At 46.7% G+C, this 144,179-nt stretch overlaps 2 protein-coding genes across 5 annotated transcripts; one reads left to right on the forward strand and one right to left on the reverse strand.

Annotated features, from left to right (window-relative positions):
* The first annotated feature begins 6,971 nt into the window (after positions 1-6,971).
* OTUD3 (OTU deubiquitinase 3) lies at positions 6,972-16,401 on the forward strand. Its single transcript, XM_077260256.1, has 9 exons — positions 6,972-7,297; positions 11,911-12,059; positions 13,073-13,185; positions 13,649-13,771; positions 14,174-14,290; positions 14,397-14,493; positions 14,581-14,789; positions 15,319-15,945; positions 16,163-16,401. The coding sequence occupies exons 1-8, from the start codon at positions 7,095-7,097 to the stop codon at positions 15,490-15,492; spliced, it is 1,185 nt and encodes a 394-aa protein (XP_077116371.1). The 5' UTR covers positions 6,972-7,094; the 3' UTR covers positions 15,493-15,945; positions 16,163-16,401.
* LOC143770554 (phospholipase A2-like) lies at positions 16,402-85,783 on the reverse strand. 4 transcript variants are annotated; one of them, XM_077260259.1, is made up of 5 exons: positions 60,115-60,157; positions 55,461-55,539; positions 42,973-43,120; positions 17,711-17,817; positions 16,402-17,417 (listed from the first exon to the last, which is right to left on the reverse strand). In XM_077260259.1, the coding sequence occupies exons 2-5, from the start codon at positions 55,492-55,494 to the stop codon at positions 17,251-17,253; spliced, it is 456 nt and encodes a 151-aa protein (XP_077116374.1). In that variant the 5' UTR covers positions 55,495-55,539; positions 60,115-60,157; the 3' UTR covers positions 16,402-17,250. The 4 variants fall into 4 exon arrangements, with proteins under 4 accessions (XP_077116374.1, XP_077116373.1, XP_077116372.1 ...); XM_077260258.1 differs by having other exon boundaries at positions 59,948-60,125; XM_077260257.1 differs by lacking the exon at positions 60,115-60,157 and adding an exon at positions 85,644-85,783 and having other exon boundaries at positions 17,111-17,417.
* Between the last annotated feature and the right edge of the window lie 58,396 nt (positions 85,784-144,179).

Genomic DNA, 144,179 nt, shown 5'->3' on the forward strand with positions numbered 1-144,179 from the left:
ATCTCCGGCTGTGACGAGGTGTCCAGGGAGTGACAGGAACATCCCACGGCTACTGCTAGTGTCTGTGTTAAGATCAGGAACTGCGGTCGGTATAGTTACCACCTGCTCAGAGCTAGTCGCATGTCGCTCCTTAATCACCAGACCATAACACTAAGCTGGACAAAAACACAATGAATTGCACTGAATTGCAAAGCACACTGCATGTGTGCACAGAGACAAAAAACCAGACACTTATCTTAGCTGAATTGGCAGCAGGGCATGAGGAACCAGAGAGAGATGCAAACCCTTCAAGTACAATGGACAACTGGCATGGACTCATGGATCCTGCACACCTAAATACCTAATAGAGCTGCAATCAGCAGAAACACCTGCCCGGATTACAACCCCAAGACAACTGCACTTCCACCAACAACCACCTGAGGGAGCCCAAGAGCAGAATTCAAAACAGGGGGCTGTGCTGCATTACATTCTATGGGGGGCTGTATTACATTCTATGGGGGCTGTGTTGCATTACATTCTATGGGGGCTGTGCTGCATTACATTCTATGGGGTCAGGCTGTATTACATTCTATGGGGGCTGTGCTGCATTACATTCTATGGGGCTGGCTGCATTACATTCTATTGGGGCTGTGCTGTATTACATTCTATGGGGGGCTGGCTGCATTACATTCTATGGGGCTGGCTGCATTACATTCTATGGGGGCTGTGCTGCATTACATTCTATGGGGGGCTGGCTGCATTACATTCTATGGGGCTTGCTGCATTACATTCTATGGGGTCTGTGCTGCATTACATTCTATGGGGCTGTGCTGTATTACATTCTATGGGGGCTGTGTACATTATGTTCTATGGGGGCTGTGCTACATTACATTCTATGGGGGCTGTGCTGTATTACATTCTGTGGGGTCTGTGCTGCATTACATTCTGTGGGGTCTGTGCTGCATTACATTCTATGGGGGCTGTGCTGTATTACATTCTATGGGGGCTGTGCTGTATTACATTCTATGGGGGCTATGCTGCATTGCATTCTATGGGGCTGTGCTGTATTATATTCTATGGGGGCTGGCTGCATTACATTCTATGGGGCTGGCTGCATTACATTCTATGGGGGCTGTGCTACATTATATTCTATGGGGGCTGTGCTCTGTTACATTCTATGGGGGCTGGCTGCATTACATTCTATGGGGGCTGTGTATATTACATTCTATGGGGGCTGTGCTGCATTACATTCTATGGCGGCTGGCTGCATTACATTCTATGGGGGCTGTGCTATTACATTCTATGGGGGCTGTGCTGCATTACATTCTATGGAGGCTGGCTGCATTACATTCTATGGGGGCTGTGCTGTATTACATTCTATGAGGGCTGTACTGCATTACATTTTATGGGAGCTGTGCTGTATCACATTCTATGGGGGCTGGCTGCATTACATTCTATGGGGGCTGTGCTGCATTACATTCTATGAGGGCTGTGCTGTATTACATTCTATGGGGTCAGGCTGCATTACATTCTATGGGGTCTGGCTGCATTACAGTCTATGGGGCTGTGCTGTATTACATTCTATGGGGGCTAGCTGCATTACATTCTATGAGGGCTTTGCTGCATTACATTCTCTGGGGGCTGTGCTGCATTACTGTCAGGACTCTGAACATTTTTATTACCTTTTGTGCACTACTGCCCTTTTCCAAGATGGCGTCTTTGGTCTCACGTGCACTGTGTCTTCCTGCTATAAAACTCCCCCCCAGCCTTCAGTCTGTGATAGAGTATTCTGCCTTGCATCCAGCTCCTGACTTTGGTGACTCCCTGGCTATATACCTGCTCCTGTGAACCTGTGTGGTGATCCTGCTACTCTGCTCTGAGTTCCTGCTGCATACACCAGTTTCCAGTAATCCTCCTTCATCTGCTGCTCCTGTTTACTTCCATCTGCATTTGCTGGACATGTAAGTTGTTGCTGCTCTGCAAAAACCTGGGACTATTAACCAGGCCTCCCTGTTGAGCGAAGATATTATTTGAACTGCCTTATAAGCATATCTATCTGTGTTTGGACTAAGACAAGGACTTATTCGTGTCAAGTATCCTCAAGAATAATTGTGCTTCATAGACTTTCTGCGTGATTGCATTCTCCTCTGAAGTTTCCTATAGACTGCTAAGCTGCGTTTAATATTTACACCAAGTGTTGTGGACTTGAGTTTCTCTCTGCACCTGTTTGAATCACCGTGTGATAATATAGACTTTACCACTTATAAAACTGTGTCCTGTAGTTGTCTTATTCCACGCAAAGAGTCTCCTGAGTTATTCCCTATAATTATTTCAATTAGATTCTATGGGGGTTGTGCTGCATTACATTCTATTGGGTCAGGCTGCATTACATTCTATGGGGCTGTGCTGCATTACATTCTATGGGGTCAGGCTGTATTACATTCTATGGGGGCTGGCTGCATTACATTCTATGGGGACTGGCTGCATTACATTCTATGGGGGCTGGCTGCATTACATTCTATGGGGGCTGGCTGCATTACATTCTATAGGGGCTGGCTGCATTACATTCTATGGGGGCTGTGCGGCATTCTATTCTATGGGGGCTGTGCTGCATTACATTCTATGGGGCTACATTATATTCTATGGGGGGCTGTATTACATTCTACATTCTGGGGGCAGCACGGTGGCGCAGTGGTTAGCACTGCAGCCTTGCAGCGCTGGAGTCCTGGATTCTAATACCACCCAGGACAACATCTGCAAAGAGTTTGTATGTTCTCTCCGTGTTTGCGTGGGTTTCCTCCGGGTACTCCAGTTTCCTCCCACACTCCAAAGACATACTGATAGGGAATTTAGATTGTGAGCCCTATTGGGGACAGCGATGATAATGTGTGCAAACTGTAAAGCGCTGAGGAATATGTTAGCGCTATATAAAAATAAAGATTTTTGCTGTGTTATATTCAATGGGGGGCTGTATTATATTCTATGGGGGGCTGTATTACATTCTCTGGGGGCTACATTATATTCTATGGGGGGCTGTATTATATTCTATGAGGGGTGATAGCATCATACTCTATGAGGGGTTACATTATATTCTATGGGGAGCTGCATTATACTATATGAGGAGGGCTGCATTGTATTCTATGGAGGGGCTACATTACATTCTATGGGCGCTGCATTATGCTCTATGAGGGGGCTACCATATATATGCAGGGGCTGCATTATACTATATGAGGGGACTGCATTATATTCTCTGGAGGGTTACATTATACTCAGGGGCTGCAATATATTCTGTGGGGTGGCTGCATTATACTCTGGAGTGGCATCATTATACTATATGTGGGCTGCATTATACTGTATCGGGGAATATATTATACTATATGAAGAACTATGGGGTGCATTATACTATGGGAAGTGAATTGTACTACATGGATGACAATGGTAGTGCATTATACTATATGGATCACTATGAGGAGTGTATTATACTATTTGGAGGACTGTGGCAGTACATTATACTATATGGAGGACTGAGGAGTGTATTTTAATATATGGAGGACTATGAGGAGTGTATTATACTATACAGAGCATTATGAGGAGTGTATTATACTATTTGGAGGACTGTGGCAGTACATTATACTATATGGAGGACTGAGGCGCACATTATAATATATGGAGGACTATGGTGTGCATTATACTATATGGAGGACTGAGGAGTGTATTATACTATATGGAGGACTGAGGAGTGTCTTATTCTATATGGAGGAATTGCAGCGTATTTTAATATATGGAGGACTGAGGAGTGTATTATACTATATGGAGGACTGAGGAGTGTATTATACTATATGGAGGACTGAGGAGAATTATACTATATGGAGGACTGAGGAGTGTATTATACTATATGGAGGACTGAGGAGTATATTATACTATATGGAGGACCGAGGAGTGTATTATACTATATGGAGGACCGAGGAGTGTATTATACCTATATGGAGGACTGAGGAGTATATTATACTATATGGTGGACTGAGGAGTGTATTATACTATATGGAGGACTGAGTGTGTTATACTATATGGAGGACTGAGGTGCACATTATAATATATGGAGGACTATGGGGTGTATTATACTAAACAAGCAAAATGCTGCCTATTCATCGAGTGATTGGATTGTTTATGTGGGAACAGAAATACTTGTTCTCAGCAGCACATCGCCGGTGTGAACTGTAGTTGTGCTGCTGATAACATGATACTGTATGGGGACAGATTGATCTAATTGTGATTGTTCTGTTCCCTTCATTCTTTCTCAGTTGGTGTAAAGAGGCCGGGAAACAAGCGAACGACTTCACTATTGTCGATCACACTCGTTTAGTGGCCTGAGATCAGCGCATGTAAATACAGCAGAAATGCTTCGCAGGGAGATGAGGCAAGGATGACAGTTGTAGTTAGCTCCCGACGTCTGGGAATAGCGCTAACTCTACTGCTTTTCCAGCCGACAGAGCATTTAATTCTGGTATGTGTAATGATTTTTAGGGTTGATGTCAGCTGCGTAATGTCAGCTGCTATCAATCCCTGGTGTAAGTAATGGAGAGGTGTCTATCAGACATCCCTACTACTAGCCCAGACCTGGCGAGACCCAGCGACTCTGAAGAGCGGTGATGGAAGTAACAATACCGCTCCTCACAGTCACCGAGCTCAGCGCAAGACAAGGAATATCTGAAGAGTGGTGACGTTACTGAGTTACTGATGTCACCGGGTCTCGTGCTGTGCAGCGGAACCAAAAGTGGCTGCAGCCAACATTTATGGAGCATCAGAATGAGGTTCCACAATCCCTTCATTATCTACAACAGAGGTCCCCAACCTTTTTTGCACCAGGGACCGGCTTTAAGCAAGACCAGTTTTCCATGGCCCGGTGGGGGTGGGGCAGGGCTTTGGTCATATGGGGGTGGGGTTATGGAGGGATGGAGCTTAGTGCATACTTATCATATAATTATGACATTTATAATGAGAATGTGATTCAACTTACCATAGGTTCAGAATGAGTGGGGGCACCATGCTTGTTTCCCTGGTGCTCTGCACCATTATTGCCCCATAGCTGTGCCATATAGTGCTCTGCACCATTATTGCCCCATAGCTGTGCCATACAGTGCTCTGCACCGTTTATTATTGCCCCATAGCTGTGCCATATAGTGCTCTGCACCGTCCATTATTGCCCCATAGCTGTGCTGCTGCTGCAATAAAAATAATAAATGACATACTCACCTCTCTTGCTTGCAGCTCCTCAGCGTCCGGTCCCGGCGTCTCTCCGCACTGACTGATCAGGCAGAGGGCGGCGCGCACACTATATGCGTCATCGCGCCCTCTGACCTGCACAGTCAGTGAGGAGAGACGCCGGGAAGATGGAGACAGCGCCCGGCGTGTGGAACGAGGACAGGTGACTATGTAATACTTACCTGCTCCCGGCGTCCCGCTCCTTCCCCCGGACAGCTGGTCTTCGGTGCCGCAGCCTCTTCCTCTATCAGCGGTCACCGTTACCCGATTAGAGAAATGAATTATGCGGCTCCGCCCCTATGGGAGGTGGAGCAGCCTATTCATTTCTCTAATGAGCGGTCCCACGTGACCGCTGTACAGGGGAAGAGCTGCTGCACCCGGAGACCGTGGGACGGGCAGGGGGAGCGTCAGGAGCGCCGGGACTAGGTAAGTATGCCTCAGCGCCCTCTCCCCCTCACCCGCCGACCCCACCGCCGACCGTGACTCGAGTATAAGCCGAGGGGGCACTTTCAGCCCAAAAATTTGGGCTGAAAATCTTGGCTTATACTCGAGTATATACGGTAGCTGTCAGCGGCGCCGCGGACCGGCTGAAAAACCCCAACGGCCCGGTCCTGGTCCGTGGACCGGCGGTTGGGGACCTCTGATCTACAAGATCCAGTTATGTAGGTAAAGTAGCGGCTTTTCTTGGTACTGGAACTAAAAGCCATAAATAGGACTGAGCTGTAATACTGGATAGAGCTGTGATTATATGTTATATAGTCGTGTTACACTCCCCTCACTTCTTGTAACCTACAAGTGTACAAAGATATTATACAGTCACCATGTGACAAGTGGGCCTGTGTAACTACAAATGCCAGGACTGAATTTTAGTCCCAGTCCGGCCCTGGCTGCACTCACTATTCTGCTGGTGAAGCGCATGCGCGGCTCAGTGCCTGCCTTCACCCTTGCTGACAGTTTCCTCCAGAGTTCTGGCTGCAGGTGGCGAGTTCTGCGTCCTTTATCTCCCATGTTAGGCTACGTTCAAATTAGCGTTGTGCGGCGCAGCATCGGGCGCAGCCGCGGCGACGCATGTGTCGTGCGCCCCTATATTTAACATGGGGACGCATGGACATGCGTTGTCTTGCGTTTTGTGACGCATGCATCATTTTGGCGCAACTGTCAGGGCGCAGAGGATGCTGCATGATGCAGTTTTTTCTGCGCCAAAAGTCATGCAAAAAATGAACGCATGCGTCACAAAACGCTGCGTTGTGCATGCGTTTTGCATGCGTTGTGTCGCCGACGCTGCACCGCACAACGCTAAGGCTATGTGCACACTTTGCGGATTTTGCTGCGGATCCGCAGCAGATTTGACCGCTGCGGATCCGCAGCGGATTTGACCGCTGCGGATCCGCAGCAGTTTCCCATGAGTTTACAGTACAATGTAAACCTATGGGAAACAAAAAACGCTGTGCACATGCTGCGGAAAAAGCCGCACGGAAACGCAGCGGATTACATTCCGCAGCATGTCACTTCTTTTCTGCTGATTTTCACCTGCTCCAATAGGAAAATGCAGATGAAAATCCGCATAAGAAACCGCAGTAAAAACCGCAACGGGTTTTCACTGCGGATTTTGGAATTCCGCTGTGGAAAAATCCGCAGTGGAATCCGCAAAGTGTGCAGGTAGCCTTTGTGAACGTAGCCTAATGTATCTCTATGGCTGGAGGACTTTGGTCCAGGTAGAGCGCCAGTGTGGGCGTGTCTGGTTTAGCGCTTGCCTCTCTATGGTCACTCTTTTGGCCACGTGCTCTGTGAATGCCGGAAGTATCTCCGCAGCTGTTGCGGCTGCCGGTCTCTGAGGTTTGTCCGTTGTTGTCATGTCCAGGAAGCAGAGTGTCCGTTCCCGGCCCGGGAACAAGGCGGAACTGGAGCGGAAGAGGGATGAACGAGCAGCGCGGAGAGCTCTGGTTAAAGAGCGGCGGAACCGGAGTGGAGAGTCCGGAGACCCGGAGGAATTCCTGAGCTTCGCCAACCAGCTGCAAGTCCTGGGGCTGCGCCTGCGAGAGGTGCCGGGAGACGGGTGAGGAGCGTGCGCGGCGAGCTGAGGCGACATATTAGTGCTCCACAGTCACAGCAGTCGCTGAAGCCGGAGCCGCCATATTGGTGCTCCCATAGGCAGAGAATTCATAGAGCCCGAGCCCTGCACTGTCCGCACCTCCATACTGCTCCTATACTGCAGCACCTACACCTAGTGCAGGGCTCAGGCTCTATCTGCACCTCCATACTGCTCCTATACTGCAGCACCTACACCTAGTGCAGGGCTCAGGCTCTATCTGCACCTCCATACTGCTCCTATACTGCAGCACCTACACCTAGAGCCTGAGCCCTGCACTGTCCGCACCTCCATACTGCTCCTGTACCGCAGCACCTACACCTAGAGCCTGAGCCCTGCACTGTCCGCACCTCCATACTGCTCCTGTACTGCAGCACCTACACCTAGAGCCTGAGCCCTGCACTGTCCACACCTCCATACTGCTCCTGTACCGCAGCATCTACACCTAGAGCCTGAGCCCTGCACTGTCCGCACCTCCATACTGCTCCTATACTGCAGCACATACACCTAGAGCCTGAGCCCTGCACTGTCCGCACCTCCATACTGCTCCTGTACCGCAGCATCTACACCTAGAGCCTGAGCCCTGCACTGTCCGCACCTCCATACTGCTCCTATACTGCAGTATCTACACCTAGAGCCTGAGCCCTGCACTGTCCGCACCTCCATACTGCTCCTGTACCGCAGCATCTACACCTAGAGTCTGAGCCCTGCATTGTCCGCACCTTCATACTGCTCCTGTACTGCAGCATCTACACCTAGAGCCTGAGCCCTGCATTGTACGCACCTCCATACTGCTCCTATACTGCAGCACCTACATCTAGAGCCTGAGCCCTGCACTGTCCGCACCTCCATACTGCTCCTGTACCGCAGCATCTACACCTAGAGCCTGAGCCCTGCACTGTCCGCACCTCCATACTGCTCCTATACTGCAGCACCTACACCTAGAGCCTGAGCCCTGCACTGTCCGCACCTCCATACTGCTCCTGTACCGCAGCATCTACACCTAGAGCCTGAGCCCTGCACTGTCCGCACCTCCATACTGCTCCTGTACTGCAGCATCTACACCTAGAGCCTGAGCCCTGCACTGTCCGCACCTCCATACTGCTCCTATACTGCAGTATCTACACCTAGAGCCTGAGCCCTGCACTGTCCGCACCTCCATACTGCTCCTGTACCGCAGCATCTACACCTAGAGCCTGAGCCCTGCACTGTCCGCACCTCCATACTGCTCCTGTACTGCAGCATCTACACCTAGAGCCTGAGCCCTGCATTGTACGCACCTCCATACTGCTTCTATACTGCAGTATCTACACCTAGAGCCTGAGCCCTGCATTGTACGCACCTCCATACTGCTCCTGTACTGCAGCACCTACACCTAGAGCCTGAGCCCTGCACTGTCTGCACCTCCATACTGCTCCTATACTGCAGCACCTACACCTAGAGCCTGAGCCCTGCACTGTCCACACCTCCATACTGCTCCTATACTGCAGCACCTACACCTAGAGCCTGAGCCCTGCACTGTCCGCACCTCCATGCTGCTCCTATACTGCAGCACCTACACCTAGAGCCTGAGCCCTGCACTGTCTGCACCTCCATACTGCTCCTATACTGCAGCACCTACACCTAGTGCAGGGCTCAGGCTCTATCTGCACCTCCATACTGCTCCTATACTGCAGCACCTACACCTAGAGCCTGAGCCCTGCACTGTCCGCACCTCCATACTGCTCCTGTACTGCAGCATCTACACCTAGAGCCTGAGCCCTGCACTGTCCGCACCTCCATACTGCTCCTGTACTGCAGCATCTACACCTAGAGCCCGAGCCCTGCACTGTCCGCACCTCCATACTGCTCCTATACTGCAGCATCTACACCTAGAGCCTGAACCCTGCACTGTCCGCACCTCCATGCTGCTCCTATACTGCAGCACCTACACCTAGAGCCTGAGCCCTGCACTGTCTGCACCTCCATACTGCTCCTATACTGCAGCACCTACACCTAGAGCCTGAGCCCTGCACTGTCCGCACCTCCATACTGCTCCTATACTGCAGCACCTACACCTAGAGCCTGAGCCCTGCACTGTCCGCACCTCCATGCTGCTCCTATACTGCAGCACCTACGCCTAGAGCCTGAGCCCTGTACTGTCCACACCTCCATACTGCTCCTATACTGCAGCACCTAGAGTCTGAGCCCTGCACTGTCTGCACCTCCATACTGCTCCTATACTGCAGCATCTACACCTAGAGCCTGAGCCCTGCACTGTTCTCACCTCCATACTGCTCCTGTACTGCAGCATCTACACCTAGAGCCCGAGCCCTGCACTGTCCGCACCTCCATACTGCTCCTATACTGCAGCATCTACACCTAGAGCCCGAGCCCTGCACTGTCCGCACCTCCATACTGCTCCTATACTGCAGCATCTACACCTAGAGCCTGAACCCTGCACTGTCCGCACCTCCATACTGCTCCTATACTGCAGCATCTACACCTAGAGCCTGAGCCCTGCACTGTCCGCACCTCCATACTGCTCCTATACTGCAGCACCTACACCTAGAGCCTGAGCCCTGCACTGTCCACACCTCCATACTGCTCCTATACTGCAGTATCTACACCTAGAGCCTGAGCCCTGCACTGTCCGCACCTCCATACTGATCCTATACTGCAGCATCTACACCTACAGTCCGAGCCCTGCACTGTCTGCACCTCCATACTGCTCCTATACTGCAGTATCTACACCTAGAGCCTGAGTCCTGCACTGTCTGCACCTCCATACTGCTCTTATACTGCAGCACCTACACCTAGAGCCTGAGCCCTGCACTGTCCGCACCTCCATACTGCTCCTATACTGCAGCACCTACACCTAGAGCCTGAGCTGTTCTGGACTGGTAATTTAGGAGCGACATGCGACTAGCTCTGAGCAGGTGGTAACTATACAGACCGCAGTTCCTAATCTTAACACAACACTAGCAGTAGCCGTGGGATGTTCCTGTCACTCCCTGGACACCTCGTCACAGCCGGAGAACTAGCTACCCCTAAAGGTAGAAACAGGAAAGCTCTCTTGCCTCAGAGAAAATCCCCAAAGGATAGGACAGCCCCCCACAAATATTGACACTGAGAGGAGAAGGAAATGACATACGTAGTATGAAACAAGATTTAGCAAAGGAGGCCACTTCTAGCTAGATAGATAGTAAGGAAAGCCCACTGTGCGGTCAGTAATAAAAACTAGAAAAAGTCCACCGCAGAGATATGCAAAAATCTCCACACCTGACTAAAGGTGTGGAGGGCAAAATCTGCAGCCCAGAGCTTCCAGCTTAGCTGAATAGACCCATACTGATAAGCTGGACAAATGAGCAAAACATAGAATGTGCAGAACAATAAAGTCCACAACAAGTGGACTGCAAAAGGACAAGCAAGGACTTATCTTTGCTGAACTGGAGAGAGTGTCAGGGAAATCCAAAAGAGCAGTGGCTCCAAGCAGGAACAATTGACAACTGGCATTGATTGAGGGATAAGGCCAGACTAAAATAGCCGAGCCAGAAAGACGATCAGTGGAAGCAGCTGCTGATGCTAAATCCAAGAAGCAGCAATACCACTCAAAACCACAGGAGGGAGCCCAAGAGCAGAATTCACAAAAGTGCTACTTACAACCACCGGAGGGAGCCCAAGAGCGGAATTCACAACACTGAGCCCTGCACTGTCCGCACCTCCATACTGCTCCTATACTGCAGTATCTACACCTAGAGCCTGAGCCCTGCACTGTCCTCACCTCCATACTGCTCCTATACTGCAGCATCTACACCTAGAGCCCGAGCCCTGCACTGTCTGCACCTTCATACTGCTCCTATACTGCAGTATCTACACCTAGAGCCTGAGCCCTGCACTGTCCTCACCTCCATACTGCTCCTGTACTGCAGCACCTACACCTAGAGCCTGAGCCCTGCACTGTCCGCACCTCCATACTGCTCCTATACTGCAGCATCTACACCTAGAGCCTGAGCCCTGCACTGTCCGCACCTCCATACTGCTCCTATACTGCAGCATCTACACCTAGAGCCTGAACCCTGCACTGTCTGCACCTCCATACACACCTACGGCTCTTGGGCCGTCTGGGAGGAGACGGAGGTTGTTCTCACAGCTGATGTTCTATCAGGATATTTTACAGCTGTGATTCTCAGTGTCTCTACGGCCCGTACACCATGGTGATGTCCCTATGCAGGGTCTGTGCTATAATCACCAGCAGATCAGAAAAAACGAAGAAAAAAGTGGGTATACAAAGCAAGGATCACCATTATAAAAATGAGTACATTTATTATGATACAAATAAATATGCTAGACAAAAAACGCACATGTAAAAACAATTAAAAATACATGAGCTAAGGTGAGTACCAGCTGGAGGACCAATTAAGGACCAACCAGACTCCTCCTCGACCTCCATCTCCTCCCAGATTGAACCAGAGCCGCAGGTGTAGACCCTGCGGTGAGCCACCATGGGACGCCTAGAACGTAGCTGACAAGTCCTCATCCTCAGCCCTGGCTCGTCCATCCCTGTCTTTTGGTTTTATATTTCCCTTGTGTCTTCACAGTAATTGCTTGTTCCATGCTCTGGGGGATCAGCTGGAGGGACATTCCCGGAATCACCTGCGACACCGACAGGAGACCGCCGATTACATGGTGAAGCATCGCCATGACTTTGAGCCCTTTGTGGAGGACGACGTTCCATTTGACAGACACGGTGAGAACCACGAACATTGCATCTTATCACCTCGCTTTATCCTCCTCCTCAGTGCTCCGCCTCCCCTTCTTCTTCCTCCTCGGTTCTCCATCTCCCCTTCTTGTTCCTCCTTGGTGCTCCGTCTCCCCTTCTTGCTCCTCCTCGGTGCTCCGCCTCCCCCCCCCCCCCCCCCCCCCCCCACTGGTTCCTGCTCGGTCTCTTTCCCCCCCCCCCCCCTTGTTCCTCCTCGGCGCTCCATCTCCCCCCCTTGTTCCTCCTCGGCGCTCCGTCTCCCACCCCTTGTTCGTCCTCGGCGCTCTGTCTCCCCCTCTTGTTCCTCCTCTGTGCTCCGTCTCCCTCTCTTGTTCCTCCTCTGTGCTCCGTCTGCCCCTCTTGTTTCCCCTCGGCGCTCCGTCTCCCCCTCTTGTTTCCCCTCGGCGCTCCGTCTCCCCCTCTTGTTTCCCCTCGGCGCTCCGTCTCCCCCTCTTGTTCCCCCTCGGCGCTCCGTCTCCCCCTCTTGTTCCCCCTCGGCGTTCCGTCTCCCCCTCTTGTTCCCCCTCGGCGCTCCGTCTCCCCCTCTTGTTCCCCCTCGGCCCCCCTTCTCCCCCTCGGCGCTCCGTCTGCCCCTCTTGTTTCCCCTCGGCGCTCCGTCTGCCCCTCTTGTTTCCCCTCGGCGCTCCGTCTGCCCCTCTTGTTTCCCCTCGGCGCTCCGTCTGCCCCTCTTGTTTCCCCTCGGCGCTCCGTCTGCCCCTCTTGTTTCCCCTCGGCGCTCCGTCTGCCCCTCTTGTTTCCCCTCGGCGCTCCGTCTGCCCCTCTTGTTTCCCCTCGGCGCTCCGTCTGCCCCTCTTGTTTCCCCTCGGCGCTCCGTCTGCCCCTCTTGTTTCCCCTCGGCGCTCCGTCTGCCCCTCTTGTTTCCCCTCGGCGCTCCGTCTGCCCCTCTTGTTTCCCCTCGGCGCTCCGTCTCCCTCTGTTTTTTTACTTCTTTTTGCTCTGCATTGTAGTTCTGTCCTCACTATCTCTTTCTTTCTTTCTAGTTCAGAACCTGGCGCAGCCGGGAACCTTTGCTGGTAATGATGCAATTGTGTCTTTTGCACGCAACAACCAAGTGAACGTGGTGATTCACCAACTGAATAACCCGCTGTGGCAGGTAACGGACCTCTGCTCCGCTCGCGATGTTGCATAGATCGTGTCGCCGCGTTGGCAGTCTTTTGTGTATTGTTTTGCTGCCCAGCATGAACGACGTGATCACTTTACTGTGCGGCGATAGCAAATTTATATTATGTGTAAAAGTATTAAAACCAACAAAGAACCTCCTTCATTTCATACCACACTGGCGACGCCACAAACACCGATGATCCTTTGTTCCAATACATGCCATGAGCTGCTAAAGGCCGCCACGAAGAAACGGAGCGCAGCCTGTGGAGATCTGTAAGAGGCAAAAACAGGTTCAGGTGCGCGGCATTCATCAAGCATCGTGCAGGGTAAATGGAGGATGGAGATATGTAACTTTCTTTTTCTGCCTTTTGGGCAGAGGGGCAGCTAGAACTGTAAATTCTGCTGAACATTTACCTTTCCCCGAGCGCTCAGAGGATTCTGCTCTGTCCACACAGATCCGAGGCTCGGACAAGGCCAACGCCCGGGAGCTGCACATCGCCTACCGCTACGGAGAGCACTATGACAGCGTCCGCCCCGTCAACGACAACACCGAGACGCCGGCCCACCTGCAGACAGAGGTAACCGAGACGACACGTCGTATCACCGGGGACAGCGACTAATTACATCGTAGTCATCTGAAAGAAATCTGATAGTACTCACCCTCTCGGGTCTGCACCTCTGCGCCGATCATATTGTTGACATTGCTGTAGCCAATCACTATCTCAGTGACTCCTATCGTCTAACTGCAGCTGAGGTCAGTGATTGGCTTCAGCGGAGACGTCACGAACAATACACCGAGCCCGCAGCAGTGTCGGGCAGTGGGTGCTTCACCAAGGGAGAGTTAGAACTTTCTGATCTTGTTACTTGTAACAGTCGGGTTCCTTGTTTCTTAAAGGTAGAAAACCCCTTTAAGAAAGGGCAATCTTCCCACCTCACTGCCATCTTCTGCTCCTTGATTGTGGTTCTTCCTCCACGTTCAGATGCTTTCCAAAGACGTCTCCAACCGGAAGGGGAAAACTAAGTTGAACTTATCGGAGGAGCGGGCAGAGCTGCGAGGGGACGCGGTGCAGAAAGTGCGGAACGCCACTGGCTGCGCGGTAAGATGATTGCGGGAACCAGGGAGGATGTTCTGCGATATTTTATGTCTCGCCGTCCCCTGAACGGCGTCCAGATCTGCTGTAACAGAGCAGTGTTTGCTTGTAGGACGTCAGCCTCATCCTGCAGAGTCTGGAGGCCGAGAGCTACGACATCGAGTCCACCATCCAAGTCGTCCTCCAGATCAAGGAGCTGAAGCAAATCGGTGAGTGCCCCCTTACAAATCGGACGTCTCAGACCAGACCGCTGACGGGTCGTAACAGTGTGTCAGTGACGTCCACGTTTTCCTAAGATGATGCAGACTGTGCAGCTGAGGGAAGCGACTGCTCATACTCATCAGCAACATGGGAGCCGGGAGACTGCGAAGGGCTGGACCCCCAAAGAAGACCCCAGCACCCTCCGGCCCCACAGAAAGAACAGGCCGTGCACAGGACGCAGGGCCGGCAGCCGAGGCCCAGGGATGACCCACAGGAGCAGAACAAGAAAAACATCAGCCAGAAGGTAAACGGCTTCTCTGGATGTTTCCAGTATCAGGTTCTTGTACTCCGGGGCCTGAACGCTGTCGCCTCACTTTCCCGGACCCCTGATTGGCAGATCGGATGTCACCTAATGACTAGTTCTCCTTACTATCCCTTCAAAAAGCTGAACAATGGTAGGAATAGCGGCCACGTCTGCCACTGTCCTTACAGCATCTCTTGGGATCATCACCCAGCTTTTCCAGACTCCTGAACAGATCCTGCCCAGCTCCTTAATGGCTGCATAACTTGGCCGATTTGGCCTTCAGGGACTTGGGAAAGCTGAGTGGCGGCCCTTGGGGAAGCTTTTATACACTCCAGCCTCATATAATTTACCCCTTAAAGGGAACTGTCAATCATCAGGAGCAGAAATCCGAGAGGGCAGCGGTGCGCTCCAGATGATTGTAGACAGGAATAATCTGTAATGGTCCGCTGCTGTCGGATAGGGATTTCTTTTTTTTTTTTTTTTTTTTTATTGGTCTCCCCTTCAAATTAATGTTGATGAAATTTTGTAGGTAAGCAATAAGCAGAGGAAAGATCAGCAGCGGCAGGAGAAGAAGCGGCGTCAGGAGGAGAGACACCGGCAGAAGGCGCAGGAGCAGCGGAGCAATAACGCGGACAATAACCGGCAGGAGGAAGATGCCTCCGGGGTGACCGTGGTGAAGGCGATCTCCACCCTAAACATCTGAGCCGCTCCTCTCATCCTGTGTCCACACCCCCGCGCAACCAGGCTCCGCCCCTGCGGTGCTTTGTTTCTGCTCCCTGGGGGATTAAGCGTTCATAGTGCATGATGGGAGATCACAATAAATCCGGTTACTGAGAGCTATGGTTAGACAATGTGAGACTACACGTCCCAGCAGGCGCTGGACTCATCCCCTGACTCTAGGGGGAGATAATCTTTAGAACTTTTTCAGTCCATTTTTAATTTAGAAAAAAATGGGAATCGAAGGATTTCTCCCAGGTTTTACTATCTATGCAAAACTCACTCGTTGACGGTACTCCTGCGTCCTGTCTCTGTTGGCGAGTAAAACTACAATGAATTGTTCTCTGTTATCAGCCGGACACACAATATTGCTCCTAACTGAACCTTCTGTTTAATCCACAAATATTGAGTGACTTGTCCTAACCTGTGCTGCGCTCCAGTCACCTCCACAGCTGCAGCAAGAGTGACTTGTCCCAAGCTGTGCTGCGCTCCAGTCACCTCCACAGCTGTACCTAGAATGACTTGTCCTAAGCTGTGCTACGCTCCAGTCATCTCCACAGCTGCAGCAAGAGTGACTTGTCCCAACCTGTGCTGCGCTCCAGTCACCTCCACAGCTGTAGCTAGAATGACTTGTCCTAAGCTGTGCTACGCTCCAGTCACCTCCACAGCTGCAGCAAGAGTGACTTGTCCCAAGCTGTGCTGCGCTCCAGTCACCTCCACAGCTGTAGCTAGAATGACTTGTCCTAAGCTGTGCTACGCTCCAGTCATCTCCACAGCTGCAGCAAGAGTGACTTGTCCCAACCTGTGCTGCGCTCCAGTCACCTCAAAAGCTGCAGCCACATTTCTGCAGATTCTCGTTGTTTTGTTTTTCATAAAAACTGCACTTTATAATTTTACGTTCTGCATTTCTTTATTTCTCGATTTCAGAAGACAGAAGCGCGTGGTGCCAACAGAAGGGTAAGATTACACGTCGTCTTACTATGATTGAACTTTATATGTTATGGTTCCAGTCACTTACAGGGAACCCGTCAGCAGGTAGGTTTGGAAGCAGCGGTATGGCCGTATACACACCCGTGCCCCTGTAAAGCTGACACCTACCTGTCAATCATGAGAAATCCAGTGTAGAAACCATATGTAAATCAGGCTGAAAGTGCACTGGGGCGTGAACTGCCTCTCCCAATCCATGCCCCCTGTGCACTTTAGCTGAGTTGCATATGGCTTCTGCACTGGCTTTTTCTTGACTAACACATCGGATTACTACAAAAAAGTGTCATTTTTATCGGGGGAGCAGCGCCTACATGGCCATACTGTGATTTCCATATGTAAATACACCCTGACGGGTTCCCTTTAAATTTCCTCAACAAAGGAACCTTATGCTTGGAGTTACAATTAAAGGTAGAAAGAGGCTAAAGATTGTACTGGGCATTATTAAACATGCCGTTCTGCCCTCTGATTAGAATCCGAGAAGGGAGTGAATGTGGCCAAACATTGCCGAATAACGCAGGGGAATGGGGTCTTATTGTGACCCCCAGGGGTCTGCAACCGCCACAAGCAAGCCTGAAATAATCCAACCATTTGTGATTTGCTTGTCCCGGTTGCATTGTGACCCAAGGAAGAGCAAACTGTGGTCCGCACGACCTGTCATGGCCGACGGCACCTTGTCTATTTTGCCTTAAAGGGGTTGTCTGTTCTTGGCGACTTTAATAAGACCCTCTGCTGGCTGAACCCCCACCATGCATCAGCTTCACACGGTGCACGGCTCACATGGCGGCTGTGGCCCCTCGCATCCCTTCCTTGGCATGTTCTTGCTGTGGCTCCTGGAATATCGATGATCGAATGTCTGGAAGCAGATGGCAGCCGCCCGGTCACACTCACAGCTCCGTCTTGCGCATCCATGAAGATCCTGGTCATCTGTGCCAGAGAAAATGGTGATTACTATACGGGGGCCCGACCCAAGAGCTGACAATATATTATCTCCCCATAGACGTGGTATATATGGACGATGCTGCCTGTCCCATACATGATCGGACACTGGGAGGGGATGTCCTTGTAGAACAGATGGATAATGGGGTCTCTGTTCAGCCTGAGCCTCCTGGTTATCGGACAGAATGCTATAGCTGCACATACATGGGCAGAGCATGAAGACCCCTGCGTCTGAGCTGCGGGGACTCTGACAATCAGGTGGGAGCAGAGATCGGTATTACCGCATGTGATTGTCCGAGCGGCACAGGAGAAGATGTACGGCTGATACAGCGGGAAGCAGCCGGCCCGGGACAGAGCGCCGTAACAGCAGTCATGTCTCTGACAGCACCTGCAAATAAACGGAGCGTCACTGATACACAGGAACGGAAACCAGCTGCAAACACAATCGTCTGTTCTACAGGATCTAACTTATTTGTGATACTGTCTGCTGAGCCGTGTATCTAATCCTCTCCTGTGTGATACTGACTGCTTAGCCGTGTATCTAATCCTCTCCTGTGTGATACTGACTGCTGAGCCGTGTATCTAATCCTCTCCTGTGTGATACTGACTGCTGAGCCGTGTATCTAATCCTCTCCTGTGTGATACTGTCTGCTGAGCCGTGTATCTAATCCTCTCCTGTGTGATACTGTCTGCTGAGCCGTGTATCTAATCCTCTCCTGTGTGATACTGTCTGCTGAGCCGTGTATCTAATCCTCTGCTGTGTGATACTGTCTGCTGAGCCGTGAATCTAATCCTCTCCTGTGTGATACCGTCTGCTGAGCTGTGGATCTAATCCTATCCTGTGTGATACTCGATGCATGCCACCCACGTGATCTTCAGACACTGCTTTGTGTTGACATCATGATGCGGAAAATATTTACAAAGTCAACACTAATGTTTGTGTAACTTGATGCGGACACGAGGCGGGCGCCGTGTAACTTGCCGCAGTGGTTCCAGGTCGTCCCACATGGTGTATGGAACATGGGGACGGGACAGGCGACTGTTTCTCTGTGCTCAGACCCTCACCGCTGTGCAGATGGCTGAGCCTGCCTCCACGTGGTAGTCAGGTTGTCAGACATCGCCAGACCCTATGGCATTGCTATAACCTGTATTGTACAGATAGGAGGCGTAATAATGTCTGACAACCTATTTCCTGCTCTATTCTTGGGGAAAAAAAGAATTCCCCCAGTGTTTTTTTTAATTTTGTGTTTACGTCTTTCATAGTGCGGTAAAAATGATCCGACAACATAATTTTCCTAGGTCACTACAATTACAGAAACACCAACTCGTATAGTTTAATTTTTTTTTAAACAATTTGTGACTTAATTTTTTTTTAACTTTTAGAAGAAAAAAAAAATTGGTTTGTGTCACCATTTTCTGAGACCCGCGACTTTGGCATTTTTTTCCCATCAACGAGGACTCGAATTTCGCATGCCGAGTTGTACTTTTAAATGCTACCAAATTGGAGTACGCACCTCGTTTTAAGCACTTCTTATTTAATTTTGTTGAGGGATACAGCACTTTTGGATATTTAATTTCGTTGACTTTTACCGTATGGGTGAACTAATTTTATATTTCGACAGATCAGACTTTTACAGTTGCGTCGATGGTGAATATGTATTTTTACCCGGTTCCACAAGGACGCGCGCAGGAGCCCTGCAGCGGTGGGATGCCGGCTGGCTTTTTTAAGGCTTCCGGCGTCTGTCCTACCGTGCGGGGATAGTAGCCGGCGCGTCTGACTCGGAAGTGGCTGGAACGCTTCCGGAGGAGGGCCGGAGAGGCAGAAGATGTGGCGCCAGTTTTAAAAAATGGCTGCATGCGGGGGAGACGGTGTGTGCAACATGTCTTCACCGGCTGATAAAGTGCACCCACCCGCAGAGGCGCTGCGTCCTGTCAGCCAGGATGGAAGCGCTAAGGCTACGTTCACATTTGCGTTGTGCGGTGCAGCGTCGGTGACGCAACGCACAACGCAGATGTAAACGCATGCACAACGCAGCGTTTTGTGACGCATGCGTCCACTTTTGCATGTTTTTTGGCGCAGAAAAAACTGCATCTTGCAGCGTTCTCTGCGCCCTGACGCATGCACCACAGTGACGCATGCGTCACAAAACGCAAGTGCAACGCATGTCCATGCGCCCCCCATGTTAAATATAGGGGCGCATGACGCATGCGTCGCCGCGGCTGCGCCTGACGCAATGCTAATGTGAACTTAGCCTAAGAGGGGCAGCACAAAAAGAAGCAAAAGCAGCAGTGGTCGCCCTAAAGAACAGCGATCCACGAGCAGGGGACGGCAGGGTAGAGAGGACGAACTACCTAGACCCGGATGGGTGCCCCCGCCTCCAGAACCGGTACCTTTCAGCTTCACTGGGTGAGTGTAAATATTCTCCGCCTACTAAGCTAATCTATTTCTTCTATATCCTCCTCTTTCCTAGACTAAGAAAAGGACACACAAATCCAAACATAAAGAATGTGCTTTATGCATGCAGCCCCTTCTGGACTTGTATATTAAAAAACTATGTCCAGACTGCATCATTCAGACCTAACTGGAAGAAAGGGTAATGACGCCCACGGATGTTAGAGCCATAATTAGGGAAGAAATTCAGGCTTTGGGTCAGTCCAGCGCTACAAGAATGCAAATACCGGGTTAATCCTTTTCCCCAGCTGCCAGTTCAGATTCAGATGAAGTTCAGGGCAGATCCACTGATTCCCCAAAGTCCCAGTCAAGTTCGTCAGATTATGAGGGTCATCTGTGCCTCCCTAATAGCATTATACATAGTTTAATGTCAGGAATACAATGGGGTGTCCTGACACAAAGGAATCTAAATCCGCACAGGGCATATTGTTAGCCGGACTGGCACAGAAAAATCGTAGAACCTTCCCGGTAATTTCTACCATAAAAGAGCTGATCAAAAAGGAGTGGGATAGACAGAACCTGCGGGGGTTTTTTATCATTGTCCTCAAAAAGGCGTTATCCCTTTAATGATGAAGAGCTAGCTACCTGGTGTAAGGTCCCCCAAAATAGATTCCACTGTAGCATCCACATCAAAACAGTCGGTGCTGCCAGTGGAGGATGCGGGAGTTTTACCGGGTCCTCTGGACCGTAAGGCAGAAACCATGCTTAAAAGATCACAGGAGACCAACACGGGGGCATTCAGACCAGCCATTTCTAGTACATATTCGGCAAGGTCATTACTAGTTTGGGTGGATCAATTGGAAGAACAAATTAGAGGCAAAGTAGCCAGAGAGAAAATTCTGTCTACAATCCCATTAATTAAAGAGGCTGCGGCATTTCTGACAGATGCATTGGAAGATTCTCTGCGTTAGCAGCCAGGTCAGCCGGCTTAGTGAACACCGTCCGGCGAGCACTCTGGTTAAAGAGCTGGAAGGGGGATGCACAGTCAAAAGCAAAACTTTGTGCAATCCCGTGCCAGGGTGAGTTCCTGTTTGGGAAGACACTAGATGATCTACTGACCAAACCAGGAGAAAGAAAGGATTCCCTAATCAGTCTCTTCCTTCCTCTAGGAGAGCGTTTAGAAGACGACCGTTTAATAGGAGTAAAGCATTTGAACCCCAAAGAGATCATTGGGGAAACAAAGGACGCAAAGCACAATAAGTACCGTTAGTCCCCAAGATGGCGGTAGGCTAAAAAATTTTGTTCAAAAATGGAAACATATAACATCAAGCCAGTGAATCCTTGACCTAATAAGTTTTGGGTTAAAACTGGAATTTGTACAAATTCCCCAGGATTCATTTATAGTAACATCAGAAGGCTCTTGAATTTGAAGACTTGACCTTACTGTCCAAGAAGGTTTTGGTAGAAGTTTCAAAGGATCAGGAAGGAAGGGGATTTTATTCCTGGTCGCTAAACCTGATGGATCATTCCGAACCATTATAGATCTAAAGAAATTAAACACCTTTTTATATAATCGTAACTTTAAAATGGAATCCATTAGCCCTACTATCAAACTTTTATTTCCCAGATGTGTGATGGCAGGAATAGACTTGAAAGATGCCTGTTACCATCTTCCCATACACGCTAAGCACCGACGGTACCTGAGAGTGGCAATCAACCTGGCAGGCCAGATCCGTCGTTTCCAATATACAGCAGTTCCCTTTGGTCTTTTGATGACTCCTCATGTATTCACAAAAGTAATGCTAGAGTTAATGGCTTACCAACGTCAACAGGATACATTAATTGTGCCCTACCTAGATTATTTTCTAGTGGTGGGAAAATCTGTCTCTCAATGTGAGGGATCGTTTATCTAATACGATTTCATCCTTGCAGGAGTTAGGATGGATCGTCAATTTAAAAAAAATCCAGACTGGTTCTGGAAACATTCCAGTCCTTCCTAGGACTACATCTGGACTCCGTAGGTCAGAGGTGTCTTCTTCCAGAATCCAAGAAATTGGCTATAATATCAAAAGTTAGGTTAGCAAGAAAGAACCCTAAGATGTCACTGAGGGAGGCCATGTCCTTGCTGGGATCCCTTACCTCATGTATTCCAGCAGTTCTATGGGCCCAATATCATACCAGGGCCTTACAGTATCAAATTTTATGGAAATTTCGCAGGGGCATCTGGAGGGGAAGATAACCCTTTCTCACTATGTATTAGAGTCTCTGGCCTGGTGGCTAGATAGAGACCATCTTTCCAGAGGAGTGCCCTGGATAATAGAACCTTCCAAAATAATTACCACTGACACCAGTCCTTCAGGATGGGGCGCCCATGTAGGGGATAGCCTAGGACAGAATCGCTGGAATTCTGAAGAATCATGTTATTCTTCTAACTGGAAAGAATTAAAAGCGGTTGGTCATGCTTTGAATCATTTTCTTCCACAGATTCAGGGGGCCCATGAAAGAATCTTATCGGACAATACCACCACAGTGGCATATGTAAACCATCAGGGCGGAACTCGATTGGAAAATCTAATGATAACAGAGGATATTTTTCAGTTGGCAGAAGTCCATCTACTATCCCTAACGGCCCTTCGTATCAGAGGAGTGGAAAATACAAAAGCAGACTTTATTCAGTCGCCATGACAGCACAACGAGAGAGGGGATCCGCCCTTCAGGGACAGGAAACCTCAGACATAAAAGGGCGGCACCTCACTCCCCTGTCAGTTGGTTTCCTGTCCCTGACGGGAACCTCTTCAGGCAGACCCTAAAAAGAGGGTTGAAGATTAAAGAAGATATCCCACTTCTGACAGACCGACGCAGGTAGCGGGGGTCCCCTACCTCGGCCTGGTCAGATTGTGGAAGCACCACACGGCAGGGGTACTGTCTGTCTCGGTGACAGCAGTGAGAAGCGGCCTCTGGTGGCGTAGGCTGACTTCTATTGTGGACCGCGCACGTACCTGGTAAGTATACAGGGCTGTGCTTTGCGGGGTCGTGTCTGCTGGGGCCTCCGGGGGGTCTGTGCGCTGCCTAGGCGGGCGCGCTGATTGCTCCGGGCGGTGCTGGCGTCTTCCTGCGCGTGTCGGCCTGCAATGCCGCGGTCGCGACCGGAAGTGACGTTTCCGGATGTTGCGGCTGGCGGCGCGGCCTGATGACGCGGCGGGGCATGCGCAGTAGCGCCATCCCGGTCAATGGCGGCGCCCTGTTGTCCGGGCCGTGCTGTCTCCTGGGGGGGGGGGGTTTGACCCTGGGAAGCATGCCCTATCAGCGCCTGGTACTGATCGCACCACCTGGAAATCCTGCTGTCCCCCATCCGGGGGTGGTACCATGGGGGTATATTTAAGGTAGCACATGTCGGCTGTGAGGTGCTCCTGATCCCTTCTCGTGATGGATTCGCCAGAAGGAGCATCGCAGCTGGTCAGACAGCAGCAGCAGGAGTTGGAAGAGCCTCAAGTGAGCTCCCAGCGGCGATCTAGTGGCAGTAGACGCGCTGGTGGAGCTAAAGTGGCTCAGAAATCAACCAAGTCCTCAGGCCGTAAGGAACCTCTGGCTAAGAAGGACCCCCCGATCACGGTACCATTCGCTGCAGGGATGGGTAAATGAGCAACGTGAAAGTATGCTTTCTGATTGGTGTCCCTCCTTGTATTCCCTCTCTCCTTATTAGGGGAGAAAATGTGCATCCAAGTCCAAGCATAGGGAGTGTGCCATGTGTACGGAGCCACTTCCGGATGGACATAAAAAGAAGCTGTGCAGATCCTGCATACAGCATTTAATTGAGGAGGAAGCCCCTGACCTTACGTCTACTCTTAGGGATATGGTTAAACAGGAGGTCAGAGATTCCATGAGGTCCAGGTCTCAAGACAGTTTCCAAAAAAAGAAAGGAAATTTCATCCCCAGCCTCAGATGTGGATTCAGAGACAGGTGGTGTGAGCTCGGATTCTCTTCCATCATCTTCATCTTCAGAGGACATAGAATCTAGCCGAGCCTGTCTGTCACTAGATAGGATTAATCACCTAGTCAAGGCCGTCAACAACACTATGGGGATTGAAGAGACCCAGTCAGGATGTTCCATCCAAGACATAATGTTCAAGAGCATAGATCGCAAATCCTGAAGGGTGTTTCCTGTGGTAGATAAAATCAAGTCGCTGATTACAAAAGAATGGAAGAAACCCGAAAGGAAGGGGTCACTTCCACCAGCATTCAAAAGGAGGTATCCTTTCGAGGAGGAGGCTTCATCCTCTTGGGACAAGGTCCCGAAATTGGATGCAGCAGTGGCCAAAGCGTGCAGAAAAACTTCTCTCCCATTTGAGGATTTAGGAAATCTAAAGGACCCGCTTGATAGGAAAGCTGATGTGTTTCTTAAAGGAGCTTGGGAGACATCAGCGGGATCCCTGAGGCCAGCAATTGCTGCCACTTGCACAGCCCGGTCATTGATGGTGTGGCTGGGCCACCTGGAAGACCAACTCAAGGATAAAGTTCCTAGAAATGAAATCCTATCTTCTATGTCCATAATTCAAGATGCAGCAGCCTTCCTTTCGGATGCGTCAGCGGATTCTGTTAGGCTGGCCGCAAGGTCCTCAGCCTTATCCAACGCAGCCCGTAGAGCACTTTGGATAAAATGTTGGCCAGGAGACTTACAGGCCAGATAAAAGCTATGTGGCATCCCCTGTGAAGGGGTTAATTTGTTTGGACCGGTGCTAGATGAGCTGCTAGAAAAGGCGGGTGACAGTAAAAAGCGGTTCCCTCTTTTGAGAAAACCCCTTTATAGGCGAGATTACAACAGAGGATGGTCTTATCGCCGAAGATCTGACAGAGATTCAAATAGAGAATCGACCAGATATAACTCCAACAGAAGAAGAGCTAGAGGATATATGTTTAACTCCTCTCGGGACTCTAAAAAACCTCAATGACTGGCGGTCCAGGTGGGCGGTAGGCTTTTAGCCTTCTACCCGGCCTGGTTGAAGATCACCAACAGTCTGTGGATTCTCAGTATCATTAAAGAGGGTTTAAGATTCCAGTTCCATCATATCCCTCAGGACAAATTTAAATGAACTCCCATCCGTTCTTCTCCTGCAGAACAATTGGCACCGGAGTCAGAAGTCCAGGATCTCCAACAAAAGAGGGTTCTGATTAGAGTACCCACGGAAGAGCGAGGTAAGGGGTTTTATTCCCCTTTATTCCTGATAAAAAAAAAAAAACCTGATGGGTCATATCGTACCATCATCAATCTAAAAGGCCTGAATGAATTCTTGCTGATCCCATCCTTTAAAATGGAATCTGTGAAAACGGCAATAAAACTTCTTTCACAATTGCTTCATGGTTGTCTTAGATCTGAAAGACGCCTATTACCATGTCCCAATACATGTAAATCATCAGCGTTTTCTCGGTGGCGGTTTCACTTGCCGGCACAGTAGAGCACTTTCAATATCGGGCACTCCCTTTTGGTGTTGCAGTTGCACCCCGTGTTTTCACTAAGTTCATGGTAGAGGTTATGGCACACCTTCACGAACAAAACATACTAATAATTCCCTACCTAGATGATTTATTGATTGTAGGACGTTCAGGGTCACATTGTAAAGACCAGTTGGGGAAGGTGATAGCAGCATTACATAACTTAGGATGGGTTATTAATCTCAAGAAGTCGCGTCTACAGCCCTTAAAATCACAGGAGTTTTTAGGTCTTATCATAGATTCGGGTCAGCAGGAATGTCGCCTGCCGGACTCAAAAGTGGACAGTATTCATCGGCTGGTCACCAGAACGATTAGTAATTCCGTAGTCTCCTTAAGAGGAGCAATTTCACTTTTGGGTTCTCTTACTACTTGTATTCCGGCGGTGCTCTGGGCACAGTTTCACTCCAGATCTTTGCAGTGGGATGTTCTACATAATTTTCGTCGGCTGGGGGCTAATCTCGATAGTAAATTTTCACTATCTGTTGAGACCACTAATTCACTAATTTGGTGGACGCACATACCGAATCTTCGTAGAGGGGTACCCTGGACAAATCAGATAACACGAGTAATAACAACTGATGCTAGCCCCATGGGTTGGGGGGCACACTGGGAGAATAATTGGATTCAGGGTCTGTGGTCCCAGTCCCAGAAAGGATTTTCTCAAAATCTTATAAATACACTTCTTAAGAGTAGAAAAACCTCTACGACAAACATTTATGTCAGGGTTTGGAGAAAGTTCCTATCGAGTTCAGGAGCACAGATTGATCAAAAGCCTTGTATCACTCAAATTTTGAATTTTTACAAAGGGGACTAGAGATGGGCTTAGCCACCAGCACCCTCAGAGTTCAGGTGTCAGCTCTGGGGGCGCTATATAATTCTAACTTAGCCAGTAATCACTGGATATCTAGGTTCTTCAAGGCGGTTACCAGATCCAGACCGGTTATTAAACAGAAAATAGTTCCATGGGACCTAAATCTTGTGCTCTCAGCTCTAACACAAGCCCCGTTCGAGCCTATTGATACTGTCCAATTAAAATCCTGTCGGTTAAAACGACCCTCTTAGTTGCCCTCACGTCCGCAAGAAGGGTTAGTGATCTGCAAGCATTGTCTAGGCAACCTCCATATATGTAGTTTAGGGAAGATAGGGTTGTTATGAAACCTGACCCCCTTTATCTTCCAAAAGTTGCTTCAAAATTTCATAGATCACAAGAGGTGGTCCTACCTTCGTTTTGTTCTAATCCCTCTAATGATAAGGAGCATAGATTTCATTGTTTGGATGTAAGAAGGTGTCTTCTCAAATACATTTCAGTTACAGACACCTGGAAAAAAGATAACTCCTTATTTATATCCTACCAGGGAGTTAGGAGAGGGCTTAGGGTATCAAAAAATACACTAGCCAGATGGATCAGGGAGGCGATATCTCTCGCTTATACCGCAGGTGGCGTGGAAATTCCAGAAGGTATAAATGCTCACTCCACTCGTGCGGTAGCCACATCCTGGGCAGAGAGAGCAGAGGTGTCGATTGAAGACCTTTGTAAGGCGGCCACATGGTCTTCTCCATCTACCTTTCTTAGACACTATAGATTAGATCTAGGTGGCTCCTCCGACCTCACGTTTGGGAGAAGGGTGCTGGAGGCAGTGGTCCCTCCCTAGTCACTTTTCACTTCTCTGAAAGTCTCTAGTTGTGCTGTCATGGCGACTGAATAAATACGTAAGCTACTTACTGGTAGCGGTGTTTTTTCAGGAGCCCATGACAGCACCCTTATATTCCCTACCCTCTTTGCTTATTAGGGTCGACACTTCCTTTAGTTAATTCCTAAGTTTATTCACTGGGTGAATTGTACCATGTTTTAAAATTGTTTATGTGCTACTAACCTAGAAGGTCCTTTTGTACACTGTAAACCAACTGACGGGGGAGTGAGGTGCCGCCCTTTTATGTCTGAGGTTTCCTGTCCCTGAAGGGCGGATCCCCTCTCTCGTTGTGCTGTCATGGGCTCCTGAAAAAACACCGCTACCAGTAAGTAGCTTACGTATTTCTCAGCCGAAGCAAGCTGCGCCAGGGGGAACGGACTCTCAATGGCCACATATTAACCCCCTTTTACCCCCAAGGGTGGTTTGCACGTTAATGACCGGGCCAATTTTTACAATTCTAACCACTGTCCCTTTATGAAGTTATAACTCTGGAACGCTTCAACGGATCATGGTGATTCTGACATTGTTTTCTCGTGACATATTGTACTTCATGATAGTGGTAGAATTTCTATGATATTACCTGCGTTTATTTGTGAAAAAAAATGGAAATTTTGCGAAAATTTTGAAAATTACGCAATTTTCCAACTTTGAATTTTTATACAATTAAATCGCAGAGATATGTCACACAAAATACTTAATAAGTAACATTTCCCACATGTCTACTTTACATCAGCACAATTTTGGAACCAACATTTTTTTTTGTTAGGGAGTTATAGGGGTTAAAAGTTGACCAGCAATTTCTCATTTTTACAACACCATTTTTTTTTAGGGACCACATCTCATTTGAAGTCATTTTGAGGGGTCTATATGATGGAAAATACCCAAGTGTGACACCATTCTGAAAACTGCACCCCTCAAGGTGCTTAAAACCACATTCAAGAAGTTTATTAACCCTTCAGGTGTTTCACATGAATTTTTGGAATGTTTAAATAAAAATGAACATTTTACTTTTTTACACAAAAAAAATGTTCAGCTCCAATTTGTTTTATTTTACCAAGGGTAACATGAGAAAATGGACCCCAAAAGTTGTTGTACAATTTGTGCTGAGTACGCCGATACCCCATATGTGGGGGTAAACCACTGTTTGGGCGCATGGCAGAGCTCGGAAGGGAAGGAGCGCCATTTGACTTTTCAATGCAACATTGACTGGAATTGAGATGGGATGCCATGTTGCGTTTGGAGAGCCTCTGCTGTGCCTAAACATTGAAACCCCCCACAAGTGACACCATTTTGGAAAGTGGACCCCCTAAGGAACTCATCTAGATGTGTGGTGAGCACTTTGACCCATTAAGTGATTCACAGACGTTTATAACGCAGAGCCGTGAAAGTAAAAATAATTTTTTTTTTACCCTTCGCCACGACAGCACCCCACATGAGAGAGAGGGATCCGCCCCATAGGAACAGGAAACCTACAGAATAAAAGGAGGCGGTCCCCTCTCCTCCTCAGTTTAGGTTTCCTGTTCCTACAGGGACCCAGCTTACCTACAGATGAAGAGGATCCCTGGGCCATGCACCCGCCTGCGTCGGTCTCTGTGGGAACGGCAGGGGCTGCGGTTCCAGAAGCAGCGGCGGGGGAGCCCCTGCTTGCAGCCTCCCCCCTCGTCTGGCCAAACATCCACGGTCCGGGTCCGGTCACCGTGGGTCCGCCCGGCACCGTGAGGACGCGCGCGCTGCTGCGGCCGGCTTAATATCCCCAGCCGCCGCATGGTGAGTGAGAGCGGCGCGTCTAACCCGGAAGTCGCTGGAGCACTTCCGGGTTGGTCCGGGGAGGCAGGAGAATGGGCGGAAAATTTAAAAAAGCAGCGCTAGCGTCGGGCCGGTGTGTGTAAGATGGCTTCACCGGCCGACGATGCGCACTTGCCCGCAGTGCAACAGCGTTCTCCCAGCAAGGAGAGAAGCGCTAGGAGCAGCACAAAGAGTTGTGGTCGACCTCCAGAGAAGGGTTCTACCACCAAACGAAATCCGCCTCCAGAACCGGTACCTGTCAGCTTCACTGGGTGAGTTTTTGAAAGAGTCTCTACCTATATGCTGATATATGTTCCTCCTGTATCTTTCCTAGACTAAGAAAAGGACACACAAATCCAAGCACAAGGAATGTGCTTTATGTACGCAGCCCCTCCCGGATGATTATGTTAAAAAACTGTGTTCGGAGTGTATCATGCAAACCTTACGGCAGGAAAACATAATGACTCCATCAGATGTCAGAGCTATAATCCGGGAAGAAATGCAGGGGTTGGCGCAGACTAGTACCACCAGTACCCGTCAGCTTAGTAGGTCCAAATCTCCGGTCAGTTCACAGTCAGAGGACGTATGTATATCCTCAGGCGAAGCGGAATCCCAGCCGAGCTCATCCGAGACTGAAGGGGGACTTTGTCTTCCCAACAGCAGTGTGGACAATTTAATAAAATCCGTCAGAAGCACGATGGGGTGCTCAGATGAGAAAGAAAGTAAATCGGCTCAGGACATCATGTTCGCGGGGTTAGGACAGAGGAAACGTAGGTCCTTCCCCGTCATAAAAGCTATTAAAGAAATAGTAAAAAAAGAGTGGGATAAGCAAAATAGAGGTTTTCTACCATCATCCTCTAAAAGACGCTATCCCTTCAGCGACGAGGAGTTAAATACCTGGTCGAAGGTGCCGAAAGTGGATGCCGCTGTAGCCTCCACAACCAAACAGTCGGTCCTACCGGTGGAGGATTCAGGAGTCCTGACAGACCCGCTGGACCGTAAAGCGGAAGCTTTACTAAAAAGGTCATGGGAAGCCAACACGGGGGCGTTCAGGCCCGCCATATCTAGCACCTGCACTGCGAGGTCACTACTAGTGTGGATGGAGCAACTGGAGGAACAGATTAGAGGTAGAACTTCGAGAGAGTCAATCCTGCCGAAATTCCCTCTAATCAAGGAAGCAGTAGCATTCCTGGCTGATGCCTCTGTGGATTCGCTACGCCTAGCAGCCAGGTCAGCCGGCCTAGTGAACACAGCCCGGCGAGCACTCTGGCTAAAGAACTGGAAAGGGGACGCACAGGCCAAAGCAAAACTTTGTGCGATCCCCTGCCAGGGTGAGTTTCTTTTCGGAAAAACGCTGGATGAGCTCCTGAGTAAAGCAGGAGAAAGGAAAAAAGGCTTCCCTAACCAGTATCTTCCATCCTACAGGAGAGCCTTCAAAAGACGTCCCTTTACCAGGAACAAGCCGTTCGAACAAAGGGAGCGATGGGAGTCGAAGGACCCGAAGCAAAAAGGTGCCTTTTTTAGCGGGTCCCACAACCCGAAACGTAAATACCGCTAACCAGGAGGTAGGCGGCAGATTAAAATTCTTCCTCCCCAGATGGGAACAAATAACATCCAGCCAGTGGATTCTGGACATTGTACAATACGGCCTAAAATTGGATTTTGACCGAATCCCTTGGGATTCCTTTATAGTAACATCTCCGAAAGGTCAAGACCAACAAAGGGCTCTGGAATCAGAGATCCTATCTCTTCTGTCTAAAAAAGTCCTGATAGAAGTTCCCCAGGATCAAGAAGGGAAGGGGTTCTATTCCCCTTTATTCTTGATCAATAAGCCTGATGGTTCATTTAGAACCATCATAAACCTCAAGAGATTAAACGCCTTCCTGCGTAATCATACCTTCAAAATGGAATCCATTAGTTCAACCATAAAACTCTTGTTTCCTAGGTGTGTCATGGCCGGAATAGACTTAAAGGATGCCTATTATCATCTTCCCATACATGCCGAACATCAAAAGTATCTAAGGGTAGCAATCATCCTGGAAGGACAGGTTCGTCACTTTCAGTATGTTGCAATGCCATTTGGGCTTTCTATGGCTCCCCGCGTCTTCACTAAGGTGATATTAGAAGTGATGGCTCATCTACGTCAACGAGATACCTTGATAATACCCTACCTAGATGACTTTCTAGTGGTGGGAAACTCTATGCTCCAGTGTAAAACCCGTCTATCTAATACGATCTCGTCCCTACAGGAGTTAGGTTGGATCGTCAACTTCGAGAAATCCCGGCTGGATCCAGAAACCGTCCAGACATTTCTAGGAATCCAGCTAGACTCCGTAAGTCAGAGATGCTTCCTCCCCCAGGCAAAGAAACTGACTATACAATCAAGGGTATCAGACGCAATACGCAACCCCTACATGACACTAAGGAAGGGCATGTCTTTGCTGGGGTCATTATCATCATGTATCCCTGCTGTACCATGGGCACAATTTCATACTCGTCAATTACAGTATGAGGTATTGTCGGCTCAGGGAAAAGACGGACATCTAGAAAGCAGAATATCTCTTTCCAAAGATGTCTTAGAATCACTATCCTGGTGGCTAGACATGGACCACCTCTCAGAGGGTGTGCCATGGATAATAGACCCGTCTAAAATAATTACCACCGACGCCAGCCCTATTGGGTGGGGAGCACATATGAAAGACAGTCTGGCCCAAGATACTTGGGACCAGGCAGAATTGTCATGTTCCTCCAATTGGAAGGAGCTAAAAGCGGTAGAATATGCCTTAAATCACTTTCTTCCGCAGATTCAAGGAGCAAATGTAAGAATTTACTCGGACAATTCCACCACAGTGGCATATGTGAACCGTCAAGGTGGTACAAGGTCAGGAAGTCTAATGACCATAGCTGCAGACATCTTCCAGCTGGCAGAGACTCATCTAACATCCCTAACAGCCCTGCACATCAGAGGTGTAGAGAACATCAGGGCAGACTACCTCAGCCGAAACGAGTTACGTCAAGGGGAATGGACCTTAAACAGATCCATATTCAGTATGATAACAGAATCATGGGGGATACCACAAATCGACCTATTTGCCACAAGAGACAACCGGCAAGTAAGAAGGTTCGCTTCCCTGAACGCCATGGATCACCCAGATATGTTGGACTCTCTCCACCATCCTTGGAGGTTCCAGCTGGCATACGCCTTTCCTCCGATGTCTCTGATTCCACTAGTGATCAGAAAAATCAGGAGGGAACAAGCAAGAGTGATCCTCATTGCACCATTCTGGCCGAAAAGACCATGGTTCTCTTGTCTCCAGACCATGTGCCTATGCGATCCATGGATTCTCCCATCAGACAAGAAACTGCTGTCCCAAGGCCCCTTTTTCCACCCGCAAGTGAAAGGTCTTCACTTGACGGCGTGGAATTTGAGAGGCAACTACTAAGATCAAGAGGGTTCTCAGCAGAACTAGTAAACACCCTCTTATTGAGCAGGAAAAGATCTACCACCCTGATATATAGTAGGGTATGGAATAAATTCTTAGACTTTTACACGGTACCGTTCACTAAGCAAGTTCCAGTCACACCTATTCTAGAGTTCTTGCAAAAAGGCCGAGAGTTGGGGTTATCTGTAAATACCTTAAGAGTTCAGGTCTCGGCATTGGGAGCCCTATATGGATGCAATATAGCAGCTAATAGGTGGATCTCCAGATTCATAAAATCTTGTGAACGTAGTAAACCGGTCCATATTCCCCGTCTACCTCCGTGGGATTTAAATCTAGTGCTAGAAGCCTTAACCAGCTCCCCATTTGAGCCACTAGATTCAATACCTTTAAAAGTCCTGACATATAAAGTAGCCCTCTTGGTAGCCCTAACCTCAGCTAGACGGGTTAGCGACATCCAGACCCTATCAGTAGACCCACCTTTCTTACTGATATTCCATGATCGGATAGTCCTAAAACCAGACCCCTCATACCTCCCTAAGGTAGCGTCCACCTACCACAGGTCCCAAGAGATATTTCTCCCTTCCTTTTTTGATTCACCTGTAACTCCAGAACAGCATAAATTCCACACCTTAGATGTCAGAAGAGCCATCCTGACCTATATAGAAAGGTGTCAAACATGGAGGGAGAGTAGGGCTCTGTTTATCTCCTTTCAGGGCCACAAGAAAGGACATGGGGTCACGAGAGCTACCATATCTCGATGGATCAGAGATGCTATCTGCTTGGCCTATACGTCAAAAGGCGAGATTCCTCCAGTGGGTATTAAAGCGCATTCAACACGAGCCATGGCTTCCTCCTGGGCGGAACAAGCGGATGTACCGATCCATTTAATATGTAAGGCCGCAACTTGGTCTACACCTTCTACCTTTTACAACCATTATAGACTTGATCTATCTGCATCTTCTGATCTGACCTTTGGGAGAGCTGTTCTTAATACAGTAATCCCACCCAAATAATGAATCTCTGAAAATCTCTCATGTGGGGTGCTGTCGTGGCGAAGGGTAAAAAGCCGGATTACTCACCGGTAATGCTCTTTTAATGAGTCCACGACAGCACCCATTTACTACCCTCCCTAAGTTATGCACAGCTCTTCCTTTTAAATTCACAAATAATGGTTGTATAGAGTTTAAGATATTTTGCTGAATAAGAATTAATACTAAAGCTTTTGCGGTTCCCTTTTTGTACTCTGTAAACTAAACTGAGGAGGAGAGGGGACCGCCTCCTTTTATTCTGTAGGTTTCCTGTTCCTATGGGGCGGATCCCTCTCTCTCATGTGGGGTGCTGTCGTGGACTCATTAAAAGAGCATTACCGGTGAGTAATCCGGCTTTTCCCCACAAAAATTATTTTTAAGCCCCCAGTTTTGTATTTTCCCAAGGGTACCAGAAGAAATTGGACCCTAAACGTTGTTGTCCAATTTGTCCTGAAGGGAAGGAGCGCCATTTGGAATGCAGACTTAGATGGAATAGTCTGCAGGCGTCACGTTGCATTTGCAGAGCCCCTAATGTATCTAAACCGTAGAAACCCCCCACAAGTGACCCCATATTGGAAACTAGACCCCCCAAGGAACTTATCTAGATGTGTTGTGAGAACTTTGAACCCCCAAGTGTTTCACTACAGTTTATAACGCAGAGCCGTGAAAATAAAAAATCCTTTTTTTCCACAAAAATTATTTTTTAGCCCCCAGTTTTGTATGTTCCCAAGGGTAGCAGGAGAAATTGGACCCCAAAAGTTGTCCAATGTGTCCTGAGTACGCTGATACCCCATATGTTGGGGTAAACCCCTGTTTGTGCGCACGGAAGAGCTCGGAAGGGAAGGAGCACTTTTTCAACACAGAATTGGCTGGAATTGAGATCAGACGCAATGTCGCATTTGGAGAGCCCCTGATGTGCCTAAACAGTGGAAACCACCCAATTCTAACTGAAACCCTTATCCAAACACCCCCCTAACCCTAATCTCAACTGTAGCCCTAACCACACCCCTAACCCTGACACACCCCTAATCCCAACCCTATTCCCAACCGTAAATGTAATCCAAACCCTAACTTTAGCCCCAACCCTAACTGTAGCCCCAACCCTAACCCTAATGGGAAAATGTAAATAAATACATTTTTTTAATTTTTCGTAACAAAGGGGGTGATGAAGTGGGGTTTGATTCACTATAGCGCTTTTTCTAGCGGATTTTTGATTGGCAGCCATCACACTAAAGACGCCTTTTATTGCAAAAAATGTTTTTTGCGTTACCATATTTTGAGTGCTATAATTTTTCCATATTTTGGTCCACAGAGTCATGTGAGGTCTTGTTTTTTGCGGGACGAGTTGACGTTTTTATTGGTAACATTTTCGGGCACGTGACATTTTTTGATCGCTTTTTATTCCGATATTTGTGAGGCAGAATGACCAAAAACCAGCTATTCATGAATTTCTTTTGGGGGGGGCGTTTATACCGTTCCACATTTGGTAAAATGGATAAAGCAGTTTTATTCTTTGGGTCAGTTCGATTACAGCGATACCTCATTTATATTTTTTTTATGTTTTGGCGCTTTTATACGATGAAAACTATTTTATAGAAAAAATTATTTTTACATCGCTTTATTCTGAGGACTATAACTTTTTTTTAATTTTTTCGCTGATGATGCTGTATGGCGGCTCGTTTTTTTGCGGAACAAGATGACGTTTTCAGTGGTACCATGGTTATTTATTTCCGTCTTTTGATCGCATGTTATTCCACTTTTTGTTCGGCGGTATGATAATAAAGCGTTGTTTTTTGCCTCTTTTTTTTTTTTTTTTTACGGTGTTCACTGAAGGGGTTAACTAGTGGGACAGTTTTATAGGTCGGGTCGTTACGGACGCGGCAATACTAAATGTGTACTTTTATTGTGTTTTTTTTTTTTTAGCTAAAGGAATGTATTTATTGGAACAATATATATATTTTTTTATTTATTTAGGAAATTTTTTTTTTGTTTTTTTTGTTTACATGTAATTTTTTTTTATTTTTACTTTGCCCCGGGGAGGGGGGGGGGGGCGCGCATCACAGTAAAGTGACAGATCGCCGATCTGACACTTTGCTGTGCACTGTCAGATCGGCGATCTGACGTGCACAACAGCAAGACTTCCCGGTGCCTGCTCTGAGCAGGCGCTGTGAAGCCACCTCCCTGCAGGACTCGGATGCAGCCCCGCGGCCATTTTGGATCTGGGGACTGCAGGGAGGAGACGCTCGGTACAAGGTGAGCACATCGCCTTATACCGATCGTCTCAGGGAAGCACGTAGGGAGCCCCCTCCCTGCGCGATGCTTCCCTATACGGCCGGAACACTGCGATCATGTTCGATCGCAGTGTGCCGGGGGTTAATGTGCCGGGGGCGGTCCGTGATGTCAGTGCCGGATGTCAGCTGCGATAGTCAGCTGACACTCGGCCGCGCTCCCCCCGTGAGCGCGGCTGATCGCGCTGAACGTACTATTCCGTCCTTGGGAAGTAGGGCCCACCCCACATGGACGGAATAGTACGTCCAATGACAGGGGTTAAAAAAGATAGTGGATTTATGGGGCCTCCCACAAATAGATCTGTTTGCCATCAGGGAAAACAGACAAGTACAAAGGTTAGCGTCCCTAAGCAAAATAGATCGACCGGACATGCTGGACTCTCTTCAATTTCCCTGTAAGTTCGATCTAGCATATGCTTTTCCTCCGATGATGCTAATCCCGCTGGTGCTCAGGAAAATCAAGAGGGAAAAAGCAAGGGTGATCCTTATCTCACCCTTCTGGCCAAAGAGACCGTGGTTCTCTTGTCTCCGAGCCATGTCAGTATACGACCCTTGGATTCTTCCATCAGACCCGAAGCTGCTCTCTCATTCTTCCACCCTCAGGCCTACACTTGACGCCGTGGAACTTGAGAGGCAGCTATTAAGTTCAAGAGGGTTCTACATTAAAGGGAACCTATCACCCCGTTTTTTAAAGATTAGATAAAAATAGTGTGAAATAGGGGCAGAGCTGGGCTTTACATTACTGCCATTTTCCTGAAGCCGCGGCCAGCAGAGCGCCGCTTCTGCGCACGCGCGGCCGAAGCAAGATGGCCGCGCCCACCGACCACCAATGGAATAACGGACATCGCTGCTATTTTCACACCCCTGTGCAGGATTCGGGACCTTGGACATGCGCACACCACTACGCCACCAACGTAATGAAGAGCCTGATCTGGGGGAGAAACAGCGCTGTGACCACGCCCATCCGACCTGACCAACTTGAGTGACAGGACAAAACGGCCACTTCACAAAGGTATTTCGGCAGCCTAACGGGGGTGTAAAGGCACCAAAAAGGCACTAATGTAAAGCCCAGCTCTGCCCCTATTTCACACTATTTTTATCTAATCTTTAAAAAACGGGGTGATAGGTTCCCTTTAATATATAGCGGAGTGTGGAGAACATTTCTAAACTTCCATATGGAACCTTTTGCTAGGGAAGTTCCAATTTAAGCCATCCTAAAATTTTTACACAAAGGTCGAGAACTGGGTTTATCAGTGAGCACTTTAAAGGTCCAGATTTCAGCCTCGGGGACTCTTTATGGGTGTAAGGCTGGGTTCACATTTCGTTTTGGCAGTCCGTTAGATGGACTGCGTTACACCGTGGCATAACGTGGTGTAACGCAATCCATTAACGCTGCCATTCTCCCCTATTTCGGGCGCATCGCTAGCGCACGCCCATAATGGACGTGCGCTAGCGATGTGCCGTCATTGAGCGACGGACCCTGGGACGCGGGCTGCTGTGTTTCCGGGTCCGTCATAGCTAGCGCAGATAGAGCATCTGCTAGCTCTATCTGCGCTAGCGTGAGCGAAATTCGGCACTTGCATTAACGCAGCCCGTTTAACGCATGTGTTGAACGGGCTGCTTTAACGCAGTGTGAACCTAGTCTAACATAGCAGGAGATAGATGGGTTGCAAGATTCATTAAGGCTTAACCCGGTCCACATTCCACGTTTGCCACCATGGGATTTGAATCTAGTCCTTGATGCCTTAACTAGTTCCCCCGTTTGAGCCACTAGAATCTATCCCCCTAAACAACCTGTCGTATAAGGTAGCTCTACTAGTAGCTTTGACATCAGCCAGAAGGGTCAGTGACATCCAGACCCTCTCCATAGACCCACCTTCCTTGTTAGTATTCCAAGACCGCGTAATACTCAAACCAGACCCATCATACCTCCCTAAGGTCGCATCTAGTTATCATAGGTCACAAGAGATATTTTTTCCTTCCTTTTTTGATACTCCCTCAGGGCCGGAAGAAGAAAAGTTTCATACTTTAGATCAGGGGTGGGGAACCCCCAGGGCTATTTACGGCCCTCGATGATCTTTTACCAGGCCCTCGAGCAGATTCTCAGGAACCTGCCACAAGCTCATTAATTTCTTCTTGCTCTGTTATCACACACAGGCAGTGTTAAAGAAGTTGTCCACTACTATAACCTTTTTTTTTTTTTTTCATAAATCTTGCTATTATGTGCCACTGAAAACATCTACTGTGTTTATTTTAGCAATATTACCTTTTATCATGCTGTAGCAGCACATCTTTAGTGCTGGATTCAGCTCTCATGGGGTTAATCGACAACTTCCTTTCTCCTGAGTTATTGTGCTCTAATACTACAAGTTCCATGATGCATTGCACTGCTACTAAGCACGAACCTACCACACCCACTCCAAAACACACCCCAACCACTCCCACCTCTATCTTCAAAAAGATTTGTGATGTCATTTCTGTCCAACCTCCTCTTTTACATTTGTCCAACCCACACTCCATTACACACAGATAGAGGGATAGATAGATAGATAGATAGATAGATAGATAGATAGATGTCTATTTCCATAGATATGTCCATATCCATGTTTCTAAACCCTTAGCTTTTTTGTTTTCGTTTATCGCTCCCCTTCTATCCAGAGCCATAATTTTTCCATCAATATGGCCATGTGGGGGCTTATCTTTTGCGGGACAAGTTCTACTTTTGAACGACACCATTGGTTTTACCATGTCGTGTAACAGAAAATGTGAAAAAAATTCAAAGTGCAATGAAATGGCAAAAAAAGTGCAATCCCACACTAGTTTTTTGCTTGGCTTTTTTGCTAGGTTCCCTAAATGCTAAGGCTGTGTGCACACGTTGCGGATTTGATTGCAGATCCGCAGGGTTTTTTGCAGCACTGAATTGCATCAAATCCGCAGTGTAGTGCACAACCAATGTAAGTCTATGGGAGCCGCAGACTTGTGCACATGCTGCGGAAAAAGCCGCACCAAAACGCAGCTTTTTTTTCTCGCAGCATGTCACTTCTTTGGTGTGGAACTGCAGTGTTTCTGCACCTTTAGACTTTCATTGACTTGGGCACATCCGCAGCAAAACCGCAGATGTAAAAAAGATCTGCAGTTTTGCTGCGGATGTGGGTCCGAGAAACGCAGCAGCTCGGGAGGATGGAAGTGTGTGGGCGGTGACGGTGTGCGTCTATGTGTGGGCGGGCGGGGTCTGCGGGCTGTTCGGATGTGTGCAGCGCTGCGCGGGGGGTCTTTTGGGGTGTGTGTGCAGGCATCATCCGATGGGACTACAAGTACGCAGCATCCAATCTGCAGCTTATTCGGATGTAATCCGGACAGTGGACACACACCCTACGCTATCCATACATCTATCAATAGATATATCTATCCAGACACATCTACAGATAGATATATGAATAGATAGATGTATGCATCTATAGATCTATCTATATGTAGATCTGTCTGTCCATTTCATCTATCATCTATCTGTCTATCTGTGTGTTTAATGGAGTGTGGGTTGGACAAATGTAAAAGAGGAGGTTGGACAATAATGACATCACAAATCATTTTTTTTTTTTTGTTCAATAATACATCTTTATTTACCTTTCAAAAACGCACCAAAACGCCTAAAAACCACGCAAAAACCGCAACAAAAGCGAATTAAAAAATGCATAAAAACTGAAAAAAACGCATCAAAACCGCACCATAATTGCATCAACACTGCACCAAAAACTGCATCAAAACTGCGCAAAAACCGCACCAAAAACTCCATCAAAACCACACCAAAACCGCACCAAGAACTGCATCAAAACCGCACCAAAAACTGCATCAAAACCGCACCAAAAACTGCAAACTGCACCAAAACTGCACCAGGTTTTGATGCAGTTTTTGGTGCAGTTTTGATGCTTTTTTTGGTGCGGTTTATGCGCGGTTTTAATGCCGTTTTTGGAAATAAGTAAATAAATGGAAAATGTGCATGATTTGAATGGAAACATGCATGAAAAAACGGATTCCAAGGCCGGATTCATCATTTCACAGCTCGGTTTCATACGTTTTTTTGCCGGATCCCTCACTGTGCGTTTTTTCGCCGGACAGAAAAAACGTTCCTCTGTATGTGTTTTCCATCCGGCGGAAACAGCTTTTTTGACGGATCCGGTAAAAAACGGATGAAACATGTGGCCATCAGGCGCAATCCGGCGCTAATACAACTCTATGAGAAAAAAATGGATCCGTTTTTTTCAAAACTCGCCGGATTGTGCCTCACGGCAAAAACCTGATGTGTGAAAGCAGCCAAATATATGGATAGATAAATCTATGTTTCTATAGATATATCTATCTATAAATATATCTATAGATAGATATATCCATAGATGTATAATAGAAAGGCCGATGTTTCTAAGGCCTCTTTCACACTAGCGTCGTGCACTGCACATCGCAGTGCGTCGTTGTGGAGAAAAAACGCGTCCTGCAAAGTTGTCTGCAGGATGCGTTTTTTCTCCATAGACTTTTATTAGCGACGCAGCGCGATGGCCCCTTACCGATGCTAGTGTGAAAGCAGCCTAAGGCTACTTTCACACTTGCGTTTTTAGCAATCCGTCTTTTTGGGGAAAAAACGGATCCTGCAAATGTGCTCGCAGGATGCGTTTTTTACCCATAGACTTGTATTATTGAGGGATCGCGACGGATGGCCACACGTCGCGTCCGTCGTGCAACGGATGCGTGTTTTGGCGGACCGTTGGCACGTCCCTCGTGTCTGCCGTTTTCTACCGCGCATGTGCGGCCAAAACTCCGCCCCCTCCTCCCCGGACTTCAGAATGGGCAGCGGATGCGTTGAAAAACTGCATCCGCTGCCCACGATGTGCACAAATTTTACAACGTGCGTCAGTATGTAGGCCCGACACATAGCGATGGACCCGTACCGACGCAAGTGTGAAACAGGCCTTAATGAGCGTTTAATTTAATAAAAAAATGGAAAAAAACGGCGTGGGCTGTATATGTGTTTTGTTTTTTTTTTTTGTTTTTTTTTTACATTCAACACATTAGCCGGATGATGGGACTACTACTGTCCCAACATTGGCTAATGTGTCACTCACTGTCACTGTAGCAGGCATAGCCCGATGGGACTTGTAGTCCCATCGGACGATGCCTGCACAGAGACACACATACACACACACACACACCCCAAAGACCACCCCCGCAGCAGACCCCAGCCCATACCGGCGTCGGCACGCAGAGCCCCGGTATGTGCGGGCGGCGCCGGTACGTGCGGGCCGGGGCTCTGCGTGCCGGTGCCGGTATGTGCGGGCGGCGCCGGTATGTGCGGGCCGTGGCTCTGCGTGCCGGCATGTGATGGCCGGCGCCGCCCGCACATACCGGCGCCGGCACGCAGAGCCACGCACATCACATCGAGGATTCCCTGCCTAGCCTCACCCCCAGCACATGCACAGCCCCGCAGGCAGCGGGGCCGGGGCTCTGCATGCCGGGATGTGCGGGCGGCGCCGGTATGTGCGGGCCGTGGCTCTGCGTGCCGGCGTGTGATGGCCGGCGCCGCCCGCACATACCGGCGCCGGCCCGCACATACCGGCACGCAGAGCCCCGCACATCACATCGTAGATTCCCTGCCTAGCCCCGCCCCCAGCACAGCCCCGCAGGCAGCCACCAGCCCCGCCCACAGCCCAGTTACTCTTGATGAGTGACTGCTGGCTGTGAGGCTGGCTCACGCCTGCTGCTGCCGTCACGTCAATTTCCAGAGTCTGAAAATTGACGTGACGTCGGCGGAAATAAGCGGCGGCTGCAGCCTGGGGGTCACGTGACCCGGACTCAGCCGCCGGAATAGCGCCGCTCACAGGCGAAAACGGCAACGGAAGGTAATCACACAATTCATCAGGGGCCCCGGGGGGATACATTGGGGGGTTAATTGAAAGTAGTGGACAACCCCTTTAACTACTGAACAATGAAGGGCATGCAATGAAAGATTACGTCCTGAAACCAGTGCCACAGTCAGGATGGACTTTGTGGACGGAGTTTGTACGGCCCCCGAAGGATGGTATAAATATTCAAATGGCCCTTGGCAGAAGAAAGATTCCCACCCCTGCTTTAGATATAAAAAAAAAGCCGTCCTGACCTATAAAGAGAGAACTCGGGCCTGGAGGCAGAGTAGGGCTCTGTTTGTGTCCTTTCAGGGCCACAGGAAAGGACACAGGGTCACAAAAGCTACCTTATCCCTGTGGAACAGAGAAGCTATTTGTCTGTCTTATTCGTCAAAAGGCGAAAGTCCTCTGGAAGGAATAAAAGCACATTCTGCACGGGATATGGCATCCTCTTGGCCTGAAAAAGCAGACATGCCAATAGATTTAATATGTAAGGCCTCAACTTGGTCAACGCCTTCCACTTTCTACAACCACTATAGACTTGACCTATCCTTATCTTCTGACTTAGCTTTTGGTAGAGCTGTCCTTAGCACAGTAATACCACAGAAAGGTAAAAAGCCGGTTTACTTACCCGTAATGCTCTTTTAGAGAGTCCACGACAGCACCCACTCACTACCCTCCCTAGTCATATACATCTTCCGAAGATCACTCGCTAATGGCTTGGAGTATAAAGTATTTTTAAGTTATTAGCATTATCTGATGAGTTGAACTAACACTTTGCGGTTCCTCTCGCACTCTGAAAACCAAACTTATTCTGTAGGTTTCCTGTTCCTATGGGCGGATCCCCTCTCTCATGTGGGTGCTGTCGTGGACTCTCTAAAAGAGCATTACCGGTAAGTAATCCGGCCTTTTCTCTTTATTTTTTTAACAGGGAAAAGTAAACACACAAGATTTGTCTTTTGTTTTCTATTATACTTGTTTTGTTTTTTTGAACGTTATTTTTTTATAGTCGAGCGCGACGTTGCGGTCTTACGTCACATATCTACAATCTGCTGTGTAGTTCCTCGGCATAGGATGCTTAATGACGAAGGCTTCTTTTACACTAGCCGTGATTTTTGTGGGCCGTTTTGCCGCAATTTTCACGGTCTCCTGCAAAAACAGGCCACAAAAATCTTGCGGATCGCTGTTTTTCTAGTTTCGAATACTAGGGAAAAGTACTGTATTGAAACAAAAAAAGGCGTTCCGCAAAAACGGTATTCACGGTGCACCGCAAAAACAAGCTTCCATTGTTTTTGCGGCCCCATTGATTTTCAATGGGGGCCGTGTCCGTAAGCAGTGAAAAATATCGAGCAGGCTCTATATTTTTTTTTTCACACGTGTACCTACGGTGTGCGGCGCTCCGATGAATTTTTGCAGCCCCATAGAAATGTATTGGTGCCACAAAAACAGGCCGCAAAAACATGGTAAGTGTAAAAGAAACCGAAGGCCGAACGTACACGGTGCGATATGTTGTTGGCGGCCATCAGTGAACTCACCAGTCAATCTCGTCTACCGGCCAACCGCGCCCTCCGAGCCCACAATAGCAGCCATAGATAATGTAGGACTTCAGAGGAGGCCGCCCCGTCATGTACTGCACCATCTCTCCAAACTCCAGCACTCCAGCTCGTGTTCTAACCGCCATCACTAGACAAGGAGAGAGAGAAAGACAGCGGGGTCATATCAGGACTCCTAGAAAGCTGGATGACAACCGCAATCAGAACAGCCATGGAGTCACACATCTGACAGCAGATGCCCGCGTCATTATTCAGCCGCCCGCTGCTATTAAACCCCTTAGATGCTGCAATCAGTCACCCACCACAGCATTTAAGCGGTGTGGATACAGCTAGTGCGCCAATTCCAACACCAATCACACCTCCCTAGACAAAGCAATCATCCAGTAACAATGCGTTGCTATAGCAGCTTGGGGGTCTACCGAAGGTGATTCTCTCCTTGTGGTGAATGGTGCTGATATTAATGGTTTCTGAGGTAAATCATGTCCCCATTATTGATCTTTATTCCTGTAATCTGAAATGTGAAAACACAACAGATATCATATGTTATACCTGTGCTGTGAAGTGTCTGTTTCCATGTCTGGTGGGCAGCTGAGTGTCCACTTGTGTTAAAAGCCTCCCATAAATGCATCAAACAGCCCCAAATGCTGGAGCGCCCCCATCCCCATTAACCCCTTCCCAATGCAGCCATTTTTAATTTTTGTTCATTTTATCATAAAATCTGGAAAAAAAATGGAAAAATAATTCACAGCAGTGAAATGATTGAAAAAATAAATTTTGCTGTTTTTCTTTTTCCTATTTGACGTTTATTCTGTGGTTAAAAAAAAATGCCCTGGTGACACTGTCAAGGTGAAAATATATTTTCTTATATACCTTTTGTACTTTTATATATTTTATACTGTGAAACAATAAGTTTTCCCTTGCTAATGCAAATGTAACTGTATTAAAGATGGCTGCCAGTGTTCATTCTTCACTTCAGTTTAGAATCTGAAAGTTTAAAGTTTCATTTCTTCTGAAATCGAAACTTGGAAATAGAAAGAAGAGGAGGAATCCACCAGGAGACGTCCGACGAATCAGAAGGACTGAGCACTAGACGTATACTGCTTAAACCCTGCCTATTGCATTCCTTTTTAGTACCGTGTATTTGGAAAATAAAGTTCAGTTGGTATGACTGTGGCTGACACATATAGTCACATGAGCATGCACTGAGATTGAACCAGCTACCTGTCTGACTCATTCTTACCCGGTACCACATGCTTATAGTTTAATTTGGAATGACTGGTGAATGAGGGTATATTGTCGTTACGACCCCGACAACACTATTCTCTCGGTTGGTACAATTATGGCGATGCCAAGTTTGATTTTTTTTTTTTGTGGTAAAAAAATAAAAAAAGTTGCCATTTTATGAGACCTGAAGCATTTTATATCTATATATTACATATATAAAGCTGAGTGTATGTATGTGTGTGTGTGTGTGTGTGTATCAAGCCATGTTCACTCCGCATAGCCACACTCCTTCCACATACAAAGTCCCATCCACATGGTCCACATTGTTAGCGGAGACACATTCACCTCGAAAGCCACCCTGCAATATCACCGGCTGCGACGTACCAGCCCTGCGAGCTACAATCAGGGCCGCCGCCTTCAGAGTATCAGTGCGTGGCAGGCACAGGCCACATCTATCTCCGTTGTGTCTAGAATGGAGTTAGTTTCTCCTGTGAGGCATGACGTCAAGGGAAAGGAAGTGAGCCTCATGGGTTACACCGCTGTGCAACAGGAAGTTGCTGTGCACGTGTGGGGTGAAAGAGAGTGGCGTGTGGGTGAAAATGAGAGTGCTGTGTATAAAGGAGGAGCATGAGGTGCAGGAGTTTTACCTGCAATGCCACATCCAACTGCTTAATAGACAATTCTGTACACCACATACAACTGCTTAATAGACAATTCTGTACACCACATACAACTGCCTAATAGACCATTCCATGCAACAAAGACAACTGCTCAATAGGCAATGCCACACACCACATCCAACTGCTTAATAGAAAATTCTATACACCAAAGACAACTGCTTAAGGCTAAGTTCACATTTGCGTTCGGGGGCGCTGCGGAGGGCTGCGTACGTCCTCCGTTAAGCCCTGCCTACTTCTGCATGCGTCTTGCGCACTTATTTTTAACATTGGGTACGCAGGACATGCGGATGCGTTGTTTTGACGTGCCCGCCGACTGCACGGGAACGCAACAAGTTGCGTTTTGTGCTGGCGTGTCAAAACGACGCATCTGTATGTCCTGCGTACCCAATGTTAAAGATATTATCCAGAAAAATGAATGCAGCACTCCAATAGAAAAAAATAAATGTGGTTTATTGGCCCATGTGCGACGTTTCAGTCCGGGATGTGGACCTTTCTCAAGCCATACACCACAAACAACTGCTTAATAGGCAATGCCATACACAAGACAACTGTTTAACCCCTTAGTGACAGAGCCAATTTGGTACTTAATGACCAGGCCAATTTTTACAATTCTGACCACTGTCACTTTATGAGGTTATAACTCTGGAACACTTCAACGGATCCTGCTGATTCTGAGATTGTTTTTTCGTGACATATTGTACTTCATGTTAGTGGTAACATTTCTTCGATATTACTTAAGATTATTTATGAAAAAAATGGAAATATGGCAAAAAAAATAAAATTTTGCAATTTTCAAACTTTGTATTTTTATGCCCTTAAATCAGAGAGATATCTCACAAAAAAATAGTTAATAAATAACATTTCCCACATGTCTACTTTACATCAGCACAGTTTTGGAAACAAGTTTTTTTTGTCAGGGAGTTATAGGGGTTAAAAGTTGACCAGCAATTTATCATTTTTACAACACCATATTTTTTAAGGGACCACATCACATTTGAAGTGATTTTGAGGGGTCTATATGATAGAAAATAACCAAGTGTGACACCATTCTAAAAACTGCACCCCTCAAGGTGCTCAAAACCACATTCAAGAAGTTTATTAACCCTTTACGTGCTTCACAGGAACTAAAACAATGTGGAAGGCAAAAATGAACATTTAACTTTTTTTTGCAAACATTTTACTTCAGAACCATTTTTTTTATTTTCACAATTGTAAAAACAGAAATTTAAACATAAATGTTGTTGTGCAATTTCTCCTGAATATGCCGATACCCCATATGTGGGGGTAAACCACTGTTTGGGCGCAACGCAGAGCTTGGAAGAGAAAGAGCGCCGTTTGACTTTTTCAATGCAGAATTGGCTGGAATTGAGATCGGATGCCATGTCACGTTTAGAGAGCCCCTGATGTGCCTAAACAGTGGAAACCCCCACAAGTGACATTATTTTGGAAACTAGACCCCTTAAGGAACTTATCTAGATGTGCGGTGAGCACTTTGAGCCCCCAAGTGCTTCACAGAAGTTTATAAAGTAGAGCCGTGAAAATACAAAATCGCATTTGTTTACACAAAAATGATCTTTTCGCCCACAAATTCTTATTTTCACAAGGGTAACAGGAGAAATTAGACCACAAAAGCTGTTGTGCAATTTCTCCTGAGTATGTTGATACCCCATATGTGTAGGTAAACCACTGTTTGGGCGCACCGCAGAGCTTGGAAGAGAAGGAGTGCCGTTTTACTTTTTCAATGTAGAATTGGCTGGAATTGAGATCGGACACCATGTCGCGTTTGGAGAGCCCCTGATGTGCCTAAACAGTAGAAACCCCCCACAAGTGACCCCATTTTGGAAACTAGACCACTTAAGGAACTTATCTAGATGTGTGGTGAGCACTTTAAACCCCCAAGTGCTTAACGGAAATTTATAAAGTAGAGCTGTGAAACTTTTTTTTTTCCTCAAAAATGATTTTTTAGCCTGCAATTTTTTATTTTCTCAAGGGTAACAGGAGAAATTGGACCCCAAAATTTTATTGTGCAATTTATGCTGAGTAGGCTGATACCCCATATGTTGGGGTAAACCACTGTTTGGGCGCATGGCAGAGCTCGGAAGGGAAGGAGCACCGTTTTGGAATGCAGACTTTGATAGAATGGTCTGCGGGCATTATGTTGCGTTTGCAGAGCTCTTGATGTACCTAAACAGTAGAAACCCCCCACAAGTGACCCCATTTTGGAAACTAGACCCCCCAAGGAACTTATCTAGATGTGTGGTAAGAACTTTGAATGCCCAACTGCTTCACAGAAGTTTATAATGCAGAGTCGTGAAAATAAAAAAAAAAATTTCCACAAAAAAGAATTTTTAGCCCCCAAGTTTTTATTTTCACAAGGGTACAAGAGAAATTGGACCCCAAAAGTTGTTGTCCAATTTATCCCGAGTACGCTGATGCCCACATATGTGGGGGTAAACCACTGTTTGGGTGCACGGCAGAGCTCGGAAGGGAGGGAGTACCATTTGACTTTTTGAGCGCAAAATTGGCTGTGGCGTTTAGAGACCCCCTGATGTACCTAAACAGTGGAAACCCCCCAAATCTAACTCCAACCCTAACCCCAACACACCCCTAAGGCTTCTTTCACATTTCAGTTGTTTGGCATCAGTCAGCTCCGACATAGTGACGGATCCGTCACCATTGTTGAGAAAACGGTTCTAACGGATCCGGTTTTTTGATGGATCCGTTACTTGGGGGTTGTCTGGGAAAAGTATCTACTTTTTGGAGCATGCACAATTGAAAAAGCGGATTGGGGTGATGGATCCGCCGAAATGACGGTAACGACGGATCCGTCGCCCATAGGCGGCCATTCTATGGAATGACGAACGCGACGGATCCGTCGCGAACAGCCATTTTGGCGCAGACAAAAAACGTTACAATGGCCGTCAATGTATAGATGATGTCCGCCAAATCTCGACGGATCTGTCACATGGCGGATGGAACGGACGACCATCCGCCACAATCCGTCGCTAATGCATGTCTATGGGAAAATAGCGGATCCGCCAAAAAAAAAAAGGTGGATCCGCTATTTGACGAAAATGGCGGTTTCAGACTGACGCCAAAAGACTGAAGTGTGAAAGAGGCCTAACCCTAATGCCAACCCGATCCATAATCCTTATCACAACCCTAAGGATAATCGCAACCCTAACCCCAAAACAACCATAATCCTAATTAGAACCCTAAATCCAACACACCCCTAATCCGAATCTCAACCCTAACCTCAAACCTAACCCTAATTTCAATACAACTCTAATCCCAACCCTAACCTTAACCCTAATCCCAAACCTAACCCTAATCCCAAACCCTAATCCCAACTCTAACCCTAACTTTAGCCACAACCCTAGTCCTAACTTTAGCCCCAGCTCTAACTCTAGCCCTAACTTTAGCCCCAACCCTAACCCTAGCCCTAACCCTAAATTTAGCCCTAACCCTAACCCTAATTTTAGCCCCAACTCCTCTCTCCTGCCAGCCGGCAGATGGCAGCAGAGAGCGGGCGCACTGCGCATGCGCCCGCCATTTTCTTTCCATAGGAAGAAGCCGGTGGGCAGGAGGGGATGCAGGAGGACCCAGGGACACCGGTAAGTATAACAGGGTCCCCGAATCCCCCTATTTCTCTGTCCTCTGAGGACAGAGAATTACACATCGCTTTTTTTTTTTTTTTCTTTTGCGGTCGCCGGTAAACAGTTAATTACCGGCGATCGCAAAACAGTGGTCGGTAAAAACCGACCCCGATCATGTTCTTTGGGGTCTCTGCTACCCCCAGCAGCCGAGACCCCAAAGATCTCCCAGGTGCCGCCATTTTTTTGCCAGAAGAAGATGGCGGCGCCCATCGGGAGCCACGAGGAGCACCGGGGGAGACAGGTGAGTATCGGGGGGGCGATCGGGGACCCCATTTAAAATTAAATGGGAAATCGCTATTTTGGAGGGTTTTTTGCAACCGCCGGTAAACGGTTAATTACCGGTGATCGCAACTCGGGGGTCAGTAAAAAAACCCCGAATCATGTTCTCTGGGGTCTCGGCTACCCCCGGTAACCGAGACCCCAGAGAAAATCCGACTCTGGGGGGCGCTATTCACTTTTTCCACAGTGGTTTGAGACTTACTGCGGTATAGGCAGAGGCAGCAATTGACACTTGAAGGTGAAGGCAGTCCAACCAGTGAGATACTGATGGAAAGCACTAGGTAAATGAGTGGTAATTAGAGGAGATCGCTCGTGCAGCTGAGTGCTTGAATAACCTGTGCTTATGCAGCGCCCCAGAGTCCTGGTCGTTGCAGTACTGTGGCTCCGCCGCTAAGGGGGGCTATGGTACGTCTGATGGCACTGAAGGAGTTCATCTGACCAGGTATCACAGACACCAATACATTTCACAGTCTGGCCTCCAGGGGGAGCTAAGGGTACTATTCATTAGGCCACTCCTCACAGTCTGGTAAAACTGGGGGTTAGGCAGGAAGTTAGGAAGAACGCTGACTGGGTTGGAACCAGGCAACACCTTGTGGCAGAGGGTGTTGTAGGGGAAGATTCGGTAGGGTCCCTGTCAGGGGTGGGATCCTGACAGAGGCCTGGCAAACAGAGAGAAAGCTACGGGACCGCGCCTGCACTTCATAGCGGCGGTGCCCTAAGAAAGGACAAGAAGCGAGATTTATTGTGCTGAGTGAGAAACGAGATCAACGCAACAGGGAGAATACCAGTAGGAGTCGTGCTGTTAGACCGAGGCAACATCCTACTGAGGCGTAACTAACCGGTGGCCAGAACGCCGAGGAAGTACAGAGCTCTAAGCATTACTTCAAACCAACGGCAGGGCAGAGAGCTATAGGCTGGCTGTCTCACCTACGCAGACATAGGGGGCAACTTGTGGAGAGGGGCGACTCTAGAGTCCCGGAAGAACTCCAGGCCTACCCTGTCATACGGGTGCATCCTACCATAAGATCTGGGGGACGAGATTAAGAAGAACATCAGAATCGAGTTGTGAGGGAACACGAGAAACAGACACAACAGTTGTGGGGACTATCCCGTAAGCACAGCAGGGGAGGACCACAACACATAAGCGCTAGAAGGAAGGCACAGATTTCCACCTGCGAAGGGAACTCTGGAGGTGCCATCGGACCGGCCGGACTTGCGCAGCCCGGCTAACCGTATTCCGGACTGAGGACCCAGAAGCCTTCAGTAAAGAGGTAAAGAGACTGCAACCTGGTGTCCTCGTTATTTACTGCACCGCACCACCTCCACCATCCACATCTATTACTGTACGCCCCTCAGCAGGGTCACGGACCGGGTCTAGCCACCGTGACAACCCCAGAGCAGAGACTCAGAGGCCCGGTACCGGGTACCCCTCGGCCCTGCGGCAGTGGGGGCGCTACAACTTGGCGTCACGAACAGGATCTACTTAAGCCTGAAGAATCAGGTCATGTGTGCCTTGGAACTGTGATTTATTATACTTGGACTGTGATTTATTGCAAAGACTGTGCCGCGCCACTTGCCGCCAAAATCCGCCGCCATTACAGTGCTGAGGAGAGCGCAGGAGAAGAAGAAGGGCATGGAGTGGGCGTAGACAAGCTGGAGAGCGCAAACGACCATGGCCGCCCAGTCTAAATATTTCTGCACCGTGAGGACGTGTCCGTCAGCAGCCGAGATCCGCCTCCTAATCCTCAATGGAGGGCGGAGACAACGAAAACGAAACTGCCCACGAAGGAGAGAGCGGGAAAAGGATTAGGAAGCGACCCACGTGGAGGACGCCATGGCCAGCAGCTCGGAACCCGAATGTGGGGTGGAAGCAGAAGTCTCCCCCAACTACCCGGACGAGTACCTCAGCCAATTCTCCACGGACAGTGCTGATCTGTTGCAGGCTGAGATGGGAGACCTGATCCACCAGCTCCTTCAGCTAAACGCGGAGGCCCAGGCTCCGCACCAGGTGGCGCCGGAAGGAGGTCCTCTGATATCGGATCCTGTATCACTACCGGAGTTGTTGCTGGGGCCCTCGCCGACACCGCCAGCGGAACCTGCCGCGGAGGAGGAACCTGCATCGGCTGGTGAGTCCGTTGACCCTGTCCCGCCAGCAGAGGACTTGTTAATAGGCCCCGTTGCGGCACCCCCTCTCCCTGGGACCCATAGACTCCAACACCTGTTACCATGGGAGGAGGCAACGGGCATGGAACACCGCCTGAAGGCCCCGATCGCGCCAACCACCCTGTTGTGTGAGACCCGTGCGGAGCGCACGGTATGCCGCTGGGTGAACCCAGGATCCGACCTCATGGGGTTCCCCGGGGTGAAGACACGGGAAGGGGAGATGGTGCAGGCCCTGAGTTGGGAGGAATACCAGGCCTGGAAGGAGAAGGAAAAGGAGTACCAGGCCGGGCTGGAGGCCTACCATCAGAAAGACCTGGCGGTCAAGGACCGGGCCCGCAAGGACCCCACCGCTCACCAGGCCCCGCGCAGGCAGGGCATCATCACCACCTTCAAGCTCCGCGGAGGCTGGGGCTTCATTAAAGAGCCGGGCCTGTATGCGGAGGTGTTTGTGAACCGGAGGGATGTTGAGTCGCACCTCAGAGAGGGCCACCCAGGCCGGGATCTCTACCCATGGGAAGGGGTTAGTTACACCAGGCACTTTGGGGAAAAGGGGTGGTTTGCCCTGAATGTCCACAAGAGGCAGAACCCTGTGACACCCCCGATTAATGTGCCAGTGAAGCTGACCCCTGTAGCAAAGGTACCCCCATGTGGCCAGCCCATGATCACCACCAGGACCACCGAGGTCACTCCAACGTGCACTATGGTCAAGACCACAACGTGCAGCATCATCACTTCAACCACCATCGTGGCCAAGGAGGCACCTCCTCAGGTGGGTGGTGCTTCTGCTGCTCCAGCATTGAAGACAGTGGGTACACAAACCCCCAGATGGGACAGTACTCCACCTTACGCAGTGCCAGGCGGTGGGCAATATCCTAAGGGGTTGCCTCCGCCGGTGCTGCCCCCTGATTGGTTTAAGTAAAATATCTGAATGCTTTGCCATTGTAAATAGTTCATTGTTTTTCTCTGCTATTTTGCTGCTAAAACCCATCCAGGGTTAACACTTAAAGGGATCCCTTTGTTGACCCGGGATCCCTATTGTTTTTGTTTGTTTTCTACGTTTTGCACAAGTTATCAAAGAACTGCTGAATCATGAACAATGCATGATACAAACTCCTTGTATATAGTTTGCACCTTCTTAAAGGTGCTCTCTACTGGTTTTACATAAAAGACGGACTCTTTGCGAAGATAAGGTTCTTGGAACCTGCACTGGAGTCCTTGCTGCATACGGACTTGCAGCTTGAAAAGTTGCACTACCTCATAGAGACTTGGTCCCCTCTTAAAGGGGATGTTCACATCTTGCACTTATGAACAGTGTTGCCTTAAGCTGGTTGAATGGCAATAATGTCTTGAAAAGAAAGTATTAATGATGTTGATATGTGAAAGTTAAATGTAACCAATTAGTTGATTGTAAGAAACGTTCAATAATGTTAATAGAAGAATGAGGACAGGAAGTGAACCCGTAGGGGTTAGTGGTGAGTCCTCCTAGGAGCCATATAGGGATGGCTCAGTGATCTTGAACTGAAAGAAAAATATGTTCTATACTGTGTATAGTAGTGGAAGGACAGTAGGCTCGGACGGAAAGGAGCGGTCCTGTAACAGAAAGAGGCAGTAGGTCTGGAGCAGTTAGGACAGGCGGTCCTGCAGACGTAAAGTAGGAGAATGCATAAAAGTTAATTAGCCTTATATGTGATATAAGAAGGTCTTTAGTGGATTTAGCGAGTACGTCCTTAAAGGCAAAGTTGGATTATTGTTCAGAATTTGCACTCAGTAGAATACCCGGTTGGGTAAGAAAAGTTATTTATAGTAAAGTTATTTAAAAGTATTTAACCATGTTTGTAACGTTCAAGTGTCCTCACCTCCCATAAAGGGAAGCTCTGTTAAAAAGTTGACTTGTACTTGCATTTTCAAAATTGTATGTCTTTTTGCTGACATGTATTGTTGTTTTCTTCCCAGTCCAGGAGTACTGACAGAGGCCTGGCAAACAGAGAGAAAGCTACGGGACCGCGCCTGCACTTCATAGCGGCGGTGCCCTAAGAAAGGACAAGAAGCGAGATTTATTGTGCTGAGTGAGAAACGAGATCAACGCAACAGGGAGAATGCCAGTAGGAGCCGTGCTGTTAGACCGAGGCAACATCCTACTGAGGCGTAACTAACCGGTGGCCGGAACGCCGAGGAAGTACAGAGCTCTAAGCATTACTTCAAACCAACGGCAGGGCAGAGAGCTATAGGCTGGCTGTCTCACCTACATCACCTACGCAGACATAGGGGGCAACTTGTGGAGAGGGGCGACTCTAGAGTCCCGGAAGAACTCCAGGCCTACCCCGTCATACGGGTGCGTCCTACCATAAGATCTGGGGGACGAGATTAAGAAGAACATCAGAATCGAGTTGTGAGGGAACACGAGAAACAGACACAACAGTTGGGACTATCCCGTAAGCACAGCAGGGGAGGACCACAACACATAAGCGCTAGAAGGAAGGCACAGATTTCCACCTGCGAAGGGAACTCTGGAGGTGCCATCGGACCGGCCGGACATGTGCAGCCCGGCTAACCGTATTCCGGACTGAGGACCCAGAAGCCTTCAGTAAAGAGGTAAAGAGACTGCAACCTGGTGTCCTCGTTATTTACTGCACCGCACCACCACCACCATCCACATCTATTACTGTACGCCCCTCAGCAGGGTCACGGACCGGGTCTAGCCACCGTGACAACCCCAGAGCAGAGACTCAGAGGCCCGGTACCGGGTACCCCTCGGCCCTGCGGCAGTGGGGGTGCTACACTTATATGTGTAAGATTAGTATGAGCCCATAAGACCTTACTGCGATATAAGATACGGGCAGAGGCAGCGTATAATAATTGTAGGTGATGGCAGCCCAACTAGTAGAAACACTGCCTCTGCCTATACCGCAGTAAGTCTCAAATACTCAGAGGCTCGTATTTAGGTATAGGGAACACATCCATTAATCATATAAGATATTGTTATTCCCTGAAGTACTAAATACGCACAATTAAAGCACACTACTAGCCGAACCCCTTCACGCTAGAACCCAGTACCAGGTCCAAGAAGTCTCTCATGGACAAGTATGACCACCCAAAGGATTAAATATATATTTTACATTCTAAAAAACTACATAAAGGAAAGTGGGCTGATGCAAAAGTGTGTGCACCCTGCATGGTTAGTACCTAGTAGCACCCACATTTGAAAGTATCACAGCTTCTAATCACTTTTTGTAGCCAGACAGGAGTCTTCCTATTCTTGACTGACACATTTTCGTCCATTTTCCTTGGAGAATTCCTCCAGTTCTGTGAGATTCCTGCGTTGTCTTTATACAGATGGTTTTATGTTTGCATCAAGAATTTGTTGAAATCTCATTGAATCCATTCTTCCCTCTACCCCTGAAATGTTCCCCGTGCCATTGTCTGCAACACAACTGCAAAGCATGATTGATCCACCCCCATACTTATTGGGTGATGAGATGTTCTTTTCGCCACACATACCTGTGATCATTGTGGCCACAGAGATCTATTTTATCCTCATCAGTCCACAGGACTTATTTCCATGATGCTTCAGGCTTGATAAGATGTTCTTTTGCATACTTCTGACACTTCATTTTATGGTGAGGATGCAGGAGAGGTTTTCTTCTGATGACTCTTCCATGAAGCCCATATTTGTGCAGGTGTCTCTGAACAGTAGAACAATGTACCACAATTCCAGAGTCTGATAAATCTTCCTGAAGGTCTTTTGCAGTCAAGCGGGGGTTTTGAGCAATCCTACGAGCAGCTCTCACTGACATTTTGCTTGGTTTTCCATACCTTATCTTGACCTCCCACTGTTCCATTTCTTAATTGCGTTTTGAACTGAGGAAAGGGCAACTTAACGCTTTGCTTTCTTCTTATAGCTTCTCCTGCTTTGTGGCCTCCACCATTTTCAGAGTGTTGGGCAGGAGCTTAGAAGAACCCATGGCTGTGGCTTTAGGCACAAGGTTAGAGGAGGCTGGGTTTTTGTAAAGCTGGGAAATTGGCATCACTGGGCCTTTCCTAACGATAACAGTGAACGAGCCATAACCCTAACAGGATAATTAAGCAAAAAAAGAAGAAATTATATTTCTATGGGGATGGAAAAAAATAAGTCATGGCTCTTTAAAGAAAGAGGGTAAAAAACCAAAGTGGAAAAGAGAAAATTTAACAATATCCTCCATATCTACTGGAGATCGACGTGCTGATGTACAGTCTGACTGTAAATGAAGTTTGTTGAAGGCAACATGGATTACATACAGGTAGCAGTTTGGTTACCATGGAATACTAGGCCCGATTTGCCATAGCAACCAATCACATAGCAGCGTTCTTTTTTTCATAGTAGTTTACAAATGATAGCTGATCTCTGGTTGTTGTGCGTAGTGTGTTAGCTTCAATAAACTTTATTTGTAGAGTCGCAGAGAAACGCTTTCTAGAACAGGGCTGTACTCACAGATTACTAGGAGGGCGAGTTGCGAGGGCGCCATGTTCTACCGATCGCAGCAGACTGAGGCAGAGACGGGGTGACGGTTCTGTAAGGATGAGAAATAAAATCGATTGACGTATATTGTTACTAAAGGCCATCATAGTTTCATAGAGCAGGATCAGTTAACAGCAGTGCAGCAGCTCAGCAATGCCAGTCAGCATTATCATTATTGCCGGTCATACATTAGTCAGCCGTATGATAAATTCAGTTGTACAGCAGAGTGACTCATGTGACAGTGTTAGGACTCGTTCGTATGGCCGTATTTTCGGTCCGAGTCCGACAAAACATTGCATTGCATTCAGACCAATGTTATTCTATGGCTGCATTTTTCATCAGACCGAGCCTTCCCGAGGATAAAATCGTAGCATCCACAATTTGCATCCAATATTCAGATCACATTTGGCCATGTAAGCAGGGCTGCCACTAGAAATTTCGGGGCCCCATACTGGCAAAATTTGGGGGGCCCCCTTGAGACTCCGCCCAGGCTCCACCCCAGCCCCGCCTCCACGCTCCACCCCTCAAACTGTCCACAGTCCCACCGCTCTCTTGGAAAAACTCCACTTCTCACCTATCACACATTGACAGTTCCCATCACCAGATGACACATATAGCCGGAAGCTTTTGTTTTGGCCAAAAGATTTTTTAAGCCACCAAAATGACAAGGTAGACACTTTTGGCCAGGCCCTACTCTACTGTAACCTATTAAATATTTGTTAAAATATGCAATACAATTTAGGTATATTTTTATTTATTTTTCAATTTTTAAAATGACCTATAATACCACATACAAGGAACAAATACCACAGCACCATGACCAGATGACATATTACCACCACAGTGATCGAATAATATCAAATACAAGGAACAAATACCACAACATCATGACCAGACCACATATTACCACCACATAGTGACTGAATACTACAATACTGATCAATAATAAAAAGCCCACAATACTATCACCATAAGTGCCATTATACACAGGAGATCTGTACTTAGTATGCAGTGTCTGTGTAGAGGTAATACAGCGATCGCTGGTGACATTATACACAGGAGCTCTGTATATAGTGTATAGGTAATCCAGTGATCACTGGTGACAATATACACAGGACCTCTGTATATAGTATACAGTGTATAGTGTCAGTGTATAGGTAACACTGACTCACCAGTGACGTCTCTAGGTGAAGTCCTTCATCTTTCATCCAGCACAGATCGCCATCACTTCATCCAGCCAGGACTCGTCTCTGCAGGAAATAACACAGCTATCTCGAGTTCCACTTGCAGAACACATTACTTAATTTTCCCAACTTCTACATTACACCACATGAAGAAGGCGACATAGTATCATTCTACACAGTAATAGGACTGCCCCTCCATTTAAAACAGTGTACTAAAAAAATAAAATAAATACATCACTGCAGTAATAATATCCCCTAATTAGCCCCTATGGTAATAATATTCGCCATCCTAGCCCCCGTGTGTCTCATTCCTGGCGTCAGCCATATGTTCTCCCATCCTGCCCTAATAAGTATCCATTCTGCCCCATATGATCTCCCCATCCTGCCCCATCTGTCTCCATCGTATCCATCCTGCCCCATGATCCTGCCCCATCTGTCTCCAATCATGCCCGTATCACCATTCTGCCCCGTCTCCAATCATGCCCCCATTTCTGCAATCATGCCCCCTGTCTCAATTCTGCCCCATCGGTTTCCAATCCTGCCCCATCTGTCTCCAGTAATGCCCCAGTGTCTCCAGTCATGCCGCCATGTCTGTCATCCTGCCCCCTGTCTCCAATCATGCCCCGTTTCTCCATTCTGCCCCGTGTCCAGCATTCTGCCCCTGTGTCCAGCATTCTGCCCCAGTGTCCAGCATTCTGCCCCAGTGTCCAGCATTCTGCCCCAGTGTCCAGCAATCTGCCCCAGTGTCCAGCAATCTGCCCCAGTGTCCAGCTTTCTGCCCCAGTGTCCAGCTTTCTGCCCCAGTGTCGAGCGTTCTGCCCCAGTGTCGAGCGTTCTGCCCCAGTGTCGAGCGTTCTGCCCCAGTGTCGAGCGTTCTGCCCCAGTGTCGAGCGTTCTGCCTCAGTGTCGAGCGTTCTGGCCCAGTGTCGAGCGTTCTGGCCCAGTGTCGAGCGTTCTGGCCCAGTGTCGAGCGTTCTGGCCCAGTGTCGAGCGTTCTGGCCCAGTGTCGAGCGTTCTTGCCCAGTGTCGAGCGTTCTGCCCCCGTGTCGAGCGTTCTGCCCCCGTGTCGAGCGTTCTGCCCCCGTGTGCAGCGTTCTGCCCCCGTGTGCAGCGTTCTGCCCCCGTGTCCAGCGTTCTGCCCTGGGCCGCCCGGATCGCCGCTCTCATTAAAAAAAAAAAAAGTTCCGCTTACCTGCCGCGCTCCTGCTCTCTCCACGCAGCTGAAGCGTGCACTCACCGGCGACTGACAATGACATCAGACGCCGGCGACATGCACGCTGTGGCTGACGTCAGCTGCCAGCCTCGGATTGGCTGGCGGCTGTTAACTATTGACGTGCGGGCACGGGCCTGCACGTCAATAGCGTTAAACAGCTGCAGCGCCGGCCGCCGCTAAAGGCCCGGTTCAGCCTGCGGCTGCCGGTAGGGGCCCGGTGAGCAGATGAGACGGGGCCCGATACAGGCCCCCTCTGCTCACCGGGCCCCATACGCCAGTCACGGCTGTAATGCCCTGATGGCTGCCCTGCATGTAAGTCAATGAGTTTGTGGAAAAAAATCAGACTGCACATGGATGGTCCGATTTTCACGCACTGACACAACGGAGAAAATGGAGACTTTTTTCTCCATCTTCTCATTTGTCAAGAAAATCGTATCACATTCTGATCACACTGATGAGAGAACATGCGCTGTATGCATCCAGCCTTACTCATACAGTACATTGCAGTCAGTCATTTATTAGTCAGTAGGGGTAAGCAGGCCCATGGAAGTTCAGGTTCTGGTACCTGACCTTTATTCAAACTGTAGAGAGAGAACTGTACCCGAACTTAAACTACAACCCAAACCACATTGAAAACAATGGGAACCCGGACTTTTGAACTGAAAAATCTCTCTATTAGTCAGTCGTACCTTACAAAACCTAAGATTAAAAAAAAAATGAGCAAGTACCCTGTAAGTAAACAAATAGTAATAGTGCATTTGAGGAACATAAGGGGACTTAGTCCTTAAAAGCCATCCCACCGCGACCAGTTGTATCCATATGGACAGCCCCTCCTCTAGTATTAAACCTCTCCATATGTCAGCAGACCTCAATATAGATGGGGACAAGGCAGGAGTCAGACATCTTACCGTGGGAAGCCATATAGATGAAATGTCTTACTCATAAAGGGGGAGCTACGCCCCTGTTTGTACAAAGTGCAAAAAAACGACGGCAAAACTAAATAAATGAGCCGGAAGATATGTTGGTATAAGTGCAATGTGTAGTAATAGTGCTATTTATTTATTTTCTTACTACAGGGTATTTGCTCATTTTGTTTTTATCTTAGCTTTTTGGTCGTTAAATGGCCACAGTGTGAATATGCACATACACACCAGTTATACCAACATATGTTCCGGCTCATGTCTTTGGATTAGTCATACATTACAGCCAGTCATCCACTAGAGTCAGTTGAACATAACTTGGTCATACTGTACAGTAATCAGTCATATACTGGTCAGTCGTACATTAGTCAGGCTTAAATTATCAGTCGTACATTAGTCAGTCGTACATTAGTCAGTCGTACATTAGTCAGTCGTACATTAGTCAGTCGTAAATTATCATTCGTACATTGGTCAGTCGTACATTGGTCAGTCGTACATTAGCGTCAATCATACAACACTGTCAGTCATTCATCAGATACAAATTATGTCTCACAGAACTAAAGAAAAGATCTTGCAAGTAAGATCTGGGTGGGATGTGATTTGCATATTCTTCTAATATTTCTCATTGCCTGTAAAGCCCCCCCACACAGAGGAGATAGCTGCCGGCTGAACGATTGTTTGATGGTTTCACAGGGGCACGGTGGATGATTCTTCTTGCATTCTCTGATAGTCACTGGTAAATTCCTTTGTATTTTACAATCTCTTCTGACCGCTGCTTATCTCGGGGACAACAAAATTCTCATCAGACTTAAATTGGACGCCTCGTTTCCCCAATACACATTAGACTGTTGTCCCACCAGTGTCAGTGGGTTCAGCCAACATTTGTCTGATTATGGGGGGACTTTATACTTACCTCTACTTCCCCCCATCGTCTCTTATGAGAGCCAGTCATGGGGCAGAATCTCTGATACATTAGTGTATACCATATGGTGTAATAGAAGTGTCAGTGATACAACATTATCATCAGGCAGTGTCAGTCGTACATCGCTGTCAGTCAGACATTACTGTGACACTGTCAGCCGTATACTAACGTCAGGCATACATCATTGTCAGTCTCACGGAAGCATTGCCAAGTAATATTACCAGCGCTCTGAAGATCTGATTATTCCGCACAGTGCCGCACTGTTACATGTATCAGGATGTTGATACAATGTATCCGGCAATCTCTTCCCTACAGGAACTTCTGTCTTATTGTAAATTATGCAAAAATCAGAAGAGACCATATGTAACCAGGAGTCCAACGTACTCACACCTGAGAAGTGCACGGATCCTCCCCGCTTGTCCTAGACAGTGAGGGGGGCACTTTGCCAAATTATCAATTTTCAGGTAGGAGGAGTCACTTTAAATGTCAGAACTTTCCTCTGCAGTTACAAAATCAGTCTTTTGTCTCCACCAGTTCTCAAGAAATAGAAAGTTTATCATGCTGCAACAACTGTTATGAAATGGCAGATAACAGCGAGCACACACTTCTCACTCAAGTTACTACCATAAACAAAAAGAATAGTGTAAAGTTCTACACTGATACTATTTGGCCCCAAAGGGAATACTAGGATCAGGGAGCGGACATATTGATGCAACCACGCAGGGGCCCGAGAGGTCAGGGGGCCACATCCACCTCCAAAACAGGTGGAATTATGCATTCTGATGGGCTATTGGACTGTTCTTGCACGGGGCCTCTTTGGTCGGTGTCCCCCAGTGACATGGGATTCTTACTAATAGAGTTTTTGCAAGGGACCTCATTTATGACTTATTTCAGAAGTTTGATGTCAGAGTTATAGGGTGACCCATACCAGAGTAAACCACATGAAGTTACGCAATTTCCAGCATTTGTCTACAGAACCGTGCCATGCAAACCCGTGCAACATCACAGGTTTCACAACACTGATTGGCAGCTTTTTGTGTGCACTGTGCATAGGCAGAAAGCTGCATCTTCTCTGATTTTTGCAGCATTTTTTATGCCTTTTCCCCCTTATTTGATGTGTTTTGGTGCAGATGTGAAGCAGTCAACGTTTTCTATGCTTTTTTATAGTACTGAAAAAAGTAATTGCAGTTTTTTTACATGTTTTTTTTTTTTTTAGACTCCACCCAAAACCGCACAGTTCAGCAGTGTCTTTAGACCACAGAGGGTGCAGTTTTCATGAAATCACATCCACTTTGCTTGAACAATTAAACGCAGAAAAAACGCAGCATTTACATTACAATTGAAAACATAGCAGCAGGGGGGTTGAGAGTCAAAGGACTGTGAGTGCAGATCTCACACCTTGACCAGCTCAGAGCAGAATAAAAGGCTTGTTTGCCATGTGACAGACACAGCAAATCATCTTGCCACAGCTTGCATTGATGTGCCATCCTGGATGAGCTGCACTACCTGAGCCACTTGTGTGGGTTGTAGAGTCCGTCTCATGCTACCACGAGTGTGAAAGCACAACCAACATTCAAAAGTGACCAAAACATCAGCCAGAAAGCATTGGTACTGAGATGTGGTCTGTGGTCCTCACCGGCAGAACCACTCCTTTATTGAGGGGGTATTGATAATTGCCAATAATTTCCATCTGTTGACTACTCCATTAGCACAACAGCATGTGAAATTGATTGTCAATCAGTGTTGCTTCCTAAGTGGACAGTTTGATTTCACAGAAGTTTGATTTACTTAGTAGTTAGATTCTGTTGTTTAAGTGTTCCCTTTATTTTTTTTTTTAGCAGTGTATTTATATTTTCACTTCAAGCATCTATGCAGTCTATGTCAGTTATCCTGGGGCTTTACCTAATTTGCATACATATTTTTGCTGACATTCCACATTATATGTTCTGACATTTTATAATTACATATGAGTGGATAATTCTTTATGAAATTACATGTATAATAATAATGTTTTATTAAATTCTCCCTGTCAGCTACTGCTTTTAGTATAAGCAGACAGGCCACCGTCCCTGGTTGACCCCACAGCCATCTTGGGACCCGGGGTTACTATGTAGACCATCAACACAACGCGATTGCATTGCGCTGTGCCGATTAGAGCACAGAGGGAGCTCACTCCCTCTACGATGTCCTGTGATGTCCTTGTCACTATTGACAGCGGCTTCACAGGGTTTAAACGCAGGGTGTGGGGGTCGCTGCAGGGTGTCACCTCACACATAGAGCTGACACCCGCACTCAATCGCGGCGGTGCTCAGCGTGAGCCCACGCAATCTCGGCTCAGTATGTATACAGTGGTTTGCGGGAACTCCGCTCCTGTCGGCGCATGTCAGGAAGGACTTAAAATTGAAATTAATGAATTGGAAGTGAGAAAAGTTTTCAGCAGAGAAAAAAGTGGACCCTTTAAGGAAAAGCTATTAAATGAAGACAGATTCAGAGAGTTGGCTGACAACAGAGAGCAAAGGTTGATGGGGCTGTAGCCTGTGAGTCAACCGGATGATGAGAGTGATGATGACCAGCAGAAAGCCCCACATGGCAGCCTACAAAGTCACTCACAGGCCATGTGCAGAGCGCTACCTGCAGGACAGGTGATATTGACATCTGGTTGCAGTTCTGCTGGCTCTGGGGATGACAGTGACAACAGTGGCCAGGGAGGGGCGCTACTGGCAGAGATCATGCTCCTGGAGTCCCCAGTGTGCCTTCAGAGATTCCATCTTGGAGATGATTTACCGGAGGAGGCATCTGGTGACAAAAGAAAAAGGTAAAGACCACCAAGTCAAAGCTGCAGAAAACGGTAAGCTACATGTATGCCCCCTCCCTGTAACCACTGAGTCAGCTACAGGGGCAGCTCGCTGTATAAGTCCCATTGCCAGCCCAGCCCGAATTCTTCTATGGATCCGGTGCAATGGCAAAAGGTGATCACAAAGCGAGGTAGTGAGGCGCAGAGCTCTGCTTTTAGTAGTGGGGACATAGGGGATGCTTCAGCTGAAAGGCTAGAGGCTGGACAATGAGGGTGGTCCGGTGGTAGGTGTTTGGTCAGTCCATGATACGGTGGTGCGCTCCTCAGTGGGAGCCGGGAGCACTGGTGTGGGGGGCAGCTCCGGTAGCCTTGGCTCCTTTCAGTGCTATTGCCTTTGATCACTTAGTTGAGAAGCGGTGGCGGTGTGATGGGCTGCCGGAGCTGAGGGTTCCAGGTTTCTAACCATAGTGTTATTCTGTGTTGGTACCACTGGTCAGCAAGATCCTGATTCTAAGCATGAGTAGCGCCTCACAGCGGCTAAAGATCAGTGGCGCCTGGTATTAAATGTGAAAACGCAATGCAAATTACCAACTGATTCCCATGGAGGCTAAGCTGACAAAAGTGGCTGGCTCTATAAATGCCTGGAGACAAAAAGCAGATGACTTAGACAATAGACTACGTCAGAATAATATCCGAATTATTGGTCTGCCAGAGGGGTCAGAGGGTCAACAACCTGAGGCGTTCTTGGAGGGGTGGCTTAAGTCTTCTCTGGGAGATGAATTTTCTTCAACATTTGCTGTGGAGAGAGCTCACCGGGTTCCCAAGAAATCTCTTCCTCCCGGGGCTCCGCCTAGACCTTTCCTGGCACGCATCCTTAATTGTAAGGACAGGGATGCTATCTTACGGCTGGTACGTTAAAAAAAGCCCTATTAAATTTAACAACGCTTCGATCTCGATTTTTCCGGATTTTTCCATGGAACTTCAGAAGCAACGAGCCAGGTTTATGGAGATTAAGAAGCAACTCAGAGACAAGAACGTTGTCTACTCAATGATCTATCCAGCCCGACTCCGAGTTGTTCACAAGGGCTCTTCTGTGTTCTTCACGGATCCAGCGGAGGCAGCTGAATGGCTACGATCTCATGGGGCGTCTAGTGCAAAAGAATCCTAAAATTCATCTAGTCAAAAAGAATTCTACCAATAACTTAAGAAGAGCTCTCTCTGGAGATGTCCAGATTACTAACAATACCGGACGCTGAATCCAGCGAGGGTATCCCCTTACTTCTTTGACAATAGGAGCACAGGACGTTGCTCCTATAATGTTTGGTTCCTGTTATATTTTTTCTTTACTATTGGGTTTATCTGTTGTTTATGTAGAAGCTTCCGCCAACAGCAATCTCATTTCTCGTACACCAACTTTGCTCTTTGCCCGAGCTACAATACATATTATATTTTGACGAGTAAACATGGGTTCTGAAATAGTATGTATGACCTGGAATATCCGAGGTATTAAGTCCCCCCGGAAGAAAATTAAGGTGTTTTCCCAAATTAGACATTATCATCCCCATGTAGTGGCTTTGGTGGAGACGCACTTGACCAGGGATACGGCCCAATGTGTACAGAAACCATGGGTACAATGGTACATCCACGCGTTTCATACAAGCTACTCGAGGGGTGTGTCATTATTGATACATAGAGATGTTAGATGGGAGGCCAGAGAGGCCCGTAGAGATTCGGAGGGTCGTTTTGTTTTCGTACATGCGTTAATTAACTCTCGTGAATATGTAATGTTATGTGTCTACAATCCTCCCCCGGCTAAAACGTCAATCCTCCGGATGGCAATGAGTTTTGCTTTACACTATCCAGATGCACAAGTCATTTGTATGGGTGACTTTAATTTAGTTATGGATAATAATCTTGATAGACTGAGATTGGATTGTGGGAGATCGGGGGAGCCCCCTTCTTCATCTCCGACCCAGCTGGCACTATTTATGGAGGGCAGTGGATGGTTGGACTTGTGGCGGATCCGTCACCCAGGAGTGAGGGGACATACCTGTCATTCATCCACTAGACAATCTTTGTCCCGCATAGATTATATATTTGGTTCTGGTGGCCTGGCAATGTGGGTAGATAATGTGGAACAGGGTAACAGGGGGGTATCGGATCATAGCCCGATTATACTCAAACTTAAATATGGACATCCAAATAATAGTGGGGTCTGGAAGTTGAACCCCTTTTGGCTGAAAGTAATGGATTCTAACGACAGAACAGTAGATCAATTTAACTGTTTCATTCTGTCCCAACCAGAACCTCAGAACGTCAATTTATTTTGGGACACCCTCAAATCATACTTAAGGGGATGTTTATCTTCCACAATCTCATATATAAAGAGGGTAACTATGAGCGAGGATGGTGAGGTGGAACGGAGGCTGAAAGATGCAGAGGCCGCATATATATCTAATCAAACTAGTGGCAATAGAACAGAGTGGCTGACCTCACAAAGGTTATACACTCAGTATATAGACACCAAGTCTAAGCGTAAACTGTTTTTTACACGTCAGACGTATTTTGAACTGGGAAACCAAGCAAGTACATTTTTGGCCTTTCTGGTGCACCAGCATAATACGTCCAACACAATATTGCAGATTCGTGCACCAGATGGTTTACTGGTATCCACGACTGAAGAAGTACTTCACTGTTTTTATGATTATTATGAATTGTTGTATAGGTCAAAAAGCGGCCTCTGCGTCTCGGAATGTATGGATTATCTATCAGATATAATATTTCCCACATTGAGTCCCACTCAGAGCCTTTATGGATGCTGAGTTTACATTAGAGGAGGTAGAGCATGCCATAATGGAAATGGCTTCTGGGAAGGCTCCTGGGCCGGATGGGTTTCCCATTGAGTTCTATAAGAAATATCGGGATATACTAGCACCACTCTTATTGAAGGTATTTCGGGGTATATGAGAGGGAGGATATATGCCTGAAACCTTCTATGAGGCAAATATCATTATACTGAAAAAGGAAGGGAAGGACCCGCTGGGCTGCGGATCCTATCGACCTATATCGTTGGTCAATGTAGACTACAAAATCTTTACTAAAAATTCTAGCCCTTAGATTGAATTCTATTATTTTGGACCTCGTCCACCCGGATCAGACTGGCTTCATGCCCGGTAAGAGCACCTCTATTAATATTAGACGAGTCCAATCGATAATTCAATATAGCTCTTTGGTATCAGACAATAACTGGGCATTAGCGTCACTGGACGCGGCCAAGGGCTTTGATTCCCTTGAGTGGCCCATCCTGTCGGCATGCTCACAGAGGTATGGTTTTGGGGATAAATTTTTAAAATGGATCAACATACTATATATGAAACCTAAAGCCCGTATAATCATAAATAGCTCCATCTCCAAGTCCCTCTCATTATTTAGGGGGACCCGTCAAGGATGCCCTCTCTCTCCAGCTCTCTTCGCTCTTGCGATAGAGGCATTGGCAATACGTATGAGATCCTCCCCTAACATTAAGGGTATAGATATAGCAGATCGGGTGGATACCATCGGCCTATATGCTGATGATATGGTGATATTTATGGATAGGGCGGAAGAAATATTGCCACAGGTGATTGCCACCATAGACACCTTTAGTAAATACTGCGGTTTGTATATAAATTGGGGTAAATCTACTTTAATGCCTCTTTCTCATACCTCAATGTCGGGCCTTGAAACTCTGTCTTCGTTGCCTGTTGTATCCAGCTTCAAGTACCTGGTTGTCTACATGTCCCAGCGCAGTAGCTCTGACCTTCGACTTAATGTTTATCCACTGTTAGAACTAGTCAACTCCAAATTTGCATCTTGGAGCAAACTCCCACTGTCTGTTGCTGGCCGTATTAATCTCATAAAAATGATACTGCTTCCTAAACTTAGTTATTGCCTTCAACATAGCGCAGTACCAATACCCAAATCCCTCTTTACAAATTTAAACTCCCAAATCGCTTCTTTTATATGGGGGAAATCTAGACCCAAGCTTAGATTGTCTGCTTTACAGAGACCTAAACAGGGAGGGGGAGCGGCATTGCCGGATTTCTTTCTATATTACCTGGCCGGACAGGCTAGGGCATTGGGCACATGGATGCCTGATGGCTGTCCCCCCAACTCTGAACATCATTTGCTTCATTCCACTCGAATTGAATGTCCATTGAGCCTCTTAGAATTAGAAAAAATAAACGTCCCCCGCCTGTTGCCTATGCTTCGGCTGGCACGATCAGTATGGAAACAGATTTAAAAAGTTGTGGGATTTAAAGATGTTATAGCTGAAATGCCCCTGTGGAGGAACAATTACTTTCCGGAGCTGCTGAACCACCCATCCACTGAATTTTGGACTTCACATGGTGTTCTCTCGGTGGGTGATTTGTATGACCAGGGGACCTTTGTATCCTTTGAACAACTACAGAGTAGACATGATATCCCGAGATCCCAGTTTTTTCACTTTCTACAACTCAGATCAGCTTTCCAGTCACATATGAGAGGGGTGGGTGCAGGCCGAACTATCTCATCTCTACCTTTGATAGGAATCCTTAAATCACAGGGACCCCAGGGCCTTATCTCTTCTTTATATACTTATATGCTATCAGCACGGATTGGACCTGCTATAGGATCCATTAGGGAGAAGTGGGAGGGGCTTATCCCTGACATACAAGCAGAAGATTGGGAGGAGATTTTAGAATCTCCACTCGGGGTGTCCCCATCGATTAATAATAGAATGACCCAGTTATATATAATATACCAATCATATTTGACTCCAAAATGTCTTTTTAGGATGGGTCGACTTCAATCCTCAGAATGTTTACGTTGTCATTTACCTGATGCAGACTTCGTCCATATGATGTGGAGCTGTCCTACTATCCTTCAGTACTGGAAAGAGGTGACATCACTGTTAACATCCCTATTATTAGTTGATGTGGAAAAAGACCAGAGCAGCACAACCTCAAAGGTCCCGAGATTCAACAACATGGAATAGTCCGGAAATTGCAGAGTGTTCGGCAAAGACTGGAGGTGCTAGCGTGAGGCAATGAAGTACATGGCAACGACAAAAATAGGAAGAAACGCCATAGCACTCACCGGTCTTGCAGTTCAATGATTCTTTATTGATTCATATAAGAAACAACGAGTCTTCACGGCACGGGGGACGGGAAAAACAAAGTGCAGGAGTGCAACGGACGAGACAACGGCCGTTTCGCGCCTAGGTCCGGCGCTTCAACGGGTCTATGTTAGAGAGGAAGTGACGCCAAGATATACAGGTGAGTGAAACTAATCCCCACCTGTGTCAATCTCCCCTCTCACTAAAAAAGTGCAAAGTGCTGTTAAAAACAATTAAAAACACATAATGAAGCACAAGATGAATAAACATATGCAAGAAAACAACACCAATTCTCAGAAATGATAAAGTGCGGTGAAAATATATACAGCGAAGTGTATCGTACGCTGCTGCTCTTCTTATTGCGACGATTAACCCTATAGAAGCCTGTAGGGAAAACAAAGGGAAGAAAATATGCAAAAAATTCATGTGAAATAATCAATCTAACATGAAAAGACAGAACGACGAACAATTGATACATCCTAATTCCAAAACTGGTTTAGAGAAAAATAGACATCTGTCTTATCGTTCATCCCAGCTGGACCAGTAGCCTGTGTCCGCATGATCCACCTAGCTTCTGTGCGTAACAGTATTTTATGAAGATCACCCCCCTGTAACGGGAGGGAAACCCTTTCTATGCCTGCAAAAGTTAAAACTTCAGGATTGCCTCCGTGGATCTCTCTAACATGTTGGATCAATCTCGGGACGCCCTTGCCCGACAGGACCGAGTTACAATGTTCTCTAAAACGTGTAAAAAGTTTACGGATCGTTTTACCGATATAAAATCTCTTGCAGGGACAGAGAACCACATATACAACAAACTCTGTCCTGCAAGAGATAAACTGGCGCACAGTGTGTGTGATGGGGCCAATCGTCACAGTCTGTCCTACGATATGGGAACGACAGTAGCGGCAATTGCCGCATCGAAAGTTACCTGTGGGGACAGAGCGTTCTAACCAGGTAGTTCTGTCATCTATCAACCGGTTATGTACTAGAGTATCCCTAAGGCGAGTCCCTCGTCTATTGGAGACCAAAGGGCCTCCTCCAGTTCTGCCCCTCAGTTCTCTGTCTCTCTCAAGGACATGCCAATGCTTGCGAATCACAGACCTAATTTCTCGATCTAGGGGACTATATTGGAAGCAGAAAGTAAATTGTTGTCCGGAACCAGTAGATACTCTCTCCTGCGGGCATGGTACGGTAGTCTCAACTCGATTTACTGCCGCTTCCAACAAGTCCTCTGGATAACCACTAGCCCGGAATCTATTGAGAAGTTCTCCAGCTTGTCTAGTATACCCCTCCTGAGTATTGTTAGTCCGTCGAGTCCTCAACAACTGACTATACGGTAGAGACCTTTTAGTGTGGTGGGGATGGAAACTCTTATAGTGTAAGAGGGAATTGACCGCAGTGGGTTTCCTGAAAATGGAAGTCTGTAAACCCTCCTCCGATACCTCCACTAACACGTCCAAAAATTCGAGACTAGTACCCCCAAATTTGTGAGTGAATGACAGGCCCATGGAGTTACAATTATTCAAGTGGGTGACGAACGATTCAAACTCAGCCTCAGTACCCTCCCACACTATAAATAAATCGTCCACAAATCTAACGAAAAATTTGATATATTGCAAAAACTCGTTTTTCCCGGAATAAAGATAGTCCTCTTCAAAGACGGCCATATACAGGTTCGCGAACGTACATGCGACCGGGGTCCCCATGGCAGTCCCAGTGGTCTGTCTGTACCAAACATCCAAAAAAGTGAAGGCATTGTGTGTTAATATAAAATCCAAGCTTCCACAAACAAAATTAATGTATTCAGGGCTTTTTCCCGTGGTGTTGAGAATGCGTTTAATGGTGTCTACACCTAATCTCTGAGGGATGTTGGTATACAGGCTGACCACATCGATGGACGCCAGGGAGAACCCCGGCTGCCATTCAAAACCTGGTATTTGATTCAAGAATGAATTGGTGTCCTTGATGTATGACGGGACATCTAACAATAGGGGACGTAACAGCCAGTCAATGTATTGAGATAGAGGCTCCGTTAAGGAGCTAATACCAGCCACAATAGGTCTCCCGGGGGGGGGGGGCCGTAAGAGATTTATGAGTTTTAGGGAGATAGTACCAATGGGGTTTGATCGGAAAATTGGGGAGCAGTTTCTCAGCTTTCCTTTGTGGGATTACTCCATTTTCAACTGCCCTCCTCAAAAAAGTACACAACTCTCCTTTAAATCTGCAAGTGGGGTCACCCTGTAATTTGATGTAAGTTAATTTGTCAGATAACTGCCGTTCAGCTTCAGCTAAATATGCTGTCCTGGGCAACAGAACGATTTTACCGCCTTTGTCGGCGGGACGGATAATAACATCTGTCCACCCGGCCATTTCTTTTAGGGCCTTAGCCTCCTCCTGCGTGAGATTAGGAGGGGCTTGTTTGTATATTAAGGCTTCCATGTCTTTTAAGACTAGTGTTTCGAACAAATCGATCATGTTGCCCGGGGAGGTAGGGGGCATGTACGTAGAAGGAACCCCACCTACAAACGGACCGTTATCATGGCATACAGGGGTGTCTACATCTAATGTGGGATTATTAAGGCTAAGTAAGCATCTGGCATCCTCATAGAGGTCCGCCAGTACATCTTCTTGAGCATTAGCCATAAATCCTAAAGGTCCTACCTTACAGGGACATTCTCCTTCTAGGGGTACGGACGCTGTAGTGTTAGATCTGAAAAATTTATATAAATGAATTTTTCTTGTAGCCTTAAATAAGTCTATTTGAAAAGAGACAAAGTCAAAACTGTTGGGTATGCAGAAATTCAGGCCCTTAGATAGTAGAGACCGTTGAGCAGAGTTCAACTCTCGGTGCGTCAAATTGACTATGAGGTCCTCAGCCGGGGTATCTAGTAACGTTCTTGTCTCCATGAGACCCATTTTCTTTTGCGTCGCCATTCGGGGCCGGAGCTTCCGTTTGCCCCTCCGTGTTTTCCTCCTAAAGGGATCGGAGTGATGGCCTGATTCTCAGGATTGGTTTCTGCTGTAGATTCCAAGTTGGTGGACATGCTTTCACTGAGACTAGAATCAGACTCAGTGGTCAAATAATCTCTACTGTTCTGTTGGTGAGATTTTTTCTTTTTATTGAAACTCCGCCTTCGTTGTCTAAAATTATTTCCTGGGGTCTGTCTGTTGAAATTATCTTTTTGTATTTTCCCCCAGGTAAATATGTTGCCGGACTCATAGTCATTTTTGTCCCGTAGGAATTTATCCCTTTTCTTTTGTTTAGTTTCAACTTGCGGCAATGCGACTTTTAAAGCCGAATGGGAACAGATCATGTTGAAATGTTCTGAAGATTTACTGAAATTGGTATTAAAATCTAATATGCAAAATTATGATTTACTTAATGCGGACATTTTGAAAACACAGACTGAGTTACGTAATAGATTATCAGAGAACCAATGGACTGCTTTTAATAAAAAATTGGACTCTAAATTGGTGTTAGTACAAGTTGAAACAAAACAAAAGAAAAGGGATAAATTCCTACGGGACAAAAATGACTATGAGTCTGGCAACATATTTACCTGGGGGAAAATACAAAAAGATAATTTCAACAGACAGACCCCAGGAAATAATTTTAGACAACGAAGGCGGAGTTTCAATAAAAAGAAAAAATCTCACCAACAGAACAGTAGAGATTATTTGACCACTGAGTCTGATTCTAGTCTCAGTGAAAGCATGTCCACCAACTTGGAATCTACAGCAGAAACCAATCCTGAGAATCAGGCCATCGCTCCGATCCCTTTAGGAGGAAAACACGGAGGGGCAAACGGAAGCTCCGGCCCCGAATGGCGACGCAAAAGAAAATGGGTCTCATGGAGACAAGAACGTTACTAGATACCCCGGCTGAGGACCTCATAGTCAATTTGACGCACCGAGAGTTGAACTCTGCTCAACGGTCTCTACTATCTAAGGGCCTGAATTTCTGCATACCCAACAGTTTTGACTTTGTCTCTTTTCAAATAGACTTATTTAAGGCTACAAGAAAAATTCATTTATATAAATTTTTCAGATCTAACACTACAGCGTCCGTACCCCTAGAAGGAGAATGTCCCTGTAAGGTAGGACCTTTAGGATTTATGGCTAATGCTCAAGAAGATGTACTGGCGGACCTCTATGAGGATGCCAGATGCTTACTTAGCCTTAATAATCCCACATTAGATGTAGACACCCCTGTATGCCATGATAACGGTCCGTTTGTAGGTGGGGTTCCTTCTACGTACATGCCCCCTACCTCCCCGGGCAACATGATCGATTTGTTCGAAACACTAGTCTTAAAAGACATGGAAGCCTTAATATACAAACAAGCCCCTCCTAATCTCACGCAGGCCCTAAAAGAAATGGCCGGATGTTGTTATCCGTCCCGCCGACAAAGGCGGTAAAATCGTTCTGTTGCCCAGGACAGCATATTTAGCTGAAGCTGAACGGCAGTTATCTGACAAATTAACTTACATCAAATTACAGGGTGACCCCACTTGCAGATTTAAAGGAGAGTTGTGTACTTTTTTGAGGAGGGCAGTTGAAAATGGAGTAATCCCACAAAGGAAAGCTGAGAAACTGCTCCCCAATTTTCCGATCAAACCCCATTGGTACTATCTCCCTAAAACTCATAAATCTCTTACGCCCCCCCCCCCCGGGAGACCTATTGTGGCTGGTATTGGCTCCTTAACGGAGCCTCTATCTCAATACATTGACTGGCTGTTACGTCCCCTATTGTTAGATGTCCCGTCATACATCAAGGACACCAATTCATTCTTGAATCAAATACAAGGTTTTGAATGGCGGCCGGGGTTCTCCCTGGCGTCCATCGATGTGGTCAGCCTGTATACCAACATCCCTCAGAGATTAGGTGTAGATACCATTAAACGCATTCTCAACACCACGGGTAAAAGCCCTGAATACATTAATTTTGTTTGTGGAGGCTTGGATTTTATATTAACACACAATGCCTTCACTTTTTTGGATGTTTGGTACAGACAGACCACTGGGACTGCCATGGGGACCCCGGTCGCATGTTCGTTCGCGAACCTGTATATGGCCGTCTTTGAAGAGGACTATCTTTATTCCGGGAAAAACGAGTTTTTGCAATATATCAAATTTTTCGTTAGATTTGTGGACGATTTATTTATAGTGTGGGAGGGTACTGAGGCTGAGTTTGAATCGTTCGTCACCCACTTGAATAATTGTAACTCCATGGGCCTGTCATTCACTCACAAATTTGGGGGTACTAGTCTCGAATTTTTGGACGTGTTAGTGGAGGTATCGGAGGAGGGTTTACAGACTTCCATTTTCAGGAAACCCACTGCGGTCAATTCCCTCTTACACTATAAGAGTTTCCATCCCCACCACACTAAAAGGTCTCTACCGTATAGTCAGTTGTTGAGGACTCGACGGACTAACAATACTCAGGAGGGGTATACTAGACAAGCTGGAGAACTTCTCAATAGATTCCGGGCTAGAGGTTATCCAGAGGACTTGTTGGAAGCGGCAGTAAATCGAGTTGAGACTACCGTACCATGCCCGCAGGAGAGAGTATCTACTGGTTCCGGACAACAATTTACTTTCTGCTTCCAATATAGTCCCCTAGATCGAGAAATTAGGTCTGTGATTTGCAAGCATTGGCATGTCCTTGAGAGAGACAGAGAACTGAGGGGCAGAACTGGTGGAGGCCCTTTGGTCTCCAATAGACGAGGGACTCGCCTTAGGGATACTCTAGTACATAACCGGTTGATAGATGACAGAACTACCTGGTTAGAACGCTCTGTCCCCACAGGTAACTTTCGATGCGGCAATTGCCGCTACTGTCGTTCCCATATCGTAGGACAGACTGTGTCGATTGGCCCCATCACACACACTGTGCGCCAGTTTATCATTTGCAGGACAGAGTTTGTTGTATATGTGGTTCTCTGTCCCTGCAAGAGATTTTATATCGGTAAAACGATCCGTAAACTTTTTACACGTTTTAGAGAACATTGTAACTCGGTCCTGTCGGGCAAGGGCGTCCCGAGATTGATCCAACATGTTAGAGAGATCCACAGAGGCAATCCTGAAGTTTTAACTTTTGCAGGCGTAGAAAGGGTTTCCCTCCCGTTATAGGGGGGTGATCTTCATAAAATACTGTTACGCACAGAAGCTAGGTGGATCATGCGGACACAGGCTACTGGTCCAGCTGGGATGAACGATAAGACAGATATTTCTATTTTTCTCTAAACCAGTTTTGGAATTAGGATGTATCAATTGTTCGTCGTTCTGTCTTTTCATGTTAGATTGATTATTTCACATTAATTTTTTGCATATTTTCTTCCCTTTGTTTCCCCTACAGGCTTCTATAGGGTTAATCGTCGCAATAAGAAGAGCAGCAGCGTACGATACACTTCGCTGTATATATTTTCACCGCACTTTATCATTTCTGAGAATTGGTGTTGTTTTCTTGCATATGTTTATTCATCTTGTGCTTCATTATGTGTTTTTAATTGTTTTTAACAGCACTTTGCACTTTTTTAGTGAGAGGGGAGATTGACACAGGTGGGGATTAGTTTCACTCACCTGTATATCTTGGCGTCACTTCCTCTCTTTCATAGACCCTTTGAAGCGCCGGACTTAGGCGCGAAACGGCCGTTGTCTCGTCCGTTGCACTCCTGCACTTTGTTTTTCCCATCCCCCGTGCCGTGAAGACTCGTTGTTTCTTATATGAATCAATAAAGAATCATTGAACTGCAAGACCGGTGAGTGCTATGGCGTTTCTTCCTATTTTTCTCATCCCTATTATTAGTTCCTGTTCCCTTAGAGCCACTAATTTGTTTGTTTGGGGTGTGGGATGAGGATACCTGGGGCCATTATGATGGGATCTTTTTACGGGAAACACTTTTTATGGCGCGAAAGGTGATATCAGTGCGGTGGATGGGGGGTTCACACCCTTCCCTCGGAGCTTGGGTTGAACTGGTGAATTCAGTCATCCCATATGAACGTACGATATACCAGAATAGAGGATGTCCAGGTAAATTTGAGAAAATTTGGAATAAGTGAAATTCCTCTCATCTTACTTTATAAATATATAGTTAATTGATATAAGGGCAAAGAGTTAGATTTCTCAAAACATCACACAGAGGAAGATATAATGCTTACTATCAAGGGGCGGAAGAGTAGTTTCTATAGATATAGTTGTTGTTTAAGAACTGTAGATTCTTATGGTTCTGTGTTTCCATTTACATGGTTCATATGGGAAAATTATTATGTTATACACAAATTGATATCCTTTGGGAAACACATAGATCATAAACACTGTTTTGGATATAGTTGAGAATAAAAGTTATACTTGATGCTTAATAATACATATAATGTATATGATCCATATTGTATGTAATAATGATGAATACAAATATGTATGTTATATGCTTTTATTTTAAGGTTAATAAACGAATAAAAAAAAAAAATTACCAACTGATGATGCAGAGGGCAATCGTATCCAGGGGTGAGGTTGCCTCTAGTTCTATGAAGGTGGCAAAGCCCCTTGTGCCCGATGATGCTGAGGGTAAAATGTAATCCTCTGTCATTGCTGGTCCAGCAGAAGTGAATGTGGTGGTGATGAATGAGGCAAACTCATTGTTTGTGTGGGTGCGGATGTTGTGGAGGGTGAGATGGTGATGGAGGTGGGTAATAATGCTGTTGTTGGACCTGATGTAGTCACTGGTCCAGTTGCCTCCCCTGGGGTGGCAGTTTCTGTCAGGAATTATGCCAGTGTCGCCTCCAAGGAAATCAGGGCGTCTCTTGGAGGGTCTAAAGAAGGGATCAAGAGGTTGATCTATCCCTCTGGATAGAGCGGCATGACTTTGGGGTTTTCTGAGAGAAAAAATGAGGATATAGTGTGCTTCCTCCTAACAGCCAGCCCGGGCAATGAACGTAGAAATGTGGTCCGTCTTCTGAGGAGTGGCAGTTATGCGTGTCCTCCAAGGTCTAAAGTTGTGGAATTCCTTCTGATGATGGGCTTCAAGGTAATAGACATCTATGCCTTGATACATTCCTATTCCACCCCTGAGTTTGTTTTGCCTTGAGCTCTTCTGGTTGAATTATGAGCTATAGGTGTCTTACAAAAATCAAGTCAAGAAGGTGACCGTGATATCGAGTCATTTTCTTGCTACAACTCATGACAGGACTTGGTCGCTATGGAGAGTTTGTGCAAATGCCAAATAGAACCGTGACGAGCTTGGTACCTGCGTCAGCTGGACGTTCATGGTAAAACTTAAGCGTTCAGGTGGTACGGTCACCCACATTGCATTATTTGCCTCCCTTGGAAGGGATTATATCCTGGTCTTCTACCAGAGATAACCGAAGCTCTGTCAAAAAATGCAGCGACCCCACACACTTCAGTGCAAACTGCACTGTGCAGAAAGGTGCACTATGTGGGAATGTCTGCTATTTTGCTGCACCTTGTAAGGAGATTAGGTGCCATCTGTATGGTGCCAAGAGACTTTATACTTGCCGAGTAGGCAGGGCTCTACAGTTAAAGGACTGTGTCCTTGTACTATTGATTGATGGGGGACAAGGTACTGTACCCCTCATAGACTGTGTCCTGGTCATGAGTACTAATGCTTGGCTATGGGGGATGGATGACCCCATGTTCCGACTGGGTCAGGAACTTAAAGGACTGTGCCCTTGGACAGAAGGGGGCTGCTGCTGTGTTGGTCAGTGGTGCTCTGTTAGGCCTCTTTCACACTTCCGTCTTTCAGCTCCCGTCACAATCCGTCGATTTTTGAGAATGCAGGATCCTGCATTTTCTCATAGACTTGTATTAGCGACGGATTGTGACAGATGGCCATCCGTTTCATCCGTCGTGCACTGGATCCTGCGTAAATAAACGGTCCGTCGGGCAGAGAAAACTTTCAGAGGAACATTTTTTCTGCACGTGGGAAAATCGCTCAGCGACGCATCCTGCGCTGCCAGTCACTGGCTACAATGGAAGCCTATGGGCGCAGGATGCGTCGCTGACTGAAAAGCAGGAATCCAGCGACGGGTCCCGTCTTTTCAAACTGAGCATGCGTGGAAGAATTTGCCGTCTTTCTCTTTTTACTATTGATGCTACCTATGCAGCATCAGTAGTAACAAGATATCATGTTAAAAATAATAAAATAAAAAATTGCAGTATTCTCACCTACCGACGTCCCACGCAGCGATGCTCCCGGCAGCTAGCGTTCCTAGTCTCGTGAGAAGTCGCGGTCTCACACCCATCACATACGTTTTGACACACGTCCGTCGCTACGTCTCGGCGACGCAGCAGGACGGGAGTGTCCCGACGGAAGTGTGAAAGAGGCCTTAGGCCTCTTTCATACTTCCGTCTTTCAGCTCCCGTCGAAATACGTCGATTTTTGAAAATGCAGGATCCTGCAAAAAAATTTGCAGGATCCTGCATTTTCCCATAGACTTGTATTAGCGACGTATCACAACGGATGGGCACACGTTTCGTCCGTCGTGCACTGGATCCTGTGGAATTTGACGGCCCATCTTTAAAAAAAAAACATTCCATGAAACGTTTTTTGTCTGCAGTGGAAAAACGTCCCCCGCCGCCTCCTGCAGCATACGTCGTCACACAGAATGGAAGCCTATGGACACTGGATCCTGCGCACACTGTGAAACGCAGGAATCCAGTGACGGATGCAGTTTTTACTTCTGAGCATGCCTGGAAGCATATTCCGACCCCGGGGTAAAGTCTCTCTCTGTTTCTCTCTCTCTCTACATTTATACCTGAAAATTCAGCCCGGGATTCATGCAACGCACTCGTCATAACACTGGATGCGTTGCACACGTTTTCAACTATTTTTGCAACGTCCGTCGGTACGTCGGTTCACTGCACTCTGACGCAGCACGACGACCAACGGAAGTGTGAAAGAAGCCTTAAATGTGCACATGTATACTTTGTTCTTAGGTCCCAACCTTCTGGAGAAGCAAAGAATGAATGTTGATATAATATCGTTTCATGCATTGATGTCATTCAGATTTCCAGAAGGTCAAGGACGAGCATCATTAAAGAGGGGAGGCATGTAAGGAGGTGGTTGGGCTGTCGTATTTCCCCCCTGAAGACATCAGAAGCATTATTGTATTATAGTAATGTTATGTACCTGAAATGTGCATGCAGTATTAACCACGGGACACAAGAGGTCATTGTCTTTTCTTTGATATATTTAGATTTTGCTGTGGCCTGCAGCATCCTATGTTCATGGATGAGAGGATTAAGACCTAGCCAGTCAGGAAGAGGGGAGGGTGTCAATGAGTTACTGATGAAAAACATGAGATTGATTCAGTGCAGAGTTTAAGTTGAGGGGAGAATCAGTGTGAGCTGAGAGGCACAAGGCAACAAGAACCATTACAGAACTGTAGAGGCGACTGGGATCCAGTTCAGCAGGCAAATGTGTGAAACCCATTAGTGGGAGAATTAAAGGAATAAGTGCGTTCAGTGATGGCCATACGTGTGTGGCCTTGTGAAGGAAGGGCACTGCCCAGCTAAGGACCTGGTGAGGAGTGGAATGGGACTGGCCTGAAGATACCCATGGCAATACTGCCAGCTTACAATCAGAACGCTAGTCTTTTCTGGAAGAACATGTCGGGGTGTTGGACTCATGATACTCGCCCATGGCTACCACCCTGGGCACTGTTTCAACTGCATCAGCAGAAATAATGTATTGGGCATCAGTTAATGTGAAACTCAGGGGTGGACATACTGTCGGTGCAGCTGCACTGGGACCCGGAGATAGAGCCCCTGGCCAGATTTCCCTCATGTGCAGTAGGCAGGGAGCGATACCTGCAGCTCCGCTGCCTGCAGGAGAAAGTGGCAGCAGAACGGAGCTGCTGCGATCCGTCCTCTGCTTCCTGCCTGGCACTTTCTGTCTGACACAGGCACGCTTGGCTGGATGATATTTGCAATTAGCACACTTAGCGCCCACCTGTGTCAGAGAGAAAGGTATCGGCGATGATGATGCTGCGGGGGAACGCGCGGAGAGGTGAGTGGTGGTGTGGTTTTTTTTTTTGTTTTTTTTTTAACACATTCGGGGTAGGTGGGGGAGAACATTGATTGGGTTGGTGATAGAGAGGGCAATGATGGAGGTGGTGGAGAGGGCAGTGATGGAGGTGGTATAGAGGGCAATGTTGGGGTGGTAGAAAGTTCAATATTGAGGGTGGTGGAAAGGGCAATAATGGAGGGGGTGGAAAGGACAATTATGTAGGTGGGAAGAGGGCAATGAAGGGATGCAGGGGGGAGGAGGACAATGAGGAATGTGGCGGATTGGGATGGGAGGAAGGGGGACTTATAATGGACTTAGGGGGAGGGGAAAGAGGACATTAGATAGTTAGATATGGATGTAAAATGAATTGGGAGGTTGCGGAGGAGGCTCAGTACCAGATACCATCTTCTCTCACACCCAAATGAATTATGATGCTTTAAAGGACATAATGAATGATGGGGACACAGGACAGGGACTAAGGCTGTGTACACACGTTCAGGTTCAAAGTTCTGCTGCATATCCTAATGCGTTGGCAGGCGGAACGCTGCGTAAAACACATTTATTTTTTTGCAACGTTTTTTCCACGCTTTTGTTACATATTTTTCCACACTCAGTTAATAAGCTGCAAGAATTGACATGATGCAGATTTTAATGTGCTGCAAATCTGCAAGGAGAAAAATAGTCATGAGACGTGAGGGATCTCATTCACTTTTCCTGTACTGTAAAACCGTGGACATTTTCCGTGTGCACATAGCCGAACTGTTAATTGGGGGGGTCACAGACTGAATAATTTTTATTGTTGGGAGGCAGAGATTATAGGTAATGGGGGACACAGCCCTGATTATCACTTTATATTGGTGCGTGGCTAATAGTATATTAATGGTGGGGTGCATATCTGTATTCTGGGGGGAGACGTGTATGTATACAATATGTGTGACCTTGTTATTTTCAGGGCTTCGAAGATCATTATGACAAGACGAATCATGGATGGGAGATGTCGACATGAAGGTCTGACCAGATGGAGAAGAATTAGCAGAAAGCGGCTCTTATCAGACGAGACGTCAGCGTTAAGTTCCTGGATGTAGATGTTATTCTGTATCTGCACTGTGTGACGTGGAGTGATAATGTTATCTGTAAAATCCTTTATTCTACATTCTCATATTTGTGTGAAATGTTCGTGTGCATCCAGATTTTTTTTTATCAGACAGTACACGGACTTGTACAGTTTTATAGCTCCATTGACACATCCGTGAAAATCACAAATCTGATAGTGATATCCGCGAGGGTCAGAGAATGTCCTCTTCTGATCCACTTTTGAGGATCAAAATAGGACATGCTCAATGCATATGTAAAAGCTCGTAGCACACCGACACTGTCCCTTAGTATATAGTGTACTCACTTATTATGTATAGCACAGTCTTTTAGTATATAGTGTACTCACTTATTATGTATAGCAGTCCCTTAGTATATACTGTACACACTTATTATGTATAGCACAGTCCCTTAGTATATAGTGTACTCACGTATCATGTATAGCCCAGTTCCTTAGTACATAGTGTTCTCACTTATCATGTATAGCATGTATGTTTTTTGTGGTGTTTTCTCTAGAATAGTGGAGTTTTTTTCCTTCTTTTTTTCCTCCTGTTGTGGTTTAAGCTATTAACATAGTTGCAGAGTGAGGGTTTCAGATCACACAACTCGTTATTTGCATGTTGTGAATCCTCTTCTTGATCCATCAAACACATGATGGTTTTCCAGTCGCACTCACAGGCATGTTTGGCACAGTCGGTCATGTACACACTGTGGTCTGTGGGTATAACAGAATCATATGTAGTAGCAGCAATAATTGATACAATTACCTAATTAAGCATAACTGTTAATATGTATCTAGTAAAATAGTGTATACACACTGACCGACATATACTACAGCTGCAGAATAAGTTAATTATTAATGTTGGATAAGTAGCTGCCTGGATTTCTCAGTATTTAGGACCCTAAGAAATGGGCAATGCTGAGGACTGTGGACACAATGGTCGGCTGATGTAACTTAGTGCAGCAGATGAGCACATCATGAAGATGTCCAGCAGTGCCATCAGCTCAGAACTGGCAGCAAGCAGTGCGATTTAGCTACCAGCGGGACAAGCTACATCCATCTTCTGCAGAGACATCCATCTTGAAGGAAGAATATCGACCAAAAAACCCCAAACCTTCCACATGGGAACAAGTAAAAAGAAATCCAACTATGCCAGAAAACATATGACCTGGGAAGCAGAAATCTGGCAGCAGGTTCCCTGGATTTAAGCGTAAAAATGTGAAATATTAAAGGGAAGCAGATTGTTCCTAAATGGCTGGAGAGTGGCACAATGGTGAGGGTCTCCAGGAGCAGTGATGAACATTAGAGGGTCCTACAAGTTTGTGGCTGCGTTTTAGTAAATGTAGTGGGGGATATGGTCAGGATTAATGGTATCCTCAATTCTGAAAAATCCCGACAGACACTAATGTCATTAAGAACGAGTCATTGAGGGGGATGATCCGGCCCCGGAGCCCTGATCTCACATCATCCCATCTGTCGGGGATCACATGAGTAGACAGAAGGGTCCGCACAAGCCTCATACACAGAAAATCTGGGGTCAGGTCTCCGAGATGTTTGGCACAACCTCCTGCCGAGATCCCCCATAATGTGTTCAAGTGATGAGAAGTGATGGAAGCGACAGGTGGTCACCAGTTACTGATGATGTAGGTGACGGGCAGTCACCAGATACTGATGATGGAGGTGACAGGCGGTCACCAGATACTGATGATGGAGGTAATGGGTGGTCACCAGATACTAATGATGGAGGTATACTGATGATGGAGGGGACGAGCAGTCACCAGATACTGATGACGGAAGTAATGGGTGGTCACCAGATACTAAGGATGGAGTCGACAGGCTGTCACCAGATACTGATGATGGAGGTAATGGGTGGTCACCACATACTGATGATGGAGGTATACTGATGATGGAGGAGAGGGGTGGTCACCAGATTCTGATGATGGAGACACATGCATATACATCACACATATACATACTCATTACACATACATATACACTCACTGGCCACTTTATTAGGTACACCTGTCCAACTTCTTGTTAACACTTAATTTCTAATCAGCCAATCACATGGCAGCAACTCAGTGCATTTAGGCATGTAGACATGGTCAAGACAATCTCCTGCAGTTCAAACCGAGCATCAGTATGGGGAAGAAAGGTGATTTGAGTGCCTTTGAACGTGGCATGGTTGTTGGTGCCAGAAGGGCTGGTCTGATTATTTCAGAAACTGCTGATCTACTGGGATTTTCACGCACAACCATCTCTAGGGTTTACAGAGAATGGTCCGAAAAAGAAAAAAAATCCAGTGAGCGGCAGTTCTGTGGGCGGAAATGCCTTGTTGATGCCAGAGGTCAGAGGAGAATGGGCAGACTGGTTCGAGCTGATAGAAAGGCAACAGTGACTCAAATCACCACCCGTTACAACCAAGGTAGGCCTAAGAGCATCTCTGAACGCACAGTGCGTCGAACTTTGAGGCAGATAGGCTACAGCAGCAGAAGACCACACCGGGTACCACTCCTTTCAGCTAAGAACAGGAAACTGAGGCTACAATTTGCACAAGCTCATCGAAATTGGACAGTAGAAGATTGGAAAAACGTTGCTTGGTCTGATGAGTCTCGATTTCTGCTGCGACATTCGGATGGTAGGGTCAGAATTTGGAGTAAACAACATGAAATCTTTGGGATGTGGTGGAACGGGAGATTCGCATCAGGGATGTGCAGCCGACAAATCTGCGGCAACTGTGTGATGCCATCATGTCAATATGGACCAAAATCTCTGAGGAATGCTTCCAGCACCTTGTTGAATCTATGCCACGAAGAATTGAGGCAGTTCTGAAGGCAAAAGGGGTCCAACCCGTTACTAGCATGGTGTACCTAATAAAGTGGCCAGTGAGTGTATATTACAATGGTGTGGAAAAGTGTTTGCCCCTTCCTGATTTCCTATTCTTTTGCATTTTCATCACACTTAAATGTTTCCAATCACCAAACAAATGTAAATATTAGACAAAGATTACACAAGTAATCCCAAAATACAGTTTATAAATGAATTTCTTAATTATTAAGGGGAAAAGAAATCCAAACCTACAGGGTCCTGTGTGAAAAAGTGATTGCCCCTGCACCTAGTAAGTGGTTGGGCCACCCTCAGCAGCCACAACTGTGCAGCGCCCTAGAGTCCTGGTCATTGCAGTAATGTCATTCTTCCACCAGGGGGAGTGATATTACATCTGAAGATAATAAAGGAGTTCATCTTTCCAGGTATCACAAACCAAACACCACACTTCACACTCCAATCCACCAGGGGGAGCTACGCTCCTATCTAGTAAGGCACTCCTCACAGAAGGGTAAAACTGGTGGCTTGGATAGAAAGTTAGTCAGACGCTGCCTGGGTTTGACCCAGTAAGTACCTGTCAGGCAGACAGGGGGAGAAGGAGGAACATCTGAGCTGCAGACAGAGGGCCCCTGTCAGGGATGGGATCCTGACAGAGGCCTAGCGGGATAGAAAGCTACGGAGCTGCGCCTGCCCCACATGCGGCAGCATCCTAAGAAAGGACACGAAGAGAACTGTGTTGTAGAGAGTGAGAAACGAAGTCACAACACAAGGAGAAAACACCGGGAGGAGTTCTGCTCTGTAAAGGCTGCCTCCTGAGGCGCGTAGCCGGTGGCCGGAACACCGAGGGAGTAATTGACTCTACGCATTACTTCACAGACCGGCAGGACAGTCAATTCCAAGTTGGCTGCCCGACCTAAATACCTAAGAAGACACAGTGGCAAATTGTGGGGGTCAGGGCATCTCTAGGGTCCCTATAAACAAGCCTCAGGCCATCAGTCATACAGGTTTGTCTTATCCATACCATCTGGGGGACAGAGAGGAAGACATCTAAAACATCCACGAAAGTTGTGAGGACCTTACCGAGTTGCTCAGCAGGGAGGTACTACAACACACAGGGGCTAGTAGGAAGGCTACTGATTTCCACCTGGATAAAGGGACTCTGGATTTGCCTTTGGACCGGCCGGACTCTTCCTACCCTGTGGTCTGTACCCTGGACTGTGGATGCTGAAGTCTTCAGTAAACAAGGTAAAGAGACTGTAACCTTGTGTCCTCGTTATTTTCCGCGCCTTAAATCATTCACCATCACGATCTACACTTCTGGGAAGCCCTGGGGATACACTTCACCTGTGGGAAGGTATACCATCTAGCTGCCATCACATCACCCCAGTGGACCCCTAAGCAGCGCCGGTCACCCTGACCGAATACCACAGGTGGCGTCACAAACATTCTACAAACTTTCCCTTTATTGGACACCCCTCAAAGGGCCACGGACCAGGTCAGGCCACCGTGACATCCCCCAAACTGAAGGACCCGGTACCGAGTACCCCATTGCCCTTAACGTGGGGGCGCTCCAACTGCATTCAAGCATTTACAGTAACTTACAACGCTCTAGAGGAACTTTGGCCACTCATCTTTGCAGAATTGTTGTACTTCAGCCACATTGGATGTTTCTGAGCATCAACCGCATTTTTAAGGTCATTACAGCATCTCAATAGGATTGAGGTCAGGACTTTGATTAGGCCACTCCAGAGTCTTAATTTTGTTTTTCTTAAGCCATTCAGAGGTGGACTTGCTGGTGTGTTTTGGATCATTGTCCTGCTGCATAACCCAAGTGCTCTTCAGCTTATGGTCACGAACAGATGACTGGCTGGTGCACACATAGCCGATGAACTCCAGTTACCATATTGACGTAAACACTTGGCAGTGAAGCTGGGTTTGCACACTCAGCTCAGTGTCTCCTGGATGCAGGGCTGAGCGGTCGCATCATGTAGCTGAGTTGGAGCCTGCAGCTGTTGCCTTTACCTGTGCTGGCTAAAAAGAGAAGACCCAAGCCATTTCTTTCTTTTATTTATTCAATAAATGCATGTACAGTCAGCTACACATGCACTGGCACTAATTATCTCACTGACATATTTATTACTATGGACAGGCACTGGCTGGTGAATTCACTCGTCAGCCTCGCCTACTATCGCTGCTATCAGCGATACCAGGCGCAGGATGATAAGAGTCGTACTCTCATCAGCCGACGCCTGTGACTGGCGGTAACATTTCCACCGCTGCAGGTTACCGCGATCAGAGCTGGTGTTTCTCGCGCTGTCACACAGATGACAGTATGGGAAACACCAGATGTTTGGGCTCCTCATTCATTTGTATGGGGTCTGGGTTCAAGTTCGGGTAACATTCTTGCACCTGAACAAACCTTTTTTTTAAAGTTCGTCTAAACTTGACGGACCCAAACATTCACAGGTCTGCCCATCACTATCTACGACGCCTCCCAAGGTGTGCATATCACAAACAGGACAAATAGGACGAGTTTTTCAACGCCAGTTTTATTAATCTAATTTAACAAATCTTCATACCACAGCGATAATGTTCACTGTTGCTGCTGTTTTATTTTTACTTGTTTACCTTATAAATAATAAATATCTATTAAGAATTAATAGATGGATGCCATAGGGAAGTAAAAATCAATACAATAATTTGTGACTGATTGACAGTGCGCTTGTCACATAGCAATACTGAGTTTTTCACTCCTTCTGTATTAGTCTAATTCGATGTGTTACATTCCACACTAATAACACAGCCTTTTGCTATTATTTTCTGTGGACAGTTATGTACAATTTTTTTGGTTCCTTCTTATTTGGAAAGTGGAAAATGTGGCTGTAAAAACAAAAGCTAGTTATAATAAAATAAAAAGTATGGTAAAAGAAAATGTGGCAATGGAAATGGATTAGGAAATGTGAAAAAATAAATTATTCCACACCAAGGCATATGGAAAGAAGACTGAGCAAGTTGCAAGTAGCAAGTAACCGCTTACCTGTCCGGCCCCTCTGCTGCTCACTGCCCGCCGTCCGGTCCTCAGAGCTGCCTCTTCTTTCCCCATTAGATATGATGTTTTGATTTCTTCTTATTGCATTTTTTGAGTAGCTGCCTCAACCAAATGAAAAGCAATTCTGGCGTTTTAATTTTATTTTTCTTATGTAGAATTTACCAATCAGGTTGATTAATTTAATACTAATATTAAGATAGATAAAACTTTTATGAATGCAGCAATACTATCCCTGTTACTCACTCTTTAACCTCTATGCAGTGTTGTGGTTTTGCCGGTTGGGTGGATGGAGGGCTGCTGATGGGGAAGGGTCTTGTGTAAGTCTCAATGGTATCAGTAGTTCTGTATGAACTATTATCCTAACTTTATTTGGGAACAATATAACCTCAGTTCTTTACTTTCTGGCAGAGACCAGCATCCTCAATTACATAAAACGCATTGGCGCAAACCCCAAATGTAAACAGCCCCTGGCCGCCCTGTGTCGTTAGACCGTCATCCACGTGACAGAGATGGTGCCAAGTCATTAACCCCTTTACGTCCAAGGGTGGTTTCTCACTGTCCCTTTATGAGGTTATAACTCTGGAACGCTTCAACGGATCTTGGCGATTCTGACATTGTTTTCTCGTGACATATTGTACTTCATGATAGTGGTAACATTTCTTTGATATTACCTTTATTTGTGAAAAAAACGGAAATTTGGCAAAAATTTTGAAAATTTCGCAATTTTCCAACTTTGAATTTTTATACAATTAAATCACAGAGATATATCACACAAAATACTTAATAAGTAACATTTCCCACATGTCTACTTTACATCAGCACAATTTTGGAACCAAAATTTTTTTTTGTTAGGGAGTTATAACGGTTAAAAGTTGACCAGCAATTTCTCATTTTTACAACACTTTTTTTTTTTTTTAAGGGACCACATCTCATTTGAAGTCATTTTGAGGGGTCTATATCATGGAAAATACCCAAGTGTGACACCATTCTAAAAACTGCACCCCTCAAGGTGCTCAAAACCACATTCAGGAAGTTTATTAACCCTTCAGGTGTTTCACAGGAGTGTTTGGAATGTTTAAATAAAAATGAACATTTAACTTTTTTTTTTTACACAAAAAATTTACTTCAGCTCCAATTTGTTTTATTTTACCAAGGGTAACAAGAGAAAATGGACCCCAAAAGTTGTTCTACAATTTGTACTAAGTACGCCGATACCCCATATGTGGGGGTAAACCACTGTTTGGGCGCATGGCAGAGCTTGGAAGAGAAGGAGCGCCATTTGACTTTTCAATGCAAAATTGACTGGAATTGAAATGGGACGCCATGTTGGGTTTGGAGAGTCCCTGATGTGCCTAAACATTGAAACCCTCCACAAGTGACACCATTTTGGAAAGTGGACCCCCTAAGGAACTTATCTAGATGTGTGGTGAGCACTTTGACCCATTAAGTGATTCACAGAAGTTTGTAATGCAGAGCCGTAAAAAAAAAAATCATATTTTTTCACAAAAATTTTCTTTTCGCCCCCAATTTATTTTCCCAAGGGTAAGAGAAGAAATTGGACTCCAAAAGTTGTTTTACAATTTGTCCTGAGTACGCTGATACCCCATATGTGGGGGTAAACCACTGTTTGGGCGCATGGCAGAGCTCAGGAGGGAAGGAGCGCCATTTGAGTTTTCAATGCAAAATTGACTGGAATTGAGATGGGACGCCATGTTGCGTTTGGAGAGCCACTGATGTGCCTAAACATTGAAACCCCCACAAGTGACACCATTTTGGAAAGTAGACCCCCTAAGGAACTCATCTAGATGTGTTGTGAGAGCTTTGAACCCCCAAGTGTTTCACTACAGTTTATAACGCAGAGAAATAAAAATTCTTTTCCCCACAAAAATTATTTTTTAGCCCCCAGTTTTGTATTTTCTCAAGGGAAACAGTGTAAATTGAACCCCAAAAGTTGTTGTCCAATTTGTCCTGAGTACGATGATACCCAATATGTGGGGGGGAACCACCGTTTGGGCGCATGGCAGAGCTCGGAAGGGAAGGAGCGCCATTTGGAATGCAGACTTAGATGGATTGGTCTGCAGGCATCACGTTGCATTTGCAGAGCCCCTGATGTAACTAAACAGTAGAAACCCCCCACAAGTGACCCCATATTGGAAACTAGACTGTTGTGAATTCTGCTCTTGGGTTCCCTCCGGTGGTTGTTGATAGTAATGCAGTTGTCCCTGGGTTGCAATCCTGGGCAGGTGTCCCTGCTGATTGCAGCTCTGACTGGGATATTTAGGTGTGCAGGATTCATTAGCCCTTGCCAGTTGTCCATTGTTCTTGGAGGTTTTGCATCTCTGTCTGGTTCCTCCTGCCCTGCTGTCAAATCAGCAAAGATAAGTGTCTGGTTTTTGTTTCTACAGCACACATGCTGTGTGCTTTACAATTCAGTGCTATTCATGTTTTTTTATTGTCCAGCTTAGAGTGTGTTTGGATATTTTCAGTCAAGTTGGATTCTCAGGAGAAGCAGATATACATTCCATGTCTTTAGTTAGATGTGGAATTTTTGTATTATCTGCTGTGGATATTTTTAGGGTTTTAATACTGACCGCTTAGTATTCTGTCCTATCCTTTCCTATTTAGCTAGCATGGCCTCTTTTGTTAAATCCTGATTTCTGCCTGCATGTGTCTTTTCCTCTAATATCAAAGAAAAAGAAAAAGCATCACTGCAGTGATTCGCACACCTACAAACAATAAACGACAATATGTATAAAGTACAAACTGTTTTATTAATAGCTCAAAAAACACATCACAAATGTAGCGCCCCCACTGCCGCAGGGCCGAGGGGTACCCAGTACCGGGCCTCTGAGTCTCTGCTCTGGGGTGGTCACGGTGGCTAGACCCGGTCCGTGACCCTGCTGAGGGGCGCACAATGATAGATGAGATGGTAATGTTGCGGTGCAGTGTAGGTCGTAGTAAATAACGAGGACACCAGGTTGCAGTCTCTTTACCTCTTTACTGAAGGTTTTAGAGTCCTCAGTCCAGAGTGCTGTCAACAGGGCTGTCAGAGACCGGCCGGTCCAAAGGCACATCAGGAGTTCCCTTTTCAGGTGGGAATCAGTGTCTACCTTCTAGCGCTGGGTGTTGTAGTTCTTCCCTGCTGAGCTCCCGGGATAGTCCTCACAACTGATTCTGCCTGTCTCTGATGTTCGTTCTCTCCGTCCCCCAGGTGATATGGTAGGACACACCCGTATGACGGGGTAGGCCTGGAGTTCTTCCGAGACCCTAGAGTCGCCCCTCTCCCACAGCTGCCTCCGTTGTCTGCTTAGGTGATTTGTGTGAGACAGCCAACCTATAATTGGCTGCCCTGCCGTGGTTTGCAGTAGTACTTAGAGTCTCTTACTTGCTCAGCGTTCCGGCCACCGACTGTTTGCGCCTCAGAAGGATGTTGCCTCGGTCTAACAGCACGACTCCTTCTGGTCCTAATTCCTCTTTACTGTATTCCCGTTGTTCACTGGTTAGTTCTGCTCTTAGGAGTCTGCCAGGATCCCATCCCTGACAGGTCCTCTCACTAGCTCTTCCCAGTTACTTCTCTCTCCGTCTTCCTGTCCAACCCCCAGTTTTACCAGAGTGTGAGGAGTGGCCTACTAGATAGAACCACCCTCCCTGGTGGCCGGAGTGTGAAGTGTAGTGTGAGTGTTACCTGGTCAGAGAAACTTCTTTAGTGCAATCAGACGTAACATCACTCCCCTTAGTGGCAGAGCGACATTACTGCAACGACCAGGACTCTGGGGCGCTGCACTCCCCCCCCGGTTAAATCCAGTACTCCCGGACTGGGAAAACAAGAACAACAATACATGTTAACAGAAAACACACACAATTTTGAAATAGCATAAACAATTAAACATAACAGTGCTTCCCTTTATGGGAGGAGAGGACTCTTGAACGTTGCAAAAGTTAGGTCATGCACAGTTTATGACTCTCAGTTCAATGGTTGAAACAGCGGGGACCCCGGGTAAACAAAGGGGTCCCCCTTTTGAAAGTTTTTGAGCAATTCACCGTCCATTACTCTATTGTCCATTTTAAAACCTGTAACAAAAGATATGCACACAAACATTTTCAACTAAATAGCAGCCCTCGCTAATACCTCCAAGTTTTGTAACGGAGGGGAGTTTGGTTCTGAGTGCTGCGTGTGGACCTTCGCAGCGCAGGGGTTGCTATTGGCCTAACAGGGCCCGCTATGCTTGCTACCACTGGTGTAGTGCACTGTCTTCTAGCTACACTTCTAGTGAGTCTGGGTAGCACTGGCAGGTTGGGGCTCTCAGAGCTGCTGCTATCAACAGTGGGTACAGCAGATTCACCGATAGCAGAGGGAGGATTTGCCGGTTCAATGGTTGGCATGGCATCTTCAGGTAGGGCTTGTAGAGGTTGCGGGGCCGGATGATCTGGTACCACCATTGCTTCTGGTGGGTCCGGCTGTTGAAATGTTAGAACAGGTACCACGATGGCCTGATTTATCTGAGTCCAGGACTGGGGAAAGTCACCAAGGACGGTATGGATCATCTTCTCCTTTTCCACCGGTGGGGAGATTCCTGGGACCGTGTCCCTCTCTCTCAACTTATCGGGGCAGACCTTAAGGTGATCCCTGGATACCGCTGTCGAGGTCTCCCCTCTGTCCTTGCTGATGAGACAGACCTTCGTGTTGTCGAAATCGGATGGCAGGATGGTATACGGTTCCGCTTCCCATTGGTCATCGAGCTTGTGTAGTCTCCTCTTTCGTTTAAGTACTTGCTCACCAGGTGATAGGGGAATCGCAGGAGCGTGCTGGTTGTAGTCCCTTTCTTGTTTTTGCCTAGCCTGAGCGAGACTTCTTTCCACGCACTCCTGTACTTTGCGGTACCTTCGCTGCCTTTCTGCATCCCAATCCGCATCCAGTGAGGTATCTTCGGGGACTAGGACCCCCATATCCAGATCAACGGGTAACTGGCTAGGCCTTCCCCTCATTAGGTACGCTGGAGTACAGTTGGTGGAATTTACTGGGATGTGATTGTAGATATCCACCAAATCAGGCAACTTCGTCGGCCACAGGTTCCGTTCCTCTACGGGCAAGGTCTTCAATAAGTCGATCACCACCTGGTTCATCTTTTCGCACATCCCATTGGTTTGAGGATGGTACGGCGTGGTTCGGATCTTCTTACACCCGTACAGTTGGCAGAACTCTTGGAACACTTTGGCTTCGAATGCTGGTCCCTGATCGGTCAGTACCTTCTCCGGGTAGCCATGGGGCCTACAAAAGAACTGCTGGAAGGCCTTGGCGGCAGTCCTGGGCGTTAGATCCTTGACAGGTACAACCACCAAAAATCTGGAGTAGTGATCTACGATGGTAAGAGCGTAGATATAGCCTGACCGGCTAGGTGTCAACTTCACATGATCCAGCGCGACCAGTTTGAGTGGCCGTTTGGTGATGATAGGCTGCAGGGGAGCCCGTTGGCTGCCACGGTTCTTCCTGCGTAGGCTACATGGACCGCACTCCCGGCACCACTTCTCAATGGCTCTCTTCATGTCAATCCAATAGAACCTCCCTCGGAGTAGCCTCTCTAGCTTCCTCCATCTGAAGTGTCCGGCTCCATCATGGTAGGCTCCCAGAACCATGGGCGCATCTCGCCTTGGCACCACTATCTGCCACACCAATTCATGAGTACGTGGGTCAATGCTCCTCCTGCACAGCTTGCCATCATGGATAAACAGTTTGCTTCTCCCCTTCCACAGCTGTTGGGTTTCCTGTGGATCATCTGGGCCGGGATGCAACCCTGCCTGCGTCAAGAGCTCTTTCACCCGACGGCTTTGGGGTGATGGAACGCAGGCAGCTCCACCTCTTCAAGTGCCTCCACGTCTTCTCCCGTTTCTGGCAAATTGGGCATTCGGGACAAGGCATCGACATTGGCATTCTTGTGTCCTGCCCGGTACTTGATGGTGAAATCGTAGTTGGACAGCCGGGCCATCCACCGCTGTTCCAAGGCCCCGAGTTTGGCAGGATCCAGATGCGTTAGCGGATTGTTATCCGTGAAGATGGTGAATTTCGTGGAGGCCAGGTAGTGTTTGAACCTCTCTGTCACTGCCCAGACGATGGCAAGGAATTCCAGCTTAAAGGAACTGTAGTTGTCGGGGTTCCTTTCCGTGGGAAGGAGTTTCCTGCTGGCGTAAGCGATCACCCTTTCTTTGCCTTTCTGGACCTGGGACAGCACGGCTCCTAATCCCATATTGCTGGCATCTGTGTACAGCACAAACGGTTGGTCGTATTCGGGGTAAGCCAGTACCTCTTCTCCCGTCAGTGCCGACTTCAAACAAGTGAAGGATCCCTCCAGCTCCTCGTTCCAATCAAAGGGGGTGTTCTTCCCCTTGGTCTTCTTTGGTTGGCCTACTAACAAGTTTTGCAAGGGTGCGGCCTTCCTGGTGAAGTCCTTAATGAACCTCCGGTAATAGCCTACCAGCCCGAGGAACTGCCGGACTTCGTGGAGGTCACTGGGCTTTGGCCAGTCCTTGATCACCGTGACCTTGTCGGGGTCTGGGGCCACTCCTTCAGCGCTCACCACATGGCCCAGGTATTGCACTTTAGGTTTCAGCAGATGACACTTGGACGGTTTCACCTTTAAGCCAAAGTTGGACAGGGCTTCAAACACCTCGGCCAGGTGCTTCAGATGGTCTTCGTAGGTCTTAGAGAAGACAATGACATCATCCAAATACAGCAGCACGGTTTCGAAGTTCATGTGCCCCAGGCAGCACTCCATCATCCTCTGGAACGTCCCGGGAGCATTGCACAATCCGAATGGCATGTAATTTAATTCGCAGAGACCCATTGGCGTCGTGAAGGCCGTCTTCTCTTTGTCCGTCTCCGCTACAGGAACCTGCCAGTACCCACTGGTGAGATCTAAGGTAGAGAAGTAGTTAGCAGATTTTAAGGCAGCCAGAGACTCCTCTATCCTGGGCAGTGGGTATGCGTCCTTATGTGTAATGCGATTCAACTGCCTGTAGTCAACACACATCCTCATTGTACCATCTTTCTTTTTAACAAGGACTAACGGAGCTGCCCAGGGGCTACAGCTGTCTCTCACCACCCCAGCCTCCTTCATTTCCCGCAACATGTCCTTGGCACACTGGTAATGAGAAGGGGGTACAGGGCGATATCTCTCTTTTATGGGTCGGTGATCTCCCGTGGGGATATGATGTTGGATCCCTTTCACCTGCCCAAAATCTAAGGGGTGTTTGCTGAATACCTGCTCGTACTCGTGTACCACCCTGTAGGCCCCCTGTTTTTGATGGGATGGGGTAGAGTCAGTGCCCACATGCAATTCCCGACACCAGTCTTTCGAGTGCTCTGCAGAACCGTTGTCCTCCACCACGTTTGACGGGACCAAGGGTTCAGGTGTCTGTATCACACTATTATTAACAGTGAACAATTTGGCGAGCGTGGCATACTTGGTGAGGTGAACCTCTTCCTCCCCACAATTGAGGACACGTACGGGCACTCTCCCCTGGCGAACGTCGACCACCCCCCGGGCTGTCAGAATAGTAGGCCTATTGTCTGAATATACGGGTTCTACCAAGGCCTGGTAGTCCTTTCCCCTGAGGCCTATGGCTGCCCGACACCATATTAACATTTCACTCCTGGGGGGTATCGCGATGGGGTTTGAATCACTCAGAGTGACACGACCAATCTCACCACCAGTCAGCTCTACCTGCTGTCTCTGCATCAGAGCTCTGATTTCCTTCTGCAGGGCACGTTGCTCACTGTGGCCAGCGGTTTCTGCCACCTGTTGCAACAAAACAATAACTTCTGCAAGACAATTTTCTATAACATTAGTACCAAGAGTCATCATGGGATTACATTCTCGACGATCAATATCAACAATCACAATCCCTTGGGCTTTCAATTCCACCCGCCCCACCTTGATGGTGACCTCCTTATACCCCACTTGTGGCAACGGCTGACCATTACTGGCTATTATGGTGAAATCATCGTCAGGGCCACGAGTAATATCAGTGTTCTCCCAATCAGGGGCGGACACAGACAGCTTAGGGCCCCTGTGCAAGAAATGTATCTGGGCCCCCCTCCTTTCATCGCGACCAAGCTACAGATATACATATTTTTTTTACAGTCTCCTCTCATATATATTGCAACCCTTATTACACAGTGCTCTCTCTTTATGTATAACACCGTCCCGTATCATATAGTTCCCTCTTGTTATGTACAGCACCGTCCCTTACATATCAGATTCTCATTATTATTATTATTATTATTTATTGTTATAGCGCCATTTATTCCATGGCGCTTTACAAGTGAGGTGGGGTATACATAATAAAAACAAGTACAATAATCTTGAACAATACAAGTCATAACTGGTACAGTAGGAGAGGACCCTGCCCATGAAGGCTCACAATCTACAAGGGATGGGTGAGAATACAGTAGGTGAGGATAGAGCTGATCGTGCAGCGGTTGGTTGATCGGTGGTTACTGCAGGTTGTAGGCTTGTCGGAAGAGGTGGGTCTTCAGGCTCTTTTTGAAGGTTTCAATGGTAGGCGAGAGTCTGATGTGTTGTGGTAGAGGGTTCCAGAGTAGGGGTGATACGCGAGAGAAATCTTGTATACGATTGTGGGAAGAGGAGATAAGAGGGGAGTAGAGAAGGAGATCTTGTGAGGATCGGAGGTTGCGTGTAGGAAAGTACCGGGAGATGAGGTCACAGATGTATGGAGGAGACAGGCTGTGGATGGCTTTGTATGTCATGGTTAGGGTTTTGTACTGGAGTCTCTGGGCAATGGGGAGCCAGTGAAGGGATTGACAGAGGGGAGAGGCCGGGGAATAGCGGGGGGACAGGTGGATTAGTCGGGCAGCAGAGTTTAGAATAGATTGGAGGGGTGCGAGAGTGTTTGAGGGGAGGCCACAGAGCAGGAGGTTGCAGTAGTCAAGGCGAGAGATGATGAGGGCATGGACTAGGGTTTTTGCAGATTCTTGGTTGAGGAATGAACGGATTCGTGCAATATTTTTGAGTTGAAGTCGGCAGGAAGTGGAAAGGGCTTGGATATGTGGTTTGAAGGAGAGATCAGCGTCAAGGATAACCCCGAGGCAGCGAGCTTGTGGGACTGGGGAGAGTGGGCAGCCATTTACTGTAATGGATAGGTTTGTTGGGGGGGTCACGTGAGATGTCATTATTTTTGTTATTTATACCTCCCTGTTCTTTATTACATATCATCCACTCCTGTTAGATATAAACTGAAATGATGGCTGATGGAGCATGGGAAAGCTTCTTTTGTGATGGATGCGGCTGATGGACTGGTCTTCTGGTCAGATGCTGCTCCCTCAGCAGTCATTTTACATTTTACAGGAGAGGACACCATGCAATAAAGAGAAGACGCTGTGAATAACAAAAATAATGAGAATACTCAATGTAAGGGACGGTGCTGTAGATGGCAAGAGATGATACTGGGTAATAATGGACGGCGCTCCACATAACAGGACGCTGTTAGTGATGAGCGAATCTACTCGTTACTCGAGATTTCTCGAGCATGCTTGGGGGTCCTCCGAGTATTTTTTAGTGCTCGGAGATTTACTTTTTCTTGCCGCAGCTGAATGATTTACATCTGTTAGCCAGCATAAGTACATGTGGGGATTCCCTAGCAACCAGGCAACCACATGTACTTATGCTGGCTAACAGATGTAAATCATTCAGCTGCGGCAAGAAAAAGTAAATCTCCGAGCACTAAAAACTACTCGGAGGACCCCCAAGCATGCTCGAGAAATCTCTAGTAACGAGTATATTCACTCATCACTAGACGCTATATAATAAAGGACGGCACCATACATAAATAGGATGTTACGTAATAAGGGACGGGAGGGTACCGATACCGCAGATGCGATTTCAGGATACGGTCACCGCCGAAGCAGTCACAGGAAGCGAGCACTAATAACAGTAAACAGGGTATGGGATATGGGATACTATATCAGACTAGGAATGGGGGACCTGGCAACATACATTTGCATACACACCAACTACCTAACATACTGTAACTATAGGGATTGCTCAGGCACCTCCCTACTGAGGAGGGTGCTTTTTATACAAGATGTCTCCACGCTTTTGGCTGGGAGACACGTTGCAAGTGAAGACACATTTAACTAAATGCCTCCCAGCTGAGCATTTACCATGTGTACGTGCTGCCCCTTTTAGAACAGGGGAGTGCGCAAAGATGCACCCTAGGCACCCCATCGGGACACAGTGCAGCATGCATAGTGGAGGTAGAAGGCAGGAGCATGCTGGAGACAGTGCCATGGGCCGGTGAGTAAGCTGATGTCCCTGCATAGAGGTAGGAGGGTACACCATGTCAGGCATAGCGCTACATGCCTCTTTCTGAATTTGTCTTGTTCTTCTGCAACACATGGAAAAAAACTCGATTCTACTCACCTTTCTCCGCTCCCATGCCACACGGCGTCCTCTTCTGCAACCGGCGCAAGAGCCGCCAGCTGACTTGTCGTCACTGCCATATGCCCCCCAGTCATGGACACACCGAAGTCAGATGCTGGATGCAAATTGGTCAGCGGCGTGTACTGCAGCAGAACTGGCGGATCACCGGTGCTGCAATATATTTCAGCTGAATGTGCGTCCAAGGATGCAGATTGAACTGAAATATTCGCTGGTGTCAGTGGCCGCACTCCACTTCTGGGCCCAATGCAGCTGCGACTTGTCTGGCCCCGGGAATGCCCCGCTAAAGGGAACCTGTCACCAGGTTTGGCAGATACAGCCACCACCTTTCAGGGCTCATCTACAGCATTCTATAATGCTGTATATAAGCCTCCAATCCGACCTGTAAGAGAAGAAAAATAAGTTTTATTATACTCACCCGGGGGCGGTCCGGTCTGATGAGTGTCACAGCTCCGGGTCCGGCGCCTCCCATCTTCTTATGATCGCCGCCGTGCTGCTTGCATCATGGCTCCCCGGCATTGCGCTCCTGCGCAGTCGTACTTATCTGTGCATAGTACTGCAGTTCGCAGATGCCAGGAAAGGTCAGAGAGGCCCAGCGCCTGTGCACTGCATGACTTTGCTCTGCCCTCAACAGGACAGATAAGTACGCCTGTGCAGGAGCGCGATTCCGGGGAGCCATGAAGCAACAGGAGGACGGCATCGCAAGAAGATGGGAGGCCCCGGACCCTGAGCTGCGACACCCATCGGACCGGACCGCCCCTCAGGGGAGTATAATAAAACTTATTTTTCTTATCTTTCAGGTTGGATCGGGGGCTTATCTACATAATTACAGAATTCTGTAGATAAGCCCTGAAAGGTGGTGGCCGTATCTTATAGCGGCCAAAACTGCTGACATGTTCCCTTTAAGTGATATTTACCTTTACACTTACTACCTACTGTGTCTCAGATACTAATATATATATATATATATATATATATATATATATATATATATATATATATATATATATATATATATATATATATATATATATATATATATATGTATATATATATATATATATATATATATATATATATATATATATATATATATATACAGTGGGGCAAAAAAGTATTTAGTCAGTCAGCAATAGTGCAAGTTCCACCACTTAAAAAGATGAGAGGCGTCTGTAATTTACATCATAGGTAGACCTCAACTATGGGAGACAAACTGAGACAAAAAAATCCAGAAAATCACATTGTCTGTTTTTTTATCATTTTATTTGCATATTATAGTGGAAAATAAGTATTTGGTCAGAAACAAAATTTCATCTCAATACTTTGTAATATATCCTTTGTTGGCAATGACAGAGGTCAAACGTTTTCTGTAAGTCTTCACAAGGTTGCCACACACTGTTGTTGGTATGTTGGCCCATTCCTCCATGCAGATCTCCTCTAGAGCAGTGATGTTTTTGGCTTTTCGCTTGGCAACACGGACTTTCAACTCCCTCCAAAGGTTTTCTATAGGGTTGAGATCTGGAGACTGGCTAGGCCACTCCAGGACCTTGAAATGCTTCTTACGAAGCCACTCCTTCGTTGCCCTGGTGGTGTGCTTTGGATCATTGTCATGTTGAAAGACCCAGCCACGTTTCATCTTCAATGCCCTTGCTGATAGAAGGAGGTTTGCACTCAAAATCTCACGATACATGTCCCCATTCATTCTTTCATGTACCCGGATCAGTCGTCCTGGCCCCTTTGCAGAGAAACAGCCCGAAAGCATGATGTTTCCACCACCATGCTTTACAGTAGGTATGGTGTTTGATGGATGCAACTCAGTATTCTTTTTCCTCCAAACACGACAAGTTGTGTTTCTACCAAACAGTTCCAGTTTGGTTTCATCAGACCATAGGACATTCTCCCAAAACTCCTCTGGATCATCCAAATGCTCTCTAGCAAACTTCAGACGGGCCCGGACATGTACTGGCTTAAGCAGTGGGACACGTCTGGCACTGCAGGATCTGAGTCCATGGTGGCGTAGTGTGTTACTTATGGTAGGCCTTGTAACATTGGTCCCAGCTCTCTGCAGTTCATTCACTAGGTCCCCCCGCGTGGTTCTGGGATTTTTGCTCACCGTTCTTGTGATGATTCTGGCCCCACGGGGTGGGATTTTGCGTGGAGCCCCAGATCGAGGGAGATTATCAGTGGTCTTGAATGTCTTCCATTTTCTGATTATTGCTCCCACTGTTGATTTCTTCACTCCAAGCTGGTTGGCTATTGCAGATTCAGTCTTCCCAGCCTGGTGCAGGGCTACAATTTTGTTTCTGGTGTCCTTTGACAGCTCTTTGGTCTTCACCATAGTGGAGTTTGGAGTCAGACTGTTTGAGGGTGTGCACAGGTGTCTTTTTATACTGATAACAAGTTTAAACAGGTGCCATTACTACAGGTAATGAGTGGAGGAAAGAGGAGACTCTTAAAGAAGAAGTTACAGGTCTGTGAGAGCCAGAAATCTTGATTGTTTGTTTCTGACCAAATACTTATTTTCCACCATAATATGCAAATAAAATGATAAAAAAACAGACAATGTGATTTTCTGGATTTTTTTGTCTCAGTTTGTCTCCCATAGTTGAGGTCTACCTATGATGTAAATTACAGACGCCTCTCATCTTTTTAAGTGGTGGAACTTGCACTATTGCTGACTGACTAAATACTTTTTTGCCCCACTGTATATATATTGTACATACATGCATAGATAACCAAAGTACACATCGATACATGAAAACACTTTTGGCCATGACTGTGTGTATGTGTGTGCATTATATGTAGCATATACAGTATACTGTATATATATAATTATAGACACACAGATAACTACTGTACACTCAGGTTCTAATACACACACATACATATATATATATATATATATATATATATATATATATATATATACCGTATATATATATATAGTGTACTGTGATTATGTTTGTGTCCCACAGATACATATGAGCACTGTGCATAGGTACATATACATACACTAGATGATGGCCCGATTCTAACGCATCGGGTATTCTAGAATATGCATGTAGTGCGACGTAGTATATAACACAGGCCACGTAGTATATTGCCCAGCCACGTAGTATATTGCCCAGCCACGTAGTATATTGCCCAGCCAAATAGTATATTGCCCAGCGACGTAGTATATTGCCCAGCGACGTAGTATATTGCCCAGTCACGTAGTATATTGCCCAGTCACGTAGTATATTGCCCAGCCACGTAGTATATTGCCCAGTCACGTAGTATATTGCCCAGTCACGTAGTATATTGCCCAGTCATGTAGTATATTGCCCAGCGACGTAGTATATTGCCCAGTCACGTAGTATATTGCCCAGTCACGTAGTATATTGCCCAGCCACGTAGTATATTGCCCAGTTACGTAGTATATTGCCCAGTCACGTAGTATATTGCCCAGCCACGTAGTATACAGCACAGAGCCACGTAGTACATTGCCCAGCCACGTAGTATATTGCCCAGTGACGTAGTATATTGCCCAGCCACGTAGTGTACAGCACAGAGCCACGTAGTATATTGCACAGTGACGTAGTATAAAGCACGGAGCCACGAAGTATATTGCCCAGCTACGTAGTAGATTGCCCAGTCACGTATGTCACAGGTTAAAAAATAAAAAATAAACATACTCACCTTCGGATCCGAGGGCCCCTTGTAGTTCTAACATACTCACCATTCTCGTCGCTGCTCCTCAGCGTCCCGTCTCTCCGCCTCCTGGGATCCAACGGCGCTGTGCCAATGGGCGCGAAATCTTCCGTTCCTAGCGAGACCGCTAGGTATTCTGGGTAATTTTGCAAAGCATCGCTGGGAAAGGAAGATGGTGGCAGGTGTGAGCGGACAACGGAGGGTGAGTATAGCAGGTTTCTGGGTTTTTTTAACATTACTTTTTTTACTATTGATGCCGCATAGGCAGCATCAATAGTAAAAGGTTGGGGACACACAGGGTTAATAGCAGCGGTAATGGAGTGCGTTACCCGCGGCATAACGCGGTCCGTTACCGCCGGCATTAACCCTGTGTTAGCGGTGACCGGAGGGGAGTATGGAGCGGGCGCCGGGGACAGTGACTGCGGGAAGCATGGAGCGGATCGCCGGGGACACTGCGGGGAGTAAGGAGCGGCCATTTTCTTCCAGACTGTGCCTGTAGCTGATTGGTCGCTGCAGCCATGACAGGCAGCTGGCGAGACCAATCAGCGAATGAATAACCGTGACAGAAGGACAGACAGACGGAAGTGACCCTTAGACAATTATATATACATATATATAGATACTTATATATAGACTTTTACAAACAGGTGCACAGAAGTATGGTAATACACATAGGTGATAGTAAGTCTGTACACATTTTGTTACTTACACGTGCCGTCCCTCTGGCAGGTGCATTCTTCCATCTCCAGCAGCTCCATCCTGGAGGTCTTCAGTCCTCCATCAGCACTTACTGGCCAGATCTCCAGCTCTCGCCAGTCCTCCTGCCTCTTCACTACCTCTGATAGCTGCAGAGAGTTCTCCCTGTAGTCAGTGGATCTGAGACTTCTACCTCCTGAGAAGTTCTGTCAGGTGCCTGACCCATGTGAACATCGGACATCACATCACCCTCCCCTCCCTCCGTAGCCACTTACCAACCCTGTACTGAGGGGTCTTTACTGGGCTGCACTGGCCACTCTTCAGCATTCACACTGCAGCTCCTGCATCTGAATGGGCCAGTGCCGCAATTTTCCAATAAAGCCCCCTCGGTACAGGAGGTGGAGGTAGCTACAGGGGGATTGATGTGATCTCATGTGAACATTGATCAAGCAGTTCAGTTGTCAGAACTGCTCAGGAGGCAGCAGAGGTGTCAGATGTACTGACTGCTCAGAGGCTGTTCCCAGCAGCAGTCAGAGGCAGTGAGGAGGCAGGAGACAGGACTGGCTGAGATCAGCCATACTTACCAGGCCTGTTCCTGCCTGCACGAACCAGGAAGAGAAGCTGGGGGCGTGTGCAAGGATTCCGGGGGGCGTGTCCAGTGATCCCGGGCTCCTTCATCATATCAAAGAGCCAGCGGCAGCATCAACTAAGAGGAGAGGAAGGGGCCCCTCTCTGACAGCAAAGACTCGGGTACAGCCCCTTCCTCTCCTCTTAGTGTAGATGCAGCCGCTGGCTCTATGAGAGAGTAAGATATTTGAGCAGCTGATCGGGCCCCCTGTCCTCCTGTGCAGCTGCACAGGCTGAACATGCGGTGTGTCCGCCCATGCTCCCAATACCGTTTATAAAGCACGTAAGGTATAGTCGTCATCTGAGAACCGGTGTCCAGCAAAGCGTTCAAGGGGATTCCATCAACCACTACAGGGAGAACTGGTCGTCCTCCAATATACTTGGTTCTCTGTCATGATCTCTGCAGGCAGAGATCATAGCAAGCCTATAGAGGGACAAGCTCTCGGAAGATGGAACTATACTGACCATGAACTAAGCCTGCCGCGCAACTAGAAATAGCCAGGTAGCATTTCCTATTTATCGCTAGATGCCCAGCTCTGGCCTAAGACCTAAATAGCTAGCAGAGGGAAATATAAGACCTGGCTCACCTCTAGAGAAATATTCCAAAGAAGACAGTAGCCCCCCACATATAATGACGGTGAGTTCAGATGAAACAACAAACGCAGCAGGAAAATAGTCTTAGCAAATTTGAGGTCCGCTTACTAGATAGCAGAAGACAGATAGTATACTTTCATGGTCAGCAGAAAAACACTAACAAAACACCATCCAGAGATTACCTTAAACTCTGGCATTAACTCATAACGCCAGAGTAGCAATCCCTGATCAACGAGAGCTTTCCAGACACAGTAACAAAACTTCAGCTGTGAACTGGAACAAATAGGCAAAACAAAACATGGACAAAAGTCCAACTTATCTAGTAGTTGTCTAGAAGCAGGAACAAGCACTGAGAGGCATCAGATAACATTGTTGACCGGCAAGAAACCACCAGAGAAATGAGCTTAAATAGCGACACCCACTACTGATGGAACCAGGTGAAACAGGAAGGAGGATGACAAGTCCAATTCCACAAGCGGCCACCGGGGGAGCCCAGAATCCAAATTCACAACAGTACCCCCCCCTCAAGGAGGGGGCACCGAACCCTCACCAGATCCACCAGGGCGACCAGGATGAGCCCTATGGAAGGCACGAACAAGATCAGAAGCATGAACATCAGATGCATTGACCCAAGAATTATCCTCCTGGCCGTAACCCTTCCAGTTGACCAGATACTGGAGTCTCCGTCTGGAAACACGAGAGTCCAAAATTTTCTCCACAACGTACTCCAACTCACCCTCAACCAACACCGGAGCAGGAGGCTCAACTGAAGGTACAACAGGTACCTCATACCTGCGCAATAACGACCGATGAAAAACGTTATGAATGGAAAAGGACGCAGGGAGGTCCAAACGGAAAGAAACAGGATTAAGAATCTCCAATATTCTATAAGGGCCGATGAACCGAGGTTTAAACTTAGGAGAAGAGACCCTCATAGGGACAAAACGAGAAGACAACCACACCAAATCTCCAACACAAAGCCGAGAACCAACACGACGATGACGGTTGGCAAAACGCTGAGTCTTCTCCTGGGACAACTTCAAATTGTCCATAACCTGCCCCCAGATGTGATGCAATCTCTCCACCACCGCATCCACTCCAGGACAATCCGAGGATTCCACCTGACCGGAGGAAAATCGAGGGTGAAACCCCGAATTACAGAAAAACGGGGACACCAAGGTGGAAGAGCTGGCCCGATTATTGAGGGCGAACTCTGCCAATGGCAAAAAAGCAACCCAATCATCCTGGTCAGCAGAGACAAAACACCTCAGATATGTCTCAAGGGTCTGATTAGTCCGCTCGGTCTGGCCATTAGTCTGAGGGTGAAAAGCAGATGAAAAAGACAAATCTATGCCCATCCTAGCACAGAATGCCCGCCAAAATCTAGACACAAATTGGGTACCTCTGTCAGAAACAATATTCTCAGGAATACCGTGCAATCGGACAACATTCTGAAAAAACAGAGGAACCAACTCAGAAGAAGAAGGCAACTTGGGCAGAGGAACCAAATGGACCATTTTAGAGAAACGGTCACAGACCACCCAGATGACAGACATCTTCTGGGAAACAGGCAGATCTGAAATAAAATCCATCGAGATGTGTGTCCAAGGCCTCTTAGGAATAGGCAAGGGCAACAGCAGTCCGCTAGCCCGAGAACTACAAGACTTGGCCCGAGCACAAACGTCACATGACTGCACAAAGACTCGCACATCTCGTGACAGGGAAGGCCACCAGAAGGATCTTGCCACCAAATCCCTGGTACCAAAAATTCCGGGATGACCTGCCAATGCAGAAGAATGTACCTCAGAGATGACTCTGCTGGTCCAATCATCCGGAACAAACAGTCTATCAGGCGGACAACGATCCGGTCTATCCGCCTGAAACTCTTGCAAGGACCGCCGCAGATCAGGAGAAACGGCCGACAAAATTACTCCCTCCCTAAGGATACCTGTGGGTTCAGAATTACCAGGAGAGTCCGGGTCAAAACTCCTAGAAAGGGCATCTGCCTTAACATTCTTAGAACCCGGCAGGTACGACACCACAAAATTAAAGCGAGAAAAAAATAAAGACCAGCGCGCCTGTCTAGGATTCAGGCGTCTGGCAGTCTCAAGATAAATCAAATTTTTGTGGTCAGTCAATACCACCACCTGATGCCTAGCCCCCTCGAGCCAATGGCGCCACTCCTCAAACGCCCACTTCATGGCCAAAAGCTCCCGATTCCCAACATCATAATTCCGCTCTGCGGGCGAAAATTTGCGAGAAAAGAAGGCACAAGGTCTAATGACGGAGCAGTCGGAACCTTTCTGCGACAACACTGCCCCAGCTCCGATCTCCGAAGCGTCAACCTCAACCTGAAAAGGCAGATTCACATCAGGCTGACGCAACACAGGGGCAGAGGCAAAACGGCGCTTAAGCTCCTGAAAGGCCTCTACAGCATGAGGGGACCAATTAGCAACATCAGCGCCTTGTCTGGTCAAATCAGTCAGTGGTTTAACGACATCCGAAAAACCAGCAATAAATCGGCGGTAAAAGTTGGCAAAGCCCAAAAATCTCTGAAGACCCTTAAGAGAGGAGGGCTGAGTCCAGTCACAAATAGCTTGCACCTTGACGGGATCCATCTCAATGGAAGAGGGAGAAAAAATATACCCCAAAAAGGAAATTTTCTGGACCCCAAAAACGCACTTAGACCCCTTCACACATAAAGAATTAGACCGCAGAACCTGAAAAACTCTCCTGACCTGCTGGACATGAGAGTCCCAGTCATCAGAAAAAATCAGAATATCATCCAGATATATTATCATAAATTTATCCAGAAAATCGCGGAAAATATCATGCATAAAAGACTGGAAAACTGAAGGGGCATTAGAAAGACCAAAAGGCATGACCAAATACTCAAAGTGGCCCTCGGGCGTATTAAATGCGGTCTTCCACTCATCCCCCTGCCTGATCCGCACCAAATTATACGCCCCACGAAGATCAATTTTAGAGAACCACTTAGCACCCTCTATACGAGCAAACAAATCAGTAAGCAATGGCAATGGGTATTGATACTTAACAGTGATCTTATTCAGAAGCCGATAATCAATACATGGTCTCAAAGAGCCGTCTTTTTTTGAGACAAAGAAAAACCCAGCTCCCAAGGGAGAAGAAGATGGACGAATATGTCCCTTTTCCAAAGACTCCTTTATATATTCCCGCATAGCAGCATGTTCCGGCACAGACAGATTAAACAAACGACCCTTTGGATATTTACAACCCGGTATCAAATCTATGGCACAATCGCACTCACGGTGCGGAGGTAACGACCCAAGCTTGGGTTCGTCAAAGACGTCTTGATAATCAGAGAGGAACTCAGGGACTTCAGAGGGAATGGACGACGAAATAGAAACCAAAGGTAAGTCCCCATGAATACCCTTACATCCCCAGCTCAACACAGACATAGCTCTCCAGTCCAAGACTGGGTTGTGAGACTGCAACCATGGCAATCCCAGTACCAAATCGTCATGTAAATTATACAGCACCAGGAAACGAATAATCTCCTGGTGATCCGGATAGATACGCATGGTAACTTGTGTCCAGTATTGTGGTTTATTATTAGCCAATGGGGTGGAGTCAATCCCCTTCAGAGGAATAAGAGTCTCCAAAGGCTCTAAATCAAAACCACAACGATTGGCAAAGGACCAATCCATAAGACTCAGAGCGGCGCCAGAGTCAACATAGGCGTCCGTGGCAATGGATGACAAAGAGCAAATCAGGGTTACAGACAAAATAAACTTAGACTGAATGGTGCCAATGGAAACAGACTTATCAAGCTTCTTTGTACGCCTAGAGCATGCTGATATAACATGAGTAGAATCCCCACAATAGAAACACAATCCATTCTTCCGTCTAAAATTCTGTCGCTCGCTCCTGGACAGAATTCTATCACACTGCATACTTTCTGGCGTCTTTTCCATAGACACCGCCAGATGGTGCACCGGTTTGCGCTCCCGCAGACGCCTATCAATCTGAATAGCCATTGTCATGGACTCATTCAGACCTGCAGGCACAGGGAACCCCACCATAACATCCTTAACGGCATCAGAGAGACCTTCTCTGAAAGTTGCCGCCAAGGCGCACTCATTCCACTGAGTAAGCACAGACCATTTACGGAATTTTTGGCAGAAAACTTCAGCTTCGTCTTGCCCCTGAGATAGTGCCATCAAAGTTTTTTCTGCCTGAAGTTCCAAATGAGGTTCCTCATAAAGCAAGCCCAAGGCCAGAAAAAACGCATCCACATCGCGTAACGCAGGATCCCCTGCTGGCAATGAGAAGGCCCAATCTTGAGGGTCACCCCTGAGCAAGGAAATCACAATCCTAACCTGCTGAGCAGGGTCTCCAGCTGAACGAGACTTCAGGGACAAATAAAGCTTACAATTATTTCGGAAATTCTGGAAGCTAGCTCTATTCCCTGTGAAGAACTCCGGCAAAGGAATTCTCGGCTCAGATACCGGAGCATGTACCACAAAATCTTGTAAATTTTGTACTTTCGTGATGAGATTATTCAAACCCGCAGTTACACTCTGGAGATCCATTATTGTCAGGTGCACACAGAGCCATACAGAGATTAGGAGGAGAGAGAGAAAAAAGACTGCAGCAAGGCAGACTGGAGGAAAAAAAAAAAAAAAAAAAAAAAATTCCAGCAGACTTCTTATAACTCTCCTTTCTCAACCTGGGTCTTTAACACTTTATGGGCCGGTCAAACTGTCATGATCTCTGCAGGCAGAGATCATAGCAAGCCTATAGAGGGACAAGCTCTCGGAAGATGGAACTATACTGACCATGAACTAAGCCTGCCGCGCAACTAGAAATAGCCAGGTAGCATTTCCTATTTATCGCTAGATGCCCAGCTCTGGCCTAAGACCTAAATAGCTAGCAGAGGGAAATATAAGACCTGGCTCACCTCTAGAGAAATATTCCAAAGAAGACAGTAGCCCCCCACATATAATGACGGTGAGTTCAGATGAAACAACAAACGCAGCAGGAAAATAGTCTTAGCAAATTTGAGGTCCGCTTACTAGATAGCAGAAGACAGATAGTATACTTTCATGGTCAGCAGAAAAACACTAACAAAACACCATCCAGAGATTACCTTAAACTCTGGCATTAACTCATAACGCCAGAGTAGCAATCCCTGATCAACGAGAGCTTTCCAGACACAGTAACAAAACTTCAGCTGTGAACTGGAACAAATAGGCAAAACAAAACATGGACAAAAGTCCAACTTATCTAGTAGTTGTCTAGAAGCAGGAACAAGCACTGAGAGGCATCAGATAACATTGTTGACCGGCAAGAAACCACCAGAGAAATGAGCTTAAATAGCGACACCCACTACTGATGGAACCAGGTGAAACAGGAAGGAGGATGACAAGTCCAATTCCACAAGCGGCCACCGGGGGAGCCCAGAATCCAAATTCACAACAGTTCTCCAATGCTGCGGGCCTGACCGTCCTACTCCTGGGGGTTGGCCCTTTGCCCCAGGGGTTGCTCGTTTAAAGGACAGTACCTTGCAAGGTGGCCCACCTGGTGACAGCGGCGGCAGATGGGTCGTCCGTCCTGATGGAAGCGATCGCTGTCCCGGCCTCTGGTCGGTGGGGTCCTCTTCTGTCGCATCCTGGGGACATCTTCTGGTCTGGAGGCTAGCTGGATCTTTTCCTTGGGGGCCTCCTGTAGGGACTGCACCGTCCGGGCTAGGGCAACAACGCTCTTGGTCAGCTCCTGCATCTGAAGACGGAGTCCTGCAGGGGAGTAGTCCTCGAAGCTCTGGGCGTCGGCCTCCGCGGCAACTGGGGTATCCGATGCCACCTCCTGGTGGTATGTGAGAGCGGGGCGCCTGGGTGGTATTGCGCGGCTGGGCTGTCGCTCCTGCAATGCCTGGATAGCTTTATCTTTGAATTGCGCAAAAGTCAAGTCTGGATTTTGCATGGCCAGGAAGTGCAATTGGCCCCGCTGGTGACTGCACAGGAGCCCCTCAATGAACCGCTCCTTCAGGAGTTTATCCTCATCCTGCATGCTGCCGGGGTCACTCTGCTTAATGGCCCGCATCGCCTCCTGGAGATTAAGGGCATAGTCCCGTAAGCTATCCTGCGGTCTCTGTTTGCATCCATAGAAAGTCAGTTTAATTTCTGTAGCAGTGCGAGTATCGAAGGTGGCTTTAAGCTTTGCAAAAATCTGCTGTGCAGTTCCCTTATCCTCGGCGGGCCAGGACTTCAATTCTCTCAGAGCCGCCCCAAAGAGTTGGCCGGTTATCATATGAACCTTCTGAGGCTCTGTCAGGGGATAGAACTCGAGCAGGCTGCAGAGCCCTTCCTTAAAGTCAGTGAATGTATGCGACTCCCCAGAGTATCGTGGGAGCCAGGCCGCTCCGGGCAGGTACGGCATAGAGAAGGGCATTATGGCTTTTGTGTTAGCGGCAGTGTCCGAGTGGCTGAGGGGAACAGCGGGTTCTGCGGCAACCGGTGGTGGTATTAGGGCCGCGGCTTCGCCCGCTGCGGGGACCGGAGCTGCCCCTGCGTCCGCGGCCGCCACCTCCTCTCCTCCCGACTCGGACATGGCTGTCCCTTCCTCCCACTAACCTGTTGGAGGTCGGAGTTCCTCTTCCGGGATTGGCGCCTTACCGCGCTTTCCGTTCCGCGCTTCTTTTGGCCGGTTCCGCCCACGAAGCTAAGGCTCCTCCCTCCGTGCGCGGCATTGGCAAATTTTGGTGGTAAATGGCAATACACAGTCCAAGCACAATAAATCACAGTTCCAAGGCACACATGACCTGATTCTTCAGGCTTAAGTAGATCCTGTTCGTGAGGCCAAGTTGTAGCGCCCCCACTGCCGCAGGGCCGAGGGGTACCCGGTACCGGGCCTCTGAGTCTCTGCTCTGGGGTGGTCACGGTGGCTAGACCCGGTCCGTGACCCTGCTGAGGGGCGCACAATGATAGATGCGATGGTAATGTTGCGGTGCAGTGTAGGTCGTAGTAAATAACGAGGACACCAGGTTGCAGTCTCTTTACCTCTTTACTGAAGGTTTTAGAGTCCTCAGTCCAGAGTGCTGTCAACAGGGCTGTCAGAGACCGGCCGGTCCAAAGGCACAACAGGAGTTCCCTTTTCAGGTGGGAATCAGTGTCTACCTTCTAGCGCTGGGTGTTGTAGTTCTTCCCTGCTGAGCTCCCGGGATAGTCCTCACAACTGATTCTGCCTGTCTCTGATGTTCGTTCTCTCCGTCCCCCAGGTGATATGGTAGGACGCACCCGTATGACGGGGTAGGCCTGGAGTTCTTCCGAGACCCTAGAGTCGCCCCTCTCCCACAGCTGCCTCCGTTGTCTGCTTAGGTGATTTGTGTGAGACAGCCAACCTATAATTGGCTGCCCTGCCGTGGTTTGCAGTAGTACTTAGAGTCTCTTAAGGCCCCGTCTCACATAGCGAGATCGCTAGCGAGATCGCTGCTGAGTCACAAGTTTTGTGACGCAACAGCGACCTCCATAGCGATCTCGCTATGTGTGACACGTACCAGCGATCAAGCCCCTGCTGTGAGATCGCTGGTCGTGTCGGAATGGCCTGGACCTTTTTTCGGTCGTTGAGGTCCCGCTGACATCGCTGAATCGGTGTGTGTGACACCGATCCAGCGATGTCTTCACTGGTAACCAGGGTAAACATCGGGTTACTAAGCGCAGGGCCGCGCTTAGTAACCCGATGTTTACCCTGGTTACCAGCGTAAATGTAAAAAAAAACAAACAGTACATACTCGCCTTCTGATGTCCGTCAGGTCCCTTGCCGTCTGCTTCCTGCTCTCACTGACTGCCGGCCGTACAGTGAGAAGTGAGAGCACAGCAGTGACGTCACCGCTGCGCTCTGCTCTCACTGTACGGCGGCTCAGTCAGAGCAGGAAGCAGACGGCAAGGGACCTGACGGACATCAGATGGTGAGTATGTACTGTTTGTTTTTTTTGGTAACCAGGGTAAACATCGGGTTACTAAGCGCGGCCCTGCGCTTAGTAACCCGATGTTTACCCTGGTTACCCGGTTGCTGCAGGGGGACTTCGGCATCGTTGAAGACAGTTTCAACGATGCCGAAGTCATTCCCCTGATCGTTGGTCGCTGGAGAGAGCTGTCTGTGTGACAGCTCCCCAGCGACCACACAGCGACTTACCAACGATCACGGCCAGGTCATATCGCTGGTCGTGATCGTTGGTAAATCGCTTAGTGAGACGGGGCCTTTACTTGCTCAGCGTTCCGGCCAACGACTGTTTGCGCCTCAGAAGGATGTTGCCTCGGTCTAACAGCACGACTCCTTCTGGTCCTAATTCCTCTTTACTGTATTCCCGTTGTTCACTGGTTAGTTCTGCTCTTAGGAGTCTGCCAGGATCCCATCCCTGACAGGTCCTCTCTCTAGCTCTTCCCAGTTACTTCTCTCTCCGTCTTCCTGTCCAACCCCCAGTTTTACCAGAGTGTGAGGAGTGGCCTACTAGATAGAACCACCCCCCCTGGTGGCCGGAGTGTGAAGTGTAGTGTGAGTGTTACCTGGTCAGAGAAACTCCTTTAGTGCAATCAGACGTAACATCACTCCCCTTAGTGGCAGAGCGACATTACTGCAACGACCAGGACTCTGGGGCGCTGCACAAACAATAAAGACATAATTAAAAACATATAAGCAACATCAAAGTCACACAGGAAAAATGGACCATAGCACAGTGTAATAACGTGACCCAAAACCTAATGGCTCATGGGGTGTAGCGCAGACCTGTATATATAAAATAGAGACAGTGCCCCAAAAAAGGTACAAAAATGATGCCTAAGCAAACAAAGATATATATATATATTAGGCACAATAGATAGTCCCAAAAGTAAATAGTACCTGAGGGCGAGCCAAAGAAAAAAAGGCCAATTGGTCACAAATATGCAATAGTACCACTAGGTCACAGCAGATATCGCAGGAAATAAATTCCCATAAACATACAACCTGGTGAGGTGATGCCCCACGCGTATCGCCCGGCGAACCAGGCTTCGCCGGGCGATAAGCCTGGTTCGCCGGGCGATACGCGTGGGGCATCACCTCACCAGGTTGTATGTTTATGGGAATTTATTTCCTGTGATATCTGCTGTGACCTAGTGGTACTATTGCATATTTGTGACCCATTGGCCTTTTTTTCTTTGGCTCGCCCTCAGCTACTACTTCCTTTTGGGACTATCTATTGTGCCTAATATATATATATATATATATATATATATCTTTGTTTGCTTAGGCATCATTTTTGTACCTTTTTTGGGGCACTGTCTCTATTTTATATATACAGGTCTGCGCTACACCCCATGAGCCATTAGGTTTTGGGTCACGTTATTGCACTGTGCTATGGTCCATTTTTCCTGTGTGACTTTGATGGTGCTTATATGTTTTTAATTATGTTTTTATTGTTTGTGATGTGTTTTTTGAGCTATTAATAAAACAGTTTGTACTTTATACATATTGTCGTTTATTGTTTGTAGGTGTGCGAATCACTGCAGTGATGCTTTTTCTTTTTCTTTGATATAGTCTTTTTATCACTGCCACCGCACCCGCAGAAACTTCTTTACATTGTATATGTAGTGCGCCCAATACCTTGTTGTTGTCTTTTCCTCTAATACTCACAGTCAATATTTGTGGGGGGCTGCCTATCCTTTGGGGTTCTGCTCTGAGGCAAGATAGAATTCCCATTTCCATCTATAGGAGTATTTAGTCCTCCGGCTGTGTCGAGGTGTCTAGGATGTGTTACGTACACCCCACGGCTACTTCTAGTTGCGGTGTCAGTTTAGGGTTTGCGGTCAGTACAGGTTCCACCTACTCCTGAGAAAGTCCCATGCGGCTCCAAGGTCACCAGATCATAACAGTACAACTGGCCAACAATGAGTTAAATGCATCTCAGAAGAAGGGAAGAAAGGTGTTGAGCCATTTTGTTTTTCTGTAGCCTGTTGGTCTTTTCTTCCCTCTTTTTCTCTGGGTGACTGAGGAGTCTTGTGCTAGCATGGATGTTCAGGGATTAGCTTCTCGTGTAGACCAGCTTGCTGCTAGGGTACAGAGTATTTGTGATTATATTGTTGAGACTCCAGTTTTAGAGTCTAAGATTCCTACTCCTGATTTGTTTTTTCGGGACAGGTCCAAATTTTTGAGTTTTAAAAACAACTGTAAACTGTTTTTTGCTCTGAGACCTCGATCCTCTGGTGATTCCATTCAGCAGGTTAAAATTGTCATCTCCCTGCTGCGTGGCGATCCTCAGGATTGGGCATTTTCCATGGAATCTGGGAATCTGGCCTTGCTTAATGTAGATGCTTTTTTTCAGGCTTTAGGATTATTATATGATGAACCAAATTCTGTGGATCAAGCGGAGAAGACCTTGTTGGCCCTGTCTCAGGGTCAAGAAGCGGCAGATTTGTATTGTCAGAAATTTAGAAAATGGTCTGTGTTGACCAAATGGAATGATGATGCTTTGGCGGCAATTTTCAGAAAGGGTCTTTCTGAATCCGTTAAAGATGTTATGGTGGGGTTTCCCACGCCTTTCGGTCTGAGTGATTCTATGTCTCTGGCCATTCAGATCGATCGGCGCTTGCGGGAGCGCAGAACTGTGCGCGCTGTGGCGTTGTCCTCAGAGCAGATGCCTGAGCCAATGCAGTGTGATAGGATTCTGTCTAGAACGGAACAACGGGGATTCAGACGTCAGAATAGGTTGTGTTTTTATTGTGGCAATGCTGCTCATGTCATTTCAGTCTGCCCTAAGCGTACCAAGAGGATCGCTAGTTCATTTACCATCAGTACTGTACAACCTAAATTTCTGTTATCTGTGTCCTTGATTTGCTCATTGTCATCATTTTCTGTCATGGCGTTTGTGGATTCAGGCGCCGCTTTGAACTTAATGGACTTTGAATTTGCCAGGTTTTCTGGTTTTCCCTTACAGTCTTTGCAGAACCCTATTCCTTTAAGGGGCATCGATGCTACACCTTTGGCTAAAAATAAACCCCAGTTCTGGACACAGGTGACCATGTGCATGGCGCCAGCCCATCAGGAAGATTGTCGATTTCTGGTGTTGCATAATTTGCATGATGCTATCGTGCTGGGGTTTCCGTGGTTGCAGGTACATAATCCTGTGTTGGATTGGAAGTCTATGTCTGTGACTAGTTGGGGATGTCAGGGGGTTCATAATGACGTTCCTTTGATGTCAATTTCCTCTTCTTCCTCTTCTGAAATTCCAGAGTTTTTGTCTGATTTTCAAGATGTATTCGATGAGCCCAAGTCCAATTCCCTTCCACCGCATAGGGACTGTGATTGTGCTATTGACTTGATTCCAGGCTGTAAGTTTCCTAAGGGCCGACTTTTCAACCTGTCTGTGCCTGAACATACCGCCATGCGGAGTTATGTTAAGGAGTCTTTGGAGAAAGAGCATATTCGGCCATCTTCTTCACCGTTGGGAGTAGGATTTTTTTTGTTGCTAAGAAGGATGGTTCCTTGAGACCCTGTATTGATTATCGCCTCTTGAATAAGATCACGGTCATGTTTCAATACCCTTTACCTCTGCTTTCCGATTTGTTTGCTAGGATTAAAGGGGCTAGTTGGTTTACGAAAATTGACCTTCGGGGGGCATATAATCTTGTTCGTATTAAGCAGGGTGATGAATAGAAAACTGCGTTTAATACGCCTGAAGGCCATTTTGAATACCTTGTGATGCCATTCGGGCTCTCTAATGCTCCATCTGTTTTTCAGTCCTTCATGCACGATATCTTCCGGACTTACCTTGATAAATTCATGATTGTATATTTGGAAGACATTTTAATTTTTTCCGATGATTGGGAGTCTCATGTGAAACAGGTCAGGATGGTATTTCAGATCCTTCGTGATAATGCTCTGTTTGTGAAGGGGTCTAAGGGCCCCTTCACACTGGTCGATTCTGCTACGATTACGACGCATTTGCGTCATATTCGACATCGCAGTACGAGCTCGTAGCCAGCGGTCACACTCTACGATGTTAACGCTTTTTCTGACGTAGTTGCGATGTGAACGTCACGTGTCGCAATCGTACGCTACCCTTCACACCGCCATAGTCCTACGACTCCGAGCGTGACGTATTACCAGCATGGGCGTGCTAAAACGTCACGCCCAATCAGGAGACAGGTATGCGGAAGCCCAACCCACGTAGTCGCATTACGAGCTCGTATGACCGCCGTCACATACTACGATTTCGACCGCCACAGCGAGACATTTACGACGAAAGAAAGTTCTGCTCTTTCTTTCACATCGTACGATGCTGGGCTGCGTCGCAAATCGTAACGCCATGTCACACTTTGCAACCTCGGAACGAGGACGGATAAACGTCACAAATCGAACGCTCGTTCAGACTTTGATTGCACAGTGTGAAGGGGCCCTTAGTGTCTCTTTGAAGTGCAGAAGGTTTCTTTTTTGGGCTTCATTTTTTCTCCCTCATCTATAGAGATGGATCCGGTTAAGGTTCAGGCCATTCATGATTGGATTCAACCCACATCCGTGAAGAGCCTTCAAAAAGTTTTGGGCTTTGCTAATTTTTATTGCCGTTTCATTGCTAACTTCTCCAGTGTGGTTAAACCCTTGACCGATTTGACGAAGAAAGGCGCTGATGTGACGAATTGGTCCTCTGCGGCTGTCTCTGCCTTTCAGGAGCTTAAACGCCGATTTACTTCTGCCCCTGTGTTGCATCAACCGGATGTTTCTCTTCCATTTCAGGTTGAGGTTGACACTTCTGAGATTGGGGCAGGGGCCGTTTTGTCTCAGAGGGATCCTGTTGGTTCCTTGATGAAACCGTGTGCCTTCTTTTCCCGTAAGTTTTCGCCTGCTGAACGCAATAATGATGTCGGCAATCGGGAGTTGTTGGCTATGAAGTGGGCGTTTGAGGAGTGGCGACATTGGCTTGAGGGCGCTAAGCACCGTATTGTGGTCTTGACCGATCATAAAAATCTGATTTACCTCGAGTCTGCCAGGCGGCTGAATCCTAGACAGGCTCGATGGTCCTTGTTTTTTTCCCGTTTTGATTTCGTGGTCTCGTATCTTCCGGGTTTTAAGAATATTAAGGCTGATGCCCTCTCTAGGAGTTTTTTGCCTGATTCTCCTGAGGTCCTTGAACCGGTCGGCATTCTGAAAGAAGGGGTGGTCCTTTCTGCCATTTCCCCTGATTTACGACGGGTTCTTCAGGAATTTCAGGCTGACAAACCTGATCGCTGTCCAGTGGGGAAACTGTTTGTTCCTGATGGATGGACTAGTAGAGTGATTTCTGAGGTTCATTGTTCTGTGTTGGCTGGCCATCCTGGTATTTTTGGTACCAGAGAATTGGTTGGTAGGTCCTTTTGGTGGCCTTCTTTGTCACGTGATGTGCGTTCTTTTGTGCAGTCCTGTGGGACTTGTGCGCGGGCCAAGCCTTGTTGTTCCCGTGCTAGTGGGTTGCTTTTGCCCTCGCCGGTCCCTGAGATGCCCTGGGCGCATATTTCTATGGATTTTATTTCTGATCTTCCGGTTTCCCAGAAGATGTCGGTCATCTGGGTTGTTTGTGACCGGTTCTCTAAGATGGTCCATTTGGTGCCTTTGCCTAAATTGCCTTCCTCTTCTGATTTGGTTCCGTTGTTTTTTCAGCATGTGGTTCGTTTGCATGGTATTCCGGAGAATATTGTGTCCGACAGAGGTTCCCAGTTTGTTTCTAGGTTTTGGCAGGCCTTTTGTGCTGGGCATTGGTTTGTCTTTTTCTTCCGCATTTCATCCTCAGACAAATGGCCAGACCGAGCGAACTAATCAGACTTTAGAAACTTATGTGAGATGCTTTGTGTCTGCTGATCAGGATGATTGGGTGGCTTTCTTGCTATTGGCCGAGTTTGCCCTTAATAATCGGGCTAGTTCGGCTACCTTGGTTTCGCCCTTCTTTTGTAATTTTGGTTTTCATCCTCGTTTTTCTTCGGAGCAGGTTGAGCCTTCTGACTGTCCTGGTGTGGATTCTGTGGTTGACAGGTTGCAGCAGATTTCGGCTCATGTGGTGGACAATTTGGTATTGTCTCAGGAGGAGGCTCAACGTTTTGCTAACCGTCGTCGGTGTGTTGGTTCCTGGCTTCGGGTTGGGGATTTGGTCTGGTTGTCTTCCCGTCATGTTCCTATGAAGGTTTCTTCCCCTAAGCTTAAGCCTCGCTTTATTGGTCCTTATAGGATTTCTGAGATTATTAATCCGGTGTCTTTTCGATTGGCCCTTCCGGCTTCTTTTGCTATCCATAATGTCTTCCATAGATCTTTATTGCGGAAATATGTGGTGCCCGTTGTTCCCTCTGTTGATCCTCCGGCCCCTGTGTTGGTTGATGGGGAGTTGGAGTATGTGGTTGAGAAGAGTTTGGATTCTCGCTTTTCGAGGCGGAGGCTTCAGTACCTTGTCAAATGGAAGGGTTATGGCCAGGAGGATAATTCTTGGGTTTTTGCCTCTGATGTCCATGCTGCTGATTTGGTCCGTGCCTTTCATCTGGCTCGTCCTGATCGGCCTGGGGGCTCTGGTGAGGGTTCGGTGACCCCTCCTCAAGGGGGGGTACTGTTGTGAATTCTGCTCTTGGGTTCCCTCCGGTGGTTGTTGATAGTAATGCAGTTGTCCCTGGGTTGCAATCCTGGGCAGGTATCCCTGCTGATTGCAGCTCTGACTGGGATGTTTAGGTGTGCAGGATTCATTAGCCCTTGCCAGTTGTCCATTGTTCTTGGAGGTTTTGCATCTCTGTCTGGTTCCTCCTGCCCTGCTGTCAAATCAGCTAAGATAAGTGTCTGGTTTTTGTTTCTACAGCACACATGCTGTGTGCTTTACAATTCAGTGCTATTCATGTTTTTTTCTTGTCCAGCTTAGACTGTGTTTGGATATTTTCAGTCAAGTTGGATTCTCAGGAGAAGCAGATATACATTCCATGTCTTTAGTTAGATGTGGAATTTTTGTATTATCTGCTGTGGATATTTTTAGGGTTTTAATACTGACCGCTTAGTATTCTGTCCTAACCTTTCCTATTTAGCTAGCATGGCCTCTTTTGTTAAATCCTGATTTCTGCCTGCGTGTGTCTTTTCCTTTAATACTCACAGTCAATATTTGTGGGGGGCTGCCTATCCTTTGGGGTTCTGCTCTGAGGCAAGATATAATTCCCATTTCCATCTATAGGGGTATTTAGTCCTCTGGCTGTGTCGAGGTGTCTAGGATGTGTTAGGTACACCCCACGGCTACTTCTAGTTGCGGTGTCAGTTTAGGGTTTGCGGTCAGTACAGGTTCTACCTACTCCTGAGAAAGTCCCATGCGGCTCCAAGGTCACCAGATCATAACATTAGACGCCCCAAGGAACTTATCTAGAAGTGTTGTGAGAACTTTGATCCCACAAGTGTTTCACTACAGTTTATAACGCAGAGCCGTGAAAATAAAAAATATATATTTTTTTTTACACAAAAATTATTTTGTAGCCCCCAGTTTTGTATTTTCCCAAGGGTAACAGGAGAAATTGGACCCCAAAAGTTGTTGTCCAATGTGTTCTGAGTACGCTGATACCCCATATGTTGGGGTAAACCCCTGTTTGTGCGCACGGGAGAGCTCGGAAGGGAAGGAGCACTTACTTTTTCAACACAGAATTGGCTGGAATTGAGATCGGACGCAATGTCGCATTTGGAGAGCCCCTGATGTGGCTAAACAGTGGAAACCCCCAATTCTAACTGAAACCCTAATCCAAACACACCCCTAACCCTAATCTCAACTGTAACCCTAACCACACCCCTAACCGTAATCCCAACCCTATTCCCAACCGTAAATGTAATCCTAACCCTAACTTTAGCCCCAACCCTAACTTTAGCCCCAACCCTAATTTTAGCCCCAACCCTTACCCTAACTGTAGCCCTAACCCTAGCCCCAACCCTAGCCCCAACCCTAACGGGAAAATGGAAATAAATACATTTTTTTAATTTTTTGTAACTAAGGGGGTGATGAAGGGGGGTTTGATTTACTATTTATAGTGGGTTTTCTAGCTGATTTTTGATTGGCAGCCGTCACACACTAAAAGACGCTTTTTATTGCAAAAAATGTTTTTTGCGTTACCACATTTTGAGTGCTATAATTTTTCCATATTTTGGTCCACAGAGTCATGTGAGGTCTTTTTTTTTGCGGGACGAGTTGACGTTTTTATTGGTAACATTTTCGGGCACGTGACATTTTTTGATCGCTTTTTATTCCGATTTTTGTGAGGCACAATGACCAAAAACCAGCTATTCATGAATTTCTTTTGGGGGGGGCGTTTATACTGTTCCGCGTTTGGTAAAATGGATAAAGCAGTTTTGTTCTTCGGGTCAGTACGATTACAGCGATACCTCATTTATATCATTTTTTTATGTTTTGGCGCTTTTATACGATAAAAAACTATTTTATAGAAAAAATAATTATTTTTGCATCGCTTTATTCTGAGGACTATAACTTTTATTTTTTCGCTGATGCTGTATCGTGGCTCGTTTTTTGCGGGACAAGATGACGTTTTCAGCGGTACCATGGTTATTTATTTCCATCTTTTGATCGCATGTTCCACTTTTTGTTCGGCGGTATGATAATAAAGCATTGTTTTTTGCCTTTTTTTTTTACGGTGTTCACTGAAGGGCTTAACTAGTGGGACAGTTTTATAGGTCGGGTCATTACGGACACGGCGATACAAAATATGTGTACTTTTATTGTTTTTTTTTTTATTTAGCTAAAGGAATGTATTTATTGGAACAATATTTTTTATTATTATTATTTAGGTTTTTTTTTTTCTTTCTACACGTAATTTTTTTTTTTTTACATTTTTAACTTTGCCCCGGGGGGGGCATCACAGTAAAGTGACAGGTGGCCGATATGACACTTTGCTGTGCACTGTGAAGCTACCTCCCTACAGGACCCGGATGCAGCACCGCGGCCATTTTGGATCTGGGGCCTGTAGGAAGGAGACGCTCGGTACAAGGTGAGCACATCGCCTTGTACCGAGGGTCTCAGGGAAGCACGCAGGGAGCCCCATCCCTGCGTGATGCTTCTCTATACCGCCGGTACACTGCGATAATGTTTGATCGCAGTGTTCCGGGGGTTAATGTGCCGGGGGCGGTCCGTGACCGCTCCTGGCGCATAGTGCCGGATGTCAGCTGTGATAGTCAGCTGACACCCGGCCGCGATCGGCCGTGTTCCCCCCGTGAGCGCGGCTGATCGCGCTGGACATACTATTCCGTCCTTGGGAAGTAGGGCGAATAGTATGTCCAATGACAGAAAGGGGTTAATTGAAAAGATGGTAACAAATTGCAAACTTTCGATACTATGCAGGTCCCTTCTTCAGGCATAGACTAAAGCAAATTCTGAAGAATCACATACTCATGTACAACACAGCACAGAGAGAAAGAAGGCAATAGATAACACAAGTGACGTGAAGCAGAATTATCATTATGTGAGAGGGATAGCCATAAATATTGGAACAGTTCATAGATATGGAAGTCTTAATGTTTTATGGTCCTCTGTTTCGCATGGATTTATTTCTTTTTACATCAATTAAGGAATTTGCTCTTTAGACCTTCTGGGGTCATCACAACATAGAACCAGACCCATTCAGAGTACAATAAGACATTAAGACTTCCTTATCTATGAACTGTTTTGATATTTATGTTCATCCCTCTCGCATGATAATTCTGCTTCATGTCACTTGTCTTATCTATTGCCTTCTTTCTCTCTGTGATGTGTTGTATATGAGTATGTGATTCTTCAGAACTCCCTTTAGTCTTTACGTGAAGAAGGGACCTGCATAGTCTCGAAAGCTTGCAATTTGTTACCATCTTTTCAGTGGCCATTAAAAGGTATCAACCACTGAGGACTCTTGCGTCTAAATATTTTTTTATCTACTGGCCAAAAAGGTACAAAGATATATATCTTTCCTGTATGATTTTATTAACAATCGATTATCCTTGTATGGCTGCTTTTTATCATTTACCTAAAATTCATACTAATTTCCGATAATAATTGTCTTCCAACCTATCGAGATATGTGGACTGTTTTTTACAAGACTTAATACTTGAACTTCCAGCTTACTTGAAGGATATTAAACATATACTCCAATGTCTACATAAAATCAAATGGCAAAATAGTTATGTCTTACACTGTGTTCCAAATTATTATGCAAATAATATTTCCGCATATTTTCTCTAAATTACCTATCTGAATTGCAGTCAGTGTTATTTTCCAGTCATCTACTATTCTAGTATAATTGCAATGTTTTGGAAAAACTGCCTATGAAAACAGTATCTTTTAAAAAAAAAAAAATTAAACACTCAAAATGCATGTTCCAAATTATTATGCACAGCAGAGTTTTCAACCTTTTTTTTATTTTGAACAAAAAAATGGTCAATTGTGAAGTTATAAGCATTATCAGCTTATTACAAAATGAAATCAAACAGTTTTCAAGTGAAAACTTTATTCTAGGTGATGTTACATTTGCACATAAGACCCCTTGTTCGTAAGAAGCTTCTGAACTCTCTCGTCCATTGAATTTGTCAGTTTTTGGATGGTTTCTGCTTCAATTGTTTTGCATGTGGACAGAATACCCTCCCAGAGCTGTTGCTTAGATGTGAACTGCCTCCCGCCATCATAGACACTCCTTTTGATGATGCTCCAGAGGTTCTCAATGGGGTTGAGGTCAGGGGAAGATGGTGGCCACACCATAAGTTTGTCCTCTTTAATGCCCATAGCAGCCAGAGATGCAGATGTGTTTTTTGCAGCATGAGACGGTGCATTATCATGCATGAAAATGATCTTGCTGCTGAAAGCACGGTTCTTCCTCGTGAACCATGGCAGGAAGTGTTGTTTTAGAAACTCCACATAGATTATGGAGTTCATCTTTACCCCTTCAGGGATCATAATGGGGACGACAATCTCTCTTCCCATGATTCCAGCCCAAAACATTACTCCACCTTCTCCTTGTTGGCGCCTTAGCCGTGTTTTCATGGGGTGTCCATCCTCCACTCCATCCATCTGGACCATCGAGCGTTGCACGGCACTCATCCGTGAACAAAACAGTTTGGAAGTCAGTCTTCATGTATCGTTTGGCCCACTGGAGCCGTTTCTGCTTGTGTGCAGTGGATAGAGATGGTCGACAGGATGGCTTACGCACAGCTGCAAACCTCTGAAGGACCCTGCATCTTGACAAGGCATTTTTGCAGCTGCTCTTTTAACCTTACGCAATTGCCTGTTGGAAAGAGTCCTCAATTTTTCCTTATCAGCACGCACACGTGTGTGCTGGGAATCAGCTACATACTTCTTGATTGTGCGATGATCACGATGAAGTGTCTTGGCAATGTTGATTTTAGTCATGCCTTGACCTAAATACTCCACAATTTGTGGCTTCTCAGCAGCCGACACATCCTTTTTCTTTCCCATTTCGGCAAAAAATGTAGGCCAAAAAAGAAAAGCATGTCCAGCTTCACCGAATCTGTAAAAAAGAGTTTTCTTTATTCACAAACTTTTAAGCATAGAGGATACAGACTTCAGCACAAGCCATATGGGTAAGAATCTCAACGCGTTTCTGGAGACTAGGCTCCCTTAATCATGACATGATCTAAAGGTGTCATATATTCTATTAAGTGCCCTTCCAATAAATTGTACGTAGGCAGAACAAAGAGACCTATGCATGTAAGAATAAACGTACATCTAAGGAATATTAAGAAGAGATATGATGATCATCCCCTTTCAAGACATTTTGCCAAATTTAATGGAGGCTCTATTAATGGAATAGGTATAACATAGGCATTCAAATGATGAAACAACACTGGCGTGGAGGAGATTTTATTAAGAGAATGTCAAAAGCTGAAAGTCAGTGGACTTTTGAATTGGACACATTGAAGCCAAGAGGACTTAATAATGAAATCAATCTATTTGCATTTGATTGACGGTGCACCACTATAAAATGTCTCTGACAGGAGATTAGGACCATCCCTGAGGAGTGAAAACGCCATTTTCCGAAACGTGTAAGAATTGGCCCTAATTGCCCACCGTCAGCAAGAAGTCCGTATCACATGATCGCTTCATACCACGTGACCGGTAACGTCACGAAGGTCCTACATGCCTTATAGGAAAACACGTGCTGCTACTAGCACTGCCAGACGCCGGATCTAAGCTCTTGTCACCGGCCTTGAATCTCTCTACCAGCGGTTTTTCATGAAGAAGTTGTACTAGCCTTGTGCTATGTACGGTATCCAGCAATAACGGGATTGTTATCCAGGATTAATTAGTTCAAGCACAACAGCACTTTACCTACCAGGACACTCTAATAGGCATCTAAAGGTACAGTCCCCTGTGTTGTATTTATTATTATTATTTATTTATATAGCGCCATTAATTCCATGGTGCTGTACATGAGAAAGGGGTTACGTACAGGGTTATAGATATCGTTTACAGTAAATAAATTTACAATGACAGACTGGTACAGAGGGGAGAGGACCCTGTCCTTGCGGACTTACATTCTATGGGATAATGGGGAGGAGACAGAAGGTCAGGGGGTGCAGCAGCTCTGGTGGTGGTGAGGCGGCAGCTCGGGTGGTGGTGAGGTGGCAGCTCAGGTGGTGGTGAGGCGGCAGCTCGGGGGATGGTGAGGCGGCAGCTCAGGGGATGGTGAGGCGGCAGCTCGGGGGATGGTGAGGCGGCAGCTTGGGGATGGTGAGGCGGCAGCTCGGGTGGTGGTGAGGTCGCAGAATGGTTATTGCAGGCTGTAGGCTTTCCTGAAGAGAGGGGTTTTCAGGTTCCGTCTGAAGGATCCGAGGGTGGTGGATAATCGGATGTGTTGAGGCATGGAATTCCAGAGGATGGGGGATAATCTGGAGAAATCTTGGAGGCGGTTGTGTGAGGAACAAATAAGTGTGGAGAGAGAAGGAGGTCTTAGGAGGACAGGAGATTATGTGAGGGAAGATATCGGGAGATTAGTTCAGAGATATATGGAGGGGACAGGTTGCAGATGTATTTATCATCTTATATCAAAATGGGCAGCTAATATTGCTATATTACCCCTGACTTTGAAATTAATTCTTGGAAGTACATAAATATGTTCGTTGAACTCATACTCTTTTTAGATAAGTTTTAATAGAAGGTTTATGTTGTTATGTGTATATAAGATTAATTCAGTTTTATTATTTAGGACATCACCTAATGCACCAAAGCACTCATCAGGATCCCTTGCCTATATATAAGGTAAAATTTATTGATCTAATCTGCATGTATATAGATAGTTAGTACAAGTACTGCAGGATACATTACGAACCCTGTAACCAGCGCAAGTTTGTCTCTATTTTAATATATTTTTTCTGGGTCTATATGGTTGAGACTCTAACTTTGCAGCGGTTTTCAGGCAGTATATGAGTGCCACTAATAACAATTTTATTTCTAATATTAAGATAGGTAAAACTTTTATGAATGCAGCACTACTATATATTTATATTTTTTATTATTATTATTTTTTTAAATAAATCCAATCTAGTCTTGGCCAAAGTGCAAAATCTAAGGCATTCCTGTTACTCACGCTGTAACCTCTATGCAGTGTTGTGGTTTTGCCGGTTGGGTGGATGGTGGGCTGCTGGTGGGGAAGGGTCTTGTGTAAGCCCCAATGGTATCAGTAGTTCTGTATGAACTATTATCCTAACTTTATTTGGGAACAATATAAACGCAGTTCTTTCTGGCAGAGACCAACATCCTCAACTACTCAACTACATAAAACATATTGGCGCAAACTCCAAATGTAAACAGCCCCTGGCTGCCCTGTGTCTTCAGACCGTCATCCATGTGACTGAGATGGCGCCAAGTCACATCATTAATTGTAAATTAAATATGAACCAGAACAGGTTGACATATTGTATATAGCAATATCTAATATATAAAGCTGAATGTGTTTGTGTGTGTGTGTGTGTGTGTGTGTGTGTGTGTGTGTGTGTGTGTGTGTGTCCCCGAGATTGGCATCTGCACTGTCGCAGCTACAGCCACAAAATTTTGCACAGTCACACGTCTGGACCCCGAGAGCGTCATAGGCTATGTTGTGAGGCAAAATTTTAACCCCGTACATTCCAATTCACCAAACAATTTTGCCCCTATCTACATAATGGGGAAAAAGTGAAAGGAAAAGTGTTGGAGGCAAATTGACAGCCAGGAGGAGATGGCATACAGGTATATACTATATACAGGGGAGATGATATACAGCTATATATTATATACAGGAGGAGATGACATACAGGTATATACTATATACAGGGGAGATGACATACACGTATATACTATATACAGGAGGAGATGACATGCAGCTTTACATTATATACAGGAGGATATGACATACAGGTATATACTATATACAGGGGAGATGACATACAGGTATATACTATATACAAGGGAGATGACTTACAGGTATATCTAATATATAAAGCTGAATGTGTGTGTGTATGTGTGTATGTCCGGGATTGGCATCTGCACTGTCGCAGCTACAGCCACAAAATTTTGCACAGTCACACATCTGGACCCCGAGAGCGTCATAGGCTATGTTGTGAGGCGAAATTTTAACCCCGCGCGTTCCTATTCACCAAACAATTTTGCCCCTATCTACATAATGGGGAAAAAGTGAAAGAAAAAGTGTTGGAGGCAAATTGACAGTTGCCAGATGTGAACAAGGGGGACTTAAAGAGTGAGAGCGATGGCGCCAAAGAGTATATACCGTACAGTTGCTAAGGTGGGGCCCCGACATGGGATACTCACCACACACGGGGATATGAACACACACACAAAATGCGCCACACACTACCACATGCTTGAACACATATCACCCTCAGTACACATTTCACCACACATACACCAACCTCACCACATAAAAGTCGAAACACAAAAGTCGCCACTCAAAACTCGCCACGCGCAAAACTCGCCACATGCAAAACTAGGCTCACGTGCAAAACTCACCTCATGGAAAACTCGTGCAGCGCCCCAGAGTCCTGGTTGCTGCAGTAATATTATTCCTCCACCAGGGGGAGTGATATTATGTCTGGAGGCAATAAAGGAGATCTTCTGTCCAGGTATCACAAACACATCACACACTTCACACTCCAGCCACCAGGGGGAGCAAAGGTTCTATCTATTAGGCCACTCCACAGTTAGGTAAAACTGGTAGTTGGAGGGAAAGTTAGTCAGAGAGTTCCTGGCTGGAGACAGAGAGAAAGGTCTCCAGACGGAGCTGGCTGGAATGATCTCTAGTCAGATCCAGACTACGGTCTGAGGAGGACGAGGGTCCACGGAGCTGCGCCTGCCCCATGTGCGGCAGCATCCAAAGAAAGAGACATTGAAAGGAAGCGTGTTCTAGTGAGTGAGAAACGAAGGCATAGCAACAAGTGGATACCAGAGAGGATAGTAGACGAGAGGAGCTGCGTCCTTCTGGTGCGCGTTCCGGTAGCCAGAATACCGAGGGAGTAAAGTGCTCTACGCCATTGCTTCAGAGACTGGCAGGACAGTCAATTCCAAGTTGGCTGCCCGACCTAAAATACCTAAGAAGACACGGTGGCAACTTGTGGGGGTCGGGGCGTCTCTAGGGTCCCTATAAACAAGCCTCAGGCCATCAGTCATACGGGTTTTGTTCTATCCGACTACGGGGAACAGAGAGAGGAGTAATAACAGTGAGGACTTCATTAGAGCTTAAGCAGGTGAGAACCTACTGTGTTACTGTGTGCATAAGAAGGCTATTGCCTTCCACCTGGACAAGGAGACTCTGGATTTGCCTTCGGACCGGCCGGACTCTGCCTACCCTGTGATCCGGTGCCCAGGACTGTGGACACTGAAGCCTTCAGTAAAAAGTAAAGAGACTGCAACCTTGTGTCCTCTGTTGTGAACTATACTTTTTGGCTCCCTCTTGTGGTCACTAGTGATTTGGCACTTGGATTGTCTTTTACCAGGTTGGTGCTCACCTTCTTCGTTAGGTCTGGGGTGTTGCTATTTAAACTTCCTGGATTCTCAGTCCAGTGCCTGGCATCGTTGTAATCAGTTCACTTCTGTTTGCTCCTGTCTTCAGGTCCTGGTTCTTTGCAAGATAAGCTAAGTCCTGTTTTCGTACTCTTGATCATTTGCATTGTTCATATTTTTTGTCCAGCTTGTACAATATGTGATTCCTGTTATTGCTGGAAGCTCTAGGGGGGCTGATATTCTCCCCCCACACCGTCAGTCGGTTTGGGGGTTCTTGGATATTCAGCGTGGATATTTTGCAGGGTTTTTTGCTGACCATATAAGTCTTCTTACTATATTCTGCTATTAGTCAGTGGGCCTCTCTTTGCTAAATCTAGTTCATTCTTACGTTTGTCTTTTCTTCTTACCTCACCGTTATTATTTGTTGGGGGCTTGTATTACTTTGGGGTCTTTTCTCTGGAGGCAAGAGAGGTCTTATTTTCCCTGATAGGGGTAGTTAGTTCTCCGGCTGGCGCGAGACATCTAGAATCAACGTAGGCACGTTCCCCGGCTGCTGTTAGTGTTTGCGCTAGGATCAGGTATATGGTCAGCCTAGTTACCACTTCCCTATGAGCTGGTATTTATGTTTTGCAGACTTTGCTGTAATCTTTGAGGTCCCCTGCCATTGGGACCATAACAGTATGCCAGGCCCATGAATAGTTAATGCATTGCTGAAGTGGGATTAAAAGAAAAGAAGTTCTGAGTTTTTTTTTTTTCTTCCTCCCCTTTATCTCTGAGTGGCTTGAAGCTTTGCTGCAGACATGAATGTTCAGACCTTGATTACTAGTGTGGATCAGCTTGCTGCACGTGTGCAGGGCATTCAGGATTTTGTTGTTAGCAGTCCTATGTCTGAGCCTAAGATACCTATTCCTGAGTTGTTCTCTGGAGATCGATTTAAATTTAGGAATTTTAGGAATAATTGTAAATTGTTTCTATCTTTGAAACCTCGTTCGTCTGGAGATTCAGCTCAGCAAGTTAAAATTATTATCTCCTTCTTGCGTGGCGACCCTCAGGATTGGGCTTTCTCGTTAGCGCCAGGAGATCCTGCATTGGCGGATGTTGATGCGTTTTTTCTGGCGCTCGGATTGCTTTATGAGGAGCCTAATCTTGAAATTCAGGCAGAAAAAGCTCTACTGGCCATCTCTCAGGGCCAGGATGAAGCTGAGGTGTACTGCCAAAAATTTCGGAAATGGTCCGTGCTTACTCGATGGAATGAATGTGCTCTGGCCGCAAATTTCAGAAATGGCCTTTCTGAAGTCATTAAGAATGTGATGGTGGGTTTTACAATTCCTACAGGTCTGAATGATTCTATGGCGCTGGCTATTCAGATTGATCGGCGTTTGCGGGAGCGCAAATCCGCTAAACCTCTGGCGGTGTTGTCTGAACAGACACCTGTCTCAATGCAATGCGATAGAATCCTGACTAGAACCGAACGACAAAATCATAGACGTCAGAATGGGCTGTGTTTTTACTGTGGTGATTCTACACATGTTATATCAGCATGCTCTAAACGCCTAACCAAGGTTGTCAGTCCTGTCACCATTGGTAATTTGCAGCCTAAATTTATTTTGTCTGTGACTTTAATTTGTTCTTTGTCTTCCTACCCTGTTATGGCATTTGTGGATTCAGGTGCTGCCCTGAGTCTTATGGACTTGTCGTTTGCCAAATGCTGCGGTTTTGTCCTGGAGCCTTTAAAGGTTCCGATTCCTCTCAGAGGAATTGATGCTACGCCACTGGCGGAAAATAAACCGCAGTATTGGACACAAGTGACCATGTGCATGACTCCTGAACATCGGGAGGTGATTCGTTTTCTTGTTCTGCATAAAATGAATGATTTGGTCGTTTTAGGTCTGCCATGGTTACAGACCCATAATCCTGTTTTGGATTGGAAGGCTATGTCTGTCTCAAGTTGGGGTTGTCAGGGAATTCATTGCGATTCTTCGCCGGTGTCTATTGCTACTTCTACTCCTTCAGAAGTTCCTGAGTATTTGTGTGACTATCAGGATGTATTCAGTGAGTCCAGGTCCAGTGCTCTTCCTCCTCATAGGGACTGTGACTGCGCTATAGATTTGATTCCTGGCAGTAAATTTCCTAAGGGACGATTATTTAATTTGTCTGTACCCGAGCATGCCGCGATGCGTTCTTATGTCAAGGAGTCTTTGGAGAAGGGGCATATTCGTCCATCCTCTTCCCCTCTCGGTGCGGGATTCTTTTTTGTGGCCAAGAAAGACGGGTCTTTGAGACCTTGTATAGACTATCGGCTTCTGAATAAAATCACTGTTAAGTTTCAGTATCCGTTGCCGCTATTGTCAGACTTGTTTGCTCGGATTAAGGGCGCCAAGTGGTTCACCAAGATAGATCTTCGTGGTGCGTACAACCTTGTGCGCATTAGGCAGGGAGATGAATGGAAAACTGCATTCAATACGACCGAAGGTCATTTTGAATACTTGGTGATGCCCTTTGGGCTCTCTAATGCCCCTTCAGTGTTTCAGTCCTTTATGCATGATATCTTCCGGAAGTATCTGGATAAATTTTTGATTGTGTATCTTGATGATATTCTAATTTTCTCGGATGATTGGGATTCTCATGTAAAGCAGGTCAGGATGGGGTTTCAGGTTTTGCGTGATAACGCTTTGTTTGTGAAGGGCTCAAAGTGTCTCTTTGGAGTGCAGAAGGTTTCCTTTTTGGGTTTTATTTTCTCCCCTTCTGCCGTGGAGATGGACCCAGTCAAGGTCCGAGCTATTCATGATTGGACTCAGCCCACGTCTGTTAAGAGTCTTCAGAAGTTCTTGGGGTTCGCTAATTTCTACCGTCGCTTTATCGCTAATTTTTCTAGCGTTGTTAAACCTTTGACGGATATGACCAAGAAAGGTTCTGATGTGGCTAATTGGGCTCCTGCAGCCGTGGGGGCCTTCCAGGAGCTGAAGCGCCGGTTTACTTCGGCGCCTGTTTTGTGCCAGCCTGATGTCTCACTTCCCTTTCAGGTTGAAGTGGATGCTTCTGAGATCGGTGCTGGGGCTGTTTTGTCGCAGAGAGGCTCTGGTTGTTCTGTGATGAGACCATGTGCCTTTTTCTCTAGGAAGTTTTCGCCTGCTGAGTGGAACTATGATGTTGGTAATCGGGAGTTGTTGGCCATGAAGTGGGCATTTGAGGAGTGGCGTCATTGGCTCGAGGGTGCTAAGCATCGTGTGGTGGTCTTGACTGATCACAAAAATCTGATGTATCTCGAGTCTGCTAAGCGCCTGAATCCTAGACAGGCTCGCTGGTCATTGTTTTTCTCTCGTTTTGACTTTGTGGTCTCATACCTGCCTGGTTCGAAGAATGTTAAGGCTGATGCTCTCTCTAGGAGCTTTGTGCCTGACTCTCCTGGAGTCTCGGAGCCAGCTGGTATTCTTAAAGAGGGAGTGATCGTGTCGGCCATATCTCCGGATTTGCGACGTGTGTTGCAGAGATTTCAGGCTGGTAGACCTGACTCGTGTCCACCCGACAGACTGTTTGTTCCTGATAAATGGACCAGCAGAGTCATTTCCGAGGTTCATTCCTCGGTGTTGGCAGGGCATCCGGGAATTTTTGGTACCTGAGATTTGGTGGCTAGGTCCTTTTGGTGGCCTTCCTTGTCACGGGATGTGCAGTCATTTGTGCAGTCCTGTGGGACTTGTGCTCAGGCTAAGCCTTGTTGTTCTCGTGCTAGCGGGTTGCTTTTGCCCTTGCCCGTCCCGAAGAGGCCTTGGACGCACATTTCCATGGATTTCATTTCTGATCTTCCGGTGTCTCGGGGAATGTCTGTCATCTGGGTGGTGTGTGATCGTTTTTCCAAGATGGTCCATTTGGTACCCTTGCCTAAGTTGCCTTCCTCTTCCGATCTGGTTCCTTTGTTTTTTCAGAATGTGGTTCGTTTACACGGCATTCCGGAGAATATCGTGTCCGACAGAGGATCCCAGTTTGTGTCCAGATTCTGGCGATCTTTTTGTGCTAAGATGGGCATTGATTTGTCGTTTTCATCTGCCTTCCATCCTCAGACTAATGGTCAAACGGAGCGAACTAATCAGACACTGGAGGCTTATTTGAGATGTTTTGTTTCTGCGGACCAGGATGATTGGGTGACCTTCTTGCCATTGGCGGAGTTTGCCCTTAATAATCGGGCTAGTTCCGCTACTTTGGTTTTGCCATTCTTCTGCAACTCTGGTTTTCATCCTCGTTTCTCCTCGGGTCATGTTGAGTCTTCTGACTGTCCTGGGGTGGATTCCGTGGTGGATAGGTTGCAGCGGATTTGGAATCATGTGGTGCACAACTTGAAGTTGTCACAGGAGAAGGCTCAGCGTTTTGCCAACCGCCGCCGCGGTGTGGGCCCCCGACTTCGTGTTGGGGCTTTGGTTTGGTTGTCTTCTCGGTATGTCCCTCTGAAGGTTTCCTCTCCTAAGTTTAAGCCTCGCTTTATTGGTCCTTATAAAATTTTGGAAGTTCTTAACCCGGTTTCTTTTCGTTTGGATCTTCCGGTGTCGTTTGCCATTCACAAAGTGTTCCATAGGTCTTTGTTACGGCAGTACGTTGTGCCTGTGGTTCCTGCTGTTGAGCCTCCTGCTCCGGTGTTGGTTGAGGGCGAGTTGGAGTACGTGGTGGAGAAGATCTTGGATTCTCGTCTCTCTAGACGGAGGCTCCAGTATTTGGTCAAATGGAAGGGCTATGGTCAGGAGGATAATTCCTGGGTGGCCGCCTCTGATGTTCATGTGGCCGATTTGGTTCGTGCCTTCCACGCTGCTCATCCTGGTCGCCCTGGTGGTCTTGGTGAGGGTTCGGTGACCCCTCCTTAAAGGGGGGGTACTGTTGTGAACTATACTTTTTGGCTCCCTCTTGTGGTCACTAGTGATTTGGCACTTGGATTGTCTTTTACCAGGTTGGTGCTCACCTGCTTTGTTAGGTCTGGGGTGTTGCTATTTAAACTTCCTGGATTCTCAGTCCAGTGCCTGGCATCGTTGTAATCAGTTCACTTCTGTTTGCTCCTGTCTTCAGGTCCTGGTTCTTTGCAAGATAAGCTAAGTCCTGTTTTCGTACTCTTGATCATTTGCATTGTTCATATTTTTTGTCCAGCTTGTACAATATGTGATTCCTGTTATTGCTGGAAGCTCTAGGGGGGCTGATATTCTCCCCCCACACCGTCAGTCGGTTTGGGGGTTCTTGGATATTCAGCGTGGATATTTTGCAGGGTTTTTTGCTGACCATATAAGTCTTCTTACTATATTCTGCTATTAGTCAGTGGGCCTCTCTTTGCTAAATCTAGTTCATTCTTACGTTTGTCTTTTCTTCTTACCTCACCGTTATTATTTGTTGGGGGCTTGTATTACTTTGGGGTCTTTTCTCTGGAGGCAAGAGAGGTCTAATTTTCCCTGATAGGGGTAGTTAGTTCTCCGGCTGGCGCGAGACGTCTAGAATCAACGTAGGCACGTTCCCCGGCTGCTGTTAGTGTTTGCGCTAGGATCAGGTATATGGTCAGCCTAGTTACCACTTCCCTATGAGCTGGTATTTATGTTTTGCAGACTTTGCTGTAATCTTTGAGGTCCCCTGCCATTGGGACCATAACAGTCCTCATTATTTACTGCGCCTCTCACCATCCACCGTCTATTCTTTGGAAAGCCCTGGGGATACACTTCTGTTGTGAATTCCGTTCTCGGACTCCCTCCTGTGGTCATGAATGGTACTTTGGTTAGTTCTGCTCTTGGACTCCCTCTGGTGGCTTTGAGCGGAACTGCTGGTCACTGAGGTTGGCTTTGTCAGCTGCTCTCGTTTATTGCTTGCTGGCTTCCCTATTTAACTCCACTCAGATTGTTACTTGATGCCAGCTGTCAATGTTTCAGTATTGGTTCAGATCTCTCTTGGACTTCTCTGAGGACCTGTCTACTCCAGCAGAAGCTAAGTCTTTGCTAGTTCATTTGTTGTTACTGCTTCCTGAATATATTTCTTAGTACTGCTAATTTCTAGTCCAGCTTGCTATCATGATATTCCCTTGCTAGCTGGAAGCTCTGGGGTGCAGAGTGGCACCTCCACACCGTGAGTCGGTGTGGGGAGTCTTTTTGCTTACTCTGCGTGGTTTTTTGTAGTCTTTTGTGCTGACCGCATAGTTCCCTTTTCTATCCTCTGACTATTTTAGTGAAGTCTGGCCTCCTTTGCTAAAACCTGTTTCATTCATGTGTTTGTGACTTTCCTCTTAACTCACAGTCAATATATGTGGGGGGCTGCCTTTACCTTTGGGGAATTTCTCTGAGGCAAGGTTAGGCTTCTATTTCTATCTTTAGGGGTAGTTAGCTCTTAGGCTGTGAAGAGGCGTCTAGGGAGAGTTAGGTACGCTCCACGGCTATTTCTAGTTTGTGTGATAGGAGTAGGGTTTGCGGTCAGCAGAGTTCCCACTTTCCCAGAGCTTGTTCCGATTACTAGTTTACTCATCAGGTCATTCCGGGTGCTCCTAACCACCAGGTCCATAACACACTTCACCTGTGGGAAGGTATACCATCTAGCTGCCATGACATCACCCCAGCGGACCCCTAAGCAGCGTCGGTCACCCTGACCGGATGCCACAGGTGGCGTCACGAACTACCCCTTTAAAGACCTTTCCCATATATAAACTCATTTACTGGACATCCCTGAGGGCCACGGGCCGGGTCAGCCACCGTGACATCCCCCGAACCGAAGGACCCGGTGCCGAGTACCCCACGGCCCTAACCTGGGGGCGCTCCACTCGCCACACGCAAAACTTGCACATACTCAAAACGCACCACACATAAAACTCGCCACACGCAAAACTCGCCATGCGCAAAACTTGCTGCACACGTCTTGCTACACTAACCTGTCACATGCAACTCGACACACAAAAAGTTGCTACACGCATGTCGCCACACAAAACTCATCTCACAAAAGTCTCTACATGCATGTCGCCACACGCAACTCAACACACACAACTTGACACATGAAACTCGCCCTAAAACACACACAAGTCTGGTATTATCCTTCAAAAATAAAAATCTGATAAATAAGCAGACAAACTACAAGAGCAACAACTGTACCATATAGGAAATTCGGCAGCTGTCAGTCACATGACCTGTCTATTATGTGTATGTGTGAGCTAATATATACTGCCAGGGGGGAGGGCTTCCTGTTGGCTGGGGATTTATCAGGCTGCCAATTTAGCTTACAAATACTGAGGAAAAATACTGAGCAAATAACGTGTGAACGAGGTCTAATACAGGAGGAGATGACACACAGGTATATACTATATACAGGAGGAGATGACATACAGGTATATACTATATAAAAGAGGAGATGACACATAGGTATATAGAGGAGGAGATGACATACAGCAGGTATATACTATATACAGGAGGAGATGACACAGGTATATACTATATACAGGAGGAGATGACACAGGTATATACTATATACAGGAGGAGATGACACACAGGTATATACTATATACAGGGGAGATGACACAGGTATATACTATATACAGGAGGAGATGACACACAGGTATATACTATATACAGGAGGAGATGACACAGGTATATACTATATACAGGAGATGACATACAGGTATATACTATATATAGGAGGAGATGACATACAGGTATATAGTATATACAGAAGAGATGACATACAGGTATATACTATATACAGGAGGAGATGACACATAGGTATATACAATATACAGGAGGAGATGACATACAGCAGGTATATACTATTTACAGGGTAGATGACATACAGGTATATACTATATACAGGAGATGACATACAGGTGTATACTATATATAGGAGGAGATGACATACAAGTATATAGTATATACAGAAGAGATGACATACAGGTGTATACTATATACAGGAGGAGATGACACATAGGTATATACAATATACAGGAGGAGATGACATACAGCAAGTATATACTATTTACAGGGTAGATGACATACAGGTATATACTATATACAGGAGATGACATACAGGTGTATACTACATATAAGGGAGATGACAAACATGTATATACTGAGGGGAAAATGTGGTGTGAGGTGAAAATGAGGGGTGTGAGGTGAAAAAGAAAAGGTGTGAGTGCAAAATGAGAGGAGTGAGGGAAAATAGTGGAGTGATCGGAAAATGACAGATGTGAGGTCAAAATGACAAGAGTGAGGGGGGAATGAGAGGAGTGAGGGGGGAAATGAAAGGTGTGAGGGGGAAAATGAGAGGCGTGATGGGAAAATAAGAGAAGTGAGGTGCTATAACTAACCACAGATATTTACTATGCCCAGGCAACGCCGGGCTCTTCAGCTAGTTATGTTATATAAGACAGCGGGGGTTAATTATCTAAATGGAAAAATAGAAGTTGCATCATTCAGACCTCATCTAGGTCTATAATTAAAAATGTATATAAAATAGCGCTACTCCAATAGGTGAAAAAAATATTAAGGTGCCTTTATTTGGGCATATTCAATAGGTATTGGACAGTGGCGGCAGACCACGCGGCTGCTATGGGGCCGCTATTGTGAGCCGAGGGGGTTCAAGATGCCCGTTGCGGCACTGGTCCCCCCTGTCTTCGCATGTTCAACTGTATCAGCATACTGGTCGGCCTTGCCCACTGGACAGCCGCATCACTAGACGGGGCACAGTCTCGATCAATGCAAGTCTATGGAGCGAGGCCACGGCCACTAGACAGGCCCAGGCCAGGAGTATGTACAACACATACATGCTAATCTATATGTTGGTAAATGGGAGGAAACAAGGGTATGTCCATTGGAATAATTTTGTTCACATGCGTTACGTTCCGATTTATTGACAATGTTTTTTTCCTTTGGACAGGCATCCTGCAGGACTGTAAGACTTTTATTAGGGATTTGAATAATAATCCATTGAATATTCTACTTACCTCCAACGTCTATTGAATATCTCGATCTGAAGATCTCGATTGAGGGCTCCCAGATTACCACCACTCTATTTCGGAAACTCGAGTATCTGGGTGCTCGGCACTTGTTGCTTGGCTTACTATAGGTGACCACATTTTTTTGTTCCAAAAATTGACTATTGTCATCCATACAGTTTATCGTGCTTTGTGTGAAATTACGGTGGTTTGAAATTTTTTAAAGCCGCTTGACCTGCTACAAGTGGCCCAATTTTATTTTTAATAAATAAATGTAGCTTCACTTAACCCTCCGTCAGGGGCAATATGTTTCATAACGAGTTTAGGGGCATTGCGCCTGTCCGGCACAGGCTAGAAAATTGGCTATATTTTCCTTTTTTAAAAATTTCAATGCTCTAAAAGTGATCAGTTACCTTAATAGGAATGTAATAAATGAGAATACACATAATCAGGTGGAAAAAAAAATGTTTAATAACCAGAAAAGTAATATGTTTCTATGTCTTGAGCATCCTCTTCACTCTCCCCATCTTGATCTGTATCAGACACATCTGGACATTCTTCCACATCATCTTCTGAATCAATGTCACTTTCTTCCCCTAAATCTTCTAGCTGTAAGGGGTCTGTCTCATCATCAAGAAGAATATTTTGCACTCGCTCAACATGAAGGGCATTGGACAAGTCAAATATTCTCCTCGCCATTTCAGAAGAAAAGCTGAAGCAAGAGGGAGAATATGTGTTAGGGCGCAATGTGCCTGAGAAGCACACTCTTATTTCTAACAAAACCTTCTATGACAAATCCACAAATTTAGCACTAGCTATTCATAAAACAAGCTAAAAAAACAATTGGGATGAATAAAAACAGCAAATTCTAATCGTCAAATGTGTGACGTGTTCAGGGGCAATGAGCCTGAGAAGCCAAAACACTGATATCTGATCTCCGGCAGCTCTGCAGCACAAGAGGCTTCTCAGGTTTCACACAGCCTTTAAAGGGAAGGTGCCATCAAAAAAAATTTTTTTACAGAAATTGTAAAAATGTAAAGAATTAATGTTTACATTTTCTTAAAAATTATTATCATTTGTTTATAATTTAGTAAAATATGAAAAATAATTTGAAAAGTTTTGGAATTTCCACTTTTAAACACTAGGGGGAGCAGCTGCTGAAATTTCAGAAAAACCTCGTGTACAACAAGCTCACATTACAGCACTGCAGTAATTATGGGCGCAGTCTGCTGACGTGTGTGATGTCACTCCTCTCCTTCCCTTCTGGGTGTCTGCTAAGGGATAAGAGGATGATATTCAGGAACCCAGTGAGCAGCCATTTTGTTGGTGACTGCAGAGTAAGGCTGCCGTCACACTATCAGTATTTGGTCAGTATTTTACCTCAGTATTTGTAGCCAAAACCAGGAGTGGAACAATTAGAGGAGAAGTATAACAGACACATCTGCACCACTTCTGCATTTATCAGCCACTCCTGGTCTTGGCTTACAAATACTGAGGTAAAATACTGACCAAATACTGAATGTGTGACGGCAGCCTTAGGCTACTTGCACACTAGCGTTGTTGGCTGTACGTCGCAATGCGTCGTTCAGGAGATAAAACACATCCTGCAAAACACATCCTGCAAAGTTGTCTGCAGGATGTGTTTTTTCCCCATAGACTAACATTACCGACGCATTGCGACGTATTGCCACACGTCGCAACCACCGTGCGACGGTTGAGTCGTGTTCTGGCGGACCACCGCCACAAAAAAAATTACATGTAACGGTTTTTTTGTGCGTCGAGTCCGCCATTTTCGACCGTGCATGCGCAGCCGAAACTCCGCCCCCTCCTCCCCGGACCTTACAATGGGGCAGCGGAAGCGTCGTAAGACTACATCCACTACCACGTCGGGCATTTCCTTCACAGCATGCGTCGGTACGTCGGCCCGACGCACTGCGACGGGCCCGTACTGACGCTAGTGTGAAAGCAGCCTTACACTGACAAGTAGACAGTCACCGAGGATGGCAGCCAGCAAGGATTCTGGGAGATATGTGGTGGAGGGAGCAGGGTGACCGCAGCGCAGAGTATTTCAGGAGAGCAGTGTGCTGGTCTATGGGGGGCCCCCTGTTTGGTGCGCGGAGCAGCCAGGGATTGTACATAGAGCACTGTCTTTTATACACATGGATGGACCGTCTGCTCCACAGAAATCCAGGAAACATTTCTGCGGATTGATGGCCTGTTCTGATCCAGACTTTGCATGCTAAGACCCCATTCCCCTCCTCAGATCCTGTCTTCTCCATCCTGTCCTGGTGATGTGTGAAAGTGAGACGACAGGCGAAGTACGGGGTGACGCTGGGAAGGAAATTTAGCCATATAGTAACAATAAAAATGAGACCCCTCTCTTCAGCAGCCTGACCAGCCCTGACTGCACCTAACTGGAGGTCATGCTGCCCCCTCTATTACCCCTGACCCGCGAGCAGGTGCTCAGCCAGAACCACCATAGAATGGGTCCGCTTTCTGAAGATAATACTGCCATAGTGTTCTCACATAATACTGCCATATAGCTCACACATAATACCGCCATATAGATCACACACAATACCATCAAATAGATCACACACAATACTGTCATACAGTTCTCACATACCACCATATAGATCACACATAATACTGCCAGTGTTCTCACATAATACCACCATATAGATCACACATAATACCGCCAGTGTTCTCACATACCGCCATATAGATCACACATAATACTGCCAGTGTTCTCACATAATACCACCATATAGATCACACATAATACCGCCAGTGTTCTCACATAATACCACCATATAGATCACACATAATACCGCCAGTGTTCTCACATACCACCATATAGATCACACATAATACTGCCAGTGTTCTCACATAATACCACCATATAGATCACACATAATACCGCCAGTGTTCTCACATACCGCCATATAGATCACACATAATACTGCCAGTGTTCTCACATAATACCACCATATAGATCACACACAATACCACCGTATAATTCTCACAATACTGATCAAGCATAATCACCACCATACAGATCACATAATACCGTCATATAGATCTCACATAATGCCATAATACAGCATGACCCCTGCAGCTCCTGTTATCGCATGCATTGAGTTGTGTGTGTAATGGGGAAAGATATGCAGGGGGGAGAGGAGTGCCTGAGAGGATTAGATACACGGTTCACCAGACAGTATCACACAGGATAGGATTAGATACATGGCTCAGCAGTCAGTATCACACAGGAGAGGATTAGATACACGGCTCAGCAGTAAGTATCACACAGGAGAGGATTAGATACACGGCTCAGCAGTCAGTATCACACAGGAGAGGATTAGATACACGGCTCAGCAGTCAGTATCACACAGGAGAGGATTAGATGCACGGCTCAGCACAGTATCACACAGGAGAGGATTAGATACACGGCTCAGTAGTCAGTATCACACAGGATAAGATTAGATACACAGCTCAGAAGACAGTATCACACAGGAGAGGATTAGATACACGGCTCAGCAGTCAGTATCACACAGGATAGAATTAGATGCATGGTTCAGCATAGTATCACAGTATAGGATTAGATGCATGGCTCAGCAGACAGTATCACACAGTATAGGATTAGATACACGGCTCAGCATAGTATCACACAGGAGAGGATTAGATACACGGCTCAGCAGTCAGTATCACACAGGATAGAATTAGATGCATGGCTCAGCATAGTATCACAGTATAAAATTAGATGCATGGCTCAGCAGACAGTATCACACAGTATAGGATTAGATACATGGCTCAGCATAGTATCACAGTATAGGATTAGATGCATGGCTCAGCATAGTATCACACAGTATAGGATTAGATACACGGCTCAGCATAGTATCACACAGGAGAGGATTAGGTACAGGGCACAGCAGACAGTATCATACAGGAGAGGATTAGGTACATGGCACAGCAGACTATCATACAGGAGAGGATTAGATACATGGCTCAGCACAGTGTAGTGATAGATACACGGTCTGATGTCCTTGATCAGTGGCTGCAGTGAGAGGCAGGGTCGGGTCGGAGCAGCACAGAGATTCTCCCCCTCCCCCCCCTGTTACCTCTCTGCAGCTCCTGATAGAGGACATCAGACCCCAGCACTTCACCCTCTCTAGCGATTCTAGAGATTGAGCCAGGGCACCAGGCAGCAGAGGACAGGGAACGGCCGACTGCTGACAGTGTGAAAGGAGAGGCAGCTGGAGCTGCCCCTCCAACAGCACAGCTCTCAGTCACAGTGGAGCTCACACACTGTGGGCTGAAGAAACATGGCGCCGACCTCCTGCCTCTGCTGTGATGTGGAGACAGCCCAGGGGGCGTGGCCAGATCAGAGCAGGAGATAACGCGGTCGGCTCCCGACTGCTGAGTCCTATGCACAGGGCTGCCGTAAATGCAGAGTGTAAATGTCGTGCTGGGACTCTTACACTCCTGTAAAGCAAAATGGCATCGCCCAGTGGCTGCAAAAATTATTAATAATAAAAAAGATATTAAGGTTAAAAAAAATAATTTTGTATTAAAGATAATTGTTTATATAAACAATCATTTTTAATACAAAAACAAAATTGCGGCACCTTTCCTTTAAAGTTAGGAAGGTACTGGGAGGATGGTGTTTCCCAGACAAACCACTGAAAATAGAGAAATGAAACTAAGTGAGCTGCGCCTGTCAGATCAGTTGCCCCTGACGGAGGGTTAAACATGGAAACTTGATTCACAAAAACTGAGCAATTAGAAAATTCATAAGGTGTGTGGTAAAGGACAGGGAAGTGTAACTTCTGGTGATGGTGCACTCAGACGGCAAGGACGTGAGACAGGTGCGACAGCGCCTGTTAAGGGAGCACAATCAACACGACCATCCACAACACATAGCTTCCTATCTCATTTTACAGGGAGGCATGGGACACCCCTTCTGAAGCCACACTAGTGTGAACAGGTGGTCTGTTGGATAACATAATGCTTCCAGCAGGCTTGTCAGCACCACCCATTTTACCTATCACCACATAGTCCTAGATTTGCCACAACATAATAATGTTGCTTAGTGCATCCCGGGCTATATAGATTGAAAAGGAGACCAAATAATAGTCTGTACATATATAACGAAATATAGCAAATTTTATTATAACTATCTCAAAATAATACGTAAAATCACATGGACAAGTCAAATACTGTGAGCAAGTACAAAGAAGGCAATCCAAGACAAAACAACAACATCCACCATAGTGGGACTAGCTGGGGGTGCCAATAAGCCAATGGTACTAGAGATGGAACACATGAAAAACCTCAATGAGACGAAACATAAATATACCTATGGTAAAGTATATAGATAGCTGAGACCAGGGATAGCAAATTATATCTACACAAGTGGAGAAACTATACCAACATATCACCATTAATATAGCATAAGTCCCTAACACAATACACAAATAGTGGAATTTGTATAAGCCTATACCTAAGTATAGTCACCAACTTGTGAAAGAGTCACAACTGGTCGTAGCATGAACAAATATTCATGTAGTACCTGTGGCCATAGCTAAAGCTGGTGTATCTCCCCTGCTGTCACGCTGGTGGGCACCTCAACGCGCGTTTCGCCACTAAGGCTTCGTCAGGAGGCGTGGCTAACGAGGGAAGTGAGTTCTGCAGCGCCCCAGAGTCCTGGTCGTTGCAGTACTGTGGCTCCGCCACTAAGGGGAGCTATGGTACGTCTGATGGCACTGAAGGAGTTCATCTGACCAGGTATCACAGACACCAATACATTTCACAGCCGGGCCTCCAGGGGGAGCTAAGGGTTCTATTCATTAGGCCACTCCTCACATACTGGTAAAACTGGGGGTCAGGCAGGAAGTTAGAGGAGAAAGCTGACTGGGTTGGAACCAGGCAACACCTTGTGGCAGAGGGTGTTGTGGGAGAAGATTCGGTAAGGTCCCTGTCAGGGGTTGGATCCTGACAGAGGCCTGGCAACTTGAGAGAACGTAACGGGACCGTGCCTGCTCAGCATAGCGGCGGTGCCCAAGGAAGGATTGGAAGCGAGATAGATTGTGCTGAGTGAGAAACGAGATCAAAGCAATAAGGAGAATACCAGTAGGAGTCGTGCTGTGAGACCGAGGCAACATTCTACTGAGGCGCACAACCGGCGGCCGGAACGCCGAGGAAGTATTTATAAATCTAGCTTCAAGCAATACTTCAAACCAACGGCAGGACAGTCAGTCATAGGCGGGCTGTCTCACCTAAATCACCTACGAAGACATAGGGGGCAACCTGTGGAGAGGGGCGACTGTAGGGTCCCGGAAGAGCTCCGAGCCTACCCGTCATACGGGTGCCGTCCTAACCGTAACATCAGGGAGGGACGGAAGATTAGCAGAACATCATCTAATCGAGTTGTGAGGGAACTTAAGAAACAGACACAACAGTTGTGGGGACTTTCCGTAAGCACAGCAGGGAAGGACCACAACACATAGCGCTAGCAGGAAGGCACAGATTTCCACCTGCGAAGAGAACTCTGGAGGTGCCATTGGACCGGCCGGACTTGCGCAGCCTGGTTAACCGTATTCCGGATTGAGGATCCAGAGATCTTCAGTAAAGAGGTAAAGAGACTGCAACCTGGTGTCCTCGTTATTTACTGCACCGCACCACCACCACCATCCACATCCATCATATCTATACCATTTACTGTATGCCCCTCAGCAGGGTCACGGACCGGGCCTAGCCACCGTGACAACCCCAGAGCAGAGACTCAGAGGCCCGGTACCGGGTGCCCCTCGGCCCTGCGGCAGTGGGGGCGCTACAGTTCCCTATATAGTGCCGTCTATTGAAGTGTATATGGAACTGGTGTGTAATTAGGGCGTTAATATGGCTATTGGCCATAGGGTCAGCATATTCAAAGCCATAAATTTCCTTAGGATTTACTAGTTGCAAGGACCTTTTGAGGTCTCCACCAATGGGAGATCTCAAAAAGATCACATGATCAGGTCACATGTACCGGATAATAGTAGGTGAGTGCATGAAGGACCTTTGAAGGTTGAACCAATGGCTGTTCTGGATATGATTACATGTTGGCTATTTACAAAAAAAAAAAAATCATTAAATAAATTGTAGTATAGTAATGCACCAATCGGCGCGCCTCCTCGTGATACCCCGCTCTCAAGACGGCCGACCCCGATAACCAGCACCCTGCAGGATTGGAGAGAGGAAAAATATCATCTCCCCAATCCCCAGGGCAGCCGATCACCGGGCCGGACACCGGACCGGGGCAGCGCACGCGCACGGCGCGTCTGGGAGCAATAAAGTAATTAAAACAGCCCTAACAATGCAAAGAGCAACATTAGATAGACCAATAACATCATAATAATGATTAGCAAATCTGAGGGAATAGTTATGCTCAATACTGAACTATACATAGTTAAAAGAGACGTAAATATAACACTATGTATAACGAATAGGGTAATGGTCCTTCTTTGTTTTCTTTTTCTTTCTTCGTAATCCTTGTCCATATCCCTCTCGTTGGGTTATTCATAGTATATCGCCAAACAGTACACCGAAAGAATCCACACCACGGAACTCCAAAATAGACACCACACAGGTAAGGAAATTATTGAAGGTGATAACTAGAAAACTAAATAAACAATACAGCAATTAGATATTGATAATAAAAACAAACAAACAAGGGAACACATTTAAAATAGCGCAGTAAGATGTTTATAAGAAAAACTTGAAGCTAACGTATTCGTTAAGACCAGAAGGGGTTACTGTGTTAAGAATCACTGTCCATTTTGCTTCCAATTGCAGAAGTTTACATTTAACATCTCCGCCCCGGCTACCCATATAGGCTCGATTAATTCCACAGACTCGTATACCCTTAGGATTGCTTTCATGAAATTCATGAAAGTGTCTCGGGATGCTCTTTAACCCCTTACTGACCTCGGACGGGATAGTACGTCCGAGGTCAGCTCCCCTGCTTTGATGCAGGGCTCCGCGGTGAGCCCGCATCAAAGCCGGGACATGTCAGCTGTTTTGAACAGCTGACATGTGCCCGCAATAGCGGCGGGTGAAATCGCGATTCACCCGCCGCTATTAACTAGTTAAATGCCGCTGTCAAACGCAGACAGCGGCATTTAACTACCGCATCCGGCCGGGCGGCCGGAAATGACGTCATCGCCGACCCCCATCACATGATCGGAGGTCGGCGATGCTTTAGAATGGTAACCATAGAGGACCTTGAGACCTCTATGGTTACAGATCCCCGGCAGCTGTGAGCGCCACCCTGTGGTCGGCGCTCACAGCACACCTGATTTTCTGCTGCATAGCATCGATCTGATGATCGCTGTTATGTAGCAGAGCCGATCGTGCTGTGCCAGCTTCTAGCCTCCCATGGAGGCTATTGAAGCATGGCAAAAGTAAAAAAAAAAAGTTAAAAAAAATGTGAAAAAAAATAAAAAATATATAAAAGTTTAAATCACCCCCCTTTCGCCCCAATCAAAATAAATCAATAAAAAAAAAATCAAACCTACACATATTTGGTATCGCCGCGTTCAGAATCGCCCGAACTATCAATAAAAAAAAGCATTAACCTGATCGCTAAATGGCGTAACGAGAAAAAAATTCGAAACGCCAGAATTACGTTTTTTTGGTCGCCGCAACATTGCATTAACCCCTTCACCCCCAAGGGTGGTTTGCACGTTAATGACCGGGCCAATTTTTACAATTCTGACCACTGTCCCTTTATGAGGTTATAACTCTGGAACGCTTCAACGGATCTTGGCGATTCTGACATTGTTTTCTCTAGACATATTGTACTTCATGATAGTGGTAAAATTTCTTCGATATAACTTGCGTTTATTTGTGAAAAAAAAAGAATATTTGGCGAAAATTTTGAAAATTTCACAATTTTCCAACTTTGAATTTTTATGCCCTTAAATCACAGACATATGTCACGCAAAATACTTAATAAGTAACATTTCCCACATGTCTACTTTACATCAGCACAATTTTGGAACCAACATTTTTTTTGTGACGGAGTTATAAGGGTTAAAAGTTGACCAGCAATTTCTCATTTTTACAACACCATTTTTTTTTAGGGACCACATCTCATTTGAAGTCATTTTGAGGGGTCTATATGATAGAAAATACCCAAGTGTGACACCATTCTAAAAACTGCACCCCTCAAGGTGCTCAAAACCACTTTCAAGAAGTTTATTAACCCTTCAGGTGTTTCACAGGAATTTTTGGAATGTTTAAATAAAAATGAACATTTAACTTTTTTTCACACAAAATTTATTTCAGCTCCAATTTGTTTTATTTTACCAAGGGTAACAGGAGAAAATAGACCCCAAAATTTGTTGTGCAATTTGTCCTGAGTACGCTGATACCCCATATGTGGGTGTAAACCATTGTTTGGGTGCAGGGCAGAGCTTGGAAGGGAAGGAGCGCCATTTGACTTTTCAATGCAAAATTGACTGGAATTGAGATGGGACGCCATGTTGTGTTTGGAGAGCCCCTGATGTGCCTAAACATTG

This window comes from Ranitomeya variabilis, chromosome 4 (assembly GCF_051348905.1).
Source record: "Ranitomeya variabilis isolate aRanVar5 chromosome 4, aRanVar5.hap1, whole genome shotgun sequence".
In the NCBI taxonomy this organism is placed as follows: domain Eukaryota; kingdom Metazoa; phylum Chordata; class Amphibia; order Anura; family Dendrobatidae; genus Ranitomeya; species Ranitomeya variabilis.

What these genes read in the sequence shown, in the direction of transcription:
- OTUD3 (XM_077260256.1), top strand. Translation starts at nt 7,095, where the DNA reads ATGTCCAGGAAGCAGAGTGTCCGTTCCCGGCCCGGGAACAAGGCGGAA. An exon ending in CAAGGAGCTGAAGCAAATCG is followed by an intron (nt 14,494 to 14,580) that starts GTGAGTGCCCCC and finishes CGTTTTCCTAAG; the next exon opens with ATGATGCAGACTGTGCAGCT. An exon ending in AGAAAAACATCAGCCAGAAG is followed by an intron (nt 14,790 to 15,318) that starts GTAAACGGCTTC and finishes GAAATTTTGTAG; the next exon opens with GTAAGCAATAAGCAGAGGAA.
- LOC143770554 (XM_077260259.1), bottom strand. Translation starts at nt 55,494, where the DNA reads ATGGCGCCCTCGCAACTCGCCCTCCTAGTAATCT. An exon ending in CCGGTAGACGAGATTGACTG is followed by an intron (nt 17,818 to 42,972) that starts GTGAGTTCACTG and finishes GTTTATTTGCAG; the next exon opens with GTGCTGTCAGAGACATGACT. An exon ending in CGCTCGGACAATCACATGCG is followed by an intron (nt 17,418 to 17,710) that starts GTAATACCGATC and finishes TCTCTGGCACAG; the next exon opens with ATGACCAGGATCTTCATGGA.